The sequence below is a fragment of the Trachypithecus francoisi genome, unplaced genomic scaffold (assembly GCF_009764315.1).
Source record: "Trachypithecus francoisi isolate TF-2019V2 unplaced genomic scaffold, Tfra_2.0 Lachesis_group15, whole genome shotgun sequence".
NCBI classification, from domain to species: Eukaryota; Metazoa; Chordata; class Mammalia; order Primates; family Cercopithecidae; genus Trachypithecus; species Trachypithecus francoisi.
The window spans coordinates 59,174,300-59,318,478 of NW_022681460.1; the positions used below are offsets into that span (position 1 = coordinate 59,174,300).

General features: G+C 37.8%; 1 long non-coding RNA gene and 1 other non-coding gene across 2 annotated transcripts; one reads left to right on the forward strand and one right to left on the reverse strand.

Annotated features, from left to right (window-relative positions):
- Nucleotides 1-9,848: 9,848 nt before the first annotated feature.
- On the reverse strand, nucleotides 9,849-77,051 carry LOC117098035. The gene is made up of 3 exons (XR_004443148.1): nucleotides 76,984-77,051; nucleotides 30,604-30,734; nucleotides 9,849-10,027 (listed from the first exon to the last, which is right to left on the reverse strand). It is a non-coding gene; the product is annotated as an uncharacterized LOC117098035 (long non-coding RNA).
- Nucleotides 77,052-91,923: 14,872 nt separating this feature from the next.
- Nucleotides 91,924-91,987, forward strand: LOC117098154. Its single transcript, XR_004443211.1, has one exon. It is a non-coding gene; the product is annotated as a U7 small nuclear RNA (small nuclear RNA).
- The last annotated feature ends 52,192 nt before the right edge of the window (nucleotides 91,988-144,179 follow it).

A 144,179-nucleotide genomic window follows, 5' to 3' on the forward strand; every position in this document is an offset into this window, starting at 1 on the left:
ACCTGGTGGGGGAGTGTCCAGATCCACAGGCTTTGTCATCCATGCCACAGCCTGTGCCTGACTGTGCTGTGTTTACAAAAGTAGCACCACATCCTGTTCTGGAGAGGTAAAATGTGGTGGGGTCCTGCAGTGCTCAGCTGTGGGGGAGGTGCCGGGCTTGCTTCTCTTTGGAGGACGCGAGTGTCGGGTTACTTGAGGAGTGTTCTTTTTCCTCTTTCCATGGCACCCTCCCTGGCAGGTACTTCCAAAGACTAAAAACCCTAGTTGATTCTTGACAGTTGGATGTTTATAATGCCCAGTCTCACTCACATCCGAGTCACTTGAGCAGGATCTAAGTGTGTTTAGCAAAGTCTGTTAGGTGACTCCGAGAGCTGCTAGGACTGAGCAGAGAGCCCTGGAAGGCTTCTGTACTAGCGGGACAGTAGCAGCATCTGCAGAAGGTGGACACCAAGCTCAGAGCTTAGAACTGATCTGAAGTCCATGTGTGCTCAGCTCCTGGCACTGCTGGCAGATCCTAGAGATGATGGATGCTGGCTGGCGTGAGCAGGCTTCTCTTTGAAAGCTGCAAGCCCAGGTGGCTTCATGGGACCTGCAGCCTCTACAGTTGCTCAATGCTTTGCTGTTGCTGTACTGAAATTAACATTTTTATCTTTGAACTTGTGTGTTGTATGTGAAGCCCTGTGGGATACCACAGCAGTGCATAAGCAGGGGAGATAGGGTGCAATGTGCGTGCCTGCCATTCCTGGCTGCCATTCATGTGTCCTGTGAGCACAGAATTCCAGTGGACCCATGATAGGCGGGTGTTCCACAGGGCTCAATGTAAGTATAAAGTGTGAAATATCTACAACTGAGGAAGTGGGGGTGCTGACAGTCCTGAGAGGCTACGCTTTCCGTTTGAACCAGAGCAGCTTCGGACGCAGAAGTGTGATGGTGGTCTCTAAGAAACACGAATGACCAAGATCTCTACCATCTTCTTTCTTCCTCATGTTACTTCTCTACATTACTTATGCATGTATGAGCATGTATGAAGTTTGTCATTTCAGTGATTCTGCATCTAGTTAAATGCTTTTATATTTGGATTTTAAACTGGCAATGCGCAATACAGAGTTAAAGAATATATGGTAATGATTTGAAATTTTAATTTTTCTTTACTTGGAGCAACATTACATAACAAATAAAAAACATCATGACAAGTTGAGAGAAAGACTATGGAAGAAAGGAAAAAGCTGTATATTTTATTACCTTTAATGGCACTTCTTCCTGCTTTTGATCAAAGGGCTCCACATTTTTATTTTGCAAATTCTGTAGGCAACCTTGTCCAGAAGAGATCATAAGAAACCATCTACTTATTCCTTTATGGTTTGATAAATAATATGCTTACATAAAACGTTCTCAGTTGAATGAATTCATTAGTATTCTTTTTTTGCAAACAATAAGCACCAGCTTCTAAAAGCAGATGTGCAGAGCAGATGTAGAAAACCAGGGACTAAAGTTCAAAGCCAGCTCATTCAGTTCCCTTTAATTTTTCTGAGTCTTTACCAGATGATAGATTATTTTGTTTCTATTAAATTTACACATAATTGCACCAAATGCTTTTAGATATTAATATTTTAAATAGAACATTTTGGCTATTTCAGCAATGCTCCACAAAAATTATAATGTCTCCTAATGGCACCCATAGTATTTATTGGTAACTAATTGTCAGATGCATCACTGAGAGCCCAGGGCCTTAGTGGAGAAAATGGCCAGGAGAAGCTTCTGCTCACTTAGCTCGTTCTCTGGTCCAGGCTTCTGCACACATCAACTGCCTTCATCTTCAATTTTCTAATCAGTTGTTGTGCTGACTTGGTGAAACAATCTGTGCCTTTTAACACATATATATGAGTATCACAGCTATCTTTTTTTCATCCCTGGATTTCTAAATTATAGAGATGATTTTAATACTCTCAGTCTCCTGTTCTGACATTTCCCTAGACATTCAATGCCTTCTGACACTTCCAAACATATTCCTTTCAGCATCCTCAGCATCGTTGCCTAAAATTGAGTGAATAAGCCCAATTCAAAGATTAGATTCTGTTTCATTCTCCTCATGATAGGGCATTCATGAGTGAGGGCACCATCCATCTTGATAAAATACTTTGTGTTTTTAATTTCCAATTTTTGTTTCTAGCCTACACTGGAGCTGATGAAGCTATTTTATAACTATCAGAGTTCTACTCTCCCAATGGTTGCAAAGATCAATGGAGACAGATAAGATCTTAAAGTTATCTACTTCACACACTCTATAGCTGACTTTGGAGAAAAATGGTGACTACGTCACAACTCTATGATCTAAAGTGGGAGTCTCTAAAGTAAGTTTTCTGTAAAAGTCTGTAAATATTTTAAGCTTTGTAGGCTACATGGTCTCTGTTGCAACTACATAGCTACTCAGCTCTGCTGGTATATCATAAAATCTGCCATAGAAAATAAATAAATATGTAAATAACTGAATGTGCCTGTGTTCCAATAAAGCTATATATATATTTTTTTCTTTTTTGGTCCACAGTCTATAGTTTTTCTGACACTTGGTCCAAAGACATCAATAAATTCCAGAAGAATTTTACATCTTGGAAAATTTCTTCTCAATCTTTCTTACTCGATCTCTCTTCTTCTTTCTCTATTCACTTTACATGCATTTGTAAAGTGATACAGATAAATGTAAAGTATATATACTCCTAACATTTCCATTCTCAACTCTGTGGCCTTTGTATTCCAAACACCCGCCCTGGTTGATCTCACCCAAATCTGTGGCTTCCATGACCTCCCACTTATCTTCCAAAGACCAGAGCCGTATCTTAAATCTGCACCACATTGGTTCCAGAAGCACCCCAAGTTCATTTATTTGGGTATATTTAAAATATAAGCCATTGTCTTTCTCCCCATTGAGTAACTTCTCTAGTTGGCAATTGTGTCATCCAGTTTCTCAATCAGATTTTCCACTCATTACTAAGCCCCAATGTCTAAAATACTCTTTCCTTTGTGCTTCTTTCCTGGGCTGGGGTCCTTACCATCTTTAATTTAGTCCTCTGCCTCTTAGATCACTACCCCATCCTGTCACTCCCCACAATCTAGTCTAAATATACCTGCCTAAATGGTCTTTTAGAAATGCTCTTCTGAACATGTGGCTTAAAACCCTTCAGTGGTCACCTGTATAACCCCACTCCTACCACACTTTAGAATGGGATATAAGGCTCTCTTATGACATTGACCTTGCAATGTACAGAGAGAGAGACAGAAAGACAGACAGACAGACAGACAGGCATTGTTTTGATTAAGAAACTTGGGGACATTCAAGTTCTGAAATCACAGCAACCACATTCTGAGAACTTTCCAGGAAGAAATATCTGAACAGACACTCATACAAGGCAAAGGCACATTTTACTACTAGCAGGGACTCTGACCCCAGTGCATGGAAATTGATGAACCAGGCTAGACCATAGGGAATCAGGAAGGTTCCTTTTTTCTGGGTTAAGTGGGTCCAAGTCTCCTCTTCTGCTTGCCTTTCCGCAAAGCTGAAAGGGGTGTTGAGAGAAAAGGGATTTGGAGCTCTGGGTCCATCAAGACCTCCGATCCTGTGAGAAGGGAGCCAGTGGAGATGCAGCTAAGCCTCCTGCCAAGGAGAAGCAGTCCCAAGAGCTTGTGCACTGCCACGTGTAGAGAAAGAATCTGACAAATGCTGGAAGGAGAGAGAAGAATGGAGGAGTCTGAGGAGGAGCAAGGTGGCCCAGCCTTTTGTCTTCTCTGGCCCCTAAGAGCCAGAACAGGAGCAACGGCAGCATCTGGAACTGAGACCGTGAAACTTTTCTGCAAACCTTGTCAATTCATCTTCTTCTTTTGGGATAGGGTGAAGAGGGATGAAAATGGAGCTATGAGCATTCCATAACCAACTGGTCTCTCTGCATTATTTGTTTTTTGTTTGTTTGTTTTTGTTTTGTTTTGTTTTGTTTCGAGACAGAGTCTTACTCTGTCACCCGGCTGCAGTGCAGTGGCACGATCTTGGCTCACTGCAACCTCTGTCTCCTGGGTTTAAGCGATTCTCCTGTCTCAGCCTCCAGAGTAGCTGGGATTACAGGTGCTCGTCACCACGCCCAGCTAATTTTTGTATTTATAATAGAGATGGGTTTTCACCATGTTGGCCAGGATGGTCTCAATCTCTTGACCTTGTGATCCATCTGTCTCGGCCTTCCAAAGTGCTGGGGTTACAGGTGAGAGCCAACACACCAGGCTCTGGCATTATTTCTAAACCCCCTTTTGAAAGTAGCTTTTGCCCAGGTCATAAGGAACACCATCCAGCTCTCCCTGTATAGTTCTCCCTCAGGGTTGGACACGATACTCCAGAGCTTAGGAATCTCTCACCCGTCATCCACCCAGTGACTAATGTGTCATTCCCTTGCAGCCCAGCGGCCTCCTTCTCTGCAGACCGTTCCTTGGTGCATCCAAACAGAATTCCCCTTTTTGCTATAGCCAGGCCCACTGCAACATCTTTAATTACAGTGGCTTTATTTAAAGATTATACTTTAATTATACTATTCATGATAGTTTATGTCTATTTTCCCTGGTAAACCTTAAACTCCTGGACATCAGGAACTTTGTCTTATGAGACTTCCTATCTCCCAAATAAATAGGAATCTGGAATACTGTGTTTCCTTAATAGAAATGTTTTAAATAAATGGGGAAGGAAGGAAGGAATAGAGAGGATGGAAAGGAGAGGAAGAGAGGGAAGGAAGGAAAGGACTATTATTGATTATAAAGGCTTGGGTTAAGAACTCTTAAATTTCAATTTTAGAATTAAACTGTAATTTTCTTTATAAAGAATTAGAAGACTGGTAATCTATATATGACGAACTATTTATTCTTTTAAATAATTACTGCAAACACATTTCGCTGCATGAATTTCGGCAGATATGGAAAGCAAAAAGAAGAATCTGGCCAAGATTTTAATAGCATGACAATGGCTTTCGACGCATTGTTTATCTTTCTTTCCAGGTAACAGCTTTCAAATCCTGCGACTTCTTCAACGGTCTGTATGTTAAGAAAAAGATATTTTCCAAAATGCTCATATAGAAAAGCACTTTGCTTATGCTCTGCTACCAGGACTCAGCCAGGGTGCTGTGACCTTTAATCTACCTTTGCTTTCTTGATAATCCGAGAGTGGTGTCACTAACTGGTCACCATCCTGTTGAGATTGTCTGTCTTTATTTATCACTATGTTTTCAACCTTGAATCTTTCACCTGTATTTGTATCTCTGCGTCCAATGTCATCTGCCATTGTAGGGAGCCTTATATTTCTGCAGATTGACTTATGCTCTTCATGTCTTTACCTGAGATGCAGAAATTCCTGATGTTCTTAAGCTCAGACAAATAATAAATAATGGAATAATGACTCCTCATTTCATTTATTTCAGTTTTCTAAACTAAAGTTTACAATGTGAGGTTGATATTCTTTCTAACTATTTGGATATAGGAGATTGCTGTGAAGTTATATTATTTATCATAATTTCATATTCTTTGAAAGTTTTTTCAAGATTGTGTGAACAGAGGTAACTCTTCTTCAATAGTTACCTGTGGAATCCATCAATTATTTGTTTATGTGTTAGTTTAGATTTTTGCAAACAGAACCTGAAAAATTATGTAGGCAGATACATATTTCTTTAAGATTTTTACTCTTCTACTTTTTGTTTTTTCCCATTACATTTGAATGTTATAGATAATCAATTTTCATGAATATTTTAAGTTGTATTTATCTTAAGCATCTTTTACTTTTAATGTGTGCATAAATGAAATATGAGGAAACCCAATAAAAATTATCAACTGTCTTGAGAAGCTGAATTTCATTGGTCATTTATTGTGGTAGTTTCAGTCTCTCTCCTGTCATGTAGATTTTCATTGTGTATATCTAAAAATCTATAAATAGGCAGATCAAATTAAATTATTTTCTTTCAAATTGGTAGTATTAAAATATGAGGGTAATACATGGCCTTTTCTGGTAGTTGATACTTTGTGTTTATTCAAACTATCAGCCAAAGTTGTATTTTTACTTTGTAACATTGTTGAAGTAGATTTTATAGCTTACACTAAATAAATAAATCTTTTTATGGTAATTATAATTTTGTTTGCTCTTAAATATTTATAGGTAATGTTATTTTACATACTTCCCCAATAATTAACTTACTCATTCTACTACTCAAAATCTCACTAAATAGGTACTATACCTAACTCACACAGGCAATACAGACATTAAGTGCCTAGGCTCTGGAATCAGACTGAAATCCCTGGTTCTCCACTGTCTAGGTGGATGTCTATTAAATGAGGATAAATTGTTCCAGGTGATAATAATTTCATAATTCCATAGGATTATCATGAAGGTTGAATTGGAAATGACGTGTAAAGTGTGTAGTGCACACTCATAGTGAGTTCTCAGAGCATGTTAGCCATTATCAACGTTGCTGGATGCCAGCTGGATGTGATGCATATTAATTTCTTTTTCATCTTCTATGTGTAATAATTCCAGAAATCATCAATGTTTTCCTGTTTAGGTTCAACAGTAAAGCTATTATCTAGAGGCCTTAAAATTGCCACTGTTTAGAAAACAATCAATGAGGCAACATGAGTTCATTTCCTATATGACTGGTTTGTAGCCAGTATTCTGGCTGCATTAAGCAGCTTTTGACATAAAGATCATCTCTACTGCAGCTGCTTCATGGGTTGATGCATTGCTGACTTGTTATCTGGAGACTTTCTTTAGCAGTCTATGTCAGTGTGTGACTCTAAGCTTTGGCCTTTGGAAAAAATGATAGGAACATTAACAAAGCCAAGGTTCTTGTTCTTTCAGGGCAGCCATTTCTGCTGTTCACACCCAAGGGATTCAAGAACATGGTTCTGACCCTCTTGAGGATTCAGCCAAAATGTGCCAAGCCTGGGTGGCCATTTAAACATGACTTTGTTTCCATTTGATATATTCAGTGCTACAAAAACTTGTTTAGCAGGTGCAGCATAGTGATACTTTACACAGTTATTGCCACACTGAGAAGCTTGGTTGCTTTCCAAGCCCTAACCATGCTTTATAAAACTCTTAGAAATAGTGGTCAACCTTTGGAACAAAAGATCTCTTTGAAGCTTGGCTTTAGAATAGATATAATACATTTCAGATGAATTAATGAACTAAACATAAAAAAGAGAGAAAACGTTTAAACAATCTCAAGTAATTAAAGAACAAGAAAAAATTATTTGTAAATTGTTTTTTCATCTATTGATAGGAAAAGGTTTTCTAAATTCAGATACAATGGAATAAATCCCAAAGGAAAACATGGCCCGATATGACTAATTATAATATGCTTTCTTTGAACTGTAATACTTCAAAAATTTTAATAATTAGAAGAAAAATTCCAAAAGCTTTTGCCCAAAAATGACAGAGAGCTATGATCATTGCTTTATGAAGTCTCTTTACAAACAAATAATAAAAATATATTTTTCTAATTTATAGATTGTTTGAAACAGATGTGTATGTTTAAGTAGATGTGGGGCTTTTTTTTTTTTTTTTTTTTTTTGAGATGGAGTCTCACTCTCTTGCCCAGGCTGGAGTGCGGTAGTGCGATCTCAGCTCACTGCAACCTCCGCCTCCCAGGTTCAAGTGATTCTCCTGCCTCAGCCTCCCAAGTAACTGGGACTACAGGAGCACGCCACTGCGCCTGGCTAATTTTTTATATTTTTAGTAGAGATGGGGTTTCACCATATTGACCAGTCTGGTCTTGAACTGCTGACCTCGTGATCCTTCTGCCTTGGCCTCCCAAAGTGCTGGGATTACAGGCATGAGCCACCGTGCCTAGCTGATGTGTACTATTTTCAGAGATATTGTTATTACCTATTTATTTCATGGAGTTTTCATGAGGATTGAATATAAAAATACAGGCAAAATATATAGCACTGGGCCAGGTGCAGTGGTTCATGCCTGTAATCCCAGCACTTTGGGAGGCCAAGGTGGGCGGATTATGAGGTCAGGAGATCGAGACCATCCTAGCTAACACAGTGAAACCCTGTCTCTACTAAAAACAACAAAAAAAAACTTAGCCAGGCGTGGCGGTGCACACCCGTAGTCCCAACTATTCAGGAAACTGAAGCAGGAGAATCGCTTGAACCCGGGAGGCAGAGGTTGCAGTGAGCTGAGGTCGTACCATTGCACTATAGCCTGGGTGACAGAGCGAGACTCTGTCTCAAAAAAATATATATACGTGTGTGTGTGTGTGTGTATGTGTGTAAGACTGTGCTAGCACATGACAATACAAGTATTAGATATTATTTTTATATGTTGGAATAATAGTTGTGGTCACCCTACTAGTAAGAAGAAGGTTGAAAGAAAAGTTGTTTGATGCCTGTGACTCAAGAGTATGCATACATTTCAGACTTCTAAACTTGAAGGGGTCTGGACTAAGCCATCTGTACCCTACATATAAGCAGCCACTGCAATTTGGAATAAAAAACACATATAAATAATGTATAAATATATTCTACCTGAAATTTCACTCAGGTCTTCACTAATTGAAACACAAATGATTCAGCACCCCAAGAAGCAAATTCTAGCTTTATCAGCCAGTCAAGGCAGGAAATGAACAGCAAGGCAAGCCCGCTTCCCATCTGTAGAGCAATGATAGTGACTTGTCAGTTGTCCCAGCAAGAAGTGGTATAAAAAGAAATTCCCAAGCTTGATTGAAAGCATCCAAGAATATCTCTAATTATATCAAAGAATGACATGCGATTTTTCTTGAAATTTTTAATTTTCATTCAATTTGCTTGAAAATGTAAATATGCTTCATTCAGTACCAGTTAAGAGGGTCTAACAAGGCGAAAGTGGACAAACAAATCCTGGGACCACTATTAGAAGAGACGGAATCACCAGCTCAGTTATAAAGCAAACCTCAGTGGTTCTAACACAAAATTTCTGTCTAATGTATTCATTATATTTCCTCTACATTTCCATTTTAATTATCATGAAGAAAAGACAACCACCCTTTTGCCATGTGCCGTAATTTATATTTGCTCTAGCAAGATAAGTAATATCACTCTAAATACATCATAAACAAAATATTTATTAGGAAAGCCTCATTAGCATGCATTTCATTCTGATAATAAGGTTTAGGAATTTAAATTAATATCAGTGTTATTCGAGAACATGGCTATTAACATTTAATAATATTTAGCATTTATACAGCCCTTTGTGTTTCCAAAGTACTTTAGTCATTAATTAATTAAACCTCAAATTATCATGGTGAGCAGGTTCAGCTCATGGTTCCTTCGGTTATAAAAATCATATTCATAAGTATTTTAACTTTTCAACTAGGAATTCTCACAGTCATTTTCTTAGACATTCTCTCATAAAGACTGAGATTGCTTGTATATACAGGCAAGAATCCCTCAACTGCAATCCGTTAATGATATTCTCCTTGCTAGTTGTGAGGATCAGAAATGGGCAACTGGCAGGAGAAGGAGAACAGAGCTCTTCAGTTGTTTCAAAATTTCGTTTCTTTTTTTTTTTTTTTTGGAGACAGAATCTCACTCTGCTGCCCAAGCTAGAGTTATGGTGGTGAGATCTCGGCTCACTGCAACCTCCGCCTCCCAGGTTCAAGCGATTCTCCTGTCTCAGCCTCCCAAGCAGCTGGGATTACAGACACCTGCCACCACGCCTGGCTAATTTTTGTATTTTTAGTAGAGATGGGGTTTCGCCATGTTGATCAGGCTGATCTCGAACTCCTGACCTCAGGTGATCCGCCTGCCTTGACCTCCCAAAATGTTGGAATTACAGGCGTGAGCCACCATGCCCAACCGAAAAATGTCTTGATTCTTACTCTGCCACTGTTGCTTCTGGTCCCCCAGCCCCTGACATGACCCCCTCAAAAGCTTAAAATAGGCTCCAGACTTAATACCTACCCATTTAAGCTATGTCACGAAAACACTCTTCAAAACAAAACAGTTTTCAGCCAGGAAACATCCACATCTGGGGGTAAAAATACACAATTGAGAACTAAATCCACAATTGAGGCTAAAGTGAAATTTAGACCGAAATCATCAGTTTGCCTGGTTAGGCCCATCTGGACAGGGATTAACAGTGTGAATTTGAGGGGTATCCTGACTCTTGGAGAGGCTGCTGCCCAGGAAGATTTCTCACTGGTTGTTGCTTGCCTCCTGGAAACAATGTCAAGGCAAGCCTCTTTGTCTAAACTCATGTGGGCCATTAGGCTGCAGTGCCCTTGTCTTCGTGATCCACCCCAGCTCCTTCTCATGCAAGGAATATTGCCATCTGCTTACATTTGGGGTCCTTTACTGTGGCCTGGGGCTATTTGCCTGATACATGAAATGCTCAGCTTTATTAAGAGAATCTCAAGGCTGGTTCTTTGCCTTATACTGTGGGTCCTGCAGGAGCCAGTCCCCAAGGGTCCATTCCTAAGAGGTTAGGATGGAAAGTTCCATCGCCTTCCTCTGAAGGATAATTTTATCAAGGCTAAGCTGAGAAAAACTCTGGAAACAGTCACATACTGATAGAAGAAAGCATAAATTTATTATCAGCAGGGAAAAAGAAAATTATTATCATCCATCAGAGTGGCAAAAGAGACAAGAAAAGAGTCTTAATGCAGTCACCCTGTGGGTCTTAGCCCTGCCTTCTCTTGCTGTGTACTGGATTCACAAACGCCTGTTTTTAAAATACAAGCAGATTCACTGGAGTCATCAGGATAATGGTCTCCATCTTCAGTGGCCCAGAATTACCAGGTAGGAGTCACTTTTTATACCAGATCAAAACAAATAGAACAAAATTCTTCTTAGAAATAAAATGTGCCCAGCATTATATGGCTATATAAATCCTAAACTTGCTACAAAATTATCATCCTTTGGGACAGAATTTTCTGGGTTGTAGAGACGGCTCATTTTCTGTGGGTCTTCACTACCCTGTTATGAATTTGAAACTACCCTTGAGATCGTCAGTAAACATCTGTTTTATTTACAGAAAGAGAGCCAGAGAGAGAGAGACCAAAACTTACCTTAACCTTAAGATTCTATGCATAAATGCTGAAACAATACCCTGACACACAGCAGATAACCAAATATTCATTTTCAATATGAACCCTCACTCTACGATATTTAATGGTTCCCTATTACACGTATGTAGAAAAAGTTCAGACTCCTCAGACGTGATATTTAAATCTTTTACAATGTCATATTTAACTCTCCACCCCTTCCCAACCCTCGGCTTCACATGTCCTCTCCAATCCCAGCATATAAACTGTGTTTCAGGTGACCCACAGTGTATTTGGCTACTCTATGAATACGCAGGCTGATGTACCAATCTCTGGGCTTTTCTTCAATTTTCTTCCAGTACCTGAAATGCTCATATATGTTTCAGTTGCTTCCAGTACATTGTGAGATCCTTGATGAAATGGACCGGGTATTATTATTTCTTTATTCTCCACAATGTATATAGAACTTTTTGAACATGCTAGGCGTTCACAAAATGCTTTTGTAAAAAGAATTGGACTGAAAAATGTAAGCCAGATTTTTTTTCATGCCTGCTTCTGAGAAGCAGTATTGAACTTCAACACATTTTATCTAAGGAAAGATTTGTAACATGAAGTTTTTTTTCAAGATTTGTTTTGATGTAGACCCAATGGAAATACGATGGCCTCTGGTCAGAAATAGGATAGATTACAGTCAGAGAGTCAGCTAAACGTAGGAAAACTAGCTAGAAATAAACCTTATGATTTTAATGAAAAAACTTGTCTATGTTTAGGAAACTTTCTGAGCAAGAAGTTCGCAAGTAGAAAAGTTTTGATTAATGTACATACATGTTAAGCTCTTTTGTGCTCACGGATAAAAAGATTGATCACATATGTGTAAGGGGGAAGAAGTACCGTATTAATTCAGCAACTGTTTGACACACATAATGAACATACACCTTCCAAATGTGGGAAATTAGATCGGGAACCTTCCCACCTACAAGCCAGATGATCTCTCTGTTTCAATGATGCCACATGGGAGTCCAGCAATTATTGCATTTAAATCAGCATCAAGGTAGTTGAGATACACACACACACATAAATTTGAATTGCAGATACAATGTTTAGAGATTTTTAAAAATACGAGAGTATGTTTATAGATTCTTTTCCCCTCTTGAACAGAATAAAGGACTGATGTTTTAAGAAGCACTTGAGTTTTACATGTAAGAAACATATCACAGGGCTCTGCTTTACATAGGGCACTAAGCTAGATGCTGAGGACTTAAGGACCAAAAATATGTGCCCTGGATTTGAGGAGGTCACCGTCTACTAGCAGGAGGGCCAGGTGTGCAAACAACTAACGAAGTGACATGCTCCCTTATAACAGTAGTTATAAAATGCTGTAGGAACACAGATCAGAGAGCAATGTATTCTGCCTAAAGAGATTTTGAAAGTAAAAAGCATCACTAAAGAGCTAACTGTTGAGCTAGGTAAGAAGAGAATGGAAGAGCTCTTTGCAAGAATAAAGCAAAACAAGAAAAGTTTGTGATACTTGGAGAGACAGGCAAGCATTTGTGCTGGGATGGAGGGTAGACTGAGTAGCAGGGATGAAACATTCAAAAGCCAAACAAACAACATCAGTAAGTAAAGCAGGCCTGTGGGGACTCAAGGAAACTGGAGAGTGTGTGTCCATCTCGAGAGGCTGGTAACTGCACAGATCTGACAAATGCATGCTGATGGTCAAAATTCTGGCCCAGACTCACCAGAATATGGGAGTTTTTAAAAAGACAGAAATCTAAATTTATTATGAGAAATCTACTGCTTTTTAAGTTTGGAAAACTGATTTAGAAATTGTAATACTATGTAACAGTCAAACAAAACACATGTGTGGATTAAGTACAACCTGCAGATGGATGTATGAATCCTGTCACATGGGTGACAAGGATAAGAAGGGGTTGGGGACAGGTTGTAAGGAGGAAAAATGAAATCGTAAATGTGTTTGGCTTTTGGAGTGATAGAGATGCTTATCCTGATTGTGGTGTTGATTTCATCACCCATACATATGTCAAACCTTACTGTATAATTTAAATATGTACACTTGATTATAGGTCAATTATACCTTGAAAAAGCTATTTCTAAAAGTTGTTTAAAAAAAAAGAAAAAGAAGCGTATGCCCTTCCAACGTTAAACAACCATAAAATTAAAATGTGTTTTCTACTTACAAAGACTTTCCAGCATCTCTTTTCTCATGTCCCTGACTTAAGGTAGCTCAGGACGAGCAGAAGGCACCGTGATGGACCAAGGCTCTGTGCCAGCAGCCACGGGAACCTTAACAGCAATTTGGAATGAAAGGAACAGGGAGGGTGAAAGACATGAAGCTTATTCTTCCATCTCTGAGTCCTGAGTTTCTTTAGCCTCTTGTTTCTTAGAAATGAAGAACTAATAGAATCATAAGAGACAGAAGAAAGACAAAACACAGGTAAGGAAAATAAGGAGAGGTAGGGACAAAAAAGGGTACAATTCCATCTGGCTGGTTTTCTATGCCATCCTTCCCCTGTTCCTATGGTCTTTTCCTGGCAGAAGGCTCTTCTACAAGTCTCTTGAAATCCTTATTTTGGACCCATCATAAAAAGTGTAAGTCACGATGCAAGTAAAACAAGTGTTGCTCTAAAGCTTAACAGTTTATTGTTTTTTTTTGTTTTGTTTTTTTTTTTTTTTTTTTTTTTTTTTTTTGAGACGGAGTCTTGCTCTGTCACCCAGTGGCCGATCTCAGCTCACTGCAAGCTCCGCCTCCCGGGTTCACGCCATTCTCCTGCCTCAGCCTCCGGAGTAGCTGGGACTACAGGCGCCCGCCACCTCGCCCGGCTCATTTTTTGTATTTTTAGTAGAGACGGGGTTTCACCATGTTAGCCAGGATGGTCTCGATCTCCTGACCTCGTGATCCGCCCATCTCGGCCTCCCAAAGTGCTGGGATTACAGGCTGGAGCCACCGCGCCCGGCCAACAGTTTATTGTTAATCACTTCACCCTCCAGGCTATTATGAATTCAGCAGCAAGATGGTCCACTTAAGATAGGAAGGGGGTCCAGGGCTGATTTGTGGTGGTGAAATTTTCTGATGAGCCTATTTCCCTCCATTTCATGTGCTTAATTAATTAATTAATTAGCATACTCTTTTTTTATTTGATGATAGATAATACTATATGCTCTCTCTTGAGAAATATAGGCAAGCAAAAGACAGAGAAGCTTATAATTCATATCTCCTAGGAAAGGGATCTTCAGGGATTTCTATCATCTCTTCTTTCAAGTAAAGTTAAATTCCATAAGAGAAGAAATTACACATTATCTTGTACACGATGAATGTTTTTCTACCACTTTTCCTCTTGAGTGAAAAGGCAATGATAGAAAATAAAAAGTAAGATTCAAAATTACATTAAATCCTTGTAATTTGTGAGCTGTTCTGTTAGTGATGAAATTGTGTCTAGTATAAATTCTCAGCACAATGGATACAGTTCTGCTCCATGACTCACATTAACATTAATAAGAGTTGTGCCATCAAATTCCACAAATCACATAAAGAATTATCTATGCTGGATGTTAAACCATGGGGAAAGATAGCAAATGCGAGGGGACTAGATAGGTCAAGTGATAGGTCACAGACCATATCAAAGCTAAACTGCTAGGAGGGTTACTAGGGGGTGCTCACTGGTCAAACAATTGTGTTCATAGAGGCACAGAAGACTGGCTGGAAACACAGGCTCTAGGGTCAGGTAGAACTGTTTGACCCTGGATCTTCTAGTTAATCACTTTGTGATCTTGGAAAAGTCATCGATTTCTCTAAGTCACATCCCGTGATGTAAAGTGAGTACAGTGCTTTGTATGTATCAACCATACAATAAAAGACAGCTGCTGCTATTACAGAATCATAGGAAAGATCCTTAAAAATAATCTCATTCTATCAGCTCTTTCTACTTCACGGAGTACATGGAGACTAGGAATATAATATTACTGGCCTAAGTTCGCACAACTGATTAGAACAAATCTGGGAGAACAGAGCAGATAGTCATGAACTTTTATCACCCTATGTTTGTGTTTTACTTTACAGATAATATCTGTCCTTTATTATAGCTTTATTGAAGTAGAATTGTCATACAATCAACTACAATTACTTAAAGTATATGATCTGAGTAGCTTCAACATATAAATATGCCCATGAAACAATCACCACAATCAAGATAAGGACCAGATCCTTCACTTCTAAAAGTGTTTTTCTCCTCTTGTGTAATCCATTCCTACTTTCTTCTACTACCTCTAGACAACAGCTAATCTGCCTTCTGTCATTAAGATTAGTCTGATATTTCTAGGGTTTTACATAAATAGAATCATATAATATATGTATATAGTATATAATCTCTTTTTTGGTCTGGCTTCTTTTACTCAGCAAAATTATTTGGGATTTATCTTTGCTGTTGCAAATTTTCTATATTTCATTCCGTCATATTTTTGAGTGATATTCCATACCACAATTTCTCCATCCATTAACCTATTGATAGACATATCAGTTGTTTCTAGTTTGGGGCTATGAGAAATAAGTACACTAACTTATTTTGTTTGTTGTGAACAAAGACTTGTACACTAATGTTCATAGCAGATTTATTTATCATAGCCCCAAACTGACGTGTGGTTTTCACTTCTCTTGGGTAAGTATCAGGGAGTAGGTTATCTGTGGTTTATGTTGGGGGTGGGGGGGGTATATAGTTTTTAAAAATAAACTGCCAGACTGTTTTTCAAAGTGACAGTGCCATTCGTCATCTCTATGATCAGTGTATGAGAGTTCCAGTTGCTCCACACCTCCACAGACACGTGTAACGGTCAGCTTATTGGTTTTCTGATGCTATGTAGCAAATTTCCACAAGTTTAGTGGCTTGAAACAAGATGCATGAATTCTCTCACATTCATGTGAGTCAGAAGTCCAGACCCACTGGGGCTGGATTTATTTCTCAGAATCTCATAAAGCTAAAATTAAGGTGTTGTCTGGCCTGCATTCTGACTAAAGTGTGGGTTCCTCCTTCAAGCTCACTCAGTGTGGCATTATTCAGTTCTTTGATGTTGTGGGAGTGAGGTCCCCATTTGCTTGTTGGCTGTCAGCCCACGTTCCCTGACATGTGGCCCCACGTCACCTTCAGAGATAGCATCAAGTTGTATAGAATCCCTCTATTCCTTCTGAGCTCTCTGACTTCCCCCATACTGACCTCCAGATCCAGATTCAAAGGACCTGTGTGACTAGGTTAGGGCAATCCAGGTAATCTCCCTGTTTTAAGGTTATCTGATTTAGGAACATAATTACATTTTCAAAGATCCTTTTGCCACAAGAGTAAGATTTCATCATATTCATAGGTTCCACTCACACTCAAGGGGTGGAGATTACTCCAAAGCATTATACAAGGGTGGAGGCCATTGGGGATAATCTTAGAATTGTGCCTACCATTGCGTTTTCAGTTCTAATGTAGTAGTATTTCATGATGATTTTAATTTACATTCCCCTAATGACTAATGAGATTAGGCATCTGTTCATGTATTCACCTGTAATCTGTATCTCTCCTTTGATGAAATGTCTGCTCAAAACTACTATTTTTCAATTGGGCTATTTGACTTAATATCATATATTTTTTAAAGTTTTTTATATATTGTAGGTACGAGTCTTTTGCCATATATATGTTCTGCAAACATTTTCTCTGGTCTTTGACTTGCTTTTTCATTCCCATAACAATATCTTAAAGCATTAAAATTTTTAATTGGATCAAACCTAATTTATTAATGTTTTTCCTTTTATAGGTTATGGTTTGTCCTGTGTGTCATATTGAAGACATCTTTGGCCAAACCAAGGTAACTCGTTAAATATTTTTTTCTTACACAAATTTTATAGTTTTAGGCCTAACATTTAGGTCTATGATCTATTTAGAATTAATTTATGTATGTGGTATAGGGTAACGATCAAGGTTCATATTTTGCATATTGCTCTAGGAATATTTGTTGGGAAGATTATCCTTTACATATTGAATTGCATTGGCATTTGTTTTGAAAATAAATTGCCCATGTATGTGTAGGTTTATATCTGGAATGTCCCACTGATTTTTGTGAATATGTTTATGCCAATACAAAGCTGTTTCGATTGCTAGTAACTTTATAAAAAGGCCTGAAAGCAGGTAGCAATAGTCCTTTACATTTCTAAAACAAGCAAACAAACACACAAAATTGTCTTAGCTATTCTAGATCCCTTGCATTTACATTTACATGCAAATTTTGGAATCAACTTGTGAATTTCTACAGAAAACATGCTTGTGGTTTCATGAAGATTATGGTAAACCTATGAAACAGTTTGGGCAAAACTGATATCCTAAGACTATTGGGTCTTCTGACCTATGAACATGCTATACTTTTCTATCTCTTTGGGTCTTTTTTTTTCCACCATGTTTTTTTTGGTTTTGAGAGTACATGTCTTACAAATCTTTAGTCAACATATCCCTAATATTTTGTCTTTATGAGAGCATTGTCTCTTCAATTTTAATTTCTATTTACTTATTGATAGTATACAGAAATTCCATTTATATATAGAGAGAGAGAGACAGAATCTATATGTTGCAAAGTTGATAAAGTCACTTATCAGTTTCAGAAGCCATTTGGTAGATTATTACATTTTCTACATTAACAAGTATATCATCTGAAAGGAAAGTTTTATTTCTTTGTTTCTCATCTGAAAACTTTTTTTTTCCTCCCTTATTGCACAGGCTAGGACCAGCAGCACACTACAGTATAAACTATAAGAGCACACATCATTGACTGATTCCCAATCTTACAGGGAAAGCATCCAGGCTTCTACCATTAAGCATAGTGATAGAGCTACAGATTTTTCCTAGACGTCCTTTATCAGATTGAGGAAATTCTCCTTTAGTTCTTGTTTACTGAGAGTTTTTCGTTGCTGTTGTTGTTGGTTTGTTTTTTAATCAGGAATCAGTGTTGGATTTTGTCAAAGGCTTTTTCTATATCTATTGTGAGGATCATATGATTTTTCTTCCTTTGGCTTGTAATATGGTAAATTATATTGTTTTAGCCTATTAGTATGATGAATTACATATTAAACCAAACTTGCACTCATGGGATAACCCCTACTTGATCATATGTATTACCTTTTTTATATATTGTTGGAAGGGATTGATTAAAATCTGAAGAAATTATGTATTTATATTCATAGGGGATATTACGCTTTAGTTTTCCCTTGGTATGTTTGTCTGACTTTGTTACAAGAGTAATTATGCCCTCACAAATTGAGATTGAAAGTGTTCTCTTCTCTCCCAGTTTCTGGAAGAGTTTGCGTAATTTTTTTTCTTCCTAATGTACTTGGTAGAATAAACCTGTAAAGTTACCAGTACCTGGAGTTTTTTTCTTACAATACAAATTCTGCCTTTAATAAATAAAGAGATGTTCAGGTTGTCTATTTCTTCTTAAAGGTGCTATGGAAATTTGTGCCTAGAAAGGAACTTCTCAATTTCATCTATTATTGGCATGTTTTTGATTATTGGCATGAAGTTTTTCACCCTATTGTTACCCTTATGATTTCTGAAAGATATGTAGAGATATGCCCTGTCTCATTTCTGGTATTGGTAATTTATATTTTTTTCTCTTTTTATTCTGATCCAATCTGCTTAAATGTCTATCAATTTTGACACATTTTAAAAAGATCTTGCTTTTCTTCTACTAATTTTGTCATTACTTTTGCAATTTTTATATATTTGATTTATGCTCTTCTTTTTATTATTTTCTCCTGTCTGATTTCTTTGGATTTCATTTACTGTTTTTATAGTTTCCTAAAATAGAAGGTAAGATAACAGATTTACGATATTTATTTACTTTTAATATAAACATTTAATATTATAAAATCCCTCTGGGCTCTGATTAGCTGCGTCTCTCACAATTTTTGTGTAGTATTTCAATTTTCACTCAATTCAAAATGCTAATATTCTTTCACTTATGGGTTATTTGGGAGTGTGTTATATTTTTCAGATACTAGAAAAATTTTGAGATATCTTCCTATTACTATTTTCTAATTTAATCCTATTATGGTCAGAAAACGTACTTTTTAAAACTTCAATACTTTACAATTTGTTGAGAGTTTTTTGTGGCTCAGAATACAGCCTATCTTGGTAAATATTGTCTAGACTTGATAATTTTGCTGCTGGTGGTTACAGGGTTCTATCAATATCAGTTAGGTCAAGTTGTTTGCTAATATTGTTAAAGTCTTTTATATCCTTGGATTTTCTGTTCACTGGCTGATCAATTATTGAGGGAAAAAAGTGCTGAAATCTTTGACTGTAATTGTAGATTCATTTATTTTTTCAGTACTATCAGTTTTGCTTCACGTATTAATATTTTAAAGCTCTGTTACTCAGTACATAAAACATGTACCTCTTAATTAATAAACTCTTGTCATCATGAAATGATCATCAGCAATATTATTTGCTCTGAAATTTACATTGCCTGATACGAATATAACTACTTCAATTTTCTTTCAATGCTAGCATAGTATATCAATGTTCATACATTAGCTTTTAACCTATTTTTTAAGTAATTACAATGAGTATCTTTCAGATCTGTCTTTTTAAATCCAATCTGGTCGTCTCTACCTTTTAATCTAAGTGTTTAAAGCATGTGCCTTGAATGTGAATATTGATTTCTTTATGTATTAATCTACCATCCTGCTATTACTTTCTATTTATTCCTTCTGTTCTTTGTACCCTTCTTCTTCTTTACTCCCTTCTTTAGAATGACTTGTGTACTTTTAGTTACTCCATTTTAACACCATTATTAGCTATTGTATTTGTTTGTTCTCACACTGCTATAAAGATGCTACCCAAGACAAGGTAAGTTATAAAGGAAAGAGGTTTCGTTGACTTACAGTTCTGCATGGCTGAGGAGGCCTCAGGAAACTTAATCATGGCAGAAAGAGAAGCAGGCACCTTCTTCACAAGGCAGCAGGAGAGAGTGTCAGCATGTAAAGGAGGAACTTGCCAAACACTTAGAAAACCATCAGATCTCATGAGAACTCTCTCATTATCACAAGAATAGCATGGGAGAAACCACCTCCATGATCCAATCACCTCCTTCCCTGGACACAGAAGAATTAAAATTCCCTCCCTCAATGCATGGGATTACAGTTTGAGATGGGATTTGGGTGGGGATACAGAGCCAAACCACATCAGCTACTAATCTCAACCAGTACTTTTTTTTTTATCTGAACATGATATTTTTCAAAGCTAGTAGTTTAATTTGGGCCTCTTTTTAGCTTCCATATTTCTTCTTAACATACCTCTGCTTTACTCTACCTCTGTAAACATATAGAGTATATTTACAATTTTTAAAAATGTCTTTGTCTTCTAATCCTATTATATTTTCCATTTCTGTGTCTTTTGTAATGGTTGAGTTTTATCCTTACAGATTAGGTTTTCCTTCCTCCTTGCATGGCTTGTAATTTCCATATAGATGTCAGACATGAATTTATGCTGTTGGATGTTGAATCTTTTAAATGTTTTTGAGCTTTGTTTTTGGATACAGTTAAGGTACAGTACCTAGAAATAGATCAGTCCTTCTGAGGCACTTTGATACGCAGGATGAGAGCAATCTTTTATCTAGGGTTTATTTAGCCCCCTTACTGAGGCAATATCCTTCTGAGTACTGATACTGTTACTTATACATTAGGAACTTTCCACTCTGGTTACTGAAACAAGAGTAATTCTGTCCTAGTGGGACTCTATTGCTTTCTTGATTCTTTTCCTAACTTTAAGTTTCCTCACAGCATCAGCTGAGAAGTGCTGAGCTGAGGACTCCAGATAACTCCTCTGCAGGTCTCTGGGGCTCACTCTCTTGCCACTCTTTTATCTCTGGTATCCTGCCCTGCTCCTTCTAGCCACCTTGTACTCCCCAAATTCTGAGCTCTGTCTCCTCAACCCAGGAATACTCCAGGCTCAATTTGGGCTTCCATTTTGATACGATTTAGCTGTGTCCCCACCCAAATCTCATCTTGAATTGTAGCTCCCATAATTCCCACATGTCATGGGAGAGACCCAGTGGGAGATAATTGAATCATGGTGGCAGATTCCCCCATACTGTGCTCGTGGTAGTGAAGGAGTCTCACAAGATCTGATGATTTCGTAAGCGGTTTCCCCTTTTGCGTGACTCTCATTTTCCTTCTTGTCTGCCACCATGTAAGACGTGCCTTTTGTCTTCCACAATGATTGTGAGACTTCCCCAGCCATGTGGAATGGTGAGTCCATTAAACCTCTTTTTCTTTGTAAATTTCCCAGTCTCAGGTGTGTCTTTATCGGCAGTGTGAGAATGGAGTAACACACCTTTCTTACGCTGCTGCCTGGAAACCCACCCCAGACAATAAACTGAGATCTTATGAAGCCCATCTCACATTTTTCTTCTCTCAAGGATAACCCTCTTGCACTGCCTGTGGTCCCATATCTGAAAACCACTGGTTCGTGTATTTTATCTAGTTTTTCAGTTGTTTAAAGTGGAAAAGGAAATCTGGTCCTTGTTTCTCTATTATGGCTAGAAATAGATGTGTTCATTTTTAATAAAAATACAAATCAATAATATCAATAATATAGAAAAGTAAAATAAAAAATAAGTTGCCTGACATTTTCTAACCTAGATATAATCACTGTTAGTAATCTCCCTTAATTTCTTGTATGCACACATATATGGGAAATAAAGTATATTATAATTTGCCTTTCAAGTCAATAAAAATGTTTTATCATTAGTTTTAATGATCACATAGCATTCCACTGAATGCATGCAATATAATCTATTTAACTCATCTCCTACTACTGAATAGTTAAGTGTTTCTAACTTACTGATATTTTTTAAAGTGTTCTGATAAACCACAGTAACTCATACCTATATTCTGTTGCTTTTTGCCCTGACACTGAGATGATTTTAAAACTCTAAAACTTTCCAGGCTACCAAGTTTGTTCTGTGGCTTCACCTCATACATATTCTGCTGGAATTTTTAATAAGGAGAAAGGTGAGAAAAAAGACAATTGATTTTGACAGGTGATGTTCTGACCTGAGACAGATAAAATGTGAAAATTTTTGTCTTCAGCTGAGTGTGAACCCTCTTTGGGGAAATTGAGGCTTGTAAAGCCTCATTTACATGAAAATAAACAGGAGGAGACTTACACTGCCAGTTTACTGGCTAAGTAACTAAAAATGCACAGCACTTTGGCAAGTTAATTCAGGTTGGTGCTAGAGGCAATCTGAATTGAATACAAAAATTTTTTAGTCATGAATTGTTGTTAGAATGAGCCCTGGTGGAAACGCACACTACAATTGAGTGGCAGTTGGCTTAGGCTGCTGAAATAACTTGATGATCTAATCCGTGTCCCAACAGATGAATATCCCTGTGTTTGGACCTAATAGTTGTGTTTTACAGAGTCTCAGCCAAGAGCTCTGGATTATGGGATAATGAAAAATGAATAATACAGGTAGAAGTGCCATTGCGTTACAGTTGAGATATGTTAATAGACAGTGAGGTGAATTTGCAATAGACTAAAGTAAACTACATTACTATTTTACATTTGCAAAGCTTAAAAAGACAAATAGCTTGGCATATCTCTTGCAGCAATATAAGAAAAGTAGCCCAATGTTTACACACCAATAAGGAGTATTAATTTTCTATTTGTTTTACTAAAAGGTTATACCTTGACATCTGAACAGTATAAAGTATGAAAAAGCTTTCCATTTTTGTAAGTAAGACTGGATTTCACGAGTCTTAAGAAAATAAACAAATTGATATCTTTTTTTTCTAGTTCTTAAATTTTATGTTCTGAGAAATTATTAACTAGTTTTCCTTTGGGTATTTAAAGCTTCAATGATAGATAAGGAGGAAAAGACAAGCTCTTCACAAAGAAAAATAAAATTTTAATGATGTATTACTAGATTCATATAGAAATGTCAGGCAGTTGAGGAATCATGTTAGAACTTATAGAGAAAGGGGAGGCTGTGGAAAGCGATGTCTGAAAGAAGAAAAGCTGGAACACATTGTCAGACAAAACAAGGCAGCCACTTTGGTGGCAAGTAGTTAAGATTTGGCTTTTAAACATGTCATGTTCAAGATTTAGACAAGAGGAAATAAAGGAATTCAAAAATAAAATTGGAAACAAAAGTCCATGTTCCATTTAATGACATTAGAATTGTTTTTGTATTTTTGTTGTTGTTGTTTGGAAAACATTCACCTTTCTTTTTTTATGGTTTACAATCAAGATTCTAAAGGTAGTGTAGACAGGCATTCATTGTATTTATTTATTCATTGGCTCCAGCCTTTATTGAGCACACACTGTGAATTCAATAACACACTAACCTGGGGATACAGTGAAGAGATGCAGTAGGTAGAAAACATTTTGAAAAAGTACACAAATAGTTAATAGTTACAAATGAGGTAAGAGTTATCGAAAAAATAAAGTTGCCATTTTGTAACTTGCTATTTTGTTTTCATTGTGTCCCATGACTATTTTTAAAGAAGATAGGGCTACCATTATTTTTTCAGGCCCAAACAGCTTATTTGTTGCCTGGCCCAGTAGTGGCCTGGCATACTACTGCATTAGGTACAGAGAAAGAAATATTCTCTTCTCCATGGGCTAAAATCACAAGACAAAGTTGCATAGTTGACAAACTATGATACATTCCACATCATTTTTTTCAGACCTTGAAAATACATTCCCAAACACTATTAATCGTAATTAATTATTTTGTGCCAAAATCAGGAAGCATTACTTAAATATTAAGACTTGGTAATGGACTTTCAAATGGTACAGTTAACCCATTTCTTAATTATTCGTCTTTCACTTTCCATATTTGTTGGCGCTTAGGCTTTAACCTTGACATTCAGGATGCAGTCAGGGAGTTCCTACACACTCTAGTCGTTTACAGTGTCTCCATATTTTTAAACGTGTCTAAAAATTTAATTATCTTAATTGTTGGTACAGGACTATGTATGAGCATTTGTTGAGGGTAAATGTTTACTTTTAAAGTAAAGATGAGGAGGGAGAAAAGATGATGATTGTGATCCGGCAAATACAGTCATGTGTCACATCTGATGTTTTGGTCAGCGACTGATGGCATACACTACAGTGATCCCATAAGATTATAATACCATATTTTTACTGTATCTTTTCTGTGTTTAGATATGTTTCAATACACAAACACCATTGTGTTACAATTACCTATAGTATTCAATACAATATCATGCTATACAGGCTTGTAACCTGGGAGCAATAGGCTGTCCCATATAGCCTAGGAGTGGAGTAGTCTCTACCATCCAGGTTTGTGTAAGTGCCCTCTATGATGTTCACACAATGATGAAATCACCTAACAATGCATTTTTCAGCCTGTATCCTTGTTATTAAGTGATACATGACTGTAAGACCAGAAGCACATACAGAGCATCTCCTAAATATTCAAACTGTGCTAGAGGTATCTACTAGAAGTCACAGTGCGCAATGCAAGATCTAAATAAATCCTATATCGCAATGTAACATGTGCCACAATACAACCCAAGTATTATCCAGGTTCTAAAAAAGCCCAGAAGAGAAGAAAGAAATAATAAGGGATTTATGTCTGAACTCAGTATTTGAAAAAAAGTAAGTAAGAATTCACCTGTTGAGGAAAGCTAGGAAATTCAAGTAATAGTGCAATGTGTAAGACCAGCAAGTTGAGGAGACCCAAGTAGCTCCAAGGGGCTGAGAGGTGAGTTGTTGGAGGGAGGGCAGTGCCCTGCTCTCATGTATTTTCAACTTCTCCCTGGTTTTTGAAAAGAACGTAGTTGTCTGATGTGGTACGTTTTCAGGTGCTTATTCTATCATTTACTGAAAGAAATATGTCAAAAATCTTCTGCTATGATTGGGAATCTGTTTTTCCTTTTGGCTCTATTAATTTTTTCTTTATATATCATGTGGCTTTCCTATATATACAATGTATACATAGCCAGAATTAGGATTGTTTTATCTTCCCGGTGAATTACATTTAGTGTTATTAATAAACCTCCCTTAATCTCTACTAATAACATTTTCCTTGATATATACACTAGGTTGGTGCACTAATTATCGATTTTTATTCAGTCACACATTTTTCCTTTTCACTCTTCCCTCATCCTTGAGTTTCCATCTGTAATCATTCATTGTCTGCCTGAAAAACATTGTTTGGTACTTACATTAGTGTAGATCTGGTGACGGTAAATTCATCTGTTTCTATTATCTGAAATTTTTTATTCTTAGCCTTCATTCTTCAAGGGTATTTTCATTGGTGGCGAAATTCAAGGTCTACTCTGAAGCGATCAGGATTCATTCCATAGTCTTTTGGCTTTCATTGTTTCTGTTAAGATATCTCTCCATTGAGAGGTTCTTCCTTTCAAGGTAATATTTTCCCCCTCTACCTGCCTTTTAAGATTTTTCTGTCTTTGGTTTTATTCTGATATTTCTAAAAGTGGTAATCATTGTATTTGCCATATTTGGGATTCTTGACTCTGTGACTTAATGTCTTATGTTAATTTTAGAAAATTCTCAAATATTGGTTTTAACCCATTCTCTCTTTTCTTCCTGAGATTCCAATGATATTAATTTAAGGCTTCCTTATTTGTATCTTAGATATTTCTTGTCTCTTATCTGTGGTTTTTTCTCTCCATGTTTTCTTTTCCTCTCCATGCTTTGTTTTGGACTTTTTTTGTATGTATATTCTTCATTTTTTTGTTGTATTTATTATATGTACATCATAATTGTACATATTTATGGGGTGCAGTGTGATTTTAAATGCATGTATACATTGTATAATGATAAAATTGGGTAATTAGAATACCCATCGTCATAAACATTTATCACTTCTTTATGATGATAATAGTCAAGCTATCTTGACTAGAGCTATAATACATTAGAGCTATAATACATTTAGAGCCATAATACATTATTATTAGCTATAGTCACCCTATTGTGTAACGAAACACCAGAACTTATTCTTCCTGTTCCTTTGTACTTGTTGTCCAGTCTCTCCCCATTCTTCCTTTCCCCCTACTCTTCCCAGCCTCTGGTAACCACTTTTCTAACTCTTTACTTCTGTAGAATCAACATATTTAGATTTCACATATAAGTGAGATCATGCAGTGTTTATTTTTCTTTGCCTGGTTTATTTCACCTAACGTAATGTCCTCCAGGTTCATCCATGTTGCTACCAACTACAGGATTTCATTCTGTTTTACAGCTGAATAGTATTCCATTATATATATATACACACACACATATATATTCATATATATACACACATATATACATAATTGTATACATAAATGTATACATGCATATACATTTATACATGTATATTACAGAGAGAAGCAGATATGTGTGTGTGAGAAGCAGACAAAGAACACCAAATGTTCTTTGTCCATTCATCTATAGATGGACACTTATTGGCTATTGTGAATACTGCTGCAGTAAACATGGGTGTGCAATATCTCTTCAACATGCTGATTTCATTTCCTTTGAGTATACACCTAGTAATAGGATTGCTGGATCATATGATAGTTCTGGTTTTTTAGTTTTTTGAAGAACCTCCATACTGTTTTCCATAATAATTGTAGTAATTTACATTCCCACCAACAGTTTCTGTTTCACCACATCATCCTCAAAATCATTAGGTTTTTTTTTTTTTTGTCTTTTTTATAATAGCTATTCTAAATGGGGTGAGATTATATCTCATTGTGATTTTTGATTTGCATTTCCTGGATAGTATGTGATATTGAGCATTTTCTAATATACCTATTAGCCATTTGTATGTCTTCTTTTGAGAAATATCTATATGAGTCTTTTGCCAACTTTAAATCAGATTGTTTGGGGGTTTTTTTGTTTTGTTTTGTTTTGGGGTTTTTTTGGCTATTAAGTAGTTTGAGTTTCTTTCATGTTCTGGATAGTAACACCTTGTAAGATGCAGAGTTTGCAAATACTCTTTCCTATTCTGCAGGCTGTCTCTTCACTCTTACTGTTTCCTTTGCTTTGCAGAAGCTTTTTAGTTTAATGTAATCATGTTTGTCTATTTTTGCTTTTGTTATCTGTGCTTTTGAGGTTTTATCCCAAAACCCTCATCCAGTTCAATTTTATAAAGCATTTCCCCAATGTTTTCTTCTAGTATTTTCATAGTTTCAGGTCTTATATTTAAGTGTTTAATTCATTTAAAGTTGATTTTTATATATAGTGAGAGATAGGTAATTAGCTTAATTGTTCTGCATGTGGCTATTCGATTTTCCCAGTATCATTTATTCAAGAGGATATCCTTTCCCTGAAATCTGTTCTTGGCACCTTTGTTTAAAATCAAACAAAAATGTAAATCCATGGATTAATTTCTGGGTTTTTTTATTCTTTTCTATTGTTTTATGTGCCTTTTTAAGGTCAATACCATGCTGATTTGGTTACTATAGCTCTTCAGTATATTTTGAAGTCAGGTAGTGTGATATCTTCAGCTTTGCTCTTTTTGCTCAAAATTACTTTGGTTATCTAAGGTCTTTTGTATCTCCATATGAATTTTAAGATTATTCTCTCTTTTTATAAAGAAAGTCATTGATATTTTGATAGGAATTGCATTGAATCTCTAGATCTCTTTAGGTGATATGGACATTTTTACAATATACCTCCTTCAATCCACAAACATGAGGTATCTTTGTTTATTTGTGTCTTCTTCAATTTTGTTTATCAATGTTTTATAAATTTTATTGCAGAGGTCTTTCACCTCCTAGGTTAACTTTATTTCTAGGTTTATTTTTGTAGCTATTGTAAATGGTATTGTGTTCTTGATTTCTTCTAGAAGAAATAGATTCCTAGACATGTACAGCTTACCAAGATTGACTCCTAAAGAAACAGAAATCCTGAACAGATGAGTAATAAGTAATATGATCAAAGTAATAATGAAAAGTCTCCTGTTAAAGAAAAGCTCAGGGCATAATGATTTCACTGCTGAATCCTACCAAACATTTAAAGAAGAACGAATAACAATCTACTCAAATTATACCTCCCCAGAAAACAGGAGAGAATACTTGCAAACTCATTCTATGAGCCCAGCATTACCCTAATACTAAAACCAAACAAGGATTAAAAAAAAGAAAGAAAGAAAACTAAAGGTCAATATACCTGATGAAGAAAGGTACAAAAATCTCCAACAAAATACTAGCAAACTTAACTCAACAACACGTTAAAAAGCTTAGGTGGGATTCATCCCAGTGATGCAAGGATGGTTCAACATATACAAATCAATAACTGTGACACAGCACATCAATGGAATGAAGGACAGAAACCATATGACTATTTCAATAAATGCTGAAAAAGCATTGGGTAGAATGCAATGTTACTTTATGATAAATAAAACTCCACAAACTGGGTACAGAAGGAACATACTGCAATACAATAAAGTACATACAATGCAACCAACAGCTAACATTGTACTGAATGGGGAAAAGTCAGAACCTTTTCATCTAAGATATGAAATAAGACAAAGATGCCCACTTTCACAATTTTTATTTAACATAGTATGAGAAGTTTTAGCCAGAACAATTAGGCAACAGAAAGAGACAAAGAACATTCATATTGAAAAAGAGGAATTCAAGTTGTCCCTGTTTGCAAACATGATCATATATATATAAAATCCTAAACATTCCACCAAAAAAACTGTTAGAACCAATAAATAAATTTAGTAAAGTTGCAGGATACAATATCAACATACAAAAATCAGTAATTTTTTTTTTTGTTTGTTTGTTTGTTTGTTTGTTTTTGTTTTGTTTTGTTTTGTTTTTTGAGACAGAGTCTTGCTCTGTCACCCATACTGGAGTGCAGTGGCACCATCTCAGCTCACTGCAACCTCTGCCTCCCAGGTTCAAGTGACTCTCCTGCCTCAGCCTCTTGATTACAGGTGTGTGCCACCATGCCTGGCTAATTTTTGTATTATTCATAGAGATGGGGTTTGGCCAGGCTTGTCTGGAACTCCTGACCTCAAGTGATCTGCTCCCAAAAAAATCAATAGTTTTCTTATGTCTGTCTTCTGATTTATTAATTCTCTCTTCAGTTGTGTCTAAGGTGCTATTGAATTCATTCATTGACATCTTAACTGTGATTGTTGTATTTTTCAGTTCTAAAATTTCTATTTTTAATTTCTTATTCTCTGTCATAATTCTCAATTCTAATTCTCTGGCTTATTTGTTATGACTTTGAAGATTTAAAGAATATTTTATTCTTTGATTACTCTGTTACGTGATTTTCATGTAATCTCATGCCCTTACCTGCTTCTTTTGAATTTTAGTCATGTTTTCATGTCTCTTTGATTATTTATTTTTGACTGAATTCTTGAAATTTTATTTTATAAATAATTTTATGACCAGAATTGTGCTGCTCTTCCTCCAAGGAAAATATAAGCTTATTTCTGGCAGGTGGCTAACAGCATTAGCAATTTAGGATAACATCAGCCAATAAGGGATTTAGTCCCAATAGAGATGAATCTAACCAAAAATCTTACTTCTAAGATGCTGTTCTCATTCCCTACCCAAAGCCTCATTAATTGCTAGACACCCTGGATTTCTGTGGTATTTGGACTCTATTTCTTGTAATCTTCTAGCAAAAGCTCTTCTCAGCTTCTCAGCCTCTTAATTATATCTCCTGAAATCAGTAGATATCACTAGTGAAAAACCTACGATCACTTCTGTAGGTTTCTGTCTTTTGTGAGATCGTGGCCTCAGAATTCTTCCTTGCATTGTTAGATCTTTAAGCAGATTATTTCTGGTGTAAGTTTTCTAATTCTCATAAAATATTAATCTAAATTACCTACCATCTACTAACAAAAGCTAAACTGCCCTCTCCTAACTTCTGTACCATAGTCTAGAAACATGTTGATATCTCTCTAACATTAACATTTTAAAGGAAAAAAATGCACTCTCTTGTTTTTGTGTCTCCTTAAAACCTGCTCTTTTTCTTAATTTTTCTTTGTAGCCAGGTTACACAAAATAAAAGCCTGTAACTGCTCCACTCATGCCTTCATTCCCCATTCACTCTTTAACCACTGGGGTCTTACATCCATCATAGCTCACAAACTGAAGGTATTGGGCCCACTCCCTATAAAACACAATCTAACCAAACATCTCTTATTCCTACAAGTAACATTTTAATTTTTAAAACACCCTAAACAGGAAACCAGTGTCATTTTAATTTTAAGTTTTCTTATCATTGAATTTGAATCTCCTTTCATTTTTTAAGCAATATTTGTATTCACTTTGCTTAAATTCCATATCAGTCATCCTAGGTTATAAACTCCCAAGGACTTCTAATGTCGCTCTCATTTAAAATCAGATATATGGAGAGGCTTCTATCAGGATTATGCTCTAATTTCATCCCCTAGAGGAGCACAAGGGTTCTATCAGAGTAACCCTAGAATTTAGTGTTAAATGCAGAGCTGTTTGAATCATGATAACTACTGTTCCATAGCTTGCCTTTGAAATGGTATATAGCCTTACCTCAAAGGCAGTTCACTTTCAGCCTGTTATACCACCTTCGGCAACATGTGTCAGTGAGCTAAAGTGTGCCACAAAGAACCAGAAGCCAGGAGATTTGGAATCTATTTGTCCACAGAAGAAGGTGGTGCAATCTAAAGGGAAGACAATGATTGTCAAATTAAGAAACTTTTATTTTATGTCCCTATGTTGCCATTTGCTAGTTGTATGACATTAATTAAACTCATTTACCTTTCTGAGACTTTTTAAAATCACATAATATGAGAATAATCATTCGGGCCCCAAATAAGTGGTTGTAGGTATTTTTGTTACTGTAAACTCTAAAATTCCCTGCTCTCACTCCCATCACCCTGTTCATTTCTTTTCTTCATATATGGCAAAACCGTTTATGTTCTGTCTTTCCGCATGGTGTTTAGGTATAGTATCTTATAAAGACACTACATGTGTAAAAGAGAATTAAAAAGAAATTGATATGGGAGATGCATGGATATAGTAATAAAATAAATACCTGAAATAAATCATAATGTATGAAGTTTGAGAGATATGAAGAAACAAAGAGACCCTGAATGTTTCTGAAATGTAATTGAATCTGGAGAGTAGCAGGGTCATATGGGACTCGTTTAACATTAGAAAGTTTGGGGTAAAAATAAAACAGTAATTCTTTGAGTGAGGGAGTGGGGAGCAACAGAAGGAAAAATAAGGGATTGATGAAGGGTCAAGATAAATGGAAGAAAGAAAATGACAAACAGGTTAATCCAAATGCTAGTCACTCCATAGCAAAACGTTAAGAAATTGCAACAACACAGGGAAGCTGGACATTAGGGGTCTTGCCTATGAAAAATGAGTAAATGAAGACAACTTCTTAGACACTAAAGAATCTCTAAGACATTAAGATAGTACATTCTGGGATCATGAATGAAGTGATTAAACCAAAGAAGAAAACCTTCAATAAAATAAATTTGATAGAAAGTATAGAAGAGGCTAAGATGGAAATATTTATTATTCTATTTACTTCCTACCTAATTGAAATTGTATATTATAAAAATTAACTAAATATATTTTAAAATAAAAATAGTAGCCCAGTAATAATGAAAAAAATCAATTTTAATACGAATTTAAATACTTTACAATGCCCCAACCTATTTTATGATTCACGCACTTCTTTTTAATGTAATATGCCCTAGAATGCTATAAATTCTTTTTTTCTTTCTTTTCTTTTTTTCTTTTTTTTTTTTTTTGAGATGGAGTTTTGCTCTGTTGCCTAGGCTGGAGTGCAGTGGCACAATCTTGGTTCACTGCAACCTCTGCCTCCCAGGGTTCAAACAATTCTCCTGCCTCAGCCTCCCAACTAACTGGGATTACAGGTGCACATCATCACACCCAACTAATTTTTTGTATTTTTAGTAGAGATGGGGTTTCACCATGTTGGCCAGACTGGTCTCGAACTCCTGACCTCAAGTGATCTGCCTGCCTCGGCCTCCCAAAGTGCTGTGATTACAGGTGTGAGCCACCACTCCAGGATGAATGCTATAAATTCTTGTATTTGTGTGGAGTTTCTTAAACAGACAAGCTTAATATTTTCTAGTCTCTCTAAGATGTGTCTTTAAAAATATGTTTCTAGAAATCACTTCAATCCCTCTGAGCTGTGCTTTGAAATTCATCAAGTGCAGATGCTTTTTCAATAATCATAATGGAGAGGGGATAGCGGTGATGAGTAATTGTTTCACGTGCCAGGTACATTTGTTTTAAATAGTATTTCAGTATTAATATATCCTCTTGGATACCAGTAGGATGTATTAAGTGGAAGTAGTAAAGTAACATATGGCAGAATTATTTAAATATTACTGGCCAGGTACAGTGGCTCATGCCTGTAATCCCAGCACTTTGGGAGGCCATGAAGGGCTAATCACTTGAGATCAGGAGTTTGAGGCCAGCCTGGCCAACATAGGAAAACCCCGTGTCTACTAAAAATACACAATATTAGTCAGATGTGGTGGCAGGTGCCTGTAATCCCAGCTACTCGAGAGGCTGAGACAGGAGAATTGCTTGAATCTGGTAGACAGAGGTTGCGGTGAACCAAGATCATGCCACTGCACTCCAGCCTGGGTGATAGAGTAAAACTTCATCTAAAAATAAATAAATAAATAAATAAATAACTTTCAACAGAAAAATTTTAAAATAATTTGATTTAGCAGGAAATATACTTAATTCAAGGCAGTCAGTTCCCCTGTAGATCAGAGACATCTGCTCCACGGACTGGTCTTTCTGAACTGACAGTTCACACCTGATGTAACGCTCCCTTGCTAAATACATTCATGAATATCCCTCAAATTCCCAAGTCCCCACTGGCAACTTCCCTCCTGGGAGGCCCCAGGAAAGTTGTATTGCTTTCTGGATTATGCCAGATATCATTGTCATTGGCTATTTCAAAACCTTTTATCTGCAAGGTAGGCCAAGTTAATACCAACCATCTTTTACTATCATGTGTATTCTATGATTGCCTTTTTGCTAGGCAAGTATTGTTCATTGCATCATCCTTTATCCATACATAAAAAGTGAATTGTCATAGTTCCAGCGTGATATAGGAAAGTTCTCCCTCTGACATTGTGAAACATTATCCCCAGGTGAAATTAAATTCATTGGCTGTCCAAATTTCTTTAAAGTATGATTAAATAGTTACCTTTAAGTAACCTAGTGTGTTTTGAAATATGAAAACCTGTTGTACTTTTTCTGTTAATAAGTAATTTAGGGTGAACTCAGAATTTCAATTGCCTCTGTAGTCAAGTGTTATAAATAAAATTCTGATTCATGATACAACATTATGCAGAAATAAAAGATACTCAATTTGGTAATGTGCATCTAATCCAAATTGATTGTGTTCAGCCCCAGCATTTCAACCACTGAATTATCATTTATCTCTGCCTGTTAATAAACATTACAGGTTCTGTCATTGTGCTTTTAAACCTTTTGAGATTACTGTGTCAACCTTATGCACCTTCAAACGATAATGCTGCATAATGCTAATATTACCTCTTAATGCTAATATTCCCTCTCTGTTTTTACTATCCCAGGGATACCCTGTCATTCTGTCACATTGGGTGACAATGTATGTGGGAGAAAGTAAAATAGCCAAATATTCAGGGCTCCGCGAATCCTATGAATATGTTACAGGCCATCTGAAGCAAAGGTGGAGGGAGATACCATAAAATAAAACGAGTCTGCCAATGAACCATTCTTATTCAGCTGTGAGTCACCCCATCAATTCATGGAGAATCCAAGAAAATTGCATTAGAAACAAAACATTTTGGCTGATACAAGCCAATCACCATAGCAGGGCTGCACAGAGAACTCATCAGACAGTAGAAATGAGAACATACATAATGTGCTATTCATATGAAGTAAAAAAAAAAAAAAAGTCAAAAGATATAAATATTTGCACAAGAAATGGGCTAATAATTAATCGTCAAATGTCCCATATTGACTATAGTTAGTTAACTAGGCTGAAAGTTAGTTAAACAGACTAAGTTAAAAACTTGAAGCCTAGAAGGGAGTTGGTGTGAGATATTTATCAGAAAAATCTGATAAAATTTTTAAAAGGCTGAAATAAGTACCCACCAACAGGAGATATTAGAAATGAGATTTAATGAAGATGATGTTGAACTGTGCATGCAGAAGGAACAGCAACGAAAGAATAAGGATCTGCAGACTTTTCACGTAAGCGGAAACAACGTTTATGCTGCAGTTATTGAATTTAGAGAAACTAACCATGGAGGTGCACATATTCTTTGATCCTTGGTTATGTGTCCAGCACTGCACTGCTAACTAATGTGGACACACACAAAAGCAGAAAACCTATCTTCTGCCAAAACATGCTCAAAAATCTAGAGGAAGAAAGAATTCTAACAAACACAAAGTAGAGAAAGAAACTTAGCAGTGAACAAGCACTAAATTGTGTGTTGCAAACTACAAATGCTATAAATACAACAGAAAATAGAGATTAAAGTAGGGTGCATCATTCTTGAAAGATGGCTTCACAAAATTGACTCCATTAATTTTAGGTGAAGACTAGATCCAGAGACATGGGCTGGAGAGCTTGGGAGCAGAGGACAGTTGGGTTATGGTACTATATCCCAGAGGAACTCTCTGCTAAATGAATGAATATCGTTTTAAGGTAAACAAAAATATTCTTGGAATTATAGGAAAAGCAATAGAACTAGAAAAAAATAAAATTTGTTTTATGCAAAATGAATTAAAACAATAAGATTAAAAAGAAGCATAAATATGAATAAAAATAGAACAAAAGATGGATCTACATGAAAAAAAGAAAAAAGTATAAGAAACTCAGAAAAATAAACATATATATATATATGGAAGGCCTCAAATCCCTCCCATCCTTTCATAGATTACCTATTCCAAAAAGGAGAAAGAAAGAAAAGTTGTATGTTCTGTATTTATGTGTCACATGAGAAATAGAGACAAAACTCTTTTCACAAAACAAGCAAGAGACAAGTATCCCGGTCTGGTGATGGGGAACTCAGCTGTTAGGACAACTATTAGAAAACTCATTCTGTCCCAGAAGCTGGCTTGACTTCCTGCAGCACCTCTCAAAGTTTTGTCTGAACAGTGACTGGAGAATGCTGAAATTCTTGGAGCCTACACTTTGGCTGCTCAGTCCCAGAAGCTGGTTTGACTTCCTGCAGCACCAGTCCCTCCCAAGGGATTCACATGGGTGGTGTTGAGCACAGGAAAGTTGACTTTATAGTCTAGTTTGCTGGAGACAGCCCAGTTTACACCTGCTTATGTGGCATACTTATTACACATCTCCAGAGTGTCTTGGTTTGGATAATAAATTATATGATCATGGTAGCTACAGGGCCAACGTAGAGTTACTGAGGGTAAAATCCTGGCACTGATATTTATTATATTAAATACCCCAATGCTCCTGTATTGAAGCTAGAGTTGGAAGATAGCAAAATTCAGGAGAGGAACCATGCCTTTTGACTGATTCAGCTCCAGAAGGAAAAGACAGTTTTAATGCTGTGGGAGAAATAGAGGGAATGGCCACAAAGTGACCAGTCCTTCTGTAGTACAGGAATCCAGGAAGAGAAAACAGAATCTGGTCTGACACCTACTCCAGCATTCTAAAAGTGTGATTCCAGAAAAAGGAGGCTGTGATATTCTACTCAGAGACAAAAATGAAAGAGCTGTGAGAGAGCTGGACTCTTCTGTCAAACTCACCAACTAAAGACCACCAGGGACACACCTGGAGTCAAAGGTGGGCTTATATGCTAATACCATGGGGAACGGGGTGGCAGGGGGTGAGGGGTCCTTAGAGATTTGGATTTATGTTACGTCTCCTCAGGGATTAAGGAAGCACAATTTTGCTCTGGAATGGGTATTGTCAGGAAGTAGGGGTAGTTTAATAGTTGGATATTTTAATAATTTTTATCTAGGATCAGGGCTAAATTTGCAGCAGACAGCCCTGTTAACTGGGAGGGGGAAAGCTGGTCATTTCTGTGCTATGTGCAGTGTTCTGATCCACAGTCAGCTATGACTGCGGAGGGCCTCAGCGCCTTGGGTCACTGAGCGATCCCTGTGGCGTTCCCTGGCATGTTGTGTTCAGCGCCCTGGCTGAGTAGCACCGGCCAACTCTCAGCTGACGACGGCGGCCAGGGCTGCTTTTGTCCTTCTCACCTGATGAGACCCCCGCCTGTGACCTCCCGAGGAGAATGTTGAGAGGCATGCAAGACCCCAGGGCACATTCACAGAGATTTCTCCCAAAAATTCAAAGGTAAGAGTGCCACCGTCTCTCAAAGATGGAAATTTAGCACAAGGGATCCTCAAGATGCAGCAGTCCAACACCCTTGTATTACGAATAAAGACACTGCATCCTACAGGGATGTGGTGACGCCGATGAGGCGGCACTAACTCATTCTCAGGCCTCATTCTTTCCAACGTTGTCCCCGCTTTCCCCAAGCCTGGCGTTCAAGCCCATGGTGGATGCAGGAAACCTTAGCCCCAAATGAGCTGGGCCTTTGACGGGGTAAAAAGCATTTTACAAAAACGTCTTGCAGAGCTGCTTCTAGCAAGCACGTCAGTGATTTTCTCTACGTCCGAGGCAGAGATTCTAATATTAATACAGAGAAGGCAGACTTACTCAAGTCCTTCTTTACTGCTTTCATTCTGCATTTTCCTCACCCATTCAACACTGACTGACTTTAGAGTTCATCAAGGATGGTCTTCATCCAGAAAAGGCAAAGTCCATAGAGCAAGAAGCCGAACTCTACACAAGTAAGAGGGCCTGGAGTACAAGGTAAGGAGGCTCTGCCACCACATTTACCACCTGCGGGTTCCACGGGCCAGGGTGGGGAAGGATGCTCCCCCGGGGTCTCCCTGCGCCATTTCACCACTCCCCATGGTGGAGTATTCAATCCGGGAGGCGGCCTTTTCCAGAGAGGCGAAGACCATTCCCCATTGAAGACTAGGGAAACTCAGGGCTTCAGGCCTCTCAGATCCCGTCACGTGCTACTGAAAGCAGCAGCTGCTGCAATCATGAAATCTTAGTGGAGAAACTTGTGTGGGGAACATTCGAAGGTGAACCTATGTAGTGGAACCTTCCAAGGGGAACCTTTGGGAATCACAGAGAGCGAGCTATGGACAGACCGCCAGAGAAAGCATTTGGTGGGCAGAGTGTGCAGGGTTTTCCTGTCCAGCACCCAGTCCCCTCTTCTGATGACAGCAACCTGATTTCCTTTGGAAACTGTCTCCTCCCACCTTTAATCCATGCGGTTCAGATGAAGCTGACTTGACTCCCTGGCTCTACAAGTGGGTACCTGACTCGGGCCTGACCATATAGGTAACTCCATCCCACTAGCCAGAGCAGTTGTCTCAAGGGTAGGCAAGAGATCCCAGACATGCTAACTGAACAGTTCCAGGACATTTTTTTTTTGCAAATTGCTAGCGTCAAAGCATTCTTTTGGCACCGTCCTTGACAATGGTAGAATGTTAACCTGGAACTGCTAAGGGTCATCACGTGGAGGCAGCCAGTCTGGGCTTGAGGCCCATATGTGTAAAGTAAAGCGGAAAGATTAAATGAATAAATACCAAGTCCTCACACACCCTAAACCTAGAGTCAACTATACCTGAAAAAAGTCCCTAGAATGTTCAGAATATACAGATTTTTAAAATAGCCTTTTTGTTTGTTTGTTTAAGCCGATTTGAGTTGTTTCTAGCTTAAAACAGAAAAATAAAAAAGAAATAAATTGAAAATACAAAGGCAAAAGTGGAAATTATCAAGGGCAAGCCTGTCATCTATCCTCAATAAAAATGTAGCATCCTATATTTAGACTGGGGCTATGAAACAATTTTTTTAATTTGCTGACAGAGAAAAATTGAAAGATGAGAAGTTAACATTTATTAAATTTCTACTGAAGAAGGATAAAAAAAACCCATCTTCTACTACATCCTAGTTGTGCAAAGATAAAAAGTTTCTCTTATGTGTAGCTATTCTCTTTATGACCCTCTATCTACTAATAAGTAGATAAAAATTTAACTGTGAATCCACTTCAGTTTGAATTTACTCTGTTATGTTAATATAATTAGTCCCATTTAAAGGAAATGCTCTTCCAATGTTGAAACCTAAGTTATCGCTGAGTGTAGAGAGAATGTACGGCTAAGACACTTCCATGGCAGCAGGGTAGTGTCAGTTGTTCTGGGGAGTGACTTCTGTTTCCTCTGGACCAACACTAGGAGTTGAAACATGAAGCTGAAGTGATGTCTGAGCTGGCCTCTCTCCGGTGATGTCCCTGCTGGCACAGGGCCATCTAGGCTTCCTCTTCCTTTGCTCCACATGGGTGTAGGAGAGTTTGTCAGTCTGCTCTCAACATCCCAGATGAGCAGAAGGGAAAGACCTTATGCCATGGGGGTCTCCCTTCTCTTATTTAAACTATCTTCTCCCTTCTGGGCCAAAGTACAAAGTGGGGAAATCAGGAGTTTTTACTTCTTCCCACAGACCCTAGAACTGGAAAGAGGACAGGCTTTTTGGCTGTTTATTTGTTTGTTTGTTTGAACTTTATCTATGCCATAATTTCCTTTCTAATTCCAGGTAAGCCCTAGTGGTGGACAAGCTCTCTCTCTCCTGCACTATAGGAGAATGCTGTTTATTGAGAATTTCCATAGACTGTAGAAGGAGAAAAAAGCAATGTGGAAGAACAAATCATTTTCTCACTGCAATAGTTGGCCTGGGAAAATGACTCTCTTGCTGCATAATCTTATTTTGATTGCCTTTTCTCTCTGCCTTTCAGCTGTAACAAATCCCAATATCACTTTAGGCAGACGAATGCCGAGGTGAGCCAGGGCAAAGGTCTGGCACTTGGTAAAACACAAAAGGAAAGCTCATTGGATGTTTAAATCCACACTTCCATTGCACTGCAGAGTGGCTATTGTGAAGGCATTTTCACATGTTATCTTAATTAATTTTCTCTATGCTCCAATGTTTTTTGAAAATAATGAACAATAGCCGTACAAGATAGATATTATTGCTTTTCCATTAATGAGAAGATTAATCTCGGTAAAGATAAGAAAGTTATACCAAGCCATAATGTGGTAGAGCCACATTTGAATTTAAGTTTACATTTAAATCAAAATCCACATTAATAAAGATTGTATATGACTCAAAGCCAGGAAAAAGGGCTAATACATTTTATGAATCAAATTTATACAGTTTCCAACAGGAATATGTCCAAGATTGGAATCAACTCAAATAAAATAGAACAGACATAAATGTACAGTGAGAATTTAGTTTTAAAATTAATTTGCATATGAGAAGGATGGAGATGAGGTTTGATAGCAGCTCACATGGAATGGGTGTTGGCAGTGGCAGTTAGTGAACTACAAGCTCTGTATGAGCCATCAATCTAATATGAGTGCTAAAAAGAATAAGTTGAGGGAGCAGCATTGGAGAAATAAAGATGGCCTGAGAGTGTTTTCTGAGTCTGGGATTTTTTAAGGTAATTTCAACTTTTATTGTAGGTTCAGACAGTACACGTGCAGGTTTGTTACATGGGTGTTTGCATGACACTGAGGTTTGGGGCACAAATGATGCTGTCACCCAGGTAGTGAGCATAGTACCCAAAAGGTAGTTTTTCAGCCCTTGCCCTGCTTCTTCTCTCCCTGCTCTAGTATCTTCTCTCCCTACTCTGGTAGCCCCCAGTGTCTGTGGTTCCCATCTTTATGTCCACAAGTACCCAATGCTTAGTTCCCAGTTATAAGTGAGAATAGGCAGTATTTGGTTTCCTGTTCCTGAATTAAATTGCTTAGGATAACAGTCCCCAGCCACATCCATGTTGCTGCAGAGGATATGATTTTATTCTTTTTTATGATGGTGTAATATTCCATGGTGTAGATGTACCACATTTTCTTCATCCACTCCACCATCGATGGGCACCTGGGCTGATTCCATGTCTTTGCTATTGTGAATAGCACTGCAGTGAACATACAAATGCATGTGTCTTCTTGGTAGAACCATGTATTTTCCTTTGGATATATACCTAGCAATGGGATTGTTGGTAGTTCTGTTTTAAGTTCTTTGAGAAATCTCCAGACTGCTTTCCATAGTGGCTGAACTGATTCACATTCCCACCAGCAGTGTATAAGTGTTTCTTTTCTCCACAGCTTCACCAGCATCTGTTACTCTTTTTACTTTTCTTAGTAGCCATTCTGATTGGTGTGAGATGGTATTTCATTGTGATTTCGATTTGCATTTCTCTGATAGCGATGTGGAGCATTTTTTTCATATGTTTATTGGCTGCTTATATGTCTTCTTTTAATAAGTGATTGTTCATGTCTTTGCCCATTTTTTAATGGAGTTATTTATTCGTTCATTTTTTTTTTTTTTTTTTTTTTCTTTTTTTGCTTGTTCAATTGTTTAAGCTTTTTATAGATTCTCTGGATACTAGACCTTTCTTGTATGGCTAGTTTTCAAATATCTTCTTCCATTCTATAGATTGTCTGAATATTCTGTTGCTAGTTTCTTTTTCTTGAGACCTATTTTAATGGAGGAGCTTCACTTAAGTAGGTCTCACTTGTCAATGTTTGTTTTTGTTGCAATTGCCTTTGAGGACTTAGTCATAAATTCTTTCCCAAGGCCAAAGTCCAAAATGATATTTCCTAGGTTTTCTTCTGTGATTCTTATACTTTGAGGTCTTATGTTTACATCTTTAATCTATCTTAAGGTAAGGGTTCACTTTCATTCTTCTGCATATGGCTAACCAGATATCCCAGCACTCATTTATTGAATTGGGAGTTCTTTCCCCATTGCTTACTTTTGTCAACTTTGTTGAAGATCAGGTGGTTGTAGGTGTGTGGCTTTATTTCTGAGTTCTCTATTCTGTTCCATTGGTCTATGTGTCTGGTTTTGTATCAGTGACATGCTGTTTTGGTTAGTGTAGCTTTATAGTACAGTTTTAAGTCAGATAATGTGATGCCTCTGGCTTTGTTCTTTTTGCTATTTGGGCTCTTTTTTTGATTCCATATGAATTTAGAATAGTGTTTTCTAATTCTATGAAAAATTACATTAGAAGTGTGATAGGATTAGCATTGAACTATAGATTGTTTTGGGCAGTATGGCCATTTTAATGATATTGATTCTTCTAATCCATGAATATGGAATGTTTTTCCGTTTATTTATGTCACCTATGATTTCTTTCAGCAGTATTGTGTAGTTTTCCTTGTAGAGATCCTTTACGTCCTTGGTTACACAGCAAGAGAAACTAGAAAAACAACAACAAGCTAACCCCAAAGCTAACAGAAAAAACAAATAACTAAAATCGGAACAAAAATGAATGAAATTGAGAACCAGAAATCCATACAAAGAATCAACAAAATCAAAAATTGGCTCTTTGAAAGGAAAAACAAGATTGATAGACTACTAGATAGATTAACAAAGAAAAAATAAGAGAATATCCAAATAAACACAATTAGAAATTATAAAGGTGACCTTACGAGCAATCCCACGGAAAGAAGATCTTCAGAAACTTTTATGAACACCTCTATGCACACAAACTAGAAAATCTAGAGGAAATGGATAAATTCCTGTAAACACACAACCTTCCAAGATTGAATTAGAAAGAAATTGAAACACTGTAACAGACCAGTATCAAATTCCAAAATTGAATCATTAACAAAAACCTACCTACCAATATAAGTCCCAGACCAGATGAACTTATAGCTGAACTACCAGAAGTACAAACAAGACCTGATACCAATTCTATTAAAACTATTCCAAAAAAATTGAGGAGCAGGACCTCTACCCTAACCCATTCTATGAAACCAGCATCACCCTGATACCAAAACCTGGCCAAGAAACTATAAAAAAGGAAAACTGCCAGCTAATATTACTGCTGAATATACCTGCAAAAATCCTCAACAAAATATTGGCAAACCAAATGCAGCAGCACAACAAAAAGTTAATTCACCAGGATCAAGTAGGCTTCATTCTTGGGAGGCAAGGTTGGTTCAACATATGCAAATCAGTAAGTGTTATTTACCACATAAACAGAATTACAAACAAAAACCATATGATCATCTCAACAGACATGGAAAAAGTTTTAATAAAATGTAGTATCCCTTCATGATAAAAAACCTTTAACAAACAAGGCACTGAAGAAACACACCTCAAAATAATGAGCCATCTAATTACGAACCACAGCCAACATCACACTGAACATGCAAAAGCTGGAAGCATTCCTTTAAGTGAAACAATACCAGGACACTTGCTCAACCATTTCTATTTAACATATGCTAGAAGTCCTAGCCAAGAGCATTCAGGCAAGAGAGGGAAATAAAAGGCACCCAAATAGGAAAAGAGAAGTCAAACCGTTTCTCTGCACTGATGATAGCATTCTATACCTACAAAACACCAAAGACTCTGCCAAAAGGCTCCTAATGCTGATAAATGGCTTCAGTTTCAGGATACAAAATCAATATACAAAATCAGTAGCATTTCTATACACCAATAACATTCAAACAGAATTAAACAAAAATGGAATCTCATTTACAAGAGCCATACACAAAAAAATACCTAGGAATATGTCTTCTGGATTTTGAAGGCCCATTCTTTCAGGGGAATTGGAACGTGATTGATGACTGCATGTTTTAGGAAGGCAAATTGTAACTCAATGTAGAGAAACACTTCACGCCAAATAGCAAATGGGTACTTGGTAAAGGTGTGGGATTCTCACACAGAAATCAGCTGGGCAGAGGCTAAAGAAACATCTGTGCTTCTATAACACATACACATCACTAAGATAAATTCAACCAATTCAGTAGAAAAGCAGCATATTGGCTGGAGACTTTCATGTTGCCCCTCAGACCCATTCTCCTCCTTTCTCCACCCTGTTCTGGGCCTGTAAGGATCATAGCAGCAGGTTCCCTGGTCCCTGTGGCTCCTGGGGGATCAAACCACGGAAACACTGGCAGGAGATGAGAGGGAAGACAAAGACTGAGGTCAGAGAGTTTATCTTTCCCATCCCCTTACACCTCTTTCCTGATGGGGCCACCTGAGGCTGACTGCATCCTGCACAGCTCCCATTACAACCTCTGGTCCCCTCCCCAGGGATCGAATCAGGGCCGTTACCACTCCCTTCCTTCACACCTTCCAGCCTAAGAGTGTAACGAGTAGCAGCACTGTTACCTGCTTTGGGATCTGGCCCACAACTTTGTAAATCATCTTTTTATTAAAATCTCCTCCAATTCCTCCGTGTGGGTGTGCTGCTTGTTTCCTTCTGGAACCCTAATTGATTCAATCCATGACTTTGAGGCCCCTCACATTAAGAAGAAATGCAAACGGCATCTCAGCCATCTAGGAAGAGAAGACTCGACAGCAGGATTAATTGTGAAAATGCCAAACAAAACCAAAGGGATATCATCGCACACTCGCCAGATTGGCAAAAGTTAAAAAACACTTGATAGTAACACATTTTGGCAAGAATGTAATAGTGGGAACTCTCACAAACCAATGGTGGGAGTGTAATTGGATACAAACACTTCAGAAAATAATTTGACATTTCCTAGAAAAGTTGAAAATGTGCATAACTTATGATCCAGCTATTTCACTGGCAGGCATAGACCAGAATGTACATCCTAGTGATGTTTATAACAGAAAAAATCCTGGAAATAAACAACCCAAATGTCCCTGGAGAGAAGAATAGATAAATACATCATGGTATACTCATAAGATGAAATATTCTCTGGAAATGAAAAATAAATAAATAAACTCACCTGTATGCCCAGCACTTTGAGAGGCTGAGGCAGGCAGATCACTTGAGGTCAGGAGCTCGAGACCAACCTGGCCAACATTATGAAAGCCCGTCTTTACTAAAAAATATATAATAAATAAACAAATAAATAAATAAGCCAGATGTGGTAGCACGTGGCTGTAGTCCCAGCTACTTGGGAGGCTGAGACAGGAGAATCGCTTGAACCTGAGAGGCGAAGGTTGCAGAGAGCCAAGATCACGCTACTGCACTCCAGCCTAGGCGACAGAGAGAGACTTTGTCTCAAAAAAAAAAAAAAAGAAAAGAAAAAATTAATAAGATAAAGCTACACACATCAACATAGTTGATGTTCTAAACACAATGGTGAAAAACAAAAGCAATTTGCAGAACATCTTCAGTATGATTCATTCATAAAATGGTCAAAGGTGTGCAAAGCAAAATGAGACTCTGTTTAAAGGATGTGGTAAATCTGCAAAAACAAGCAGAGGAGTAATAGACAAAAAAATTCAAGATGTTGTTTACTTCTGATATTCGGGGGTTTGTGGAGGAATACCCAGGGACTCTCTGAGGATTGGTCTAACTCATAAGCTAGGAGGTATTTGAATTACTGTTTTACTTTATATTTGTGACATACATTTTAAATGTTCTTTTTGCATGTATTCCAATTTTAACAAACTATTAAAGAAGAAGTCAAAAAAGCCCACAATAAAAACTTAAGTATAATATGAACTAACAGATTAAAAGAAAACCATGACACTGTTTGTAGTATTTTAATGCTGCTGCATGGTAAATTACCACAAACTTAGTGGCTTAAAACATCCCACATATATTATCTCCCATTTCCTGGGCACATCTCACCTGGATGCCCTCCCACAAGGCTAAAGCCTCAGAGATTTTCTCCATGTCCCCAATTTTTTCTGGGCTCTGTCTATTTTTACCTGCCACTGCCTATTTTCTTTACTGTATGTATCACTGTTTGCAGTTACTTGTTCGCTTATTAATTATCTGTGCCTTCCCCACCTACAGACTAAAAGCTCTGTGAGGACAGGGGCTATGAAAAGGATAGTTTGCTCACCCTGGTATTCCCCCAGCCTCCCCACATGGCAGAGGCCACGTGGACTGTGAGCAGAAGTGACTTGTGTCACTTCTGGACCAAATCATTAAGAGCCAAGGTGTCTTCGTCATTGCAATTTTCCCCTGCTGCCATGACTGTTTGGAACTGCCTTTTTCAGATGGTACAACCCCAGGAGAAGGAGGGCCTCCAACCTGCACCAGATTTCCATGAGCAAGAAGTACATATTTTGTCATGTTATGCCAGGAAGATAAAAAGCTCAGTTTGATTCCTGTAGTACTCCACATCCTAGTTTGACTTTTTTTGTTATTTTCTTCATCATTTTACCTTCAATATTTAGAAGAGTGTCTAGGACATCATGAATGCCCACTGAGAGTTGTTGAAAGAAGGAAAGATGGGAAGAATAAAGTTAGGGTGGGAGGGAGGGAAAGAGGAAGAGAGAGAGGGAAGGAAGGAGGGAGGGAAAAAAGAGAGAGAAAAAGAAGAAGGAAAGAAAGAAAAGGGGGACGGAGGGAGGGAGGAAGGAACGGAGAAGAGAAAGAAATTGCTAGTGAGGAAATTTAACATGAAAGGAGATACACATGCTTACCTAGGGCCTTCTCCTTCCCCATGTGTACTGTGACATACTCCAATTTGTAGCCATTAGACCTGACTACCGGGTCTGCCACTTACTAGGCATGTGACCTTGGCCAAGTCACTCACCTCTCTGATTCTCCTCATCTGTAAAATAGGGATAACAGCACAGGAGTACTGAATTTTTCTGAAAAATGCCCTCTTCTTATTTACCTCATTGTTAAATGTATTCAGCATTTGAATGTGAAGTGCTACAGCATGTTATTTACGCATTTTAGTGTCTAGTGCTCATACTTCATTTTTAGAATCTTACATTTTAAATTGACCTGACTCTGTAACAACTTTGCAAAGTTGTTTGGACAATAAATGTGTAAAAATTCTCCAAATGCTTTACAAACTGTAATTTAATATATAAATAGGAAGCATTATTGCAGTTCAACTTCCTTTGACTTTGCTTTGGGCTAAATCTATTAAACAGAAAATTATTAGACACACTAATATTGGTTAGTAAAGAGATAAAAGAATGAGAAAAAGTCATAATGGGTATACTTCTATATGGAAATATATATATTTAGTCTAACCACAACTAAATCAAGGCTATGTCTTATGTGGTTATTAGTAATAAAATTATAGGTGTTGATCATCTAAAAATGGCTATAACATGGAAGTAACAATATTATACTTAAGAATAGCTTGTATTTTTTTTCAGGCCCTGTGTTGTCATTCCCAAGAAGGGATGGCAGAGATTGGAGCGATGAGGTGTAAGAGTATTGGCCTAAGCAAAGGCATTAGCAGAGCCTGAGCTGGGAGCCCAGAGGGCTGGCACAAGTCCTAGGCATAATATCTGATCTCTTCTCCTATTACTAAGGAAATTAGAAGCTGAAGAAACCCAGGGACACATTCTGTAAAGATTAGAGAACACTCTTCCAGTTGAAAAAAAACCGGAAGTTGCTCCAATAAATGTGTGGGGAACCACATCAGAGACACTGTTTAAGAAAGAAAGTTGAGTTCTAAAGAGTAGTCTGAACTACACTTCTGAAATTAGTCAATCGATTCACAAATACACCTTCATATCTGTCCTGTGTCCAATATGGTAGCTTAATAATAGAAGAACTGAAACCTTCCTGAATTCCCATAATAGAAGAACTGAAACCTTCCTGAATTCCCAATGACACATCTTTTTTTTTTTTTTTTTCAGACAGTGTCTCACTCTGTCGCCCAAGCTGTTGTGCAGTGGCACTATCTCAGCTCACTGCAGCCTCAACCTACCTGGGCTTAGGAGATCCTCCTACCTCAGCCTCCTGAGTAGCTAGGACTCTAGGTATGCACCCCTAAGCCTGACTAATTTGTTTACTTTTTCTGTTTTTTGTAGAGAGGGGGTCTTGCCATGTTGCCCAGGCTGTATCCTAAATTATCAGGTTATCAGTGTTAAGTTGAGTAATGAAATGTGTTATATATTGGGTTCACATATTTTAAAATCTTGTTCCATATGTATTTATTCAGCACTCACTGATGAATAAATTAGACACAAATCACATAAATCAACAGAAATCATAGGTTTACACATACTCTGTAAGCTTGATTGTTCATGCAGTGGAGGAACCAATCCTCAACAGCGCCTCTCAGCCATGAGGCACAGTTATTTCTCACAAGATAAGACAAGCTTTCTTTTCACACCATTGTCATACACAAACATATTTTGCATTTTGCAGTCAGTTGGCCTCTGCTCTTCATTTTATAACTGCCTGATGGATTCTAGACCAGGCACAGGAGTGCTGAATTAAAAAAAAAAAAATGCCCCTTTTAATTTACCTCATTAAATGTATTCAGCATTTTAATATGAAATGCTACAGCATGTTATATATGTACTTTAGTCTCTAGTGCCCATAATTCATTTTTAGGATCTTAAATTTTAAATTGACCTGACCCTGTAAGTAAGAAGAGTAGAATCCAGTAGTTTTGACATCTAAATTCTTCCATTTTCTGGATGGAATCAAGAAGAGCAGTAAACTTAAAAACAAACAAACAAACAAAATAACTGAATCCACTTCAGAATTATCACATTTAATTTATTTGATGATAAAGCAGAATCTAAATGTGTGGTTCAAACTCAACTTGAGAATTAAGCTGCAAAGCAATAAGAGCACTGTTTTTGATGCTTTGGTAAAACTTCCTTTGCTGCTTACTAGTCTAAATTAATATCTAGTCTTGCTTTTGAAAACGCTTAGATGGCCTTGAGTTCGGGGCTGTTGCTTCCCTGGGGCATGTAGATGTTATCTTCGCATTTCCAGTATCCACAAATAGCTATTCACCTTTTCTTGAATAAAAGGTCACATACTCTTTTGTGGCTGTCCACCAAAGTCCAGTTTTCTGCCTGTGAAAACAGCTTCAGCTTTCAGCTCATTTGCAGATCTAGATGAAAAGTCAGAGATGAGCTCATTAAGCTCTTCTACATTTGGACGAATTCCCCCACTTCTCTGGGTTCTCTTTGATAATTCAGCTCTTAGGTGCCCCATAAGGAAGGGGTCTTCCAGAAATCTATTACTACATTTTTACAGCATCAAAACTTTTTTTCATATACAAGTAGAATTTTTATCAAGGGAAAATAAGTCATTGAATTTTAAGAAAATGTTACGGAGTTCCAGTTATTATAGCAATAATTTTCAGATACAATAGCCATTATGAACAGGTTTTTTCAGTTACATTTACAGAGTTATCTTAGTAGTAGTAAACATATGTTTTAAACTTTAGATTTCAGTAAATAAGTCCACATTTTGAGCTGAGATAACTTGTCCAGCCAAATCAGTATTTAGGTATGTCCTATAATTTATCATTTACTTATCAACTGTATTATCCCGCAGTGAATGCCTGCCTCGGGGTGAGGGGCTTTTACTGGGCTTACTGGGGTGTTGTTGGATGGGGAAGGGGAATAAGCACCTTACAACTAAACCATCTTCCATCTCTTTCAGGAACCTCTTTTAGATCTAAACTGACAGGGAATGGTGGTGTTTTCTATGAAAAGCATGGCTATCTCCGGTTTTCAAACTAGCAAATCTGAGTCTACCCAGCAGAAGGTGGAGGGGCTCCTTGGTAATTGCCTGGACAACGTAGGCAGTAGAGACTATCAAACCAGATTATCATGACTTCCGATTGGAATACGACCAGGCTGCCCACAAATTGGGTTTTATTTTTTTTCTTTTCAGAGACAGGGCCTTGCTCTGTCACCCAGGCTGGAGTGCAATGGCACAGTCACAGCTCACTGCTGCTTCAACCTCCTAGTCTCAAGCAACCCTCTTGCCTCAGCTTCTCAAGTAACTGGGACCACAGGCATGTGCCACCACACCTGGCTAATTTTTGTGTTTTTTTGTAGAGAAGGGGGTCTTGCTATGTGGCAAAGGCTGGTCTGAAAATCTTGGTCTCAAGAGATCCTCCCGCTTTGACCTCCCACAAGTGCTGGAATTACAGATATGAGCCACCACGCCCCAGCCTGTGCACACATCTGAAATTAACCAAATCATCTACTAGTCTCTACTTAACAGACTTCTGTCCACAAAACATCCAAGACCGATTACAAAGGACAACAAAAGGCAGCAACAAATCGTTAACATCTGTGACTTTAATTATATCATCTTAAAACTGGGCTCATGCCAATCTCAAAAGATTTTTTTGTTTTTTTTTTCAGATGGAGTCTCACTCTGTCACCAGGTTGGAGTGCACACAATCTCAGCTCACTACAACCTCTGCCCCCAAGGTTCAAGTGATTCCCCTGCCTCAGCCTCCCGAGTAGCTGCGATTACAGGTGCATGCCACCACACCCAGCTAATTTTTCCATTTTTAGTAGAAACAGGGTTTCACCATGTTGGCCAGGATGGTCTCAATCTCCTGATCTCATGATCTGCCCACCTCAGCCTCCAAAAGTACTAGGATTACAGGCATGAGCCACTGCACCCGGCCTCAAAAGGTTATTAAGACAATATTTTGTTGTCACTTTTGCTTACAAAAAACACTCAATAAATATTTGTTAAATAGATGACCCCAAAGTGCTAGCTTAAAGTTCATTTTTTTCAGCTACCAATGGAAACCTAAGTATTTTGGCTCAAAGAAGCCAACATGTTAACACTTTGACACAATGTAGTTCATTTAAATTAGGTGACCCACTAAACTGTGTTGGAAAGGCCCTGGATATCATGTCCCAGCTAAGAAATCTGGAAATTACTGAGAAGAGAAATTTGTTGTAAGGAGCTCTTCAACCAGGGTAGGCAAAAAGCAGCATTATGGCGAAGAGCAAGTTTTAAAAAAGAACCAAGAGCAAGGCCAAGCTTCTTCCAGATTATCCGGCCTATAGTGAGATTCAAACCATGAAACATTCTCAGGGTGAGTGACTTAGTTACAAACATTACAGTTCAAGGGAAAACGCAGATCCTGTGCCTGACTGCAAGCCTTCTTTGTGTTTTTTATTCTATCCTGCAGGAGAACTCTGCTATATAATTTATTCCATTCCTCCAGAGAGTTAATATGACGGCTACCTTCTTCAGACTGCATTAAAATTACCTTAAAGTATATTTTATCGTTATAGACCTTAGAAACTCCCATTGTTTCTAAATACTAAGTTTACTACTCATAATTTAGAACAAGGACAAAATGCCTTTGTTCATAGTTCCAGTCTGTCTTTCTGCCCTGGACTAACCAGTACCTGATTCCTGGAAAGGAAAGTCAGGCTGCTCTAGTTAATTATTTACTGTGAAGCATTTACATCACATGTCAGATAAAGGTTTACGCTGTCCACATAAATCTCTACAACATTCGGTGTCACATATCATAAAATATGAGACCAATTATTTTACGTGTAGAAAGTTGTTCATTTTCCCCATTTCCTCAGTGCTTTGGGATGGGATGGGCGGTTTCTTTAACTCAAGGTTAAATGTGTTGGCATAACTTCGATAAAAATCGAACGTGTTGGCATAACTTAGATAAAAATTGGTGGTTGCCTGGCACACTTCCAGCATCAGAGGTAATCACACCACAGGTTTCTGTTTGCACCATTTTACATGATTACCTTTTGTCTATAGTATCCTTTATAAGTTTCCTGTTTTCATTTGTTTTGTAAGTGACGGGGGTCAGGGGGTGGAATCTTTAGTAACCTAGATCACCTTAGACTCCAGATGCCTTTTTAACCCTAGCTGTGGGTATGACATGCCCACTTGAGCAATGAAAACCATGTAGAGTGTTGGAGACAGTGTCACCTGCAGTGACTACTGAGAAGCATTGCAGACCCATAAACAGGCCTGACCAAACCTTTGCCCTTGCACAGCATCTGGAGACAAGAGCACACGTAGGATAACAGAGCTAATGAGTGTCAACGTCAAGAACAATAAGGTAGATAAAAACCTCATTCTCCCCACAGTGTGATCTTAGCACAATTGGGCTATATTTTACTCCCCAGAATTCAAAGTTTTGTTTTAAATTCTGCACATCACAGCCATACTAAATATCCCCTTAGACAAGACACAGAGCTGCTGAGTAAGACCCCTGCAAATCAGCAATGCTTTTTCATGAGACCAGCATCCATAATTTATATCTGCATACAATTAGCCTGTTTACATTTACACATTTTTTGCTTCCTTTTATGTGAAATATTCCACAGGATAGTTGGTAATGCATTCAGAATAACCTTTTTAAAATAAAGACTCCAGGACCAAACAGTTTATAAAATCCAATACCTAATAAATACTTCATATGAATAAAAAGTGTTTTCTTAATCAGAAACAGTATATTTTATTTGAGCTAGTCTTTCTTGCCTCCCAGGCCAATGGCCTGGCATCATATGGATCTTTACTTTTTAAATGTATGCAGAAAAAAAAAATGCTACTGTATTTCTTGGTGGTTGCTTGCACACAAATACAAACTCCAGCTCTGTGGCCCAGGCTAGAGTGCAGTGGCATGATCTAGGCTCACTGCAACCTCCATCTCCCAGGTTCAGGATATTCTCCTGCCTGAGCCTCCCAAGTAGCTGGGATTACAGGTGCTCACCACCACACCTAGCTTATTTTTGTATTTTTAGTAGAGATGGGGTTTCACCATGTTGGCCAGGCTGGTGTTGAACTCTTGACCTCAAGTGATCCACCTGCCTCAGCCTCTCAAAGTGCTGTGATTACAGGTGTGAGCCACCACACCAGGCCACAACCTTTCTTTTGTTCATCAGGAGATCACTGTAAGGATAAGTTTTATGACCATGCTAAGTTGGCCTTCGAAAAGCCAACCCCTTATACTAACATTATACAGAGAGACCAAAAAAATTAGTCATCCAGAAAGTTAGTATTCATGCTATCAAGATTCTGAATTCCCTGAATATATTTAGCCTGGTAAGTGAATTACACTATTGGGAATGTAGGCAGCAGAGAGGGAATTTCATAAATTCAATAAGTTAGGCATTTGCCTGCAGTGGTCTGGATGGCTAGAGGTTTGGCCAGTTTGGTGTCAGGGCTGGGCCAATAAGCAAGCCCTTCCTGCGGTCACTTCCATGATCCCCCCTGTTATCCTCTTTCTACCAGCCAACTAGAGCAGCATGGACCTGAGACAAAAGGAGCCATCTTAAGCAGGAACCAGGATTTACAACAGCTTCCATGCCTTTCTAGGGAGAAGTAAGACCCTAGCCTGCCCCAGAGTTGAGCTTGGCAATGTCTAATCCTCCCTGAGCCTTGTGATCCTGGAAAACAGTGAATGTCCAGGGAATCCAGCACCCTATTGTGTTTTGGAAAAGGGTTTACTGCAAATAACCACTGTACCCATAGAACTGAGATTTACAGATACCTGCCCCCTGGTTTACCTAGGACAAGTCAAGACAAGGGAGACACAGACTCCCCAAATTCCCTTTCTTGATTCATAAATGAGGCGCTGAACTGCTTTCCTCTGCTGATCAATTGAAATAAATCTTGGTCAAGCTTCTCTTCTTCCCCCAGATCCTTAAACTTCAGCCCTCCCTCAGCATTAGCCACTAGGCAGCCTCTCCTGAGGACACACTGGCCTCAAAGTCAAACATTCTCTGATCTGCGATCTGACCCAGACCCTTTAATTCCACTACCTCACATCCAGTTCTTTCTAGTTTTGTCTACTTCTCTCTGTAAATGAAAACTCCCTTTCGCAGACCTGATTGTCCCAGCATTCACTCTAGGGCAATACCCGCCGCCCCGCTTAGTGCAATCGTCTTTCTCCCCTCACTCCCTTTACAACAGTCCTTTTGAATGAAAAGAATCCTTTTGGATTTTGAATAAAATCCTAAGTCTAGATTTATTTTTTCCTTGACAAGCTCCTACCTGAACACTAAGCCTGTGTGTGTGTGTGTTTGTGTGTGTGTGTGTGTGTGTGTGTGTTTGCTTGTGCCCACACGTGTATAATGTGGGGGGAACCTGAAAAAACATATAGTATTTGTGAGAAGTGTAACATTGGGCTGCAAATTGACACATTTGCACATTTCTCTTATTATTAACAATGATACTCAGAGCTTTGATTTACAAATGGATGAGAATTGTTGGAACAAAGACTTGGAGTTGATTTCCTGATGGATTGACTTTATCAGTCTGCCTCTCTCAAGCCTCACACCTATAGTACTTAGGAACCCTCATGTACAGATACACCCCTCCTGGTCCCTGAGTTATTCTAGAATAGAGTGGAAAGCAGATTTAAACCCTCGACTCCTCCACATGGAGTTTGAAATTAGCCTCGCCATTTGGAATTTGGCTCAACATCGTAGAGTTGGTGTAGGACAGATCTTAAATCTGCCCTTGGGCATATTTGCTCCCACCTCCAAACTATGGCCTGCCTCAGATCATGTCATATTAACACAGGTCCAAATAGAGGCTCTAGAATTGATGTTTCATCACAAGGCCAGCCTTTCTCTTGCAGCATCCTACCTAGGCCTGAAACCAGAGATCACATCACCATCCCATGCTTAATTTTGATCCCAGGCTGCTTCCATTTTTGCTGCAACCCCTATTCCTGCCCAAATTAAGCCTGAGCTCTCCAAGTGCCTTTGGACAAACACATTGGCTTCCAATTGCTAGCCCCAGAACTTGGTAAGTTTCCCCAGACCCTTGTCCCTTTCTGGTTCTGGATTCCTCAGCCACAGGATATTATAAGAACTTCCAGAATAACTGTATAGACTAAACACTGCTTACCAAAATTACCATACATCAGAAATATTCAGCCAAAAAAAACTGTAACATTTCCCAGTCATTCCACATCTAAATAGAAAATAAAATCTTGTAGAGATATTGCCCAAAAGCCTCAGTTCATTGCAGCTATTAACAAGAAGAGGGAAAAGTGGCTCTTGAATAAAATAATCACTAGAGTACTTAAGTGAGTTTTGAGAATTTGCCATCAGGAAAATGTACATGTATAGAAATGAGTCACTGGAAGTCTTAACTAGTAGCTTCACCTAGTACTGTATCTTCCTTAATTAACTCATTTATTCAGCCATTCATTTAGGTATTCATTCAAATAATTGCTACTAAGGTCTCTATACATGCCAAACACTGAATTAATATCGGGAACTCAACAGTGAACAGGATAGACCAAACACCTGCCCTCACAGAGTTTGAGCAAGGGAGCGTATAAAGTGGGTTTTAAATACAAATCAACTTACAGAAATTTAATATGCACGTAGATTATAGGGTGAGCTGCACTTGTCCATGCAATGAACTATAGTTACCAACAAAATGAGCTAGAAAATACAATTAGTCAGCAGGCTTCCAGTTTGAGATCGTGAGACTTTTTCTTCCTTTTGTCACTAAAATCCACACATCTATGAGCTTTCTTTCTTAATCTAAAATCTGGAGCTCTCTTCTCTTTGATTTCAGGAAAGAGGAATCAATGCCAGCACTCAATATTAGAAAACCAAATGAATGGGCATGCACGACACGTCAGTGAAGGAACGTAAGTGTTTTTTCTTTGACACAGTGTTGGTTTCAGCGTACAATACAAGTCAGTAGGAAGGTACTTTAAATCCCTTGACATGTATTGGAGAGTTTTCTTTCTGGATGTTGGAAAACTCATTTTGAGGATGTCAATGGGGTATAAAATTCTGCATAAATAAACACAGTTACCATTGATTATATTTTCCACTGGGAAGAGTGAATTACAAGGAGATGGCTACATTTATTTTTCAGAATGAAAAATGAGCACATAAAGGAATCAAAGAGTCTGCTGCACCACCCTGAAGACCTGGGCTACTTTCATCATTGTCATGTTTGCTGTTTGTTTGTTTGTTTGTTTATACTTATCCTGCCTATTCCAGTAAGATTTAAGGCAGCTGTCTCTCATTTTCCTAGCCTCCAATATACACACACACTTTATTTATTTGTGATCAGTGATTTAAATTATTATATTCCAGACCATAGCATATGATTGTGAAGTCATTTTTAGTCTTGCTTTTTAAATTCATCGGAACTGAGATTGTGTGTGTGTGTATGTGTGTGTGAGATTCTTTATTTACAGGCACAACTACACAAGTAAACCCACTCTGCAAGAGCAGAAATGAAAATCTGCAGAGATTAGGAGATTAGAGAATCCAAAAACAGAGATAAGAGGCAGGATTTCAAGAAAAAACTAGAAGTAAATTTTACGTAAAATTCCAAAATATTGCTTCAAACCTGAACTGACTCAAATATACTAGATAAATATGAATGCATCCTGATATTGTCAGGATGTCAACAGCTCCCAAATTCCCGTGACAAAGATTTCATAGACTGTCGGTGTGGGGTCACTGGAATTAAATCCAATTCCAGTAGCTCTTGACTATGAGTTTATACATTTTTTTTGAAACTTTAATGCAATCTTTAATTGCAAATATAAGAAAAAACTCTGCACACTACTTTAGGAGACCCCTCAAATCCTTTCATTGACCACAGATTCAGAGAAGATGACCTTGTGCCCTTTCTTAACAGACAAGGAAACTAAGATGCATAGTATAAAACCGAGGTGACCAGTGTCACCCAGACATGATTCCATGACTTGAAGATGCTTCTGAAATTTTCCTTACTTTTCCCCTTGGAAGGGAATAAAGTTCCACTTTTTTCAATGGAAAAATAAGAATTTCACAGATGTTACAAAGCAGAAAATATAAAGTTTCTATATAGATAAATAATAATAGATGATAAATAAACACATAGACAATAGATTAGATAGACAGAGATAGATAGATGGATAGATAGATGCTAGATAGATAGATGATAAATAGATAAATAATAGTTAGATACATAGATACAGATATAGAGATTCTTCTTTTTCTGTAAGTGTTAATTCACTCTGCTCATTTGCTTCATGGTAATCTAATAATGACATAAAGTAATTTTGCACACAATTTGTTTTCTGTTTATTGTCTGTTCTTCTCCACCAAAATGCAAACTTCTTGTGAATGGAGACTTTTTCTGTCTTATTTACTGTCATGTCTAAAAGAGAGCCTAGAATAAACATTTTAATACATATTTATGGATTTAACCAGTAACTCTATCTGAAGGAGTGACATTGACTGTCTCTGAAGAAATGGGTAGTAAATGACATCCTATTTGGTGTTTGCTTATTGAAAAAAATTATTTGTATTTATTTGTGTTTTCTTATTTTTTTAGTAATGAACATGTGTTTCTTTTAAAAATAATAATAGGCCATGTGTGTTGGTTCACACCTATAATCTCAGTACTTTGGGAGGCTGAGGCAGGCAGATCACCTGGGGTCAGGAGTTGGAGACCAGCCTGGCCAACATGGTGAAACCCTATTTCTACTAAAAATACAATAATAATAATAATAATCAGCTGGGCGTGGTGGTGGGTGCCTATAATCCCAGCTACTCAGGAGGCTGAGGCAGGAGAATTGCTTGAACCCAGGAAGTTGCAGTGAGCTGAGATCCCACCACTGCACTCCAGCCCAGCGAACTAGATCAAGACTCTGTCAAAAGAAAAAAAGGAAAAAAAAAGAAAAAAAAAAAGAATAAAGGGTTATTTTTAAGTAAAAAATTCAGATAACTTAGAATTCCAAAAATCATTCAGCCTTAATTTCCCCGTCTTGGCACAATTGAAGGAATAGTCAACTAGTGACGCTCCCCATACTGGGATGGAGGAAAGTAACCAACAAACAAAATAAGCAAAAGCCTCCAGCCATCCATTAAGTTTAAAAGTCACAGGCTATTTTTTCAGTGTCCTTTTTCTCTCACTGGTCTTCAGTGGATGAATCATGGAACAAACACAGGAAAGGGTGGAGTAATCACTGACAGAGCCGGAGAATAAGCCAAGGGAGTGACAAATTTCATCCTTTTAGTCCCACTTTCGTAACACAAATCTATACAAAGCACTATTAAAGAAAGTTTTTTTTATTATAACTTTAGGGAAAAAAACTCATAAGAACACACGCAAAAATGTTCATAGCTGTTAAGAAATATAGATGACTTCTCCCCTTCTCCCCTCTCCCAATACTTTTCAGTATTTTTTAGGTTTTCTATTGTATAAAGTGTTACTTTTTTATAGAAAAAAATATAAAAATTAAAAAATTAGATGTTATAGTTATAAAATGAAATGCTAATTCAAAATTCTAGAAATTTTTTTTAAAAAAGAGAAATATTAAAAAGTAATCAAAATGTCACAATTCACATTTTAATAGGAAATGCTAAGTAGGGAGGTCGATTGTTTAACAGAGGAGAAAGATGAAATAGAAAATGTGACCTAAAAATTTTAATTGAAACCCAGCAAATGGACTCACATATCTCACAGAGATATGATGGTAGAGGACTTTAAGATGTTCAAAGAGCCTTGAGAAAAATTTCTGAAAATCCTGATGCCTTTCTGGCTGTGTGGAGTACATTTTATATCTATTTTGGAGACCTCTGGGGTTTAAATGCTTGTTGCTAGACCTGGGGAAATTGAAAAAGATTTGTTTCTACCTGATGTTACAAAAGAGTAAGATCTATAGTATGATACACCATCAAAACCTAAGGCAGTTCAAATTGAGGGACTACCTTCTTCATAGAGTTTCAAATCAGCTAGATCAGGAAATGCATTGGTGTGGGAGACAAAATACATTGTTGTAATACATATATGTCCATTGCTTATTTCTAGATCTTGCTGAAGAAAGCAGAGATAGTTACTTACAGGCCTTAGAAAGAGAGAAGAAGCCACTGCAATTAACTAATCTAATAATGTAAAATATTAGGATTTCACATTGTCTTAATATACTTTCTCCCTGTCTTATTTCATTTCATGCTGCTACAACCAAACAGCAATTTATGAGGACCAGAAATCTATTGGCTCACAGTTCTGGAGGCTGGAAAGTCCAAGATTAAGGGGTTGGAACCTGGTATGGGCCTTCTTGCTGTGTTGTTCCCTGGTGGAAGGGTAAAAAGAGAGGGTGAGAGGAAGCAAGAGCTCAAACTCACAGCCTCAAGCTCTTCTATAATGGACATTAATCCAGTCATGAGGGCTCCACTCTCATAACCTAAACACTTCCCAGTAAGCCCTACCTCCCACAACTGTTGCATTGAGGATTACGTTGCCAGTACATGCTTTTGTAGGGACACATTCAAACCATGGCATGTCTCTAGGATGCCATGAGAATTATGGGATGATACGTTCTATTAGCTATGAGTATGCAGTGAGGTCTAACTAGCTTCTTGTTTTTGCCCTTGTAAATTAGAATGAATGGTACCTGGAAGTCAAGTGGCAACAATCCACATCTAAGCAGCTATGACCAGGGGAAAGAAGCACCACTTTCCCCCATGAAGTAGGAGAGTCCAAACCAAATTGCTTCCCCAAAGCTGTCTCTGTGGAGCCTAGCTGGTCATTTTGAAGAGACAAAGAACCTTTCATCCCCTTTTTGGTGTATCCTTCCTCATGTAGGAAAAGTCACTTGCTTAATGCTCATGGGCAACCCATAACCTCCTCCTCAACCCATCTGCAAGGGAAGGAGCAGAGGAGGAACAACAAGCTGGAAGGATTTAGGGCAATTTGCTCCTCATGAAAACCAAGGGAATAGGGAAGGAAGTCCTCCAAACCCTTAACAATAACATTTCTCTCCATGTTCCTAGATTATGGACTTTAACCAAAAAACAATCATTAAAAAAACTCATTTTGCACACATTGAAAATAATCAATTATTGAAACGAATCCTGCAGTGATCATGGCTAGTATTTTCTCCAACCTAGTGTACATTGTATTTTATGCATAATCGCAGTTGATTTGCCTGGCCTACCAAAGCCATGGATCACATTCTTTTTATTACTACCATCTCTAACTCTTCATTTTATTATAGACTATGTTTTAGTGGCCAGGGTCTGAAAGAAAATAGCCTTTTATGAATATGTGAGATTATATAGACCTGTTAGTGCCTGTTCTATAAATTAATAACTGTTATGCCCAAAGTAGCCTATATTTTTCTCAACAACACATTGTTTCTCCAACATAGGGATCAAGCCACAAATGACCAAAGCCGTTTTGAAAAAGTAGGTATAGATACAGTTGATATTTTCACGTATTTAAAAATGAAACAGATATTTTGATATTTAGAAAGAAAATGGTAGCTATTACAAGATGTTTAACATTATGGCCATTGTCTTTTCTTTATATTCCCTCCAATATAGCATATTGATTTGAAAATAATGTGTTTAATAAGTGTCAATTAAATTTATTTGTAGAAATATTAAGACAATTCAATGCAAGATGTTTTATAAAAATGCCATTTAGACATAGTAATGTGGAGCTGTGACACAATATATTCTTTTAAATCACATTTACTGCTGTCTTCCTTTTCTAATTAAAAAAGTAACAAATGCTTAATTTATAAAAGTAGGAAACCAGTGTTAAAGGGTAATTTTCAGAAAATGTAGAATCATAACTGTCATATAGATATAAAAGGAACACTTGTCAAATATTTTATTTAGCCTATTTACTATACATGGGAAGCAGAAAAGATGTTTTAAGTAGTTCAAAGGACAAGTCAAAGAAGCACAAATGTATGTGAAGTAAAAGAATATTCAAATGGATTTACAAATGGACATGCACCTGATTTTTCCCACAGAAAGGAGGACTGACAATTCCACTGAACAGAATAAATTCGCATTTCCAAAGACAAAAAAAATTTTTACATTGCTCTCAGCTTTCTACAAAACTGTAGAGTAACTCAAAGGCAAGGGAAGGCTAAAATCAGATAACTGTAAAGTAACTCAAAGGCAAGGGAAGGCTAAAATCAGATAATTCAGAAAGGTATGCTCAAAACAATGCAGTTTTCCACTGAAGATACTCAGAAATCATTTTTACTTATTTCAAATTTTCTTACAAGAAAGAAGAGTAGAAAGAACAAATGAAATAAAGAGAGAAACAGAAGGAAGGAGGAGAGAAAGAAAGAGACATAAAGTAATTTTTAAAAAGAAAGAACGAGCTTGCCTGAAATCCACTACACAGATTAAACTACAGATAACATTTTAGCGTGTTTTTTTCCAGAAATAGATCTCAATAGAGTTGAACAGCATCACACTGAGCATACTGTTCCACAGACTCCCTTTTTTACTTAAAAACGCTCTATGAGAACAGTGAACATTTTCTCATGTCAGACGTTCTTGTACAACACGGTTTTTTTAACATAATCTATGTATGTCATCATTTACTTAACTAATCCACTATTATTGATATTTTAAAAAGCTTTCTTTCTATAGATAACTGCATAAGTAAAATCTCAGGACAAATATCTTTATACATATTTTTAATACTTTCCTAACTCCTAGGAAATGCTAGATACATTTTACTGTATTTTGACAGATGTTGCTAAATTGCTCTAGAGACATGCTATACCGATGCTAAAATCCTGCCAGCTCTGTAAAATTATGCCCATTTCTCCACACCCTAGCCAACACAGAGCATTATCATACTTCTTAAGCTTTGCCAATTTGATGGGTTAAAACTAGTGTTTCTTTGTTGTTTTAAATCTGTCTTGTTCAAATTATTGAGGTTAAATTTTTGTGTTCGCTAAAATAAACATTTTTTGAAACTTCATAGGAATATGGATGGAAGGGATAAAAGATAAAATTATTTATTTCCTCTCTTTGTTCCCAGTTTGGAATAGCCAAAGACCATCGACAACTAAAGCAAACAGATATTCTCATTTCAAAAAGACTGGACCAGGCTAAAATAGGACACTGAGATCCCACAGAAATTTGTCTTCTAGAAACTTGAAGAAAAAAATAAATCAAGCAAATTGAATGTATCCATGAAAAGAATTTCTAAATTGTGGAACTGAAAAGTAGCATCAGCATTTTATTGGGGAGAAATTTGCTTAATAATGAAGCTTTAGCACTTCTGATTGAATTCTGATTTAGTGAGATAAAAAGCATCTGTGTACTGAATTATACATAAAGGGAACAGTTTGTAGATTATTCTTGCCTGTGTCTACTTGTGTGTACGGTATAATTTAGGCCTTAATATATTTGGAATCCTTTTTCTTTCATTGTTCAGAGGCTGAGTGGTTACCTTTCGCCCGGTGACATTTGGTTGATTTTATTTACATGTGTCAACTAGAATGCAGAGGCTCCAGCTTTGTATCTATAAAAAAAGACACAGATGTATGTTTTAGATTTGTCCTTGAAATCCTGAAAAGTTTCCACCAAGATGAAGGAGAATGATATGAAAATACATTATTTTATTGTATAGGGGTCAAGAAAATCTCTAGACCAGATCCAAAAGGAATATTAGCTTGGGTTGAGGGAAACTGACTTTATTTTCATTACTTCTCCTATCTCTTATATTTTCCTTCCATTTGGCTAAGCAAGGGGTCACGACGAGGGAACAAAACTGTGGGGCCTCAGGCCCCTGGGTGACTGGCCGCAGGTGAGGTTACAGGTCTGGATGCGCAGGGAAAGACCGTGTTCGCTCAGGGCTCATACTGACACCCAGAATCATTCGACTGATACTTGTTGGTGACGTTGCACAACTCATTTTACTAATCAGAGCCACCTTTGTCTTCTCCGTAAAATGGAGGTCCTAACTTCCAGTTCCAGACTGCTGTGATAATGGAGAGCCAAGTCTTTAGTAAATGGTACACTAATAGAAATCTGAATTATTATGAGAAATCTGCTTGGCATCTTTAAATGAGTCAGGAATAGAGTGATTCTTCATTTAATTTGCTGAAGACACTGTAATTTCTCTATTAAAATAAAAGAAAATGCAGGCTTAAATGTGTCCTTAATTTGAGAGGAAAAAGGCTCATATTTAAGAATTGATCAAAATGTGGGTTCTTAAACTATGTGAAATGAAAATTATATGTTTGTTTCAAAGGGCAATATTAAAGTCTTATGCTGAAAATGAATTCCTAAGAAAAAGAAAAAAAGTATGGCAATAGGCTCTTAGTTGGAGGAGGCTGAAATATCTCACACTATACTATTATCATTAATTTTATGTTAATAGGGTTTGTTAACTTAAGTTTCTACTATTACATGTGCTTTGTGGATTTTTTAGTTGAAGGATTAGCTCTGGCCTATGGCCCCTAATTGGATATTGTCTAATTATTAATATTCATTTTTCCAGAGGGATTTGTTTCACAGAATTAAAAAACTTGATGAGTCGATGGAGTTACTATTCCCCTCTGACTTATGAGCCTGAAAGAATATGTAATTCAAACATGACCCTCATAAACAACCCCAATATCATTATTATAAAGCAGAGCTCAAAGTTCTGCTTCCAGTTCTTGCTTTTCAGAATATTGAGTAAAATAGGAATTACTGACTCAGTAAATCCCATGAATTCTTTTGGTAAATTTGTGGCTTACTGTGGATTCAACTGTCTATCAATAGATATATGGTAAAGCTTTTCAGTGTTAAAATTTGAGTAGGAAAGGAAGAAGCTATGTTTCCATCTCTCGATGGAAGAGACAATTCTACTGAAGAAAAATTATCCCTTTATCACCAAAATACAAATGGCCTATCCTCAGCATTTGAAGACAAAACAATCCCTCAAAAAATGAGAGCTCTGTGGAAATTCACAGCCTTTTTTCAGAACTGTTAATAAAAAAAGAAGAAAGAAAACATTGGTAGTCTGGGAAGAAACTTTCTTAAACGCAATGAGGAAAATCAACCAGGAGAAAATCAAAATAGTCAAGATGAATGATGGGCAAAATATTAGTGAGAATTTTAGCTGGGAAAGGCAAATGTACATGTCTCCATACAACGATATATCTCATTGTCCATGATCAAACATAGTGAAAGGAGAAGAAAGAAAGATGTCTCTCATGATAGAAATACTGTGCTTGGTTTTTATTTTCACATGATCTAAGTAGAGGTCTGTGAATTTCTTAGATCAGTCACTTAGAGGAAGAGGGAGCTCACTTCATAAATTCTATCCAGTAAGATGAAAAGATGACAGGTCTTTACAACTTTTTTGCGATGAGTTTTAAAATGATTTTTTTAAATGGCTTTTCAAAAGCTAGAAGCGATGTAATAATGATGGGAAAAATCAATTTACATGCTATGCATAAAGAAAATATCAATGAGGCTTTCTATTAATATGCAGGTTAAAAATTAACTTCTTCTCCTAATTGCTTTAATTTCTGTACATCTTCATTTCTCTGTTGGAAGCCTTATAGAGGTCAAGTCCAAATATATCTGTATTCATTCCTCCAATGTGTACCAAGAATCACCTGTTATCTGTGAAGGACCATGAACCAGTGACAATAAGGCTGAGATTCAGAGTCTGGGATCATGACTATTATGTAACAGAGGGACCTGAGCTTCCCCCAAAAGTCTTGAAGAGTTGTGAGAAGGCTTTCAAGAATAAGTCTGTAAACTGTATAGCAACCCGTCTCCAGATTTAAGTATTTTGGGAGGCTGTAATGTGTACCGTGGGATCCCATACATGCACTTGTATGTGTGTCTGTTCACTCAAATTATTCTCCTAGCTTCTTGTTTTGGAATCTGGACCCTTTAGCAACTGAATAATGGAAGTCTAGAAAATGAATCATCACCCTAGTTAGAAATTTTACCACTGCAAATCTGAATTTGAATTTTATATTGATGGAGCCAAATATTCTTTTTTGCACAGAGGAAACTGTCCTCTCTCTGCCTTTGGTGGCACCCAGTCCAGGATCCCAGAATTGCCTGCTGTCACGAATTCATTCTTATTTCATGTTTTACCTGATACCTGTTTACTCATCTGAAGAACAGAGCAGCTCAGAAATTCACTGCTTGATGCCTACTGTGTACTGAATAAATGGAGACAGCCTGCTCCTGGTCTTTGACAAATAGACCAGGACCAGGAGAGAGAAGTGCATTTCCTGCACACTTGTTGAGGCTATCTATAAATAGATTTACATCAACCCAAGGTTCAGGCTTTCACAAAACGGGTTTTTCTATTGCATGGCTCCATTTGACCTGACAGTAGGCAAGAACCAGCTGATGCTAAGAGATTTAATTCAACAGATTATGAATGTTGAAGTCGCTAGAAATGGAACTTCTTGTTCTTAACTGGGTAAAGACCACTATCAACTAATTGTGGCAAATTAGCGCCCATTAATCTCATGGTAACATTTCATTTTTCTCACTTAACACTGACCCCACTCATGTCATGTAGTGAATGTCTTTTCATGACAAGGGTGTACTCCATGACTATCAGTTCAAAAATCACAAACCAAACTTCAACATTCTAGTACTTTCTTCTTAGTATTTTTTAAAACAAAATAAAAACTTAAAAAATCCAAAAAAATGCGTATGAGTCTAATATTAGATAAAAATATATTAGAATAATATAATATTAGAAGAAAACATGTATATTGTCTCTGGTTACTTGTTTTGAAGTTGCAAATAGCAACTTGCAATTTTAAACACAAATATTAACTAATAAAAATATTTCTGCTCATACTCTAAAATTATAGATAACACATTATATTTCATTCTATAGAAAACCAAATGACCATCATGCTTGTAACTAGTGCTTTTGATTAATGTGGTACTATAATGCCAATAAACTAATTTGTTTACAAATATCTTGAGATATGCAAGTCAAATATTTCAAAAATCATTTTTTTGGAGAATTTTTTTTTTTAATATTTTGCCCGGATTCAGAGAAATTTGAATTTTAACCTTTGGGTTAATTTGTATGTAAGAACTCAACAGGCTGGTCTACAGGGCAATGTTTTTAGTCCATGGTTGTGTTCCCAAGCTTCTCCTTCATCACCAATTACTGTTATTTGTGGTGAGATTATGTACATATTTACAATAGGGAAACAAAATTGTTCCAGAACCACTTAATCCATCCTCTGGCAGGTCTCTCTTTAGCTGCACCCTTTGTCCCCTAGCAGACATCTGATGTCCTCTCATGGCATGGTTAAAAGGCTCCTACACTTCTACACTTCTACCTCCTGCTTTCTTCCTGCAAGGCCAGGTAGCAAAGAGATTCAAAGCAACATCTCTGGAGGCAGCGTGTAATTTCCTCACTGGTAAAATGGGGGTAATAATAGAACCTATCTCAAAGAGTTATTTGGAAAATTAAATGAATTAACATAATCAGAAGTTTTGAGTAGTGTCTGGAAAATAAAAAATACTTTGTAATTGTTTCCTAGTGGCAGAGGACCTAAAATTCAGATCATATTTGCTAAGAAGGTTCAAGTGTCGTGGTCAAGAACAAGAACTCTGGAGCTAGACGGTATTGATTCAAATTCCCCACTTCCTTTCTTATGAGCTGCATGATCTTAAGGAAGTTACTTAACCTTTCTTAATCCCAGTTTCCCCTTGTATAAAATGAACCTAAATATAACACCTACTTTAGAGTTGTTATGAGGGATTCACTCGGTTATTACATTATTACATTATGACAATGCCCATAATGTATAATTACAATGCTCATAACATATAATAAATGTTGAGTAAATGTTACCTGTCATCATTATATAGTACTAACGTTAGTACTGTCATTATGTACTCTTCATAATCCTTCAGCTCTCACCCAAACTCATCTTTTCTAGGGGCAGCCGCAGCTGACCAGATCAACTCTTCTGTCTGCTGCCTCTTCCTATCATGCTTGTAATTTTGTCTATGATATTTTATAAATGTCTCTCTCATGAAGCTCCATGAAGGCAGGCAGCTGGATCTGGTCTATGCTCACCACTCTTTTCCCCCAAGCTTTTAGGGTATGGTACATGGTGGGCACTCAATAATTCTTTGTTGAATGAATAAATAATGAATATATGGTATTAAAGGCTCTGATCTCAGTGATTCCTCTTGCTAACTTGAATATCGATTCTGTAAGATAAATGTGGTGGTGCCAGACAGGTCTTGAAGTTACGAAGTTAGAATTTGCCGTGACTCCAATCCAGCAACCATTCCTGCCCCTGCTCCATGCCCCATACCCCTCCACAAGGTTGAATCTTTTCTCTCATGGTATAGATGCAGTCCCCTCCAGAGTTCCTCTCATTTCTCACTCACGCAGCTGTGTGATCACTCATGACACCAGCACACTGCTGTGTTTTAGGATTTCACTGCAGCCAGCAGATCAAGACCAACAGGTTAGAAAATTCAGCTTAACTGAAATGTGAACCTTGCCAGATTCAAGTAACAGAGCTAGACAAAAATGCTAGCCCTCTCTACCCAGTAAAATAAACCAAGGTTAAATTATTAAGCTAAAAGACATTTTCACAAAACCACAATAGAGAGGAGGGAGAAGAAAATATTTATTGAAAGACTGTTCAGCAGAAAAGCAAGGAGGAGTCTCATTTTCATGAGCATCCAAAGTGCAGTAGGCATAAAATCATACAGTTCAGTTACGGAATACCAACACTTTAAATCATGCTTGCATATATGCAAACAAGATGTTTTAAAAAAAAAAAGTAACATTATTTCAAATCATCAGTCCTTCCCTCCAGAATAAATTTAACAATTTATTCCCTACAACCTTGGCATAGTTTCTATAAAAGTATAAGCAATTTTAGTCTCAATTATCAGATACTAAATATACAAACTGTATTTAAAATATCTGTATGTTAAACATTAAAGTGTTTCTTACTCTCACATACCAAATAAAATTGAAATCATATCTCAAAACAGGCTATTTTGAACCCACTGGTCATGCTTGTGTTGGATTGGCCAGTTTTAACATTTCTGATTTAACCATCTCACAAAACTAAGTTTTAAAAAATATTCAGAAAGCTTGAAATTATCTGCAACAACCTGGCCAATTGAGCACACAAACTAACTTTTGCCTAATTCTTCCAAGTTATTGTTAGGTTTTTGGAGTTTTTTGTTTTTGTTTTATTGGCACGCATTTTTATTCTTGCTTTGCTCTAACATCCAATTTTTTGTGATCTTCCATTGCTCTAAGCTATTGGTAATAATCTATAACATATCAGGATAAGTAACTGATTATAAGAATTGAATGATTAATAGCAGTTAAATATAAAGTTCAAACCGATTACAACTTTTCCTCTTAACAATAATTAATTGAAATAGTTTAAACAGACATTGACATAGAAGAGGAAATGAATTTTGGAGTATGTATTAAAAACATAGATTATTGACTCAGCAGACCATAATGAGCCTTTCATTATTATCAGGGGCTATTGTATGAAAACACATTTGGAGAGTTTTTTAAATGAATGTTATTGACCTGATAGACCACAATAGTTCCAAAGAGGGCATTAGTATCCATCTTCAAGCAAGTATTTATATTGTTTAAAACCATTATTGGCATTTGTGCATAAAATCTCTTTCAACTTTAGTGCAGAGGTTGCAGAAGAAAGTAGTCTAGTTACATTTATTTAGAAAAAAAGTTAAACGTACTCTTTGTTATCTTTTCAAAGCAATGAAACTATATACTATAATAGATTTATTTCTCATTAGATTGTATTGAACACTTTGGTTCCTTTTATTTAAACATGCTTTTAATGTAATCAAATATAATGTAAAGTAGTCTTTTTGGTAAAAAAAATTAAATTGATCTTCACATTAACTTGTTGAGTGTTTCAGTTTGGTTTTCATGATAACAAATTACTTCTGCCATCAATGACTCATTGTGAGAAGAGATCTAAAGTCATCTTTAATATCAGCCCTGACCATTGCTATGTGGACCAATTCATTCTTATTTCATGTATTACGTGATATACGTCTACTCCATCTGAGGAACAGAGCAGCTCAGAAATGCACTGCTTGATGCCTACTGTGTACTGAATAAATGGAGACAGTCTGCTCCTGGTATTTGACAAATCTGCAATGCTGGTGGCTTGAAAAATAGATTGCTGAAAGGAACATAATACCCATTATAATTCAAAAATATTCTGATATGAAGACGTGTTATATGCTTACTAGACTGTAAGCTTTTTAAAGGCAGAGTTTCTGCCTTTATAGTTTGGGTTCTTTGATTGCAAGCATCGGAAATGAATATGGTTAAATTAAGGAAAAGAGAAAAGGTTTTGGAAGAATAAGAAAGAACTCACAGAGAGGACAAAAGAGATGGCAGAAAGAGAAGGTTTGGAGTAGACAGGAATCAAGAAGCACTAACAGATCCCAGAGGCAGGAAATGCTCAAAGGTACCCACCCCCCAACACTGGAATGAAGTTCTAGTCAATTGTCTGTGGGAATGTCAGTTTCTTCAGTTTATGACTCCAGGAGGGAGTGTCTGATTGACCAAATTCAGGTCAGATGCCTGCGATGTTCCAAGGTGGTGATAGAAAAAATATAGAGAACTGAGCTTCTGTGGAGCCCTTACCCTTCTGTATAATGGGAGAGAACTTCTTTGATTTACCACTCAAACAAGGTTTCAAACAGTGGAGGGAAGTTGATAGCCTAGAAGGAAATCAGGGGTTCCTAGAAGAAGGAATGAATATAAGTGGCCAGAAATATCCACACGTAGTAGATACTGAAATATTTCTTGAGTGAATGAAAGACTAACTGAGTAGGAAAAAGTGAAAGAAGAAACAATTGAACTGCTGTAAAGGAGACAACAAAAAACCATAGTTTATTCCCTTCCTTTCAAATGTAAATCATAGAATGGCAACTATAATCATAGTAGGAATTAAAATATTTCTTATCATTGACCCAGAGGCATTCCAATAGTTTTCTGTAAGGCAAATTTATGCCAGTCAAATCCTATCCTCTAATTTACTTTCTTTGTGAAATAAGGGAAAATGGACAGCTTATTATATTGATTCCTGAAAATCTTAAAAATGAAACAGATTTATAATAACAATATATTTAAAAGAAGGATTATAACTTTTGTTTAAAAGGTTAATAATACTACTCACCATGTTAAGAATTATGTTTTCCCACCACATTTAAATAAAGTGAGCTAATATTATCTTTTTTAATAGTGAGGGTAATTTATTGGTAATGCTGTTATTAAAATTATGCTACAAAGAATCACATCTTTTAAAATCTTTATATTGCTTTATTGCTGAAATGTCTTAAGTCATTTTCCCATCCTGATGGTGACAGCTGGGTATAAGAGTGATAGAAGAAATGGTGCCTACATCACATAAGGAATTGGTAATTCTTTACAAATCACCACCCAATGGGAGAGGTATGCGATAAAATATTAGGACTGTACATTATCAGACAGAAAATTTGTGTCTTAATATGTGAGTTACTTAGGCTCCAATTTATTTTAATAGAATTTCTATTATGCACGAAGTTCTTGTTCCAGAAAACAAAATGTAAGTTAAAATACAAAAGAAGATTGATGGAGGGGGAGGAAATTGGCCATATCTAATGGGAAAGGAATAAATAGAGAGAGAACAGCTGGATCTCACTGACCCCCAAAGATACCTATCTTCACCAGGGACACCACACCCCAAATAAATGGGGCATGATCCCCTATCCTCTAAGAATGTACTTTTCTGAGATTTTCTTTTGTTTGCCTCCTTTTCAATGTGGTAAAATTCGGCTTCTGCTGTACATTTTTCATTCTGCTCCCAGACACCGATATTGTAAGTAGCCATCCATGCAGTTGCTTAAGTGATCCTTACTTCCACTCTGTCCCCACTGCTAACAACTCCATTGCCAATAAGGTTTAGTTCTGTGGTTTTTAAATTTTTCATTTTTCCTCTATCATTCTTTCCTAGCCCATGCTCTCTGCATCCCTCTTAGCACTGCTCTTGTTTTCAGTCTTGCTACCTCAAATTCATTCCCAAATACAAATTTGCTTATACCATTCTCCCATGTTAAATGCCTCTGTGCATTTCCACTGCCCCTAGAATCAAGGCCAAGTTGTCCAGATGCCTGATGCATGGTGTCTCTCCACTGTCCCCCCTGAACTCTTCACCAGAGCTCTCAGATGTTCACTCCTGCCTGACACTGGTGCCTGTTAGAGCTTTCCTTATTGAGGTTTATGTGAAGAGGTATTGGTTCAAATAGATGCTGTGACAAGACAGGAAAAAGGAATTATTGAAACTCCTGGGACTCAAGGAATCCATGAACCAGACATTCCTCATGGCTTGGGTACTACCTTTAGCTCAGTCACCCATTTGGCATTACATTGTTTGAACTGATTTGAGGACGGCAAAGTCCCCTTTACTTGGTGCTCAATGAGGTACTAATGAGTTCCTTAAATCCTAGAACCCTAATTAATGAGTTAGTGGCATCAACATGCCACTAACTTTTGATTTTCTAGATTATCTCATTTTGTAAATCTTTTGATTCATCTGTAAGTAAGCAGGTATGTAGAAAATAAAAGAATTAAAATACCCAGCAAAAATTCTAAGTAGTTTGACAGGACAAGAAGTATTTCTATATGTGGGATAAATGGTCATCTCTTTACTACACACCCATATGCAGGGGAGTTAATAGTGAACTTTAAGAAAACAACCGGACTCAGCAGCACATCAAAAAGCTTATCCACCATGATCAAGTGGGCTTCATCCCTGGGATGCAAGGCTGGTTCAATATTCGCAAATCAATAAACGTAATCCAGCATAGAAACAGAACCAAAGACAAGAACCACATGATTATCTCAATAGATGCAGAAAAGGCTTTTGACAAAATTCAACAGCCCTTCATGCTAAAAACGCTCAATAAATTCGGTATTGATGGAACGTACCTCAAAATAATAAGAGCTATTTATGACAAACCCACAGCCAATATCATACTGAATGGACAAAAACTGGAAAAATTCCCTTTGAAAACTGGCACAAGACAGGGATGCCCTCTCTCACCACTCCTAGTCAACATAGTGTTGGAAGTTCTGGCTATGGCAATCAGGCAAGAGAAAGAAATCAAGGGTATCCAGTTAGGAAAAGAAGAAGTCAAATTGTCCCTGTTTGCTGATGACATGATTGTATATTTAGAAAACCCCATTGTCTCAGCCCAAAATCTCCTTAAGCTGATAAGCAACTTCAGCAAAGTCTCAGGATACAAAATTAATGTGCAAAAATCACAAGCATTCTTATATACCAGTAACAGACAGAGAGCCAAATCAGGAATGAACTTCCATTCACAATTGCTTCCAAGAGAATAAAATACCTAGGAATCCAACTGACAAGGGATGTAAAGGAACTCTTCAAGGAGAACTACAAACCACTGCTCAGTGAAATAAAAGAGGACACTAACAAATGGAAGAACATACCATGCTCATGGATAGGAAGAATCAATATCGTGAAAATGGCCATACTGCCCAAGGTTATTTATAGATTCAATGCCATCCCCATCAAGCTACCAATGAGTTTCTTCACAGAATTGGAAAAAACTGCTTTAAAGTTCATATGGAACCAAAAAAGAGCCCACATTGCCAAGACAATTCTAAGTCAAAAGAACAAAGCTGGAGGCATCACGCTGCCTGACTTCAAACTATACTACAAGGCTACAGTAACCAAAACAGCATGGCACTGGTGCCAAAACAGAGATATAGACCAATGGAACAGAACAGAGTCCTCAGAAATAATACCACACATCTACAGCCATCTGATCTTTGACAAACCTGAGAGAAACAAGAAATGGGGAAAGGATTCCCTATTTAATAAATGGTGCTGGGAAAATTGGCTAGCCATAAGTAGAAAGCTGATACTGGATCCTTTCCTTACTCCTTATATGAGAATTAATTCAAGATGGATTAGAGACTTAAATGTTAGACCTAATACCATAAAAACCCTAGAAGAAAATCTAGGTAGTACCATTCAGGACATAGGCATGGGTAAGGACTTCATGTCTAAAACACCAAAAGCAACGGCAGCAAAAGCCAAAATTGACAAATGGGATGTAATTAAACTAAAGAGCTTCTGCACAGCAAAAGAAACTACCATTAGAGTGAACAGGCAACCTACAGAATGGGAGAAAATTTTTGCAATCTACTCATCTGACAAAAGGCTAATACCCAGAACCTACAAAGAACTCAAACAAATTTACAAGAAAAAAACAAACAACACCATCAAAAAGTGGGCAAAGGATATAAACAGACATTTCTCAAAAGAAGACTTTCATACAGCCAACAGACACATGAAAAAATGCTCATCATCACTGGCCATCAGAGAAATGCACATCAAAACCACAATGAGATACCATCTCACACCAGTTAGAATGGCAATCATTAAAAAGTCAGGAAACAATAGGTGCTGGAGAGGATGTGGAGAAATAGGAACACTTTTACACTGTTGGTGGGATTGTAAACTAGTTCAACCATTATGGAAAACAGTATGGCGATTCCTCAAGGATCTAGAACTAGATGTACCATATGACCCAGCCATCCCACTACTGGGTATATACCCAAAGAATTATAATCATGCTGCTATAAAGACACATGCACACGTATGTTTATTGCGGCACTATTCACGATAGCAAAGACTTGGAATCAACCCAAATGTCCATCTGTGACAGACTGGATTAAGAAAATGTGGCACATATACACCATGGAATATTATGCAGCCATAAAAAAGGATGAGTTTGCATCCTTTGTAGGGACATGGATGCAGCTGGAAACCATCATTCTTAGCAAACTATCACAAGAACAGAAAACCAAACACCGCATGTTCTCACTCATAGGTGGGAACTGAACAATGAGATCACTTGGACTCGGGAAGGGGAACATCACACACCGGGGCCTATCATGGGGAGGGGGGAGGGGGGAGGGATTGCATTGGGAGTTATACTTGATATAAATGATGAATTGATGGGTGCTGACGAGTTAATGGGTGCAGCACACCAACATGGCACAAGTATACATATGTAACAAACCTGCACGTTATGCACATGTACCCTAAAACTTAAAGTATAATAAAAAAAAAAAAAAGAAAAAAAGAAAAAAACAAGAAAAAAGAAAACAATTTAAAATCTGAAGATGTATCCCCCTAGTGGAGGATCTAGGTTCTGTTTCCTTCTAAACCAACAAGTTTTTCAAAACTACAGATAATGTAATTTCTGAGAAATATTGCAGAACTTTCTGAGCTATATGCAAAAAAAAAAAAAAGTAACTAAAAATTTCGACAGATCTATTTGGGCTTAAAAGGTAATAGCAGCTCTTGGCTCAGCTAAACTGTTAAAAGTCCTTATTGCTAGAACTCTTTTTCATGCTGAATAAGTGGATGCATTTTCACAGATTCTCAGGTTTCTCTCAATAAAACTGTTTGAGAATCCAAAAACAGAGCTCCTTAGTTGTAGTTCAGAATTAATTGTTCACACTAGATTTGGATTAATTTGCATGAATTTCTTTTTCTTTTGGCCCAGTGTCGCTATTATTTCCAAAAAATAATATTTCCTTATCATGTAAAACACAAAGACAGGTTCAATCAGAAACTTCAATTTTTAGAACAATCACAATTTTCATTGATTTATCTCCCCGGAGCTGAGAAAAACAGTTCAGTGTTTTCCGTCAAGGCAGTAAAGCATGGATTTTGATCGGACATAGAGGGAACAGTTTTGTTTCAAGATCTCATTAAAAGCCACCTGCTGCCTTAATAATGATAGCACAATTAAAATGCTATTTCCAAATTTGGTATTACTTAGACATTGTGGGCAGAAAGAGAAAGCTGATGAAAACTATCTAATTTGAGACTAAGGTAGCAATTTGTAGAAAGGGTGTCTTGATTGTGTTTGACAAATGCAATAGGAAAATACCAAATATATATTTTTGATTTGGAAAGGAAATGAGCCTAGTTACCCAGTCATGAACCTATGCCATGGTATCACCTACAAAATAGCCCTTTACTTCCCCTGTTTTATTCTCCATTTGACAGGAAACTTTCCTTAATTTTTATTTTTATACTAAACCAACTAATGATTTTCTAGAAATGGTTTTTTTTTTCAGAAGAACTGAATTGGCTGTATCCCAAGATAATTATTTCAATAACAAAGGCGTGGAGTTGTGACACAGGAATAAATTAGGAATTAAGTAGGGAATCGTGGAAGAACTTGTCCCAAATGAACAATTGCACTAAAATTTCAATGAAGCCAACATTGCTTTTGTATTGATGTGACAGACCTTATAAATAACACAGAAGCAATAATCAATGGATTGTCAAATCAACTTATGCAATATTTATTAAGTGCAAGGCACTGTTTTAAATGCTGTAAGTGGTACAGAGATTACTCTTTCATCTATCTCGAAGTCTTATTCCTTCCAAGGTGACATCCAAAGCCACCCAACACAACAGCCTCACATCTGTCTGACCTCCTCAGCCTGGTAAGTTGACATCCTGTGCCAGCCATCACACAGCCCTCTCATTTCTTCATGATGTTTGTTCGCTTTTGTTTTTGTGCAGGTCTGCACTTTTTTGGATTCCAGAAAGTTCCCTCCTCCCCCACCTCCTTCCACGCACTATGACTTTCCATTCTTTGGTGACTGAGCACTCCTCGGAGCACTCAAGAGCACTTCTCCCTCTACCTCCTCCTCTGGATAACACCAATATCATCTTCAAGACCTGACTCAGAGGTCATCTTTTCCAGGGACTCCCTCCAGTTTAGAACAAGTGACTCTCCCCTGTACTCCCACAGAAGCCTGCCCATAACCCTCTCATTATGATATTATATTAATAATGACCGCAAATGTTTACTGAGAGCTTATTGTGCGTTAAACACTGCTCTAAGTGATTTACCTAGGTTAATACATTGAATTCTTACAATAAGCACATGAGTTAAAGAACTATTACTTGCATTTTAGAGGAGAGGAAACTAAGAAATAAAGAGGGTAAGTAATTTGCTCAAGGTTGCACAGGTAGCCTGACCCAGAGCCCACTGTTAAATGACCAGGCTCCACAAACACATCCACCTAGGCAGAGCAAACCTCTATGACTATGGGACCCTCCTGCTCATCCTCTCTGTCCATATTGCTATAATCTCCTTTAGGGCAGAGACTGTGTGCAATATATATTTTTATATCAAGCATCTATGGCACAGCGCTAGTTGTAGTATGTGCTTAATAAACATTTCTTGAAGTTTAAGTGAAAACAAAGGCCCCCGACTCAAGCAAAGGGCAAGGTACACCTATATGAAAAATAGAATACTTATAACGTGTTTAACTCTCAGTACAGCTTTTCTTTATCTCCTTTACGACAGTCTCATACATACGTTAACAAGATATGGCCCAAAATACATCCCAGTGAGGCAAGCGCCAAATTGACTAGCTTTTCGTGTCCTGGAAGCTGCACTTGGCTTTGATAATCTACAGTTATTTTTCAGGTAACTGATGTCAAGTGGGAATGTGTTGGAGTAGAGGTGGTCTTAGCCGTTTCAATCACTGTCAGAAGTGAAATTCAGGGCAACTAACAGATATATATCCCTTGTCTTTTACTGGTGCTGAGAAAATTGATCTCTAAAATGCTTTGACTTGAGGTGAAAGTAGCTGTATATCATAAAAGCAGCCTTGCAAATATCCTTTCACCCAAAGTAAGTAACAATTTTCGATGGGCAAATAGGAAAGAAAACTTATCTTTATTTTATGATCTTTGGCTATTGGAGTAGAAAGCAAGCTGGGGGAACCGTTGTATTTCTGTTTGTGATCGCTCGCTCATCTGGATTACTTCTTTATCTTGTACATGTTTTTTATGATTTCATGCATCATCAATTTACTCATCTTCTCCGCTTCCAGGCTTTAATAAGCTCCACAAGAACAGAGATGATGCACAGGGAAGCCCCTGGCATGCAGCAGGTACTTAATGCATACCTAAAAGAAAATTGATGGATCTGACCTATTTCCCTAAATAGGTGTCAGTTACCCAGCCTAAAGAGCAGACCTGGGGGTCCATTTTCCTTTAGATAATAAACAGTATTCCCAACCTCTGAGATGATAGTGAGAGAAGAAATTGGATTAGGAGTGTTGGTAACGAGTCTACAACTTAGAGTAGAATTCACACATTCACATGCCCGTGTTCTGGAACTCATTCTCAACTGAATCTGGTAGATAAAGTAGCATTTGATAAGCACGTTTCAAAAGAAGGCCTTGTGCCAAATTTGAGAATAAGAGGTGGTCCCAGAACCACAGCGAGCTCTGGGGTAGGACACGTGAAGCCCTATCCTCAGGCACAGAATTTAACAGGGTTCCAATAAACTCTCCCTAATCAAGATAAGTACTCATCTAATGCAAAATTTAAAAAAAAATTAATGCAAAAATCAATGATGAGCAATGTACCAACATTTTAAATAAAGACAGGATCAGAAATATGACTGTGCCAAGCCATATTGGAGCCTGAGGCAAAAAGAAAATTCAGTAACACTGATCCTGTCTTTATTTAAAATACCAAAATGTTGCTCATTATGGATATTTTTGCATTAATTTTGATTTTTAAGATGCTACATTGAAAGATGACTTCCTTTGCCTAGGGAGGGTTTTTCTTGCCCCTTACATGCACCAGGATATCGCCGCGGCAGTTTCACCCTCACCCTGGCCTTGCCCACCTCTCACGGCAAAGTCAGACACTGAGAGCAAATGGAGCTTATTAAAATTAAATGATCTTATGGAGGAGTGCTGGGGATGCTGCAGGACCTCAGAGCACCTGGTCCGTCGGGGGGAAATGGCAACCTGGGAGTTACTACAGAGTGAGTTGGGGGTTTAGCCAGGGCAGTCGTGAAACAGCAGCGTGGTGGGTGGAAGGGAATGAATAGAACATGATACGGCAAGGGGCACCATCACAGTGTGCTAAGGGAAGCCCAGGCAGGTGGGATTCATCAGAAGGAAACCTGGCCAGGTAAGGTGGCTCACGCCTGTAATCCCATCACTTTGTGAGGCCGAGGCAAGCGGATCACCTGAGGTCGGGAGTTTGAGACCAGCCTGGCCAACATGGTGAAACCCTGGCTCTACCAAAAATAGAAGAATTAGCTGGGCGTGGTGGCAGCTGCCTGTAGTTCCAGCTACTCGGGAGGCTGAGGTGGAGGTTGCAGTGAGCCAAGATCGCGTCACTACACTCCAGCCTGGGTGACAGACAGAGATTCCATCTCAAAAAAGAAAAAATTAAAAAAAGAAAAAGAAAGAAAGAAACGTGACTAACATGGTGGCTGGGAGTGGGGAGGCTGGGAAAAGAAGGCAGCTTCCGGTGGCCTACCTTGCCCCACGGAGGCTTCAAACATCCTGCTCCCCATTATCTTCTGGTGCCCTGGTTTCTCACTGCCCTTTTGTGGTTTGGCATTCCAGCTGTAGGACAAACCCCAGACCCATCAAGGTTCTGTGTTCCACATTCAGAGAGAGCCAATTCCCATGACAACTAACTCCATGCTAAAGGAGCGTATGTTTGGGCCAGTTACACATTCTCCCTTTCGATTAGGGAATATATTTTCCCAGTGGTTTTCTAGAAACATGCCTTAATCCAGAAATGTGGTTCCAGAAGTGGGAAATTTGCTCAATGTAGGAAACTTGAGGGCAGACGGAGGCTTAGTGTATCCACCAGCAGACACTCAGAGGTCCTATGCAAAGGGCCTGCGGCTGAATCCTGTATTCTAGAGACAGTGGACACCTGAGAGTGAATTATTTTAAACCATCACTGAATGAGGAGTAAGCACTCAACACAATGCCACGGGTGAGATGAGAAGAGAAAAGAGATATGCAGGACAGAACTTTCTCTTCATTTGGGGAGGTGTGAGACACACTAATGGGATGAGACAATTTAAGTGGCAATATTACTGGTATAGATAATGAGGGCTGTAGCATTTGAGGGATGGTTTAAAAAAATCATTGATGATACTCAGTTTATGCTCCTAAAACTCAGAGCAGATTATCAAAAGCCTTTCTCATCTGTTTCCCAAGCCCCATCACTAACCTCGTTTCTTGATGCCCTACATCGCAGCCTTGCATCCATTCCTCAGTCTGCTCAACACTCCCCAGTCCCCATTGGTCAGCCATGGCTTCACTCATGCTCTTCCTTCTGCCCCCTGAGCCCTCTGGGAAGATCTCCAGTCTCCTGCCCTCCAAAGTGACGGAACTCATCCCAGTGCCCTCTAGGGCTCTAGGACATGACCTCAGCATGTTTCTTCCTATCAGGACCATCACACTCATTGATGCTGTGTCTATTTGTTGTTAATATAACTCACCAGTTTCTTACACTTTTCATATATTGAATGCCTGGGATAGCACCAACTGAAACAAAGTATTTTGGTTAAAGTAATTAATAGACATTAGCAAAGAAAATTAAAATGATTGACGTGTTACACTATTAAAAGGATGAAAGGGGTTAAATTCATTGAATGTTTTCAGCTGAAGAAGGCAAGCTAATTTCCTAATAATGATTTTCTGAACAGTAAGTCGGAAAACCTGGACTGGCCTTGAGTCTCTTACAAAACCAGCAAACTCTTCACAAGTAGTGTTACTCTCAGAGCACAAGATAGGTTTGTAGGAGATGTGTCAATATATAGTGTATTACTCAGGGCTCTCTAGAGGGACACGACTAGCAGGATAGATGTATATATGAAGGGCAGTTTATTAAGGAGAATTGACTCACACAGTTACAAGGTGAAGTCCCACAATAGACCATCTGCAAGCTGAGGAGCAAGGAAGCCAGTCAGAATCCCCAAACCTCAAAAGTAGGGAAACCGACAGTGCAGTCTGTGGCTGAAAGCCCGAGGGTCCCTAGCAAACCACTGGTGTAGGTCCATGAATCCAAAAGCTGAAGAACTTGGAGTCAGATGTTCAAGGGCAGCAATCATCTAGCACGGGAGAAAAATGGAGGCAAGAAGACTTAGCCAGTCTAGTCCTTACACATTCCTCTACCTGCTTTTATCCCAGCTCCACTGGCAGCTGATTAGATGGTGCCCACCCAGATTAAGGGTAGGTCTGTCTTTCCCAGTCCACTGACTCAAATGTTAATCTCCTTTGGCAGCACCCTCACAGACACACCCAGCGATGATACTTTGCATCCTTCGATCCAGTCAAGTTGACACTCAATATTAACCATCACCTATAACTTATTTTTTTTTCCCAAGCATCCACCCAAATCATGAGAGAGCTCAAGTTGGAAAACTAGGTTGTCAGGAATGTTATGATATGAACACCAGTCAGGAAACAAACACAAAAAGAGTTAAAAGAATTTTAAAAACACATTTTAAGCTACATCTTTTCTTCCTTCTCCCAAATGTCACAAGCCAAGGGCAAAATGGGAGTCTTTACTTGGAATCTTCAGTCATTTGTCACTGCTTTATTACAATATTAGCATTGTTTAAAACACTGATGTATTTTTTTTTTTTTGTCTGTGAAAATGGATGTGTAAGTGCAGAAAGACCATGCATATGATTAGCATAATAATGGGAAACATGCACAAAGCTCTGGCTCATCTTGACTTCTCTGACCTTCAGCACTTTAGCTGGAGTTAGAAATGGCTCTGAGTGTTTAGCCTTAGTATGCAGAGGTGGGTGGAGATGGCATAATTTCTTGAAATCATTGCCCTCGGAGAGTGACAAGGTGTAAATTTCCAAAATGTTTGAAATTTCCGTCCACTGGCTGAGTTCTGATGTGTTGCAATGCGGAGAGCAAAGCTCTAGTTAAGGATTTATCTCAGGCTCCAAAGCCGCAGGCCAATGAATGCCCAGCGCTGTGAAGGTGAAAGGCACAGTCTCCAAAGCTAAAGAGCTATCCACATCAATTTGCAGCCAGCTAAGTGGCATCAGCGGTGGGAGAGCTATTTACACTCCCTTCTCCGCTGACAATGATGGGTCTGTAACCAGGAGGGAAGCCAGGGGAATTGACAGGGCTGTTCAGAATAGAATGGTCATTTATGGCTAAAGTACCGCCATAACAGTGGGCCCCTCACTCTCATCTGCAGAATACTTGAGGAACTTGCAATAAAATACATGTTCACACCAAACACAGCCCCCTCTAGAGACTTTCTGCAAAATGCCCATTCACATTAAAGCACCTGGTGGCATTTGCTTTGCTGGTCCAGTGGGACAAAGCCAAGGGACCTCCCTAAATGTTGTCCTCCCCCAACAGATGCTGATAGGAAAGGCTCAACCCACCACTGACAACTGGATTCTTATCATCTCACAAGCAACACGAGGGAAGAGGGAGAGAACTGGGAGGAAAATAATTAGACAACATTTATCATGCAATTCGTGAAAGTACTGTATTTTGCAGCAGTGTAAATTATAGTATTGCATTATCAAGATAATAATTTGTTTTTGTGACAAGAAATCACACCATTATGTGTTGCATCTGTATTATTTTTTAAATTAGGCTTTTTAATTACAGAGATAAATTATGTATGTAAGAATCCCACTTTGAAAATTTTATACAACATGTCATCTAAGATCCCATTAACTGTTGGAATCTACTCTTCTCATCTCTAAATGCTCCCTAGTTGTAAGAATTAACTCTTTCCTAGGTGGCCAGGAGCCCTGTGGCACACTCCTGCAGCTTGAATCCACCTCACCTAGGGACAACCCTGTTTGTTCAGTTACAGGAATAAGGACCCCTCTGGGTCTCCCTGCAACTCTGCCATAGGCTCCACCCCAAGTGAAGCTGCTCAGACTTGAAAATGTCTCTGTAGGGTTGCCCTTCTGCATTCATTTTGTATGCCCTGAGAGAAAGCTGCTTTTCTCCCCCAGTTACAATTCCCTGAAGATTTTCAGATGTCACAGAGGTCCAAAAAGTGAAATCAATATGAAGTAAAGGTTACCATCATAGGTGGTTGTCTCAATCTAATAAGTTTCGTGGCAGCATAGACTTGGGAACCCATCATAACTGGGTTCAAGTTCTGGCATGGTAAATAACCTCCCTGGGTCTCAATTTTTCCATCCGCAAAAGAAGCACAATAACAATAATTCACGTAAAAAGTAGGAATTAAATAAAATAATGTCTATAAGGCACCAAGGCAAGTTCTGGTACATAATAAGTATTTGTTACATGAGAGTGGTTATTCACATTCCTTTGTTTCAAAGCAACGATTTGACACTAAGTTCAATCCAAAGTTCATCTTTGGGTTTCTTTAATTTCCAAATGGTCCATATCAGTTTCATAACTGTACTTGATGCTATTGATCAACAGAAAATGAGTTTAATATAGCCACCTTTTTTGAGCCAAGCAAGAGAAAAAGATAATCTGGAAAAGGTGTAAGCTTAGTGGCCAGTGAAGCACCTTGAGCCATTCTGGCGATGATTAATCAGTTGTGGGCACAGATGATGTCAATTCCATCTTCATCTACCATCTTGTCACTGTTTGCCTCTACAGCTTGGGCATCAGTACCTTGCAGTCAGCAAATAGCAGAACAAAGAAGAGATATTTCCAGAAGATGACTCAAGAGGGGAGAGTATGCCTGAAAAGACACATCGTAGATCATCCAACGACATACTTGCCTAATTTTTCACATTGTTTTTGCCAATCCTGCCCTTAAAACCATTTCCTGAACTTTCCAAAATGCAGGCCCACTTTGAGGAATAGGGACAAACCAGATAGGCCTTGAGATCTTACAATTTACTTCTACCCCTGCCACGTATTCTTCTAGTTAATCAAAACATCGGATTTCCTCCTCAGTCCTCTCTTCTCTATGAAACATACTCTCCCCAGATGTGAGATGAGAAAGGAAATTAGTAAAAGGTAAGTTCAAAATTAGTAAAGTTAAGTTCAATTGCATTGCCAGAAATAGGAGCAGGGTGGGGAGGGGATAAGACAGCACAGGGGGGAAAAAATAATCAAAGTAAAACATACATTTTCAAACATAAAGAGCTGCTTTGGGTCTGAGGATGTATGTATAAAAGAGGGACTTAGATCACAAGAATTGGCATTCAAACAAATAAAAATGTAATTACATGAAGAAGAGAACAGGCAGAATGTACAAAAATTCTCATACTTGGTTTTCAAACAAGAACAAAACCTGAAATAGTAATTTTCAATGAAGAATGGGAAGAGAATGATCTTTGTTTTGCTTCTCATGTTGGAGGTTCATTACTACGGGGGAAGGTAGATTGCCTCATCCTTAAGAAGCAGAATTATTTCAGTATAAGAATCAGACTTAAAATGGAACTGATGTACCCACAGAAAAGCCTTGAAATGTAGGTCAGCCTTAACCACAGATTACAAAACGGAGAGGAAAATATGCTGAAGGAAATGAGAAAATGAGGTTGACTAAGTTATGCCTGAGGAACCCCCTTCCCCATTTCCAAGAGGATTGCTAAATTCTCCAAGCTCTAAGAAGTGAGTTTACAATTTAACAGGTTTGTTCTTATAGGTTCAAGGACGCAAACAGGACAAAGACATTAAAATATAATCTGTATCACTACAAATGATGAGATAAAGATTCAACCAACAATCATGGTACAGACCTGAAAACTTTTTACTTTATTTATTTTTGAGACAGAATCTCACTCTGTTGCCCAGGCCAAAGTGCAGTGGTGCAATCTCAGCTCACTGCAACCTCTGCCTCCCAGGTTCAAGTGATTATCTTGCCTCAGCCACCAAGTAGCTGGGATTACAGGCACCCACTACCATGCCCAGCAAATTTTTGTATTTTCAGTAGGGCCAGGGTTTCGCCATGTTGGCCACACTGGTCTCAAACTCCTGACCTCAAGTGATCCACCAGCCTCAGTCTCCCAAAGTGCTGGGATTACAGGCATGAGCCACCATGCCCAGTCTGGAACTATAAACTTCTATGGTTCTATATATTTCTGACTTTTTGCTCACCCACCTCTTCTGACGTTTTGCAGCCCACAGGTCAAATTCTGCCACCTGTTTTTGCACTCCCTGCAAGCGAAGGATGGCTTTTATATTTTTAAGTGGTTGGAAAAAGATCAAAACAAGGTAATATTTTGTGACTCAGGAAACCGATATAGAATCATATTTCAGTGAGCACAGATTTAGTTTTATTGGACTCAGCCACACCCATTTACTATGGTCTGTGATTCTTTGTGCACCACAAGAGAAGAATTAAGTAGGTGCGTCTAAGACCACACAGCTCTTAAAGCCTAAAATATTAATATTTACTATTGTGCCCTTTATAGAAAGTTTGACAACCTGTGACTCAGAAAAAAAGCACAGGCTTCAGAATCAGAACATCAGATTCCAATTCTGGCTCCATCACTACCATAACGTTGTCGGATTTTGATAAGTTAACTTCTCTGAGCCTCGGTTTTCTGATCTGCAAACTGAGGTTCACACCTGTTTTGTAGGCTTGCTGCATTTATGAGACATAAGGCATTCAGCTCTGGCTCTGTTCCACAGAAGGTGCTCATGAACGGCATTCGTCACTTCTTCCTTTCTTCCTCTCTTTCTCTATGTGACTTTCTTTCTCCCACTCCCAAAGTTAAGCATTCCTTAAATCTATTCTTTAAACCTCTACCTTGATACTCTGCTCTAGACTTTCTCCCTCGGGCTTCTCATCATTCCTCTTGTCTGTAACTCTGCATTGAGGCAGGCGATTCCCATATCTGCCGCTCCAGTTCTACTTCTCCTCTAAGTTCTTTATGGAATGTTTTCCCTGCTCTGGGATATCTCCACTTGGACATCTCATGAGCACCCCAATTTCAACTTCTAACAAAACAAATAAACATATCTTCTACCCCATGAATTAAACATACATAAAATAAGATCAACATAATATAAACGCAAGATTCTGTCCTGCTGTCGTCACCATTGACTATCACCAAATTCTAATAGTCACTGAGATGCAAGAATATTGAAGGCATGTTTCACTCCCCACCTTCCCAGCTCTACTTTTTTGGTTCCTAACTGAACTGGCCCCTTCTGTCCATCACAGCATTCCTGGATTAAGCTGCCCAAAACACAGCTGCAATCATGCCATTCTCCTATTTGAAAACTTTCTAGAGCTCTCCATTAAGTACAAATCCTGTAGGCATGTATGGAAGGCACTCAGCAATGTCTCCTGCCCTACTTTTTCATACTCATCTCCTTCTACTTTCTTTCATATGCTCCCTGCTCCCCACCAATTTGACTATTCGCTTTTCCCAGACATGTCTTCTCCCTTCCCCAATGCCTTTTCCTTGCCTAACCTACCCCATCCGCCAGGAATGCCGTTTATTGCAACATGACCCAAACCCACCTGTGCTTCAAGATTCTGACTAAATGCCACCACTTCGGTGAAATTTCCCTGATTATTTGGAGTTATAAGCAATCTTCCCCTCCTTGGAAATGTCATGATAACTGATTTGCTGCTCTCTTATGGCATGAGAGACCGTCTTTCTTGGATTATGAGAAAACCCTGTGTCTGCATGACTATGTGTAGTCAGGAGCAATATGTGACAGCACGTCAGAGTGACTTCAACCTCATTCCTGCCACTCCCCAGCTATACAATCCTCAGCAAGTTATTTTACCTTCCTCACCTCAGTTTTCATACCTGTAAAATGGATATAGTCATGCCTAGCACATAACTTACTGGGATAATTAAATAAGAAAAGGTATATAAGGCATCTGGCACAGAATCTGCCGTAGAAAAATAGAATTTTTATTCTACCTTCCTTAAAAGGTAGTCTGTCTTCACTGAGTAGAGAATCAAGCAACTGATGTATTTTGCATGAAGGAATCTTCCCTGAAAATGGCCTTAAAGTAGGTAGTCAAAAAACATTTGTTCTAATAAACTGAAATAATGATGAGGTTTTAATCAAATGCCAGATGGTATTTATGTGAACTCTGGAGTATAGGTTGAAAATAAAATTGAATAACTATGAATATATAACATTGAAAATCACTTAGAATAAAGGCAAGGATATTAATTCTTTCTGATTTCTTGAGCTTACTAATTAACAAAAGAAGATACTAGAGAGTGAATTAATGAAATACAATATGACCTTGGCAAAAAATAATTCATTATTAAATTGATTAAAACAGTTCTTCATTGATAGGACTCAGAAAAGAGTCCAAAGTAAATTGCTGCACTTCCAATGATCATGGTGCTCTTTAAAGATCAGTGTATTTATTTGATCCAGTGAGGAACTGGGATGGATACTGTCAGGTACAAGTGTCCTTCGCCTTTCAGCCTGAAGGGTTTTTTCTTTTTTTTTTTTTTTTTTTTTTTTTGAGACGGAGTCTGGCTCTGTCGCCCAGGCTGGAGTGCAGTGGCCGGATCTCAGCTCACTGTAAGCTCCCCCTCCCGGGTTCACGCCATTCTCCTGCCTCAGCCTCCCGAGTAGCTGGGACTACAGGCGCCTGCCTCGTCGCCCGGCTAGTTTTTTGTATTCTTTAGTAGAGACGGGGTTTCACCGTATTAGCCAGGGTGGTCTCGATCTCCAGACCTTGTGATCCGCCCGTCTCGGCCTCCCAAAGTGCTGGGATTACAGGCTTGAGCCACCGCGCCCGGCCGGGTTTTTTCATAAAATACTGGGGTCACAGCTGGTGTGTTTTCTTGAGTTCGTTCTACTCCTTGGCTTAAGAAAGTGAGGCTGATTCGAGAACTTGACACAGACTTACGAAGAAACATTATTTTCTACATTAAAAAGACAGAAGGTGATCTATTTACTTAGGGTTATAGAAGAGCTTCTCATCCAGCATTAGCCTGAAGGGCTGTCTAAAGACAGATACATTGGGTACTCAAAGGGCAAAAAATATAATCCAGAGTTCTGAGTATACACTGAGCTGTGCGACAGTACCTTTCTTGCAGTATACCTTGTAAATTAAAATTTCACACATCCAGGTTAGATTTTTCTGAGATTTAGGTTTACATCGAAATTTGTCATAGTTCAGGTCTTTATTTGCCAACTGATATTCTGCTGCCAACTTATTGTGGATTAGTAAAGTCTAAGGAGGCTGAAGACAGTGTCATTACTACTTTTAGAGAAATCTCAGATGGAATGAACTCCCAAGGGCATTTGTGGTTGCATTTTTAACCTTCAATAATTGTTTAATGTCTAACTGTTAAAAATAAATCAATGTCTTTCAGTTTAGGAATGGAGAAAAAGGGATGCCTTCTGCTCGTTTCCTAAGGAGAAGAGATGCTTTGCGAATAGGAAGCCTAGAAGTCAGGACACCTGGACTCTAGAGCCAACTCTCAGGCAGATGAATCAAATGACTCCAGGTTAGTTCCTGTTAAGTGCCTTGGAGACCGTTTGGATTGTGTGGGAGAAATGGCATTATTTTCTGAAATATTGAAACGCAAAAGTGGATGTAATCAAGGGAAAAACAAAATGAAACAAGAATAACTGATCCTTTATGTCTTCTGGGAGGATTCACTAGTTCATTGTACTGAGGAGTCTACCGATACAGAAAACAAAGTCTATGAGATTTGGAATGATGAGAACAAGTGAGGTTAGTAAGGTTAGTAAGGATACACTAAGCCTGGATCCATGCTGAGTGTTTTATATGTAATTTTCAAAGCCGGTAAGGTAGCCCCATTTTACAGATGGAGAAAAGAGACTCCGAGGATTACTTCCTCAAGGTCACAGAGCTTCTCAGAGGCAAAGCATAGATTCAGATCTAGATGTAATGGTCATACAATATTACCTCCTTTGTAGCTGAACATGTAACATTTAATAAACACTGTTAGGGACAAACAGCCCCAAAAACCTTCTTGGTACTACAGACAACCCCCCCAAACATCTCCGTGCCACCCCTCCCCTTCCCCCAAGTCTTTTTACATTTCTAAGCCCTTATCTGGGTGCCACGGTGGAGCCAGCAGACTTCACTTATCAGACCTTGCTGCCATGAGTAAACCCCAATTACAAACCATCCCAAACCACACAGCAGGAGGTCGTAGGAAGCATAAACAAACTTTCCCTACACCCCCCACACCAGAAACGTCACAAGGTAATATGTGGCAGAATTAACCAGCAAACAACCCCAAGGTCTCTCTCCCCCATATAAATCCCTCATTTTGTAAGCTCAGTGCTGCCTCCTCTGTCTGTAGTGAAGCAGCCAGCAGGTTCAATAAACTTACTTGCCTGACTTTGAGTCTATTTTTCCTTTCTCTCAACTGACCTTACAAACACCAAGTTTTTATTTAATTATAAAATAGAAAGCTTTCCTTTCCAATTGCCAAAGCTTTCGTTTCTAATTGCCAAAGCTGTCCCCATGCTAGGATTTTACTAGGTGAAAGGTAACTGTGGTAAGAGAGAAAGTAGTTTATATCTGAAGTTCTTTCCTGAGACATACAGTCCCAGATGTGGAGAATTGTTAGCAGGTAAAGGAACAAAACATATTTTGGAGATTCAGCTTGTTTTTGTATAACTGAAGACATAATTTATTCAGTTGTATCAAAGCATAAAATAGTGATAGTAGAGCCAACTCTAGTATCAAAATCATACTCAACTCAAAGAAAAAAAGAAAATGCAAGTTAGAGTAGTTTGAAGTGATTTAACCCAAGTATCACGGTGCTTAACAAACTCTGAAAGTCATCATGCACAGGACTTTCATCTTCACCATGCATCCTTGTGTCTAAAAATACTTGCTGATGGTTCTTAGGACTATTGAAGATGCCTCCTGAAAAAATACTAAGAATGTGTCTTACAAATTCACTTGTCTTAATCAATGCTTACTCCATCAATACATGTGACTCCTGTTTATCAAAAATGGCTGTCTGAGGGTATAGATTCTGTCCTTTTTCCTGTTAGAGGTTCTAAAATTATGAACACTTTTTTCTTCTGTATTTAAAAAGCAGACAAGCAAATGTTTTAAATGCAGCTAAAGTGATCTCCCTTTCCACATTCTATGCAGATAACAATACCTTCATAATTAAAGTACTATTATTACTATTTAATTGTCTGTTTCATTGTTTAATGAATAGGAACTAGTTAATTATGGTGATGGGGAAAGACAAAGGACAGTTTTCCAATGGGGGATGCAAAGCTCTAGTTTTTACAACGTGGGCTGCAAATTGCTTTATTTCTACTTCTGAACATCAGAACCCAGATTCACACATCCTTGTCAAATTATAAATCTCTTTCAACGTGATTTGAAAATGTGTTTAAGGAAGACTTTTTTTTTCTAATTTTGCATATTTAAATGATAGCAAATTTATTTCTTGATAGGTTAGAACTGGCTATGCTGGATTCATTCATCATACAATTCTGAGAGTGAAAAAGCCAGAGCATCTTTTTAACAACTCCCCTGCAAGGGCAGTTTTCAGGCACGTGAGGTCAAGAACTCACAAAATACACTGAAATAATAAGACCGATCTAACAATGATAAAACTCATCTTGGCCAGCTGTCTGCACTGAGGCTTAAACCTCACTGTTGCTAGACAGAATCTGGACCTTGATGCAGCATTCTCATTGTTGCTTCAGGCCACCAATGGCAGAGTTATACTCACGTATTTCCATGTCTGTGGGTACCATGTTGAAAGACACTTTCATGTTTGCACAGTGCTTCACAGTTTTAAAAACCACTTTTCTGACTATCATTTTATTTGATCATTGTAGCCCATGAAGCATGCAGGTCAGATATTATGTCCATGTTCCAAATTAGGGAACACGGCCAAAGAGGTTGAATGACCTGTCTTGATCTTGTGGCTAATAAGTAGTACAGATATCTCTTCAGACCTTCTAGAAAGATGGGTAATTACGTAAAGGAGTTATCAACATGACATTGATGATTGATGTCAATGTTTTGCCAGAGCAACAGAGCAGGGAACAATAGATAATAGAGTGCCTGCCTACTTCATGAGCCTAATCATCATCATGCAGAAAGATGTTGGGAGTCACTCTAAATAGTGATATACAAAACTTTGCTAAAATTTAGAAACATATCTCAATGCAAAATTGTTCTCTGATGGAGATTCAATCAGAAATAAATGTATCTGAGATGAATTTATTATCTAACAAGGTTTGTGTTCGGACATACGAGGCTACTTCTGGTTAGGAGATAGGGAGTCTAGGTAACACGTCTGAGGACATTAGGGGAAAATATTAATTTTATTATGCAGTAGAAAATAAATCCTGTAGGGTAAAATTATGTTTCTCTTTTGTTTTCCTCAGTGGCACACTAGAAATGTCACCAATATATACACACACTGAAAGCTGCCACCCTCCTTCTATCAAGGCTGCCACCACTGCAGACTTAGCTTTTCCTGTTCCTACATGCAGGCTGGAACTAACATACGTCATACTCGACAGATGTATCATAATCTCCTACATGAGTAAATGCCAAAAAAGGAGGGGAGAGGGTTGGAAAAAATCCAATACTGTAACATGTACTTATTAAGCTGGAGTTTCTTTAATGAGAAAGTCTTGCACATTGTCAATGTCACTAATACAAATTTCTTTATTTAGCAGCTGCATCATAGAGAAAATATGTGAAATTTTTGGTCTCTAATATTGATCTCCACAGATTTTTCATCTGACATTTTCTTTGGCGCAATACATATTTGTGCGTAATATTGATTTTAATATGTTTCTTTGCTGCTAAAAAGTTTGGTATTGTGTTTGTATGTGTAATAGTAAGTATTAAACTAGAGGTTTCATATTGATTGTTCTCCACTCCTGCCAAATACTATGTGTAGAAAATATATTTCTATCCATTTTTGTTCTCTCTGCACTGATTCCATCCTTTCAAACAGTAAGAATTCAGAGGTGATATTTCCAGGATGGCTTTCTTTAGCAATCTGAGGATTAAAATATGGTAATAGTGACTTATTGACCAATCTTAATCCTGCATGAAAATCAATTCTAGTGGCATTATTATAACTTTTATTATACGGTACAGCTTATTGTGTCCTACAAACAATTTAGGCAAATAAACTAAGTTAACACCACAGAAGTATGGTAGGCTTATGGAGATGTTAGGGCATTATTTGATATTTGTTTAATGACACTATTATGTATCTAAAATATGTGTTCCCTAAAAGTTGATGTTTCTGATTCTAACCATACCTGTAGCACAGTCAGATCACCCACTGCCAAGTATGTTCATCTCTGCTGCCCAAAGCATAGGTATATTGACTCTGTCAACTCAAAGTTTAGGAGCAAAGTAGGTATCATTTGTCTGTATTCCCTTAACTATTTTAAAAGTGTTAGGAATCAGTTTGGGGATAAGTGGCCTTTAATAGGTAGCAACCTATTTGAAATCTATGGGAGGCACAGTGACAAGTAAATTTAGAGAACAGATGTATTTGCAGGTATGGAGCAGACTATCAGCGGGGAGCCAAGCTCCCATCAAAAGGAGGAGACAAGGAAAATAGGCAACATCAGGGAGAATCAACAGCAAGCCTCCATATGGACAAGAACCACACTGAGAGAAATGAGAAGTACCAGGCCATCAATGAGCAAAATCAGGGACACAGGCATGAGAAGAAAAAGAAAAGGACATTTTCGTTTGCTAAAATCAGGAAGCAAAGCAGCATGATATGAGAGAGCTGTTGATGCTATGCCAGTAGAGTACTGTTTAGAGCTCCATATACGCTTAGGACATATATGGGTCCCCTAGTCTTAGGGACAGGATAGATCCTTGAATTTGCCAAAGTGTAGAACATGCAGTTGAGAGTTCAGTGATATCACAACACTGTAGGAATAGAAAGGAAAACAAGTTCCTGGCAAGGTTGGTGCCTGGTTTTATGAAGGTCCTTTCTCTTTTCTTTTAATGATTTTGTGTTAAAAGAAAAGCATGGGTTCACCTGCTGGAATCCAAGGCACGATGACTGAGTTATGTGCTGCCCAGAAGACCTTATTGTTCTGAAAAGGGTGAAGTCAGATAGAGTTAGTAGATTAGGGCTGGAACAGGGAAGAAGCAGAGACAGCCTGCAAGAAGAAAGATCAAATTAGCAAGACAAGCATATTGTATTAGTCCATTTTCATGCTGCTGATAAAGACATATCCAAGTCTGGGGAAAAAAAGAGGTTTTAATGGACTCATAGTTCCACATGGCTGTGGAGTTCTCACAATTATGGCGGAAGGCAAGGAGGAGCAAGTCATGTCTTACATGGATAGCAGTCAGCAAAGAGAGAGCTTATAAAACCATCAGATCTCATAAGACTTATCCACTATCACAAGAACAGCATGGGAAAATCCAGCCCCCATGATTCAATTACCTCCCACTGGGTAGCTCCCACAACATGTGGGAATTCAAGATGAGATTTGGGTGGGGACACAACCAAACAGTATCACCTATGAACCATGCAAAGTAATGTAAGTATTAATGTAGATGCTCACAGAGTGATCCTAGGTTTGGCAGAGATGGACTACCAATGAATCAGCAAACTCTTCCTAAATGCCTGAATTATCTGGAATAGTGTATAAAATGATGAAGTATATACAATTACAGAGACATGATCATTGACTATCAGACATTATTGATTAGCTATAAAGAAAGAATATGCATATATATATATACACACACACGCAGCTACTATATGGTATGTATTAATCCAGTAGTGCTGGAGGAATGCATTATTAATGATATGAGCAAGAAGTAGTATAAGCATTGGAAGAAGAGAGAGTATGCTAACAATTTGGGATGATGAAGGAGATTTCCTAGAACTATGAGGAAAGTAGCCCTAAACATTTCACTAGATTATTTTCTACAATATTCTGATGTGCTCTCTTAGGGTACAGTTTGATGTTGAGAGTGGAAAGAAAGAAGAAGAAAAGAAGACAGAGCTTGAAAATTTCTGGATAATGTTACAACAACTGTTGTGGTAAAAAAAATAAAATAAAATCCCCATGGTTTTGGCAAATGAGTTGAATATGACGTAGCTAAGGTGTTGATATGGACCTAACAATCCGTCTTTTAATCCTCTTCATCTCCAAGTTGGTCCATTGACCTCCCATTAGCCAGCTTTCTCTGGCTAATGATATTTTTAAAATCTAGAGCCAAAAAAATAGTTAAAAATAATCCAGGGCTAGAAATGCCCCAGAGACCTTGCAAGAACAAATACAAAACCTCTTAGAGGGAATGCATCTGCAAGGCAAGCCTCAAGTAATTCCCATGAATAAAGGTCTAATTAAAAAGGTTTATTTAAAAACAAACAAACAAAAAAGTCATATAATACACATGAATGACAACGGCACATAAGCAAGAACCAGGAGAAATAACAGAAGAATCAAACCTGAAAAGATATTAGATAGTGGACTTAACAGACACAGAACAAAAAAACACATACATAATGTTTTAAGAAGTATAAGATATGAGTGTTATGGCTCTTTTATAATTTGTCTAGCAGGTTTTCCACTTTTCACCAGAAACTGCCTGTCTCTGCTCTACACACAAAGAAATATAAGATATAATTTAAAACATAACAAAGAAGAGATTATCCATTTCAAACCAGTGAGTTTGAAAAATAACTTAATAAAATGTTTAGAAGTAAAAAAGATACATAAATGATAACATAGCAAAATGGAAACATTATAATATAAATGAAAATAAAACATAAAAATATAATAATACAATGAAATGTATAATTTATGTTATATGAATATAAAAAATGAAATTAAAACATTAAACTATGTTAGATTTTGCTGAAGAGATACTTAGTGAACTGGAAGACAGAGCTGAAGGAATTACCGAGTATATAGCAGCCTAGAGAAATAATTAAAATGGAAAATGAAAAAGAAAGGTTAAAAGTCATAGAGCAAAGAATGAGAGGGACTAAAACATGCTTACTCAGAATTACAGAAAAAGAACAAAGAAATGAAGGAAAGGCAATATTTTAAAAATAGCTAAGAATTTTCTGTAATTGGTGAGAGAAATAACATGTATTATTCGTTAAGCACAATAGAAACCAAGTAGGATAAATAAAAGACAAACCCAACCTGGTCACGTCATAGTAAAATGGAAGAAAAAACACAAAGAGGCCGGGCGCGGTGGCTCAAGCCTGTAATCCCAGCACTTTGGGAGGCCGAGACGGGCGGATCACGAGGTCAGGAGATCGAGACCATCCTGGCTAACACGGTGAAACCCCGTCTCTACTAAAAATACAAAAAACTAGCCGGGCGAGGTGGCGGGAGCCTGTGGTCCCAGCTACTCGGGAGGCTGAGGCAGGAGAATGGCGTGAACCCGGGAGGCGGAGCTTGCAGTGAGCTGAGATCCGGCCACTGCACTCCAGACCGGGCAACAGAGCAAGACTCCGTCTCAAAAAAAAAAAAAAAAAAAAAACACAAAGAAAAGATCTTAAGAGTAGTCAAAGAGAAAAACAGATCCCATGTAAGATTATGACAGTTATCCCATTTTTAAACAGAAATCAAGAAAGCCATAAACGAATAGAATAATATTTTTAAAGTGTGTGAGAAAAAATAAAAACTGTCAACTTAAGATTGTAAAATTACCCCTAAAGACCCAGATGGAAATAAAAATAATTTTAGATGACAAAATAAAAATGTGTTCACTCTCAGAACTTCTAAAGGAAGAACTTCTAAAGGAAAATGTTTCCAGAAGAAAGGGATGATACACACACACAAAAATGATGAGCAAATAGATTTGTAAACATGTATGTAAATTTAAATATCGATTCAGCCTAATTTGTAGAGTTATTCAAAACAATATGCAGTTCTCTACTGAACAAGTATCCTTTTATTATCCTATATTAATAGTGAGGTGGGAGAAAAAGCATTTTGAGCTCCATTTATTGCTCTGGAGATTGGTAAAACTATCCTGATTAACTTTAGATTTTGGTAGGCTGGGTATGGATTATAAAATTCCAACAATGTTTTGTTTTGTTGTCTAAACTTCTTTTTATTTCCATCTTGGTCTTTAGAGGGAGTTTTACAATCTAAATTAACAGTTTTTTCTCTCAGACTTTAAAAATATGACTAACCATAAAATAGTAGAAATTGAAATAAGTGAAGAGTAATAATATGATTGATTACATGAAGCCGATTAATCACAAAAAGTGAAGAAGGAGAGAAAAGAAAGTAAATGGCAGTTGTAAAACACAAAATAAAATCCTGGAAGTGAATGTAAATACAGTTCTAATAACCGATATAAAGGGACATTGATTGTTAGACTCAAAAAGGTAGAGAACTATATAGAGATACAAACACAGACATAGACATAGATCTCTAGTTCTATCCCATTATAAGGTGCACACTTGAAACATTAAGACACAGCAAAGGCAAAGGTATAAAGATGGAAAATTTTGCACCAGGTAAATACTAACAAAAGAAACATGTTTATAATGTAATATTAAAAACAGACTTCAAAGAGGAAAGTATTACTAGAGATATAGAAAGATGAAGACTTATTCACCGAAGATGTATAACACTCAGACAAGATTGTAAGTTTTACAAACATTAACTATTTCAATCCTCTTAAAACTTGATGAAATACATTTTATTTCCATTTCACAGATGAGGACATAGAAACACAGAGGTTTAAGTAAAAGTTGAATTCATCAAAGATATAATCATTTTAAATTTGTAGAAGCCTAGTAGAAGAGTTTCAAATTATATAAAGCAGAAATTAACACAATTCGGAGAAACAGAAAAAGTCATCATCACTGTGAGTTTTTTGTTTGTTTGTTTGTTTGTTTTTGAGACGAAGTCTCACTCTTGTGCCCCAGGTTGGAGTGCCGTGGCACGATCTTGGCTCACTGCAACTGCTGTCTCCTGGGTTCAAGTGATTCTCCTGCCTCAGCCTCCCGAGTAGCTGGAATTACAGGCACCCACCACCACGCCCAGCTAATTTTTGTATTTTTGTTAGAGACAGGGTTTTACCATGTTGGCCAGGCTGGTCTCGAACTCCTGACCTCAGATGATCCACCAGCCTCAGCCTCCCAAAGTGCTGGGATTACAGGTGTGAGCCACCGCGCCTGGCCCAGTGTGAGATTTTAATATACATCTCTCATTGTCATTAAGTTGAAACAAATATAAAAGATTTGAATGATATAAAAAACAAACTTGATGTAAAGAATATATGACAAACAGTATACTTAAACAAATGGAGAATACACATTCTTTTCAGGCATACTTTAGCCATTTACATCAACTGATCATAAAGTAAGTCTCCACAGATTTTAAGAAATTCATATTATTCAGATCATGTTTTCTGTTCACGATGCAATTAGATTTGAAATGAACAAAGCAGATAACTAAAAACAGGAATAAAATATGTCTGTAAATGTATATATGTATACTGTATAAATATATAAATGCAAGTATATAAATATACATGTGTTTATAGACACACATACAAATAACTCATGTGTTTAAACAATTCGGATGCACATTTAAAAACACTGAAATCTGAATTACAATGAAAATACTATATAGCAAAGTTTGTGAGATGAATTTGTCCATTAAAAGACATGCACAAGAGTTTATAACCAGCTTTATTCATGATAGACAAATAATCCTGGGTAGAACCAAATGTCCACTAACATTAGAATGGATAAATTACGGTATACTGTGGTATACTGATAGCAGTAAAAATGAATGAATCTCTTACACACACAATAAGGATACATATCACAAATATTGTTTGGGGCTAAAAAGACAGATACAAGAGACTATATACTGTATGATTATATTAAAAAGTAAAGAAAAAGCAAGAACTTATCTATGGTGATAGAAGTCAGTATAAGGGTTCTCTCAGAGTAGAATGTTATTGACTGGATTCGGATATGGAGGAGATTTCTGGGTGCTTGAAATGTTTCATACCTTGATCTGGGTACATTCAACTATAAACAGAGTATCCTTCATATATGATGATATAGTGTATAGTCTTTTGTATCCGTCTTTTTAACCCCATACAATGTTTGTCATATTTTTTTTTTTTTTATTATACTTTAAGTTCTAGGGTACATGTGCATGACGTTTATATCATGTATAACTCCCCAATGCAATCCCTCCCTCCTCCCCCTCCCCATGATAGGCCCCAGTGTGTGATGTTCCCCTTCCCGAGTCCAAGTGATCTCATTGTTCAGTTCCCACCTATGAGTGAGAACATGCGGTGTTTGGTTTTCTCTTCTTGTGATAGTTTGCTAAGAATGATGGTTTCCAGCTGCATCCATGTCCCTACAAAGGACGCAAACTCATCCTTTTTGATGGCTGCATAGTATTCCATGGTGTATATGTGCCACATTTTCTTAATCCAGTCTGTCACAGATGGACATTTGGGTTGATTCCAAGTCTTTGCTATTGTGAATAGTGCCGCAATAAACATACGTGTGCATGTGTCTTTGTAGTAGAGTAATTTATAATCTTTGGGTATATACCCAGTAGTGGGATGGCTGGGTCATATGTTACATCTAGTTCTAGATCCTTGAGGAATCGCCATACTGTTTTCCATAATGGTTGAACTAGTTTACAATCCCACCAACAGTGTAAAAGTGTTCCTATTTCTCCACATCCTCTCCAACACCTGTTGTTTCCTGACTTCTTAATGATTGCCATTCTAACTGGTGTGAGATGGTATCTCATTGTGGTTTTGATTTGCATTTCTCTGATGGCCAGTGATGATGAGCATTTTTTCATGTGTCTGTTGGCTGTATGGATGTCTTCTTTTGAGAAATGTCTGTTCATATCCTTTCCCCACTTTTTGATGGGGTTGTTTGTTTTTTCTTGTATATTTGTTTGAGTTCTTGGTAGATTCTGGATATTAGCCCTTTGTCAGATGAGTAGGTTGCAAAAATTTTTTCCCATTCTGTAGGTTGCCTGTTCACTCTGATGGTAGTTTCTTTAGCTGTGCAAAAGCTCTTTAGTTTAATTAGATCCCATGTGTCAATTTTTGCTTTTGCTGCCGTTGCTTTTGGTGTTTTAGACATGAAGTCCTTGCCCATGCCTATGTCCTGAATGGTACTACCTAGATTTTCTTCTAGGGTTTTTATGGTATTAGGTCTAACATTTAAGTCTCTAATCCATCTTGAATTAATCTTCGTATAAGGGGTAAGGAAAGGATCCAGTTTCAGCTTTCTACTTATGGCTAGCCAATTTTCCCAGCACCATTTATTAAATAGGGAATCCTTTCCCCATTTCTTGTTTCTCTCAGGTTTGTCAAAGATCAGATGGCTGTAGATATGTGGTATTATTTCTGAGGACTCTGTTCTGTTCCATTGGTCTATATCTCTGTTTTGGTACCAGTACCATGCTGTTTTGGTTACTGTAGCCTTGTAGTATAGTTTGAAGTCAGGTAGCGTGACGCCTCCAGCTTTGTCCTTTTGACTTAGGATTGTCTTGGCAATGCGGGCTCTTTTTTGGTTCCATATGAACTTTAAAGCCGTTTTTTCCAATTCTGTGAAGAAAGTCATTGGTAGCTTGATGGGGATGGCATTGAATCTATAAATCACCTTGGGCAGTATGGCCATTTTCACGATATTGATTCTTCCTATCCATGAGCATGGTATGTTCTTCCATTTGTTTGTGTCCTCTTTGATTTCACTGAGCAGTGGTTTGTAGTTCTCCTTGAAGAGGTCCTTTACATCCCTTGTAAGCTGGATTCCTAGGTATTTGATTCTCTTTGAAGCAATTGTGAATGGAAGTTCATTCCTGATTTGGCTCTCTGCTTGTCTGTTACTGGTGTATAAGAATGCTTGTGATTTTTGCACATTAATTTTGTATCCTGAGACTTTGCTGAAGTTGCTTATCAGCTTAAGGAGATTTTGGGCTGAGACACTGGGGTTTTCTAAATATACAATCATGTCATCTGCAAACAGGGACAATTTGACTTCTTCTTTTCCTAACTGGATACCCTTGATTTCTTTCTCTTGCCTGATTGCCCTAGCCAGAACTTCCAACACTATGTTGACTAGGAGTGGTGAGAGAGGGCATCCCTGTCTTGTGCCAGTTTTCAAAGGGAATTTTTCCAGTTTTTGCCCATTCAGTATGATATTGGCTGTGGGTTTGTCATAAATAGCTCTTATTATTTTGAGGTACGTTCCATCAATACCAAATTATTGAGCGTTTTTAGCATAAAGGGCTGTTGAATTTTGTCAAAAGCCTTTTCTGCATCTATTGAGATAATCATGTGGTTCTTGTCTTTGGTTCTGTTTATATGCTGGATTACGTTTATTGATTTGCGAATGTTGAACCAGCCTTGCATCCCAGGGATGAAGCCCACTTGATCATGGTGGATAAGCTTTTTGATGTGCTGCTGAATCCGGTTTGCCAGTATTTTATTGAGGATTTTTGCATCGATGTTCATCAGGGATATTGGTCTAAAATTCTCTCTTTTTGTTGTGTCTCTGCCAGGCTTTGGTATCAGGATGATGTTGGCCTCATAAAAAGAGTTAGGGAAGATTCCCTCTTTTTCTATTGATTGAAATAGTTTCAGAAGGAATGGTACCAGCTCCTCCTTGTACCTCTGGTAGAATTCAGCTGTGAATCCATCTGGTCCTGGACTTTTTTTGGTGGGTAGGCTATTAATTGTTGCCTCAATTTCAGAGCTTGCTATTGGTCTATTCAGGGATTCAACTTCTTCCTGGTTTAGTCTTGGGAGAGTGTAAGTGTCCAGGAAATTATCCATTTCTTCTAGATTTTCTAGTTGATTTGCGTAGAGGCATTTATAGTATTCTCTGATGGTTGTTTGTATTTCTGTGGGGTCGGTGGTGATATCCCCTTTATCATTTTTTATTGCGTCTATTTGATTCCTCTCTCTTTTCTTCTTTATTAGTCTAGCTAGCGGTCTGTCAATTTTGTTGATCTTTTCAAAAAACCAACTCCTGGATTCATTGATTTTTTGGAGGGTTTTTTGTGTCTCTATCTCCTTCAGTTCTGCTCTGATCTTAGTTATTTCTTGCCTTCTGCTAGCTTTTGAATGTGTTTGCTCTTGCCTCTCTAGTTCTTTTAATTGTGATGTTAGAGTGTCAATTTTAGATCTCTCCTGCTTTCTCTTGTGGGCATTTAGTGCTATAAATTCCCTCTACACACTGCTTTCAATGTGTCCCAGAGATTCTGGTATGTTGTATCTTTGTTCTCATTGGTTTCAAAGAACATCTTTATTTCTGCTTTCATTTCGTTATGTACCCAGTAGTCATTCAGGAGCAGGTTGTTCAGTTTCCATGTAGTTGAGCGGTTTTGATTGAGTTTCTTAGTCCTGAGTTCTAGTTTGATTGCACTGTGGTCTGAGAGACAGTTTGTTATAATTTCTGTTCTTGTACATTTGCTGAGGAGTGCTTTACTTCCAATTATGTGGTCAATTTTGGAATAAGTGCGATGTGGTGCTGAGAAGAATGTATATTCTGTTGATTTGGGGTGGAGAGTTCTATAGATGTCTATTAGGTCCGCTTGGTGCAGAGATGAGTTCAATTCCTGGATATCCTTGTTAAGTTTCTGTCTCGTTGATCTGTCTAATGTTGACAGTGGAGTGTTGAAGTCTCCCATTATTATTGTATGGGAGTCTAAGTCTCTTTGTAGGTCTCTAAGGACTTGCTTTATGAATCTGGGTGCTCCTGTATTGGGTGCATAGATATTTAGGAGAGTTAGCTCTTCCTGTTGAATTGATCCCTTTACCATGATGTAATGGCCTTCTTGTCTCTTTTGATCTTTGATGGTTTAAAGTCTGTTTTATCAGAGACTAGGATTGCAACCCCTGCTTTTTTTTTGTTCTCCATTTGCTTGGTAGATCTTCCTCCATCCCTTTATTTTGAGCCTATGTATGTCTCTGCATGTGAGATGGGTCTCCTGAATACAGCAGACTGATGGGTCTTGACTCTTGATCCAGTTTGCCAGTCTGTGTCTTTTAATTGGAGCATTTAGTCCATTTACATTTAAGGTTAATATTGTTATGTGTGAACTTGATCCTGTCATTATGATATTAACTGGTTATTTTGCTCGTTAGTTGATGCAGTTTCTTCCTAGCCTCGATGGTCTTTACATTTTGGCATGTTTTTGCAATGGCTGGTAGCGGTTGTTCCTTTCCATGTTTAGGGCTTCCTTCAGGGTCTCTTGTAAGGCAGGCCTGGTGGTGACAAAATCTCTAAGCATTTGCTTATCTGTAAAGGATTTTATTTCTCCTTCACTGATGAAGCTTAGTTTGGCTGGATATGAAATTCTGGGTTGAAAATTCTTTTCTTTAAGAACGTTGAATATTGGCCCCCACTCTCTTCTGGCTTGTAGAGTTTCTGCCGAGAGGTCTGCTGTTATTCTGATGGGCTTCCCTTTGTGGGTAACCCGACCTTTCTCTCTGGCTGCCCTTAAGATTTTTTCCTTCATTTCAACTTTGGTGAATCTGGCAATTATGTGTCTTGGAGTTGCTCTTCTGGAGGAGTATCTTTGTGGCGTTCTCTGTATTTCCTGAATTTGAATGTTGGCCTGCCCTACTAGGTTGGGGAAGTTCTCCTGGATGATATCCTGAAGAGTGTTTTCCAACTTGGTTCCATTTTCCCCTCACTTTCCGGCACCCCAATCAGACGTAGATTTGGTCTTTTTACATAATCCCATACTTCTTGCAGGCTTTGTTCATTTCTTTTTCTTCTTTTTTCTTTTGGTTTCTCTTCTCGCTTCATTTCATTCATTTGATCCTCAATCGCTGATACTCTTTCTTCCAGTTGATCGAGTCGGTTACTGAAGCTTGTGCATTTGTCACGTATTTCTCGTGTCATGGTTTTCATCTCTGTCATTTCGTTTATGATCTTCTCTGCATTAATTAATCTAGCTGTCAATTCTTCCCTTTTTTTTTCAAGATTTTTAGTTTCTTTGCGCTGGGTACGTAATTCCTCCTTTAGCTCTGAGAGGTTTGATGGACTGAAGCCTTCTTCTCTCATCTCGTCAAAGTCATTCTCTGACCAGCTTTGATCCGTTGCTGGCGATGGGCTGCGCTCCTTTGCAGGGGGAGATGCGCTCTTATTTTTTGAATTTCCAGCTTTTCTGCCCTGCTTCTTCCCCATCTTTGTGGTTTTATCTGTCTCTGGACTTTGATGATGGTGACGTACGGATGGGGTTTTGGTATAGGTGTCCTTCCTGTTTGATAGTTTTCCGTCTGACAGTCAGAAGGACTGTCTGTTGGTCTGTTGGGGATTGCTTGAGGTCCACTCCAGACCCTGTTTGCCTGGGTATCAGCAGCAGAGGTTGCCGAAGATAGAATATTGCTGAACAGCGAGTGTACCTGTCTGATTCTTTCTTTGGAAGTTTCCTCTCAGGGGTGACGCCACCCTGTGAGGTGTGGGGTGTCAGACTGCCCCTAGTGGGGGATTTCTCCCAGCTAGGCTACTCAGGGGTCAGGGACCCACCTGAGCAGGCAGTCTGTCCGTTCTGGGATCTCAACCTCCGCCTTAGGAGATCCACGGCTCTCCCCAAAGCTGTCAGACAGAGTCGGTCACGTCTGCACCGCCCCCGCTCTTTCCCCTAATGGACTGCAGCTGTGCGCTGTCCGCAGAGGTAGAGTCTACAGAGACAGGCAGGCTTCCTTGAGCTGCTGTGAGCTCCACCCAGTTCGAGCTTCCCAGCGGCTTTGTTTACCTACTTAAGCCTCAGCAATGGCGGGCGCCCCTCCCCCAGCCTCGCTGCTGCCTTGCGAATAGATTGCCGCAGACGGCTGTGTTAGCAGTGAGGGAGGCTCCGTGGGCGTGGGACCCTCCCGGCCAGGTGTGGGATATATTCTCCTGGTGTGCCTGTTTCCTTAAAGCGCAGTATTGGGGTGGGAGTTACCCGATTTTCCAGGTGTTGTGTGTCTCAGTTCCCCTGGCTAGGAAAAAGGGATTCCTTTTCCCCTTGCGCTTCCAGGTGAGGCGATGCCTCGCCCTGCTTCAGCTCACGCTGGTCAGGCTGCAGCAGCTGACCAGCACCGATTGTCTGGCACTCCCTAGCGAGATGACCCCAGTACCTCAGTTGAAAACGCAGAAATCACCGGTCTTCTGTGTGGCTCGCGCTGGGAGTTGGAGACTGGAGCTGCTCCTATTCGGCCATCTTCTGTTTGTCATATTTATCTTTATTGTGTGTGTAAAAGAATCACTCCTTTTTACTGGTATCAGTATACTATATTTTATCCATTCTGATGTTAGTGGACATTTGGTTCTTTCAAGAATTATTTTTCTATCATGAATAAAGCTTATGTGTGTGTGTGTGTGTATATATACATATATTCTTTGTGTCTATATATACACACGTGTGTATATATATATAGTGTGTGTATGTGTGTATATATATATAAGTGTGTATATATATATATATATTCTTTGAACTGTTTGCTTAATATCAGTGCATTTTATTCACTTTACCACGTGCTTTTGTCCTTAATAAAATGGAAAAAATGTAGTTGGTTGTAACTAAGGAAGTTCTTAATGGGAAACATGTATCCACAAAAACGTATATTTAGAAAAGACAAAAGCTAAAATTTAATGAGCTAAGCATATTATATAAGAAGATAGAAACATCAGGAAAGTGGGTTTTTGAAAAGACTGACAAAAATCAAGAAAGCTCCAATAAGCTCAAATAAGGAAAGATGGCACAAATTAATATTAGGAATGAAGGACAGAATATAACTACAGACAGAGCAGAGATTTAAAAGGCAATAGTACTGATAATAATACCTAACATTTATTGAATATTTGATACGCTTTCGGCTTGTTCTAAGTCCTTTATGTATTTATCAGTTCATTTAATCCTCATGGCATAAAATACCCTGAGGTGTGCATTTTATTATGTCCACCTTTTTTTTTTTTACAGATTTATGCCAATACTTTTGAAAATTAATGAAAACTTGGCAAATTCCTGGAAAAACATAATTTAGCAAAGCTCTTGAGAGGAAATTTAAAAGTCTAAAAAGTTATATAATGAAGTTGAACAGTTAAAATTCTTCTACTATAAAATCAAAAAACAACTCATTCCTTTTTTAAATAATCTGTTCCATGAAATAGAAAAATGGAAAACTTCCCAATATATTTTATTAAATACTATGATGCCAAAAGAAACAAACAAGAAAGAAAAATTAAAGGCTAGTTTCATTCATAAATACAGTTGCAAAGGCTCTAAACAAAATACAATCAAACTGAATCTACCAGTATATTAAAGAATAATGCAACATACCTAAATTGAATTTATACCATGAAAGAAGGGTTAAAATTAGCAAATCTATTAATGTAATACACCACATTAACAGATTAAAGGTGAAAAAAATGTAATCATTTAAATAGATGCAGGAGAAGCATATTACATATGCTTCTGAATCCTACTGAAACCACTGAGAGATAGATATTATCCTCATTTCACTAATAGGTAAATCAATAATAACTAATAATAAAAATAGCCAACTTTATAAAATGCATGTTTTATACTAAGTACTATGCTAAGTAATTTGCAATGATTATTTTATTCTTAATTACAGTCTTAAAAGCTCTGCACTATTATGATTCTTATTTCACAGCCTGATTATTTTTGTACTCAATTTTCACAAATTTGATTCTGAAGCAATATTATTCTGCATCTTCCCTGCCCAATAAGGGAAGATAACTTGAACCACTTAATTAAAATAGTGTGTTTTAGTTATATCTAATATAGAACAACCAACACCACAATTTTTTTCATTAGCTATAGGTCCAACTTAAAATTGTTTCTAATTATGAAGAAATGTTGGACATGTGTATTTCTAATGTGTGTGTATACTATCTTACATTTAAAAGAGGATGGATTTTTGCTATTGTTATACTTTAAGCATTTTGGCACACTCCATTGTTGATTTACTTTTACAAAACAAAAAAGGAGAAGCTTTGGATTATACACAGATATTTGTATAAATTTCATCCCCCAACATCTGTATCCTATTATAATTGTTCACCCCCTAAAGTGAATGCTTTCAAATGCATAATGTGAATATATTTTTATAGATTATTGCTTCAGTACTTATACATTAATATGAATTACAAAAAATCAGTTATAAAATGTAAATCCAGAAAGCTCAGGAAATAATATAGCTCAAGGAATTTAACATTAAGCAAGGTTTGAAATGTAAAACTTTATTTTAAAGCAAAACCATAAGGATGGCTCATATACAGCCAAGAATTTTTGAATTCTCGGTTCAAAAATTTATATGAACCAAGAAACAATGATTCCACCATATCTTTAGAAATATAACTTAAATAGATATTTTCATATTTGATAACATTCCCAAGTTATACAGAAACCCTGATATAAAAAACCTCTTTCAAGTGTTCTAGAGCTCACATATTTTTCTTATAAAAGCAAAGCTGAAACCTTTCTGAAATTGTTTCCTTTTTGTGTGCACATGTACGTGTGTGTGCGCATGCACATATATTCTTTTAAGTGGTGACTAATCTTAATGCATCTAGTCTACCTTCTGTGTCTGGTGAATGCTTTTATGCTTTTCTTGCTCCTGGGATGTTACCAAGCTTTCAAAATCTTACTCAGGTGATGTGAAGAATAAAAAAAAAAAAATGTTATATATGCCCTTTCATGGCTGCCCTCGTAATGTGCAACACAGAACATCACTTAGGATTTAAAGGCCCATAAAATAGAAAGCTTGCTTAACCCCTTGACTGCTCCGTGCATGCAAGTTGCAGCACCCTGTGATATTGGAATTTTATGAGTGTTGAAAGCTGAGGTGTTTTAAGCCTCAGCAGCATATATTCGTTCTGTTATGGTAACCCAGGTCAAAAGCAGCACAGGAATTTTTAGCTCTTTCTATTTTCTTTGTCTTTGAAACTGTTCCTAGACATCCTAATTCTGCACAGCAAAATGCCTGCAAGCATATAATAATTCAGTTAATTAGTAACAAGAAATAAAAAGTATGTATTTTCTTTCGTTGAACAAAATAAAAATGAATGTATTTCCAAAGAAGTCAGGAACATCAAAAATAGTGGCATGTTTCCTCTTTAAAATGGCATAAGCAGACTATAACAAGTTAGGAACTTAAAAAAGGAACAGAAATCAATACTATTGTATGCCTAGTATTGTCTAATTTTAGAAAGGTATAGTCTGCTAGAAGAGAACCTAGTTATGGACATGCCGGGAATGTCAGCACTTTAGGACAATGTGGGATGCTGTAAGAGAAATGTGGAAGCTAAAATTGGCTGAATATGTAGACTGGAATCCTAAGGGAGGATGAATCTGGGAATATGAGCCACTCCTGTGGCTGGGTCTCCAGGGGCTGCCTCTTGGAATGCTTTGGCCCTTCTCTCTGACCTTACAATTTGATAACTCAAAGGCTTATGTGACCTGAAATCATTGTATTATTATGTATTATTATTTCATATGGTTATTTCAATTAAAAAAAAAAAAACATTGCTTCTACTCTGCACAAACCACTAAGAGAATAAGACAGCGATTACCCCAAGAAATGTTTATATTCTTATAGGAGGGATATGAAAACTATAAAAGCAATTATAAGGCAACATATGAAACACATGAAATAGAAATAGTTCTAGCTGCATTTGGATAATTCTCATTTACAGTTAATGAAACACTCTAATATGTATCATTATGTTGTGCTTCACAACATTCCTGAACAGTAGATACAGCAGCAGGGAAAACTGAAACTCATAGAGGTTGAGGGACCTATCTAAGGTCACATAGCTTGTAAGCTGCAGAGCTGGAACTAAACACCATTATTCTTATTTCAAGTCCCATTTTCGTTCCATTACAGACTTAGTACATACTTGGTACTCCAATTTCCCCTAAGCAAAGCCATGCCAGGTAAAGGGAAGAAAGAAAGGGAGAGAAAGAGAGAAGAGGGGGTGGGAGAGGGAGAGAGGGAGAGAGCAAGCAGGTAGAGAAAGAAAGAAAAGACCAGTGGGAAGGGAAAGATGCAACAGGAAATCTGAGCATGGGGCAGGAAATGTGTTTCTCCCAATTATGCCCCCCCACTAATGTTTCTAGAGCCCCTTCAGTTCTACAGCCTTTCTCATTCTGTTTAATTTAATGTTTATTTCCTCCTTCAACAATTCTCCCTCGTGGCTGAGATTTCATAGTTTTTAAATGAAACATTCTTTGTCTAAAGTTGTTTGCCTTAGACCATCTGAAAGTTGGATTATCCTTTCATCTTATCTCACTTTTCCTTTCCACACATTGAATTCTTTTTCTCCTCCTGAGTTTTATGTGCTGCCTTTAAATTAAGTTACTGAGGGAGTTGTGTAAATTCTTCTAGGCTTTAAGAATCCATATCCTTGTTTTGAAATTCTGGAGATTCATCTAACTGTCAATGTTTCATAGTCTCATTTCAATATTGAAAAAAATCAATTGTTAAAAAGTTATAATGCCCATAGCCTGTTTATAAGATCAGAAGATTTGGTCACATAATGTAATTGATGGTTATAAAAATAGAGAAATTTACTTGTATAAGCCTTGTATTTAATAAATCCGTGACTAAAAGTAGAAACTATGCAATACAATATTAATGCTTGCAACTTTTAGAGATAATAATAAATAAAACACTAAAACCTCATTTTAATTCTTAAACATGTTAATGAAGAGAATATACATGCCCCAGTTTTTATGAAATAGATAACATGCTGTGAAGATGGGAATCTATCTTATAGAAGTGAATTAAATTCTGGATGATGAGTTCTCTTTTGGGGAAGTTTTGTGTGGTGTTGGTGTTGTTTTAATTATAGACTACCACATAGTTAATGGAAGAAGTGGTGTCTGAATGATGACTTTGAGTTAGATATGTTTTGTCCTGATCTCAAATTTAAGGGCCATCTTTATGGGTGATGTGTCACTATTTAAAAGGCATTTTCAGCTTCTTTATCTTGAAGAACAGAACTGAAGGGAAATGTCTTCAGTTTCTGGATCACCTTTTAATAGGAAGTATAGCTAACTTCTGATTGGAATCAATAGCTCAACCAGAAAGTTTGAGAAGAGTTTGATTAGCCTCCATGGTTCCACTTCATGATTTCATAGAGCAGTTCTTTGAAAGTTACATCAGTGACTATCAGTTTACTGCCTCCGTCAGCATTTTGTGAATTCCGGATTACCATTTAGCAATGGCATGTCCTATGCATGTGGCACTCAGGACTAACGGAGAAGATGGTGCTGCCAGAATAGCAGTGCAGGAGTCTGGTGGACAGACACATTCACACAGGGGATAGACAACATAAAATTGAAAGCCTCTAATCGTGGTGTGATCTTGAGGATTGCATTGTTTCAGCTAAAACCTACTTTCTTTTGCAAATGGTGGGTCAACACACAGTCTCTGACAGCTGAGATAGAATATGTGGGGACAGAGCTTTCTTCATTTGTTCTCATGAACTAAAAAGCAGTAGAATTTTCCCCTGTATTTTCCTGTTATTCTGTTCAGCTAATATGCATGCCAAGTCACTGCTGGAACACAAAGGAACATTGTTCCACTAGATTGAAAATTGAACTAAAAATTTATTTGAAATGATAATTTGTTTTCCTCATATCCAAGATGTGGGAAGCTTTACAAGTAGATTTGCATTTTTTAGGGTTTTTTTGTTTTGTTTTGTTTTGTTTTCAGGCAGTATGTCTGAATCCAGCACAAAATCTAGGACAAGTCTGAACAATGACGTTACTAGACCAAGAATAGGTGTGTCCCTAAGTGAGCAAATACATTACTTGAAAACTCATCAATCAATACTAAGGGGAAAAAAGGGATGATTTAGAAATTAAGTTTCCTAACATGATTATATAAATTTGCCTAATAGTAAAATCCTACAACTCAGGATACATTATATCAACATAAGAGAAAGTTAAGTTCTAATTATTATTGTTAATTTGTGTGGCAAGTAAAAAGAAACCAGTCACTATTTCTGAAAAATCTGCCAATGTAACTAATATGCTAAGCCTTTTGACAATATATCAAAAACAAATAAAAAAGGAAGCAGTTAAAGCATCTGAGGGTTCATCAGGCATGTTTTTAAAAAATCTGAAGAAATGGCTGCTCTTTGAATTGTATGAAATGTTTGACACTCTGTATTCGAAACCTTTGTTTCAAGCTTACTGTATTTGTTGTGTGCTTCTCTTCTAGTTTTATGGGTTATTTACTGGATGGATGACTCACAGAAGAAAATATACATGTAGTTTTACCTTCTAGTGTTTGACTTGATTACTAATCTTCCTGTGCTGAGGCAATGTTACAAATGTGAGAAATTTAAGTGCATCAGTTACACATGTAGGCTTACTGAGCAGAGTGATGCAGAACAAAGATCACCAGACGGGTCATAGGGCCGCATTCTAAGGAATTGTATGAGGCTGAACCACAATGTTATTGTACTCTTAGGCTGTTAATAGTCAGCTACTGTTTCAGTTAGTTCAATAAAAGCATGAAAAAGAAAGAAAGCAGTTAACTAAAATATCAATATCATACTCTTATGAATTTGTTATGTATAACATAGAAGAACACATTAGACATACCAGACTCAACATCCAGGTATTTTGACAATACTGTTTGGAATGCTCGCTAAAGAATGGGGTGTTGATGGGTACAAATACACAGTTTGATAGAAGAAATAAGACCTAGTGTTTGATAGAGAGTAGGGGGACCGTAGTTTACAATAATCTATTGTATATTTCAAAACTGCTAGAAGAGAGGAGACAAATACTTAATATGATGATATCCCAATTACACTGATTTGGTCTTTACAAATTATGTGATTATATTAAATTATCACATGACCCTGACATTATGTGCTTCTATTTTGTATCAACTAAACTGTTTAAAAACAAAGTTTAATTTAAAAAATAAAAATAAGTCCTTCACAAAAATAAAAGAATGAAGTATTGTCTTAATGATTCATTTTTTACTTGATTTATCCAATATTTTCATTGGACTGACAAGACTCCCAAATCAAAAATGTCCAGAGAGAACAACAGTATGTCTATTGTCTCTACAGTTTAAAATCTTGAATTGTGAGATATCAAGAGTATGGGCAGTCCCTGCTGTTCTATATGGCTCGTTTTCCCCTTCTGCTCACTCAAAGTGTCTAATTAGCAGCCACACTTATTTCTCATTGCCTTTAGCTCCTCAATCAAGGATTTCTGGTGAAGGAACCCTGCTGCGGGTGCTAGAATTTTTTTTAAAAAGAAAGAAAACATGAAACTCATCTTCATGTAATCAGTCCATAAACACCACCCCTTCATCACCAAGGGAAAAGAGAATGATTTTCCATTTCCTATTCCAAAAACACTACTATTTTTAGTTTACTTTATCCTTTTATGTCTGATCTTGGTAATTCTTTTGTCAAGATAGACATAAGGAGAGAATAGAAGAAAGAAAAAAATTGAAACTTCTTAGAATCAAGTGAATTGCTTATGAAATCTGCAAAGATAGGCAAATGTCCATCTTGTTGTCAAGAACACGTTCAGTCTATAAATATATAAAATATGACCCAAATAACCCAAAGACTTAAAACTTTGAATGAGACAAGTAAAACTACATGTTAGATATTTAATTGATTATTTAAGCTACAGTATTTTAAAAATATGTCAAAGGAATTCATTCATTCAACAATAGTAGTGTCCAATGTCCCAGGCATTTTCCTAGGTACTGAGGATAAGAGTGAGCAGAACATGATCCCTGCATCTAGGAGTTTAGAGCACAGAGATAAGAAAAAGGTGTGTAAGCCACAAGGCATTTTAGGAGATATAGGAGAGACACAAATCTTAAGAGCATGGAAATGTCCTAGCAGAATTGACATCTAACCTGTGTCCCAAATGATGAATAAAGCTTAGTAAAGAAAAAAAAAAAAGGGTACTTCTAAAATGGTGAAATGGCAGAGTAAAAACCTCTGAAAATTCATTCTTCCATTAAAGCAAAAGAACACTTGCAAAAATGATTGACTTTTTTCAGAACCCTGAAATTTTCAGAGCCCTGAAAATTAACCAACGCCTTGCAACAATGTTAAGAGCATGATTCCAGAAAAACAACTGAATCTCAGTAAGAACAGCAAGTGCTATGGTGTTTTAATCTGGTTTATTTCCATCCTCCTCTTTCCAGCTCTGAGGCAACTATGGAAACTAATAGCCTCACAACCGTAATAGCTATGAAAATCAGCAGCCTAATGGCCTGTGGATAGGGCAGAATGGGATGGAAGCTCTCCAGAAGCCTCATCTCCAGAGAACTGTCTCTATTTGACCTGTCTGCTATCTCCCTGAAAAGCCTCATTCTTGGGGTTTATCTTTTTTTTGTCCTGACTCAGAGCTCACTCTGCTCAAGCATTTGTAGAAAACAATTAGCAGTAACTGTTTAATAGTACAGTTGCCTGAGGCAGTAATTCCAGTTGGAACTAACAAGAAGGTGACCAAAACACATAAAATAAAACACTGGGAAATGAAACATCCATAGAGTGCTTTTAAAGGTCCCATATCTGGAAATTTAGAGAGCCGGCCAGGCGCATGTGGAAGACTGTTTACATACTCGGGAAAGATCTGAGAAGGTACTTCTCTCTCATCTCTGACTGACCATGAGGCGCTGTGCAAGCAGGAAGTGAAAGCTAAGGTGGACCTGTGAGCTGCCTGTGAAAGCATTGAAGCCATGCCCCGACACACACACACACACACACACACACACACACACACACGGAGAAAGAGAGAGAGAGAGAGGGAGAGAGGAGAACTCCTCTGCAAAGCCTGAGAGACTTATTGATTGCATTCATTAGCTGATCAGTTAAGCTAACTGAACACACCAAGCATCAGTGGATTCAAATGATAAAGAATACAGAGTATACAGGTTCAGTCCAGGAAATTCAAGAAACAAAAAACAGTCACTAAACAAACACACACAAACAAAAAACCTCACAGAATGTGGTGGGGAGGTGGGGAAATTGGATTTCCACACTTGCTATATTACTTTAAATGTTCAGTTTTCAACAAAAATTTATGAGATGTGCAAAAACAATGGGAAAGGATGATGCATATAAAGAAAAAAAAAAACAGAAGTCAATAAAAAAGGTACCTGAGGAAGTTCAGATTTTGGACTTACTAAACAAAGTCTTTAAAACAGCTATAAGAATGTGGCTAATTTTTTTTTAATTCATGTGTTAAAAAAATTGAAAGAAGGTGTGAGAATTCTATCTTATTAAATATAGTATATCATTAAAGAAATACAGATTAGGCTGGGTGCAGTGGCTCATGCCTGTAATACCAGCACTTTTGTAGGATGAGGTGGGTAGATCACAAGGTCAGGAGTTTGAGATCAGCCTGGCCAACATAGTGAAACCCCATCTCTACTAAAAATACAAAAACTAGCCAGATGTGGTAGCATGCACCTGTAGTTCTAGCTACCCAGGAGGCTGAGGCAGGAGAATCACTTGAACCCAGGAGGCAGAGGTTGCAGTGAGCTGAGATCATGCCCTTGCACTCCAGCCTGGGTGACAGAGTGAGACTCCATCTCAAAAAAAAAAAGAAGAAAGAAAGAAAGAAAGAAAGAAAGAAAGATAGATTATAAAAAATAACTAAGTAGAAATTCTGGAATTGAAAATTATAATAATTACTGAAAATGTTAACTAGGAAAACTTGATAGCAGATATAAAATGTCAGACTATTAGACTGTCAACCAAAAATTCTATGTCCAGCAAAGCTAAATCTAAGAAGGAAATACATTCCCAGATAGGCAAAAACTGAATTAGTTACTAGCAGGCCTGCACTATAAAAAACACTAAACAGAATCTTTTAGTCTGAAATTAAAGAACATTAGACAATAACTAGAATACACGCAAAGCAATAAAAAGTATGAGTAAAGATAACTACATAGGTAAATGTAAAGTCATTAAAAAATGTATTTTCATTTGTAATTCTTCTACCTCAGCTAAAACTGTATAAAACAATAAGAACACTGTGGTGATGGATACAAATGTATAAAGATGTAATTTGTATGATAATAAGAGCACAAAAGAGGAAAAAGAGAATGCAGCAAAACAGTTTCTATATACTATTAAAACAAAGCTCACGTTACTCCAAAATAGATTGCTTTAAATTAAGAGGTTAATTTTGAACCCCAGGGTGACAATTAAGAAAGTAATTGAAGATCATATAGTAAGAGAAACAAAAATAAAATAAAATGGAACACAAGAAAATATCTATGTAACACAAAGAAGGTAGTAACAGAGGAACATCTGTATGCATGTTATACAATCATAATGCAATGAAATTACAAAGAAATAAATGGAAATTTGAGAAATACACAAATATGAGGAAATTAACCAACACACCTATCTCTAAGGGAGAATCAGGAACACAGAGGGTGGAGCTGTGATCCCAGAGTGCAGAGTTATAATTCTAGAGAGCAGAGGCATGAACCACAGAAAATTACTCTCAAACCTTGAAACCTCATGCAGTGTGCCCAGGTACATTGCTAAATTACTTGAGACTGGTAACTCCTTTTTTCCTTCCATTTTTCTTTCATTTAACCTAGATGTCTATAACAGCTATCCTATACCTGTCCATCATTGTATTTTGGGAGCCAATAACTTTTTCACAGATTCATATTGAAAGAAATTGTACCTCAGAATGAACTGTATCCAGAACCTCCCCTGGACTGAACTTAGAATATTTAGATAATGATATTTGCAACTTCTGAGTTGATGATATATAGATGAGATTTTGGACTTAAGTTGATGCTATAATGGGTTGAGACTTCTAGAGACCTTTAGGTGTGGTGAATGTATTTTGCATGTTGTATGAATATTAATATTTGGGGGCCAAAGGGAGAGACTATGGTAGGCAAAATAATGACCCCTGAAAGTTATCCATGCCCTAATCCTCCCAACTTGTAAATGTTATCTTACATGGCAAAAGGGATTTTGCAGATGTAATTAAGGATATAGTGTATGCCATATTTGCATTTCCTCCTAAACTGCGTTTCTATGGGGCTTAGAGAATAATCTTGCTAATAATTGCTAATAAATTGAAGTCCCTAAATTTTACATATTGACTTTTATTGTTTAACTAATTTTTATAATGTATTTGGGGTTGAATTCTTGATCAAAAACAAAGCTAACAAACTTTTTTTGTTTTATGGGAGACAGAGGGTTATCCTTCTGGTAAATATGATATTCTATATGTTGACTCAATCATGAAAAGAAACATAGCTGAAAATTTAAGAGTTGTCAATATTGTTACTTGTAAGTTTAAAAGTCTGTTTTAAGAACTTCTTTAAAAGTTTAAAATATATATATATCATATACACACATATATTAATATATATACACGTACATATATTAATACATATACACACATATAAAGGTACATATGCTTATATATACACACATATATATACCTCTATACACACACATGTGTAAAGGTGTATATATGCATGTGTGTTTATATTTACCTACATATGTGTATATATATAATTATATGTATATACATATACATGGTCATGATTAAGAATATATATGTGGTCTATACCATGTTATATATGTACACAATTATATACATACACACATATATAAAGGTAAATATATATATACACACGCATATGTGGGTGTATATATAGAGGTACATAAACAGATATCTATTACTAGATCACTAGGTCTCAGAAAGACAGAATTCTGGGGTAGTGTGAATAGGATGTATGTTGCTTACCTACAGAGTCAAGAGAAAGAACTCTCAATTAAATGAGAATGTGTGCCTCCACAGTTTCTCTTCCTGAAGCCACACTATCAAAAACTTCGAAGAGTCTGGGATTGTATCCTATTTTCAAGCTAACAATTATCCTGCCACAGTTGCATGGGTGCTGAAAGAAGCTGAAAAACCCCTGGATCATAGAACTTTATTACTCACAGCAAAAGTAGTAGCCAGAATGCCAGCCTCTGCACTAGTCCCCCAAGCCCTAAATCCCCTTTGCTATTTGGCAATTAACTTTAGGTGTCAACTGGATTAAGGAATACCTAGAGAAATGGTCAGGCATTACTTCTGGTCAGGCATTACTTGCGGGTGTGTGAGGGTGTGTTTCAGAGGAGATTGGGCTGTGAGTCAGTGGACTGAGTGGGGAAGATCTGGCAGGCACCATCCAATCAGTTGGGGGTCCAGATAGAACAAGAAAAGGACAGAAAAGAATTTACTCTTTCTCTCTTCTGGAGCTAGGACATTCTCTTCTTTCTGCCTTTGGACATGAGAACTCTAGGCTTTCTGTCCTTGAGACTCCAGGGCACACACCAGTGACTCCCTGGTTTTTCAGGCCATAGGCCTCGAACTGAGAATTACACCATCCACTTCCCTGGTTCTGTGATGTTCAAACTTGAACTGAGCCAAACTACCAGCGTCCCAGAGTGTTCAGCCTACGGATGGCCAGTTGTACTTCTCAGCCTCCGTAATTGCATGAGCCAATTCCCCTAACAAATTGTGTGTGTGTGTGTGTCTGTGTGTGTGTGTGTGTGCGCACAGTGGGGTACTATTGGCTTTGTCTCTCTGGAGAACCTGAATAACCCGGGATAAAGTGGAGAGGTCCAACTGATGCCTGCACACTACAGGTTGCATTGCAGAAGAAGCACCCAGAGATTAGGTAACACAAATCTTTAAAAACAGACAAGCATGAACGCCTTTTATTTCAAGGTAAATACTCTCGCTACCATCCAAGGTTATAAACAAACCTCCCTGGATCTGAATGGAGACACTATTCTCTATTTTCTGAGACTATTTTCTATATAAACATCCTTGAAAAGATAGTTCAAAACCAAAGCAGTCAGGGCCTCTGCTCTCATGATGTAGGAGACATGAGAGACCCATGGAGAATTGTTTCCCAACACACAATGAATGAAGCTTTGTCTGAATTTACATTTATTGTTTTCATCCTAATATTTTGGTATATACCTTTCTATGAAATTAATCGTTGTACAGATTGAGAAAACATGCCATTACTTACTTATAAAATTGTTTAATATCAGCAAGTTCTGGATGGCTTCTTCTGAGTCCTTCTTTAAATAAGTCAGAGTCCTGCTTTAAATAAACCATCTTAGGTCAGAATGTTGTCAAGCATGAAGCAGTAATGTTGGGGAGTTTTGGTGACTAGAGGTGACTCCTCCAGGGTTTTCTATAAATGTTGACTCACGTGGAGATAATCAGATAAGCGTTAACTCTTGTATTACTGTATTCCCTCAATTAGAACTTCAAGAGACCCCCTCAGCTATGTATCTCAGTCATGTAACAGTGTTAAGTTGCTGTTATATATGTATTTAAATACTACAAAGTTTCCCTCTTTTGGAAAACATTTTCCCTAAAAATCTGGCCAGACAAAAAATTAATATTCCCAGACCTATTAGCTTCCTGTGGCTGCTGTAACAAATTACCACAAATATAGCAGTGTAAAACAATAGAAATTTATTCTCCCATTGTTCTAGAGGAGAGACATTTCAAATTAGCTTCACTAAGCCAAAATCAGGGTGTTCCCGGTGCCATGTTCTCTCTGGAGGCTCTAGGGGAGACTTGGTTCTGGTCTCTTCCAGCTTTCAGGTAGCTGCCAGCATCCCTTGGATTGTGGCCACATCTCCAGGAAAGGTCTTTCATCAGGAGGGCATAAAAGGGGCTTCAGTTTCTTGTTCTCTACATGCTAACTGGTTATCAAGTTTGAATTGGAGAATTACATAACAACATGTACCTTGACAATGGAATTGTCAACAAAATACACACATGATATTTCCAGGAATGGGTTCCAACAATTAATTAATAAGTAAGTAGAGGATATATAAGATTTTCCATGTACAGTATCTTTTAATTTAATATGATAATTTTAATGACAGTGACCCAACATAAAACTCTAGTAAACAAAGAGCTCCACAAAATATATCAACAAGACATTTTGATGATGTAGACTGCATATCAACATCAATAGGAATAGCTGTGCAGTGTTCTCAAAATTTCATGGCTATAAAATCACTTAGGGAGTTTGTTAAAACATAGATTCCTAGACTTCCCAACAGAAATTCTGGTCCAGCAGGTTAGGGGCAGGATCCATGAATCGGTAGTTTTAAAGGTCACCCTCCAGTTATTCTGATGCAGGTGATCTCACCGTGAGTTGAAAATGAATGATGAAGTGCGGACCAATCCTAAGTGAGACTTCCCACACATTGGAGATGATCATCCGGGTTCTAAGTACTCAAGCTATCATAATGCCAAGATTGCTTGGGCAACAGCAACCTACAAATCAAGCTCTTTCTTGCAGTGCTATAAGACCTTAGCCACAGCTCTGCTGCGTTTTATAGATAGTAGAAGCACAGGCAAAACATCAAGACTTCATGTTGTATTCATCAATCCTTCAGTATCATTTTATATTTTCAGTAGTCTGGGCTCTTGAGGCTATTAAGCAAGGTTAGCTTCCCAGAGAAATTCAATAAAGCTGCTCTCTGATGGTAAGGCTGGTTAGGTCAGAGTTTTATGCAGCTGTACTTAAGGACACAGCAAGAAATCTGATAGCTGGTGAGAAAACTCTCTTGCACTCTAGGAAAATTCCAACTTAACAGGCTATGAACATCACTAAAAGCCACTAAGTTAACGATAAGGGCCAGTCACAAGTAAAACTGTGAAATGTCAGGGTGTGGGGGGAGCAGTTGGCAGGGGTCAGCATTTCCTTCTCCAGATCTACGTGAACCCTGCCCTGTTCCTCTTCGGGAGCCAGGAATGAGCAGCACAGCATTGGGATGGCTTTGAAGTCTTTCAAATGAGACTACAGGCAGAAGGACTTGCCATTCCACCTCTCCACTGCACCAGTAAACAGGGCTCTTCCCTGCTGAAAATCCTTCAGCTTTATTTCCATAACAATAAAGTCTAAACTCCTTTGCCTGGCAGACAAGACCCCATAATATCTGGTTCCTACTAACATTACTAATTTGTTGGTAATCAATTTTTTCTCCTACTACAACTTCACATTGCCCTCCCCCAGCCCTCCAGCTGTAGCCCACAGACACAATCCTCCTGGCATAATATTGAGCCTTTGGACTTCTAGCTAACATCAACTTCTCCCACAAATCCATCTCCCCTTATCCCTCTGCAGGTTGAGAAGACTATGCCTTAAATATCTCCAGAAAGTGTCATTTACCTGCCCTACAGTGTGAATAGTGTCCCTGGAGGTGGATACAGTGGGCCTGACTCCCTCTGGCACTGTGATGTAGAGATCTCTCCATGAGGGTTTCCATCTCTTTCAAGGAGCTGAGTTTTCTCCTTACACCTATGGCACCGTTATTTTAGTCTTCATCTTGTGGGTCTACCTACCTCTCTCAACTGTGAGCCTCTTGAACACAAGTCCTATGCATGGTTCTATGACGCAGTAAGCATTCTGTAAATCTTTGATGAATGGATGGATGAATGAATGAGTAAATCAATCAATCAATCAATCAATCACAAGGCTTTTAAAGAGACACTTTCATATGTTGAGACCTGAGCCCTCAAGACACTTGGAATGAGTCAAAAATAGTACTGATAACAAGCCTGAAGAAGACTTCTATTATCGTGTAAATCCATGCCCGAGGAAAACTTTATAGTGAGCCAATTATCTTCATTGGCAAGGAGAAAGGGAAGGCTGTCACTGGACTCCATTCTTGCCAATAATTAACAGAGTTGACTTTCCAGCAACTGGCAAGGTTGAGAACTAGATGAACAAGCCCACTGTGTCCTTCAGGAGTCTGGCAAAGAATGTGACCAAAAACATCAGGCTCAAGAAAAGCCCCAGTCTGGCAATGATGTTCTCCTTCACTATGGCATTGAAACATGGATTTGTCGAGCATGACATGCTTGACTTCACTGCCAGTGTCTTTAAGCTGCTTAACAGGAAGCACCAGGCAAGGTCACAAGCCCTTTGTCCTACAACGTGCACCATCTAGCAGATTTGGAACTGAGTTTTTGTTGAGTACCTGATTGGAGGATGTCAAGACTACTAACAGTAAACCTAAGAGCTGTGGTGTGGTTAGTGCCTGCCACAATATCAGCAATTTGCTAAAGGCAGCCTGAGAACATCCCATGAGAGAATTCCCTGATGGCAGGATACCTAGAAAGAGACCCTCTTTCCGAACAAAGGCTCGTGGGTTGTTCTGTACAACTCTTCACCCTCCGCTCATTCTTTGAAAAGGTGGTGACCTAGACACACGCTCTTCACCTCCCAGAACCTGTTACTGACAAATATTAGGAAAGAATTTAATTCAAAAAAATCTCCATTTTTTAGACCCTATCTTTCTTCCATTTGACTTTAAAACATGCAAGAATATGCTCTGAAGTATTATATGTAAAAATAGAAGGCTTGAAAACAGCATAGAAATTCACAGTTCAAAGCAGAAGGAGCTAATTAATAAGCTGCCTTCCTTTCTCCTTTTCTGCGTTTTCTTCCCACTGAGCTGCTCTAAATACTTGATGTTGAGTTGGGTTTTTTTTTTTTTTTTAAATAATCGCCTATGCATCACACAGACCTCTCCCTGAGATATATTGGCCTGGTACATAAACAGCTGGTGTGCTCCAGGGGCAGTGTATATTTTATTCTGGATGGAACCCATGATAAGAAACTGAATTTAGAAAGCATTTTGTAGGAAACTAAAGTCAGCCACTGAATAAAATACAAAGCAAGGGCTTTAAAATGTGTTCTTATTCATTAGAATTTAATGCATCAAAAGTTATTTTATGTCTAAAGTGAGAAGGACAAGAGGAAAAGAATAGGCTGCGCAAAACTAAATCCCCTAAAGACATTTATATTTTTCTTTCAGAATAAAGTAAATTCTAAGAGATAAATAATTTCCCATGAAGTAAATGTACTGAATGTTCACAGAATAAACATAACGTGTTCTGTTCTTGCTCTATCCAACCCACAGCAGTGTGTGCTTACCCTCCTCTTGGAAATAGAGCCCTGCAAAGTTTCACGTTGTGGAGGAAAATTGAGCTTTAACTGATTGAAATCACTGATTTATTGTAGCCATCACCCTGTGGTCCCCTAACAAAGAATACATAACCACACAAATATCTAAGGACATGCTACCCTTCCCTGCCATTAACTCCAGAGATCATGGTGCTTTCTGCCCTGCCCAGCATCCTGAGTCCGGGCTGATTTAATTCATGAAGGTTAAGAGGAGGTTAATCAATAGAGGATAATCCATTATAAAAATATCTGCAGGCTTTTGACTGTGAGGAAAATGTGAGTGAGAAAAGGGGAAGCTTTTGACAAAGAAATCTAGCACATTGCTACTGAAACTGAGGCAGCAGCTTTATCTAGGAGTTTGTTAGAAATGCAGAATCCAGGGCTGCATCTCTGATTCAGTGCTACAGAATCAGAATCTGCATTTCACAGGGTCCCCAGGGATGCATATACACATTAAACTTGTGAAGCATTGGTCTAGAGAGTGTCTTCTCTAAAGGAGCTCACAGACTCACTGAGATGGCGAGGTCAAAGCAGGAGGCGAGGCCCCAGATGATCTAAAAGGGTAGCAAGGACTTTAGATATTTTTGAGATTCAGAGGAAAAAAAGACCACAGTCAAGGACAAGACATGACAAAGGCCTATAGAGGTGAGCCTTAATGCAGAAGTGTCAAGTGGAGAAGACTTGGCAAACCAAAGATACAGAGGGGAGGATATTGCCAGAGAAAAATGAGGCTAGTTTCACACATGAGACACAACACACATAGAGGCAACAACAACAAAGGCATAGAGGCAAATAGGGAATTTCTGATCAGAGAGTTGAGTCCAACAGAAAGGGAGCATTGACTCCTCCTCTAACATTTCAGGGAGGTTCTAGTGTCTGTAATGTGCTGGGCTTGCACAGAGCTTTTTCTCAACACGCTTAGAATCATGTAAAGGGGTCTTGTGATGGACTAAACTGTGTCTCTCTTCTCACTGCCACATAGATATGTTAAAGTCTAATTCTCATTGTGACTGTGTTTGGAGATAAGACCTTTAAAGAGGCAGTTTCGCTTCAATGATGTTTTCTTTGATTTGTTGTTGTTGTTGTTGTTGCTGTTTGTTTTTGGGTGTTTTTTTTTTAGACGAAGTTTAGCTGTTGTTGCCGAGGCTGGAGTGCAGCGACGCAATTTCGGCTCACTGCAACTTCCACCTCCCAGGTTCAAGCAATTCTCCTGCCTCAGCCTCCTGAGTAGCTAAGATTATAGGTGTGCACCACCACACCCAGCTAATTTTGTAATTTTAGTAGAGACAGGGTTTCACCATGCTGGCAAGGCAGGTTTTGAACTCCCGACCTCAGGTGATCCACCCACCTTGGCCTCCCAAAGTGCTGAGATTACAGGCGTGACCCACCATGCCTGGCAGGTTAAATGATGTTAAAAGGATGGGGACTTAATCCAGTAGGACTGGTGTCCTCATCAGAAGAGGAAGAGACACAAGGGAAGTCCATGCACAGAGGCAGGAGTGTGAGGCACGCCAACAAGAAAGGTCTCAGGAAAAACCAACTGCCCACACCTCAGTGTGGGATTGTTAGCCTCCACGACTAAGAGAAACACTACATTTCTACTGTTTAAGACCCTCAGTCAGTGGGATTGTGTTATGGTGGCCCTAGCAGACCAACAGAGTAAACAGTATGGTTCCAAAGTAATGTTGATGTCGAAATAGAATTTGAACTTGAGCCTTTAGTTCATGAGCAATGTTTGGAGATAATAATTGTATGAGTCCGTTTTCATGCTGCTGATAAAGACATACCAAAAACTGGGTAATTTAAAAGAAAAAGAGGTTTAAAGGACTCAAAGTTCCACATGGCTGGGGAAGCCTCATAATAATGGCAGAAGGCAAAAGCCACGTCTTACATGGCAGCAGACAAGAGAGAAAATGACAGCCAAACGAAAAGGGAACCCCTTATCAAACCATCAGATCTCGTGAGACAACCACGAGAAAAGTTATGGGGGGAACAGCTCCCATAATTCAATTATCTCCCATTGGGTCCCTCCCACAACACACGGGAATTAGGGGAGATACAATTCAAGGTGAAATTTGGGTGGGGACACAGCCAAACCATATCAATAATCTAAGCAGGATGGACTAGGGAAAGATTAGAGATAGGAAAGAAAAAAATTACCATCAAGTCTTTGGGTATTACTTCACCAGCAAGATGGAAAGCAATAATGGAAGCAATTTAGGAGCTGTTCCAGAGAAAGAAGGCCTAGAATTACCGACGGCCTAGAATCACTGAATTTTAGAGCGAAACAGAATGTCTTAGCAATCACTTAAGTCAACCATCTTCATTTTTAACTGATAGGGATTCAGTGACCCAGGAAGAGCAACAGAGACAGCTTCATGGGCTTGTGACCTGTGAAGCCACACAGGGCACCATGATGAGATGTCCTGACATTTGGTTTAATGCTCTTTCATTACCAACTGAAAATTCTTAATAACTTTTGAAAAAAGGGCTCCATATTTTCATTTTGCATCAGATCCCACAAATTATGTAGCTGTTCCTGATCAATAGTTTTGTCACAGTTTTATACAAAGCTTTAATTATTAGAACACTTCCCAGTATCCTGACTTCTAGGTCATGGCTTATTCTGCCTCTCATTCTGCCTCAGAAGCTGCTAGAAGGCAGAGGTGGGAGGAGGAGCCAAAAATACATCCACCACATTAAGCTAAGGAAACTGAAGGAATTATCAACCACAATACCAAAAATATGTTAACCCAAGGAAGGAGAATAAATTCCATGGAGTTTGGGGAGTTTGTTCTGTTTGCTTTCATTTTGCTCTGCCTTGGGATTTTGTTGGCTTTTTGTTGTTTGTGTTTGTTTGTCTTGCTATGTTTGGTTTTTTGTTGTTGTTGTTGTTTTGGTTTGGTTTTGGTTTGCTTTTTGGAGTAAAATAGGCCCTTCAGTTAAAATAATTGAAGAGGCAGCAAATTTGAATTGAAGGATGGGAGAGATTAGGGGAAAAAATAATATATGATATATACCCAGAATAGTGGGTGAATTCCAAAAAGTGAAGCCTTGGTGATAAGGTTTGACTGTGTTCCCACCCAAATCTCACCTTAAATTGTAGCTCCCATAGTTCCCATGTGTCATGGGAGGAACCCAGTGGGAGGTAATTGAATCATGGCAGTAAGTCTTTCCCATGCTGTTCTCATGATAGTGACTAACTCTCATGAGATCTGATGGTTTTATAAAAGAGAGTTCCCCTGCATAATCTCTTCTTGCCTGCTTCCATGTAAAATGTCCCTTGCTCTTCTGCCATGACTGTGAGGCCTCCCTGGCCATGTGGAACTGTGAGTCCATTAAACCACTTTCCTTTATAAATTACCCAGTCTCAAGTATGTCTTTATTAGCAGCATGAGAGCAGACAAATATACTTGGAAATTAGTGAAATATCTAGGGAAAGAATCTAAAGACACAAGAGCAAAAGGGAGAGGCATTAGAGTTAAGAAATTAAAGCATAAGGGGCCACATATAAGGGAAGGAAAAATAGAAAGAAAATAAACAGAGCAAGAATTGAGATGAAAATCAATGTAAAGTAAGCCCGAACTCAGAGGTAAAGTGTTCACCAATAAATAATCAGTAATTGCAAATGGTGAAAATATCAGAATTAGCAATTGAGGGTTACTGGTAAACTTGAATACATGTTCAATACTATCATACAGATTACTATCATATCATATATTAGGTTACACTAAGTAATACAGGATTAAAGTCAAAATTTAATGATCAAAAAAATTAAAAGACATTATTTGGGTCAGCTAGAGTAAGCAAGAGTCAGGTTAAAAAAATTTTTTTTTTCTAGATGGAAGCCAGTGTATATTCGAAGGAAGAGAGTAGCAGGCTGTTAAAAGAGAGAATGTACAAAGTGTTGGGAAGGAGAATAGATAAGAAAGAAAGCAAGGGCTCAGAGATAAAACAGGCACCAAGAACATGGTCACAGATAGGGTTGTTGGCTTTGGAAAGAAAGAATATTGGTTCTTTCTCTCTGAAAAGTAGAAAAGAAGAAAAATGAACAGATGGAGTCATTTTGAAGGACAATGGGGATGTTCATGTCTCAAAGTCTTCACCTGAGAGCAAAACAGAAATGAAAGTCACTTTCTGAAGTGTTTTTATTATACTCTACAAGTTAATAGTTTTCTACAAATATTAGGGGCTGAATGGACAGTATATGAGTGACATGTTATGAAAATGGAATGTTTAATCATGCCATATAAACCTCTTTTCTAGAAACAATGTTATGCAGCACACATGCCAAGAGAGAATAAACAAACTGCTTATTCAGCAGTAAGAAATATAGCATCTTTTGAATATTTCATGGCAAGGCTTCAGGTATAAAATTTCAGGAGTTGAAATCTGTAGAGTAATAAGAAACTGAAAAAAAAAAAAGAAAAGAAAATTATCAGCAAAAAATATTGTAGAGGGAAGCCAAACTACTGAACTGACCAAATTATGGAAAGAGAGTAGAATTATTTATTCTGAGCCTTGGAGTTAGAGGCTGCAAGGTCAGCCACACACCCATATGCACAGACACACACCAACACACAGACACGCATATGCACAGACACAGACACACATGTATACGCACACACACAAACGCACACACACAAACACACAGACATACATATGCACAGATGCAGACACACATGCATATGCACAGACATACACAAACACACATATACAAACACATACAGCTTGGTGTTTCCACTTCCACATAAAATACCTGCTATGGTTTGACTGTGTCCTCCAAAGCTCATGTGTTGGAAACGTACACCCCAGCGCAATGGTGCTGAAAGGTAGGACCTTTAAGAGGAGATTAGGCCATGTGGACTCTTTTCATAAATAGATTAATGTCATTATTAGGGAGTGGATTCATTATCTTGAGACTGGGTTTGTTGTAAAAAGAGAATTCAGCCCTCTCTTTTTCTCTTGCTCTAACACTCTCTTGCCTTCCACCTTCTGCCATGGGATGATTCAGCTCAATGTCCCTTATCAGAGGCTGTCACTTTGATATGGGACTTCCCATCTTCAAGAATTGTGAGAAACAAATTTATTTTCTTTATGAATAACCCAGTCTGTGGTATTCTAACAACACAAAGTAAACTAAGACAGTATCTTATCAAATATGTTTGTTTGAAATACACAGATAATCTAACATGACTTAAAAACAGTCACTTGCTGTTCTTACTGGATACCAGTGAATTCAGTGTATGCTATCAGAAGTGTACATTGGGTAAAGTATTATCCTAAGATTTTTGTATTCATTTATTTGGTCATCTAAATTGTTTACTCTTCGGAGTAAAACAGGCACCTGCTTAACAACTTCATTCTACCTCACCCTAAAGTACCTACAAATCTACCAAAAAGTTCATGATCACAAAATACCACAGAACATCACACTCAAAGGAAAACCTGCAGTCAGATTCTGGGAGGAATTCCCAATATGGATGACTAATAGAGCTGGATTAAGAAAATTGATCAATGACCTATGTTTCACCACATAAAACCAAGCAGTCCACAAAGGAAGAACTATTCAAATACCCAGGGACTGCGCTTTTATATGCAGGAGAGTAATATCACATTTAGGTAGAATTACAACCTTGTTACTGTCATTATTTGGAGATTAAGTGTGGTTTAAGGAGATGCATATGGGCACCAAGTTGATAAGGGGTAGACTTGTGCTAGTAAATTTTATATGTCAACTTGACTGGGCTAAGACATGCTCAGAGAGCTGGTAAAACATCATTTCTGGATGTGACAGTGAGGGGGTTTCCAGAAGAGATTAGTGTTAGAATCAGGGAGCTGAGTAAAAAAGATCCACCCTCACTAACGTGGGCAGGCCTCATGTAATTCACTGAGGGCCTGAAGAGAACAAAAGGGGAACTCTAAGCTGTCTCACTTCTCGGCCCCATTGCCACCCTGTTTTGTGACTAAACTCTTCAATTCCAAGAAAGGATAGGTCTGATGCCCATCACTGGGATTTCAGGGAAAGGTGTGAGAACTTAGGGCTTTTAATGGAAGGAGTATAGGGCTTGAAACTGCTTTCCTGAGCATATCTCTTTTCTGTTTGTCTTCCTGTTCAATTGTTTCGTGTGTTTTCTCTCCTCCCTTCCGCAATTCTAAATCGTTAAAACGTGTGTGTTTGGGGAGCAGGGATGGGGTGTGTGTGTAAGAAGCTTCCTAAAAGATCAATGGCAACTTAAGGAGAATTCAAGGGAGGGAAGACACGCAGCAGAGCATTTGAATTTGCCTTACATTATAGCCCATTCCTACAAAGGCAAAATGAGGCCAGCTCAAAACATCTCAGGTCTGCACCTTTCTTTCTCTTTTCCGTTTTCCTTTTTTTTTCTGAGACAGAGGCTCGCTCTATTGCCCAGGCTGGAGTGCAGTGAACTAATCTCGGCTCACTGCAACCTCCACCTCCCGGGTTCAAGTGATTCTCCTGCCTCAGCCTCCAGAGTAGCTGGGATTACAGGCACGCGCCACCATACCTGGCTAATTTTTTGTATTTTTAGTAGAGACGAGGTTTCACCAAGCTGGCCAGGCTGGTCTCACACTCCTGACCTCATAATCCACTCACTTCGGCCTCCCAAAGTGCTGGGATTACAGGCGTGAGCCACCGCGCCCAGCCCAGGTCTGCACTTTTATTTCTAATAGCTTATGAAATTCATTCTCCACTTCCCACACAGCCTCTCCATGGATCCTCTTAACTTCCCTTATATCTTATTATTTAAATTTAATATGTTAGAGATTTGGTGATTAGCATTAAAAGCAAATGAATTAGTAGCTTTTAAATAAACAACAGCAAATGTTCATATGATTACAAAACATATACATAAGTCAATTTCTAGGAGATAATTTTTTTATATTTGAGAATATTACACCACACTATACACTTAAGTGTCTTGTTCTCTCTTTTCTGATATCAAACCCTGAGAAATACACTATTTGTCATTAGTTAGAAAAGATGAGTAGAAAGGGTCATAGTGTCGATGCCTCAATAACCCGAAACCCAGGAAAATGTGAGATGGCAGAATGTGATTGAACTACCATTTAGCAAAACAGTATGCCACATGAAGAATTGTCTTAGTCTGTTCAGGCTGCTGTAACAAAATACCATGAACAGGAGAGCTTATAACACAACAGAAATTTATTTCTCACAGTTCTGGAGGCTGGAAAGTCCACAAACAAGGCACAATTGGTGTCTGGAGGATGGCCTGCTTTGTGATTCATTGATGGTGCCTTCTTGCCCTGTCCTTATATCATGGAGGGGGCAAGAAGTCCCTTCGCTCTCCTTTATAAGGGTACTAATCTCATTCATGAGGGTTTCGTCATCATGACCTAATCATCTCCCAAAGGTCCTACCTCCTAACACCTTCCCCTAGAGGGTCAATATTTTAGCCTATGAATTTTGGGGAGACCCAGATATTCAGAATATAGCAATAATGCTGTATCAAATTCTTTTTTTTTTCTTTTCTACTATGGTCTCTCCATTTTGTTTTTAATGAATTCACTGTAGTCTAGATAAGAAGGAAGAAGTTATACAACTTAAGGTAGCTGTCTGAAGAAAATATCTCTTTTATTATACAGGCAGATGCAACATGCTCATAAACAAGATGTTTTATTTCATTTGAACATGAAAGCTCATATTTCAAGGTGTCCTCAACCAATATAATTACAAATGAGTTTCAGGAATGTCAGTCTAACCGTATAACTTTTTTTTTTCTTTTTTTTCTTTTTGAGATGGAGTCTCACTCTGTCACCCAGGCTGGATTTCAGTGGCGCAGTCTCGGTTCACTGCAACCACTGTCTCCTGGGTTCAAGTGATTCTCCTGCCTCAGCCTCCCTAGTAGCTGGGATTACAAGCACCTGCCATCACACCCAGCTAGTTTTTATATTTTTAGTAGAGATAGGGTTTCACCATGTTGGCCAGGCTGGTCTCGAACGCCTGACCTCAGGCGATCTGCCTGCCTTGGCCTCCCAAAGTGCTAGGATTACAGCCGCAAGCCACTGCACCTGGCCTAACTGTATAAGAAATTTATTTTAACTGGTATCTACAGATATTATCCCACAAATGAGCCCCATCCCTAAAGATTAACGAAGGCTGGAGATGGTCTTGGGCAGATTTAGGACAAGAATAAGATCATAATCTTTAATGTCAAACAGACTTGGATTTGAGGCTTGGCTGTGCCATTCGTGAGTTGTGTAATCTTGGAGAAATTATATATTTTTCCTAATTCTGTTTTCTAATGTGTCAAATGGTGCTAATAGCAATCCCCTCTTAGTGTGGACATGAGATTTAAATAGAAAAATAAGTGCGTAGCCAGTACCTGGTACAGAGTGGGTTCTCGGTAAATGTTGATCATGACCCGTTGACTTCTTCTTTTTTTTTTTTTTTTTTTTTTTTTTTTTGAGACGGGGTCTCGATCTGTCACCCGGGCTGGAGTGCAGTGGCCGGATCTCAGCTCACTGCAAGCTCCGCCTCCCGGGTTTACGCCATTCTCCTGCTTCAGCCTCCCGAGTACCTGGGACTACAGGCACCCGCCACCTCGCCCAGCTAGTTTTTGTATTTTTTAGTAGAGACGGGGTTTCACCATGTTAGCCAGGATGGTCTCCATCTCCTGACCTCGTGATCCGCCCGTCTCGGCCTCCCAAAGTGCTAGGATTACAGGCTTGAGCCACCGCACCCGGCCGACCCGTTGACTTCTTTTAGAAGGATGGGTTATATTTTAGCAGATGGAGGAGACAGAGGATTTATGATACAGGCTCATTCACACACCTCAGATCAAAGAGTAGCCACACTTGTCAGGTGACCCACTTAGGAAGAGCAGAACCCTAGGGAAAGGACAGAAACTGGCCTCCACATGAAGAACCGGCACATTCCAGAGATTCTGGAGAAATGGCATGGATTGTTTTCAATAAGCATTCATGCAAAGGGGGAATCTGATTGCATCCTTTAAATTGCAAAAGAAAGATACCACTGCCCTGCACGCCTGAATACACAGGTACTTGTAAACTGTGCTACAACCAGCATTAAAAATGTGGAATGTTTGTGTGCGTCTCTTCAGGAAACTATTACAATGCTTTAATCGTGATCAAAAAGTGTCACCAAAAAGGGAAGCTGTATATCAACTGCATAGTGCCACCTATATTTTTACTGGGGCCTCCTTCCCACCCAATCACAAGCATCTATCTATATATTTCAACCACTCCCAGAAACAGTGCAGTAAGTGGGGTTGTGCAGGGAAGTTAATGACAAATGATTGTGTCTTGGAATATAGAGAGCTCAAAGCATATAGGCTGGGTAACATGGAGCTAGCAATATATGGCAGGGGAATATAGAGCTAGAAAGAGCCCTGCGACAGCCGGGTACCGTGGATCACGCCTGTAATCCTAGCACTTTGGGAGGCCAAGGCGGGAGGATCATGAGGTCAGGAGTTCGAGACCAACCTGGCCAAAATGGTGAAACCCCTTCTCTACTAAAAATACAAAAATTAGCCAGGCATGGTGGCAGGTACCTGTAATCCCAGCTACTCGGGAGGCTGAGGCAAGAGAATCACTTGAACCTGTGGGGGCAGAGGTTGCAGTGAGCCAAGATCACACCACTGCACTCCAGTCTGGACAAAAGAGCGAAACTCTGTCTGAAAAAGAAAAAAAAAAAAAAAGGAAAACGAAAGAGGCCTGTGAGAAGAATACACAGAATGTTGTGGTATTGCATGAACTCTTTCAGTTCAGAAGGAGATTTTAAGGAAATGCTGAGATGTAAAAAGTTGTGGCTTTGGGGCACTGGGAGCAGGACACTATAAAGAAGATTATGATGAGAAAAGATGGGAAAAGATCAAGATGAAAAAGAAGGGCAGGCAAAAGAGGAAATTTATTGAAACTAATGATGAGTATGTGAAAGGAAAATAAAATTGGGACCCCAAACTCACTATGTCTGATGAATGAAATGTTTGAATGAAATGTTATGAATAGCATTGGGAGAAAAATCGGTAGATTTTGCTATGTGAAATTTAAAACTTCTGTATCTGAAAATGTAATACCAGGGTCCTACTTCCAGCAAATAGCTAACCACATATGCAGAGATTCTGCTCTGAGTTCTGATCGTTGCAAAGGTGATCAAAGCATAAGAAGGGAAAAGTTAAGCTTGGGAACTGAGTCATGCAAAAACTGCCTTTCTTTGTTCCCAAACAGACAGCTGTAATGGCACATGCTTACCTTATCTTATGTAAAATGTAGATTTACTGAGCATGTGAGGGAATAATTGACTTCCTCCCCATTCCTTTTTTGTCACATGTAAAATGTAGATTCATTGAGCTAATCAAAGCTTTCAAGTAACCATTTGCCTCATTGCCTACCCTCCCTGGCCTTTCTTTCCTTTCTTTGTTCCCCTCCTGCTTACTCTTTCCCCTTTAAATATTGAAGTCCTTAAAACCCTCTTTGGAAAAAGCACAGGCCAGCCACAGATCCTACTGTAACTTGTGTTTCTTTTTCCCAGGTACATCTTCAACCTTGGCAAAATAAATCTCTAAATCAACTGCAATCTTCCTGAGTCACTTTAGTATAGTAAAACTCCCAAAATTCAACCGCATAAAATACAGAGTTGTGTTATTACAAGGGATCTCTCACTACACCATCCAAATCCATGTTGCTCTTGGCCACTGTTTGGCACCACTAGGTGATGACTGTTTATGCCACTTCAATGTTGAGGGGCAATTCTAGGCCCTGTGGCTGCTCGGGGCTCCCAGGATCATGGCAGCAATTCCAGGAGTCTCCTAAGTTGATGATGCTTATTTATCAGCCTAAGTTGGCAAATTTGGACTGAAACAACCCTGAGAAGAGGGAACTATCCCTCTCCCTCTGCGCTTCCTAAAAAGCCTATTATTTGTGTTTTGGCCTCCCCTTCCCAGTCAAACCCTGTTCTCCCAAGAGGATACGAAATTTAACTTTCTCTACTTTAGAATTTGGCTATGCAAAGGAAGGCAGACAATTGTTATATGAGAATTAGCATTATTATAGAGCAAATTGTTGTGGGATTTACAGTGTTTATATTCAAATTAATGACAGTAAATAGAAAGATCAAACTACAGAAAACTGAATTAGTAATGTTGAATAAGTTCCAAAATTCCCCCATGTTTGAAACAGCGGAAAAGAATGAAGAAACAAGACCAGGGAAATAAAAGACAATATAAAAATTAATATTACAGATAAAATTGCACAGAATAAAAAATTAAATCATAGAATTATAGTTGTTTATGAGGACTATGGAACAATTAGAACAGACAAGAAAGTCAGACATAATTCAGATAATTTTTGTTAGCCAAATAAACACATTAGCACACAGACTGAAATAATTCACCACACTCAAGACAAAAATCAAATAATTCCAATGTTATTGGCAGACTGGAAAAAAGTTAAATTAAGTTGGTAGGAAAAATATCCTACCAACATTCAGCCAATGAAAAAAATTTAGAAAGGTTCTGTATTATGCACAAATTATCTAAAATGAGGCATGCTTCAATCATTTCTGCATTACTATATTTTAGAAAAATAGAAGAGTAATAGAGTTTTGAAAGAAAAATGTGAAGGCTCAAGAATGTTATACTTAATCAAGATTTTGATATTTGGGTACATTTGTATGTGAAAACAATAGGACTCTATTTCAGATATGTATGGCTCATAGAGTATGCCAATCATTTATCCCTCCAGAAAAAAATTTTAAAGTGTTTTCCATCTGGCCACAATTCAACATACAAAAATGAGAAAGTCACGATATATAAAGACTGCCAGAAAAAAAGCTGATAACCAGCTAAATATAAATTCGTGTCTAGAAAATTATAGCAACACTATTTTATATTTGCATTAAAAAGAGAAAAAGGATACCTACTAGCATTATGATTATCTGCCATTGGTCTAGCCAATTCAATTGAATCTAAGATATAAGAGATATCTCATCAGAAAAGAGTGGAGAGGATTGTCATTGTTTGTACATATATATTTTTTGTTTGTTTGTTTACCTAAAAAGTACAAGAGAATCAAATGAAAACCAGTAGAACCAACATAAAATCATTGAACTGGGCAGCAGAAAATGAAACAAATATATTTAAAAATCAATAATTGTCCTATATGCTAGCAATAGCATGTTAGAAAATATAATGTAAAATTAGAGCTCATTCATAATAAATACATAGTAAATTCACACCATAATGAAGTGTGTCAACATTACCGACAGACATAAAAGGATATTTGGAAAACAGAAAGATGAGCCATATTCTTTTATTGGCTGGCTATTTTAAATCTATTCAAATATATTTATAGAATTATTGTACTTCTAGTTAATATTCTAATGGAATATTGGGGTGGGGTGTAGCTCTAGTGTTCTAATATTCACCTGTAAAAAAATAAAACAAACATTAGGAATAACTAAATAAATTTTCTAAAGAAATACAGGGAATAGTAAGGTGGGACTTGCCTTAACATATATTAAAAAGTACATAATATAAAGCTATGATTATCAAAATAGAAGAACAGACAGAGCAATGTACTGGTGCTTGAACAAACAATAAAGTGGAGAGAATGCTATAACCCAGAAATTCCATATAAATAAACTATTCTGGAGCAATCAATCAACTGAAAGTCACAGTACATGATCTAAACCAAAACAAACCTCAGAAAGTGTATTTACAATAAACCTAGAAAACGTTATAGAGACACAACTGTCTGATTTTCTTCAAATGAAATGGCAAGAATAACACTGGGAGAAAATCGGTAAATTTTGCTATGTAAAATTTAAAACTTTTGTATCTCAAAATATAATATCAGTGTTCTACTTCCAGCAAATAGCTAACCACGTATGCAGAGATTCTGTTCTGAGTTCTGATCATCAAAAAGGCGACCGAAGCATAAGAAAGAACTCTTTTGGCTTGTCTGTGGACCGTGTATAAATGGAGTGCTGCAGTGTGCCTTCTCTTATATGTGGCTGCTTTCACTCAATATTATGTCACTTAGGTTAGTAATGTTGTGGATGGTCGTTGTCACTTAAGCCGATTGCTCTGACCTATCCCGTCATGAGTGGGAGGAGGCACAAGAGCAGACTCTGAAAAGCTGGTAATAATCTGTCTGTTGATAGGGTGCTGACAAAGATATGTTCAGTTTGCAAAAAGGTATCATACTGTGTACACTTACAACTTGTGCACTTTTTCGTATGAATTTTTTAAATTAAAAAATACAGAAATAAATTTTAAAGTGACTATTTGAAAGCAAGGTTAAACTAGTAATAAAGGAAAGTAGACCACTGCAGCCATTAATGATGAGTAAGAATAATTCCACAGGGGTCAGGTGACTCTGGAGATGCCATACGGCATTTGGCATTTGCCAATCTCTGATGGCCCAGTGCCTGGATTTTAAAAGGCTGCACTAGAAAAAAGGGACAAGAGACAAAGCCTGGGCACTAACAGGGCAAGAGGTTTGGATCAGAAACTATATAAATCTAGCACTCTCTGAAAAGTGATACCTTCAATTAATAAACTTGGGAAAAACCAATCCACAGAAGTAGGCTTGCCTATTTCACCCTTAGCTCAGGATAGGGATTGGGAAAGAATACATATTCCCTAAGAATTTCTGACTATAAGCTTGTGTTTGTGGCTAGAATTTATACTACCTATGTGGCCTGAAAAATCCAAATCAAAAATTTATCTCAAGCTGGTCTCTAGGCACCCGACAGAGCACATGTAAATCATTTCTAGTGCAATACTCTTTAAAGTCAGGTTTCAAAAAATTCTATAGAAAAGCACCAAGGGCCATAATCTGCTCACAACCAAAAAGCATAAATAAATGAGGTACCATATTATCATTATTAAGAGTCAGTTTTAAAAAATCCTACAGAATCAGATCCACAAAGGCAGAAAATATGGGAATTATCAGAAACAGAATGTGAGTGTATTAACATATTTAAAGAAATCAAAGAAGGGTTGGACAGTATAGTTAAGGAAGAAGAGACCAATCATCAAACGTTTTAATACCAAGAGGTATTATAAGACACAAACAGAAACCTTATACTTATAAATATGCTTACTGAAATTAGAAATACAATGATTTTTTTTTTTTTTTTTTTTTTGAGACAGAGTCTTGCTCTGTCACCCAGGTTGGAGTGCACTGGTGCGATCTCAGCTCGCTACAACCTCTGCCTTCTGGGTTCAAGCAATTCTCCTGCCTGAGCCTCCTGAGTTGCTGGGACTTAGAGGCATGCATTACCATGCCCAGCTGATTTTTGTATTTTTAGAAGAGACAGGGTTTCTCCATGTTGCCCAGGCTGCTCTCGAACTCCTGACCTCAAGTGATCCACCCGCCTTGCCCTCTGAAAGTGCTGGGATTACAGGCATGAGCCACCAGGCCTGGCCACAATGAATAAATTAAATAGCACATTAAATTCAGCTGATAAAGGAATAAAGGTACTGGGAGAGAAAGAAACATCTATCATGCAGCACAAAGTCAAAGTGTTAAAAAAGTATAAAAGAGAGGTCAATTTAATATGAATAGAACAAGAGAGCCAATAACACATTATTTCTTCCAAGAGGAAAAAATAAAGGAAATAATGGAAAGACAAAATTCAAAGATATAGTGGGCTAAGAATATTCCTGTAAAAGAGAGCAGCTCTCACATTCAGAACTCCTGGTGAAACCTGAACAAAAAAAATAAAAACAAAGTTGCACCTGGAAATATCTTCATGAAACTACAAAACTCCAAAGAAAAAGGAAAAAGTATTAAACCATTATTTATGCCAAGGGAAATGCAAATTACAACTACTTTAAGATACTATTTCTCCTATATCAGATTAGCAAAATCCAAATGTTTGACAAAATACTTTGTTGAAGAGGCTGTGTGGAGACAGGGATTCTCAGATATTGCTGGAGAGGATGAAAAGTTATATGGCCTTCCACACCAAACCAAATTATGAATGCACGTGTTCATTGATCTAACAACCTTATTCCAAGAGACAGTCCTCAAAGACACACTTGCAAAAACATTAAAGATTTTACAGAAGGCTATTAATTAAAACAATTGTAACAAAAAAAGGAGGAATTCAAATATCCCCTTATAGGAGACTAGTTAAATTAACTATGGTTCACAACATAATGGAATATTGTACAACTGTTTAAGAGAACGACGAGCATCCCTAACTGCTACTATACAGTGATGTCCAGGATGTTTTCTTAGAGAAAAAAGCAAAGTGTAGAAAAGTGAATATTGTATGTTATCATTTATCTGATAATTTAAGAAGAATTTTTTTTTTAAATATAAGGATGAACTGTAAGCCATATATGTGGGCAGAAGGACGTTAGATTTCTCTAAATATTCCTTGTTTCGGAGATTTGACCTTGGCTCTGTGTATGCATTTTAAACAAATATCAAACAAAAATTAAATATAGAGGCAATTCTGAAAAATTGGAAGCATTATTTGTAGATAGTATAATTAATAAAAAAAGTCCCAACATAGCCTACATAAGAGTTAATAGGAATGTTTAAGTTTGCCAATTGTAAGATCAATAGACATGAGCAACAAACAGGAAAACAATGTTTAAAAAATGATAATATTTATGGTAGCAACAAAATAATATAAGCCACCTAGAAATAAATCTAACCAAAGATGTGCAAGACCTTTACAAACAAAGTAGGAAACTTATTAAAAGGCCTTAAAGAAAACATAAATAAATGAAGAGGAGCATAATGTTCACAGGAAGAGTTATTATTATTATTATTACTATTATTGCCATTATTGAGACACAGTCTCACTCTGTCACCAAGGCTAGAGAGCAGTGGTGTGATCACAGCTCACTGCAGCCTCGACCTCCTGTGCTCAGATGATCCTCCCACCTCAGCCTCCTGAGTAGATGAGAATACAGGCACCTGCCACCATACCTGGCTAATTTTTGGAGAGATAGGGTTTCGCCATGTTGTGTAGGCTAGAAAGAGTTATTATTGTAGAGTCAGTTTTTCCTAAATTGCTCCAAATATTTAAGCAATTCTAATTAAAATAACTATAGGGTGCTTTTTTTTTTTTTTTTTTTTTTTGGCTTTGGGTTTCCTTTTCTGAGACTTGATGAGATGATTTATAAATTTATGTAAAAGCATATAAAAGGCCAAGCCAAGAAAATGCAATTTGTCCTACCAGATAGCAAGACTGACTATACTGTAAAGAAAAAAAGAAAGAAAAAGGTGGACCATGTGGTATTGCAAGAGAGATGGACAAATAGACAACAAGAGCAGAACGAGCAGAACGTAGCACCCAGAAGTAGACATATACATATGGAAATTCAAAATATACCAGAGGCAAAAGTGTGGCTCAGTAGAGAGAAAAGAAGTAAATGATACTAGAGCAAATGTTCATCCATATGGAAATATTTTAAATAGATCCCTTCCTCAAACCATACACAAAAATAATTTTTAGGTGAGTTGAAGACTTAAATGTGATGATCAAAACTGCAATATTTTCAGAAGATGATATAGGAAGATATATTTAAAACCTTGCAACAGAGAAAGATTCCCTGAGCCAGACACAACAAGCACAAACTATACAGCAAAGATTGAGGGATTCAACTATATTCAAATCAAGGTTTTTCTGTTCAGAAAAGGCATATAAAGACAAAAAAAGACACACAGAAAAAGTAAAAAAGACAAGCCATAAACTGAAAGAAGATAATTGCAAAACATGTAGTAATCAAATAGTTATTTTTCAGAATATATAAATATATGAGTCAATAAGAGAAGGTACACAATTAAAAAATAGCCAAAGGACACAAATGAAGAAGAGGAAACAGGAGCGACCAACATATACAAATCAAAATCACAGGAAAATAAAATTCCAAACTCATTATGTTGGTAAAAATTAGTTTGACAATACTACGTAGCAAAGACATGGAGCAACTACAATTCTTATACATTGCGAAAGGTGTTAGAAATGAATACAATTAGATTGAAAAGCAATTTTGTATTACCAAATAAAGCTGTGTATAAGCATACATGAAAGCCTGAGCAATTTCACTTTTAGTGATATCCCTAGAAAAACCCTAGAGCATGTCTACCAGGTGATAGCCATCTACCCTACACAGATGGCATGTGTTGTCAGCATTGCTTATAAAAACATAGCGGTGTAAACATTCCAAATGTTTGTCAATGAAATAACATAAACAATGGAAGTGAATGACCTACAACTTCATGCATTAGCATGAATGAATCTTAAAATCAAAATTCTGCAAAAATACATAAATAAGCCATAGTACAGTATGTACCATAGTATCTCATAAAGTGCAAAAGCAGGCAAAATTGAACATAGATAATTTTAAACTATAAAAAGGAAGGCAACAATTTATACAAATTTCAAGTTCATGGTTACCTTTGAGGTGGGGAGAGAGGAAAAGTGATAAGTAAGGAATGAACATACAAGAGGGCTTAAGGTGCTGGTAATCTTCTATTTCTCAAGGCTGTTTTGGAATCGTGGGTATCTACTCTTTTTCTTTAAACTGCATATATATATATTCATATACATATATATGCTGTTTTAAGTATAATATACACAATAGCAAATGATAAAAGTATGTGTAGGACAAATTAATGTCTTCAGCACATTGAACCATATGAATTACTAAGAAAAACTCTAAATTGACATTAGAAAAACATGAGGAGAATAATAATAAGGTAGTATTTTTCATCTATAAAATTAAAAATTTTGTTTTTTTAGGAAATTGCCTATGGTTGTAATAGAGGCAGGAGACAGTCAAATGCTGCCCAGGTCATTGTGCACAGGGGGCTTGACTAAACATGCCCACAGTGAGAAAAATCCCGTCCCTTAACACATCTACAGTAAGGAAAATAAATCAATGTGGAGTGGCTCAAATTAAGGACCAGCATGTGCACTGGAAGAATAGGGTGGATCCACCAGGAATGCGCACCTTATGCAGTGGGGGCATCAGGCCTCTTCAGCTCATGTGTGGTGGCCTGGTATTCAGTTTTGTAAAGTGGAAAACCTGCATACAGGACCCCTCTTTTTGTTGAGAGCTTTCCTTTCGCTTAATAAATTCCTCCCTCCTCACCTTTCAATATGTCTGCATGCCTAATTTTTCCTGGTTGTGAGACAAGAACCCAGATTTAGCTGAAATAAGGAGCAAAAAATCCTGTATCACTGCGGTAACCCATACGGGGACATGAGGAAGGGTAAGTAAAATGCACACCCAAAACTCTCGTTCCCTTTTGTTACTGAGCTTTCTCATCGTCAGATATTTTCTGAGGGTAGGGCAAACTGGCCCCCCTGCAAGGGGTTGGGAATGCTCAGCTCAATCCAGTCTTTTCTATGGATTTTCCTTCTTTTGCAGGGGGACTGTAATAGCACCTATCTTTTCTCTTACAATATTTGAGGCGTTCCAACCCCACCCCAGTGGCCACAGTTGTATGCACAAGATGGATGGGCAAACAGCTGCTCCCTGCACCCTCATCTTCCCTCCCTGCTAGGGTGCATGACTGTGTCTGCTGCCTGTGTATGAGGCATCCAATGGCCATGCAGTACAGGACTGAGCCATAGCCACTGCCCGAGCCCCAGGGCAATCTCAGGGGCCCAGGCCCTGCATGGCTGGCTGGCCAATGTCCCCCACCATATGTCCACGGAGTCTTCCCCTCCCCCACTGAGGGGTCCAGCTTGGTCTGACAGCAATTGAAAGTTTCTCTGCCTGTTGTAGAAATCCATTTGCATAAGAGTACGAGATTCTTCCCCCAGGCATCTTCTGTGCCCACACTTAAGCTGTTTTTTCTTTTCTCCACCTTGTCAGTAGTTAACACAGCCCTGCATTTAATCTGTTAGTTTTTTTTTTTTTTTTCTTTTCTCCACCAGGTCACAAGTTGGTGGGTTGGTGTGAAAGTAGTTGTGTTTTTTGCCATTACTTAGAATGGTGGGGACCATGATTGCTTTTGTACCAACTTAATAGCACATCTCTGTGAGTAGTGGGAGCTTCTATAGCTATACCAGAGGATTTTTCCTCTTGGAAGGCATCTTATTAGACCAGGACCCCAATTACAGGATACACTTTTTCCCTCCCTTGTTTGAGAAGGACTCAATTCCACAGTTTCACCTTAGCATTCAGCTTAGGATAAGGAGGCAACAGCCAAGCTGTCAAGGGGCACCTGGAGCTTGATGAATCTGTGCTCCCACACCAAGGCAGTTCTTTTGTCCCAAACTCAATTCCAAGCTTCGGATTGAAGCCTTAGGAAAGTAAACTGGATCTGATGGATTCACAGGCAGATGACAACAGAATTTAAAAGACACATCACATGTGAATATGACTAATTCCTGTCTATTAAGCCAGGCCTCCCATTTGATGAATAAAGGCCATGCTAGTATCCATGGCATAAATGAGGTCTAGGGAATTTGAAGGCTACCGACAGCAGAGGAAAGGCAATGTGTGAGGAAGTGTAGATATTCACACTCCCAGACCTCCTGTTAGCATGGGTGAAAGCCACATTGACACCCATGGGCAGCACCCTGTCAAGGTCACCGGGACTTGGGGGATACAAGGACAGAAGAAGGAAAGAGGACAGTTTTTCCTTCTCCCCGTCACATACCCAGGGTATTTACTAGGAAGAGAAAGGAAACAGATGCCTGGTACCCCTCTTTCTAGATGAGTAGCCATTCATCTTCAGTCTATCCCCATTTCAAATGCATCCTGAAACCCTGGAGAGCCTTTGAAGAAAAAAAGCCTTCTTTTGCTCCTTTTTCCTCCTCTCTTTACTCTTCACAAATAGATAATTGTGTCTTTGCACTACAGGACACTAACCTCAGATGCATCCTCCAAACTGAGAAAAGTTAACGTTCCAAACCTTAACTGGCTTGCTTAGAACTGAGCTTGGGGGAAAGGAACCCAGAAGCCTGACATGCCAGCTAAAGGGTAATTTGCCAGTTGGACTTTTGACCTCTCTTTCCCTCTGCAAACTGGTAAAAGGAATAAGAATCACTGTTTAAATTCTCTGTAAAGTTATGATTAGTGAAAAAGAATTTATGAAGTTGGTCTTAAGCTGTAGCCAACCTGGTGTCTTAATTGAGGCTTGTTGGTTTCAGCTGTAAGGTAACTTTTGGTAAAGTTCAAGAGCCAGAAATATTGGCCACTATACTGTGGCCAAAACTAGGTAATAAGTGATTTAAAAGGATTTTCTTAAAGAACACTCAACTTAATTAAAAGTGGACATCTAAGTTATAGGAACACTTAAAAGGCCTTTATGTTTTTCTCTTCTTGGATCTTGTTTTGCTGGAAAAAGGTTTTTTTCTCAGTCAACTGAATTACTCTTCTCCACCTTGTCTTGCCACTGTTAATGCACGCATGGGAGGCCCTAAGATAACTTCTGACACCCTGGGACTCTTTGGGAAAAACAGAAAAGGCAGCATGGATTTCATTTTGGCAAAAACCTCTGTTTTCCTCATGGAACCCTAGGAATTGGAGATGGATAAATCCCTCTCAAAATCTCTTTTTGTCTTCCAGCTATACCTGTTTATTAGGCCCCAAAAATGGCATGTTTTCCTAGCCCTGCTCTTAAAGGGCCCCACCCAAAGGCCAATAATCCAATTAGAAGATTGGCAAATGAAAAATCTTATAACTATTGGATTTTCTTCTGTTTGTCTGTGTAGCTATATATGTGTTGTGTGTGATGTCTATAAAAAAAGAGCTCTAATTAATTGGCTCAAAGGAAAATAAGTGCTTAGATCAAATATATTTTGAAGGAAAGATAAAAGGTGTAATACCTTTTAGTTCATATGACTTTAATTTTTCACAAATAAAAACTGTCTTAAAGATTACAGGTAAAATGCAAATGTCATTAAAATATAAATAGGTGGTCTAAATTATGCAAGTCAGATCCTAGATTTGCTAAATGTTTTAAGGTTGTAAACTGCTTCTTCAGCCTTTGAAATCTGTTCGACTTACCAGCTTTACAACTTGGTAAGGCCTGGGGACATATGGAATTAGCCACACCCTTAACTATGCTGGAAGGACTCAAACTTTATTGGCACCTAGTGCATAATTAAAACAATTTACCAGGCTTTACACTAAAACTAAGAAGTGCTAAGAGTTACCATTATAACATGTAATTGAGACCACTGAAAATGGATTTCCATACAAGGTGTGTAAGAACAGTAAAATTTGTTTTTATTAAAAGATTATAAGAAGGCATGCAAAGGGAAAATGTTTGCCTAGGGTTAAAGGATTGTTTTAAATTACATAAGATAAAACTAAACGTTTAAACAAGTTGTGCAGGGTTTCTAAAAATTAATCTTGCAAAAGAAATTCCATGTGTGAACATTGACTAAATTCCAAAGGGTATTATATGGTTTTTCTGTAAATTGAGCATTGAAATAAAAGCACAACAAGGTTATCTTAAGGCATAAATCTGCTCTTTAGCAGGATTTGTAAAGTGTTACAAGAGGTTTATAAGAATCTTACCTCATGGTCAAACTGGTTAGGATTGGATAGAATTGTCTGTAAGATTTCATTTAAAAACTTGAGTTGACATGAATAGCAAACTAATTTAAGGGTAAAATTTGACTTTCTCTCCCTTTTACAAGATATTCATGTAATAGTAAAAGATAATGAAATATTTCTGTTTGCCTTGCAGATAGACTGCTAAGTGAAAGTAAGAGAAGACAGGAGACAAATTGTTTGGAAATCTAAGTCTTCCCTTTTAATGAGTAAAAGCTTTTGCCTAGTTTCAAAATTGTTGAGTCATCATTTTGGCAAAATAAATAACTTATGGTACTCTGAAATTCTATTTCATACCATCAAGTGTTTTAAACCTCAAACATATTTAACAGGCTTCTCAAAATCAAATTTCAGCTTCAAGCTTGTCTTTCCTGTCTGCTAGCTTTTGGATGCTACAGACGGCCCCTACAGCATCCAGATGAAAGGTAAGCAGAATTACCTGACATGTTGAGGTACAGGGGATTGCGTAAATGATATTTAATCTTATTCAAGTTATATTTTAGTGAATAATATTAAGCTCCAAACTTGTCTGAGATTTCTAAAATTCTAATGTCTAATTTTATGCTATTAATCAAAATGAAGTGTGTTATGTTAAATTATTGTAAACAACAGAGATAACCAAATTTTTTTGTCAATTGTGTTTTAGACTGTAGTTACCCTGGGCATTTTGTTATTCACAGACAATTGGTGTCTTGTTTTGATCCTCTTCAAAAGAGGGTTTATAATCAGCTACAGAACTTTGTCAAGTGCTCTCAGATGCAGTTAGCTGATAACTTTGGAGACTGTGACACTGGAATAAAGAAAAAATGTACAGGACTCATGAAAAGCTGAAATGTTCATGAATATCAAGCAGAACAAGAGTTAACTGAACTAATAGAAAACTGAAGTAATCTTTTTTTAACTTTTGCTTAAAACATTGCTGGTCTCTGTTTTGTTTTTTCAGAGTCAAGGAAACTTTTATTTTGAGATATTTACAGTCTTTGATAATTGAGTAGGGAAGACTCCTGTGAACAAAATTTGGAGCATGTTTATCTCTCTGTGCCTGATTCCTCTAGAATTTGGAATCTGTCTGTGAGTATTCTTACCTTATGGCAATATGGTTGTTTGCATCAGTGCAATAAGAATCCACTTTCTTTTGCAACAGGATGCAATTGGAGCAACTGGTTGTATTAGTTCATTTTCATACTGCTGATAAAGGTATACCCAAATTTATATTTAATTTATAAAGAAAGAGGTTTAATGGACTCACAGTTCATGTGGCTGGAGAGGCCTCACACTCACGGTGGAAGGTGAAAGGGACATCTTATACGGTGGCAGGCAAGAGAATGAGAACCAAATGAAAGGGGTTTCCCCTTATAAAACCATCAGATCTCATGAGATTTATTCACTACCATGAGAACAGTGTGGGGGAAACTGCCTCCATGATTCAATTATCTCCCACTGAGTCCCTCCCATAACAGTTGGGAATTACAGGATTTACAATTTGAAATGAGATTTGGGTGAGGACACAGCGAAGCCATATCACTGGTTGTTTTACCAAGGTTTTGACTGGAAAGGTGTGCTTTACTCTAAAGAATCAAGCTCGACTTGCAGAGTCAATAAAAGCCCCTTAGGAAAACTGGCCTCATACCTTGTCTACACAGTCCCTGTACAGAGTTCCTAACTGGTGATGAGTAAATAATGTCACTTTCTAACAGACCCAGGAACCCCATATTCTTGGGACCTCAAGAAGAGAGGAATTCACCCAACTCACAGGTGTTTGAGGACACAAACCCATGGCTGGACTCAACTTTAAAAAGTCCTATGTGAGATTCCTTGTACAACAAAGTTCCATCAGAGCCAATTTAAGAAGCTTATGTAAAAATACTTATCCTTGCTGCACTTTGGGCAAATAAGCAGGCCAAGTAAAAGACTAAGTTTATTTTGTAAACAACTTAGTCCTATCTGATTTGTTTTCAGTAAAAATGAGGACTGGAGAGAGAAATTATGTTTCAAAACTTCTCATACATTTGCCATTAAATTCTAGATTCATCAGTTGTTTTTAAGTTTTTCACCTACATTTTAAACTAACCCTACTTATTCCTGTGAACCAACTAGTGATCTCCAGCTGCCACTCAGAAGAAACAAAACAGGATGTGTAATATAAAAATCTTTATCAATATTCTAGTTCTGGGAAATTATCCTGCAAATCCTGCTAGGTAACAGGAATAAATAGGGTGCCTATAACCTGGAGGTTTCCTTTTTGGGAAAATAAGACCAAGGGAGCCAACCAAAGTCAACCCCCATGCACCCAAATCTTAGCATGCATAACTATAGCCACTAATTATCTGGATGTGCTGGCAGTCTCAAGATTTTTGAGCTGTCCATACCCACCATTTTTGTTTCATTTGCTACATATCTTCTAATAACACAGTTTGTCTCTTCTCACCTTCAGGCCATCAAACTCCAAGTGATCATGCAACAGTAGCCTCAAACCATGGCTCCCTTTTACTGGGGACCCTTAGATAGGCCTCTGAGGGAGATCTGACTGCTGTTTGCTCAAAACAGTGCCTCCTGTCAGCAGGAAGCAGTTAAGATTAGTCATTGTCCTTATCCTTATTCTAATGGCAGTTAGATGTACTTCGTTAGAGGGGGGAGTGGTAGAGGGAGGAGACAGCCAAGTGCCACCCAGGTCATTGTGCACCAGGGGCTTGCCTAAACATCCCCACAGTGAAAAATTCTGTCCCTTAACACATACACAGTAAGGGAAATAGATCGATAAATCAATGCGGACTTGCTCAGACTAAGCGCCCACATGGACACTGGAAGAACAGGTTGGAACCACTAGGAATTTGCACTTTATGCAGGGGAGTTGGCTGGGCCTCTTCAGCTTGTGTGTGGTGGCCTGGTATTCAATTTTTGTAAAGTGGAAAACCTGCATGCAAGACCTCTTTTTTGTTGAGAGCTTTCCTTTTGCTTAGTAAATTTCACTCACCTCACCTTTCAATGTGCCCATGTGCCTATTTTTTTTTCCTTTGGTGCTGAGACTTGAACCTGGATTCAGCTGAATTAAGGAGCAAAAAATCTTGCATCAGTTGTTGGAGGGATTGTATAATAGCTACTCTTACCATTCATAACAAAATAAATTGGTACAAACTTTCTAAAAATAATGTATTTCTATAGTTTTATTCATTTACTTCTAGGACTATATATGTATAAAAATGTTTATTATAGGATTATTTATAATGTTTGTAAGAGCAAAATATTGGAAACAATCTAAAAGTCCAGTAATACAGAGAGGAAATAATAAATTATGACATAGCAATGTGATAGAATATTGAATAACATATAAAAGTCGTGACTTAGTAGAATAAAGCAATGGGAACTTCTAACGATATATTAAATTTTAGAAGTCAGATACCAAATTGTTTTTACAATAAGATACAGCTTGAAAAATAACTCCTCAATAATTAAATGTGTTTGTGTATATATATTAAATTTACATGGAAAAAATGATAAAAGGAACTATCCTAAAACATTAATAATAGTAATCTCTGGGTGATTAGATCTTGGCTAATTTTATTACAGTTTGCTAAATGTTTCTGCAATTTCTCTTTTTCTACAAGAGTATGTACTATTTTATGATCAGAAAAAATAAATTCACTAAGTCTTAAAGGTTTATGAGTAATTCCAATGTGTAAAAGGCTTTGAAAAATGTGGTGAGGGATACAAATATGTCTCTGATTGTCTCAAAAGTCCACTGGCTCAAGGAAAGAGTAAGGCTAGTTGAGAACATGCAGAGTGCCAAGTTAAACCTACCAGGTGCCACCATGGAAACCCTGGTAAGAAAGAAAGCCCTCATCTGGTTGAAGAGGCTGAAGAAGGGGTAGGAAGACCCTGCTTTGTAGAAATTTAAGCATGTGTGTGGATAAGTATGTATAAGTGGAGAAAACATATGCTTTAATCCATTCTGTGTTATGGACATCCAGGCCTGTGTGTGTGCATACATGCATGTAGGTGGGCTTTTATTCAAACAGAGAATGAAGTTTCCTGGAAAAAGTAAATAATTATACCAAAGTGCTCCCTTTCCATTATTTATGGGCCTTGTTTCATACATCTAGATTACCTACTTTTAAATTAATCCTTCATTCAGAAATCTGTATTTTTAAAAAATTGTAACCTAAACAAACCTTTCTTTTCCTTAAAAAAACTGAACGTTCTTCCTTAACAGCAATATGAGAATGA